This window comes from Corylus avellana, chromosome ca8, assembly GCF_901000735.1.
Source record: "Corylus avellana chromosome ca8, CavTom2PMs-1.0".
Classification (NCBI taxonomy): Eukaryota; Viridiplantae; Streptophyta; class Magnoliopsida; order Fagales; family Betulaceae; genus Corylus; species Corylus avellana.
The window spans coordinates 23715258-23831208 of record NC_081548.1 but is presented as its reverse complement, the minus strand read 5'-3'; the positions used below and the strand labels follow the sequence as shown (position 1 = coordinate 23831208).

The 115951-nt window shown below is 36.9% G+C and overlaps 14 protein-coding genes across 20 annotated transcripts; 8 read left to right on the top strand and 6 right to left on the bottom strand.

The window, feature by feature from the left end:
• Positions 1 to 1474: 1474 nt before the first annotated feature.
• Positions 1475 to 2837, bottom strand: LOC132189730 (uncharacterized). The gene has a single exon (XM_059604508.1). The coding sequence runs from the start codon at positions 2468 to 2470 to the stop codon at positions 1766 to 1768; it is 705 nt and encodes a 234-aa protein (XP_059460491.1). The 5' UTR covers positions 2471 to 2837; the 3' UTR covers positions 1475 to 1765.
• Positions 2838 to 9857: 7020 nt separating this feature from the next.
• On the top strand, positions 9858 to 16649 carry LOC132189276 (synaptotagmin-2-like). The gene is made up of 12 exons (XM_059603939.1): positions 9858 to 10426; positions 11110 to 11208; positions 11316 to 11366; positions 11461 to 11584; positions 13859 to 13977; positions 14165 to 14266; positions 14406 to 14480; positions 14590 to 14666; positions 14746 to 14992; positions 15328 to 15678; positions 16021 to 16152; positions 16356 to 16649. The coding sequence occupies exons 1-12, from the start codon at positions 10316 to 10318 to the stop codon at positions 16485 to 16487; spliced, it is 1620 nt and encodes a 539-aa protein (XP_059459922.1). The 5' UTR covers positions 9858 to 10315; the 3' UTR covers positions 16488 to 16649.
• Positions 16650 to 24884: 8235 nt separating this feature from the next.
• On the top strand, positions 24885 to 28717 carry LOC132189585 (receptor protein kinase CLAVATA1-like). Its single transcript, XM_059604330.1, has 2 exons — positions 24885 to 27989; positions 28118 to 28717. Exons 1-2 carry the CDS (start codon positions 25394 to 25396, stop codon positions 28468 to 28470), a joined length of 2949 nt encoding a protein of 982 aa, XP_059460313.1. The 5' UTR covers positions 24885 to 25393; the 3' UTR covers positions 28471 to 28717.
• A 3916-nt stretch (positions 28718 to 32633) lies between these two features.
• On the top strand, positions 32634 to 34800 carry LOC132191057 (receptor protein kinase CLAVATA1-like). Its single transcript, XM_059606076.1, has one exon. The coding sequence runs from the start codon at positions 32634 to 32636 to the stop codon at positions 34617 to 34619; it is 1986 nt and encodes a 661-aa protein (XP_059462059.1). The 3' UTR covers positions 34620 to 34800.
• Positions 34801 to 37956: 3156 nt separating this feature from the next.
• LOC132190489 (receptor protein kinase CLAVATA1-like) lies at positions 37957 to 40032 on the top strand. Its single transcript, XM_059605496.1, has one exon. It carries the CDS (start codon positions 37957 to 37959, stop codon positions 40030 to 40032), a length of 2076 nt encoding a protein of 691 aa, XP_059461479.1.
• A 1278-nt stretch (positions 40033 to 41310) lies between these two features.
• Positions 41311 to 51239, top strand: LOC132189865 (kinesin-like protein KIN-6). 2 transcript variants are annotated; one of them, XM_059604683.1, is made up of 23 exons: positions 41311 to 41928; positions 42034 to 42230; positions 42471 to 42594; positions 42728 to 42822; positions 43149 to 43272; positions 43864 to 43929; positions 44153 to 44215; positions 44446 to 44496; positions 44631 to 44713; positions 44812 to 44926; positions 46030 to 46078; positions 46207 to 46361; positions 46520 to 46726; positions 46826 to 46930; positions 47258 to 47332; positions 47448 to 47541; positions 48127 to 48209; positions 48933 to 49066; positions 49213 to 49291; positions 49634 to 49758; positions 50541 to 50619; positions 50832 to 50960; positions 51094 to 51239. In XM_059604683.1, exons 1-22 carry the CDS (start codon positions 41374 to 41376, stop codon positions 50928 to 50930), a joined length of 2757 nt encoding a protein of 918 aa, XP_059460666.1. In that variant the 5' UTR covers positions 41311 to 41373; the 3' UTR covers positions 50931 to 50960; positions 51094 to 51239. The 2 variants fall into 2 exon arrangements, with proteins under 2 accessions (XP_059460666.1, XP_059460665.1); XM_059604682.1 differs by having other exon boundaries at positions 50832 to 51239.
• A 4605-nt stretch (positions 51240 to 55844) lies between these two features.
• LOC132189387 (uncharacterized) lies at positions 55845 to 63017 on the top strand. The gene is made up of 2 exons (XM_059604119.1): positions 55845 to 56092; positions 59490 to 63017. The coding sequence occupies exon 2, from the start codon at positions 59587 to 59589 to the stop codon at positions 62617 to 62619; it is 3033 nt and encodes a 1010-aa protein (XP_059460102.1). The 5' UTR covers positions 55845 to 56092; positions 59490 to 59586; the 3' UTR covers positions 62620 to 63017.
• Positions 63018 to 64236: 1219 nt separating this feature from the next.
• Positions 64237 to 73093, bottom strand: LOC132189670 (DEAD-box ATP-dependent RNA helicase 28). The gene is made up of 19 exons (XM_059604432.1): positions 72731 to 73093; positions 72445 to 72624; positions 72280 to 72348; positions 71989 to 72095; positions 71381 to 71459; positions 70669 to 70842; positions 70406 to 70554; positions 70082 to 70177; positions 69396 to 69498; positions 68932 to 68994; positions 68550 to 68611; positions 68344 to 68440; positions 67116 to 67234; positions 66951 to 66993; positions 66591 to 66692; positions 65863 to 65961; positions 65662 to 65745; positions 64943 to 65217; positions 64237 to 64579 (listed from the first exon to the last, which is right to left on the bottom strand). The coding sequence occupies exons 1-19, from the start codon at positions 73043 to 73045 to the stop codon at positions 64564 to 64566; spliced, it is 2232 nt and encodes a 743-aa protein (XP_059460415.1). The 5' UTR covers positions 73046 to 73093; the 3' UTR covers positions 64237 to 64563.
• A 2173-nt stretch (positions 73094 to 75266) lies between these two features.
• On the bottom strand, positions 75267 to 79231 carry LOC132190208 (E3 ubiquitin-protein ligase CIP8-like). Of its 5 annotated transcripts, none has more exons than XM_059605121.1 (2): positions 78020 to 79231; positions 75267 to 75495 (listed from the first exon to the last, which is right to left on the bottom strand). In XM_059605121.1, the coding sequence occupies exon 1, from the start codon at positions 79091 to 79093 to the stop codon at positions 78029 to 78031; it is 1065 nt and encodes a 354-aa protein (XP_059461104.1). In that variant the 5' UTR covers positions 79094 to 79231; the 3' UTR covers positions 75267 to 75495; positions 78020 to 78028. The 5 variants fall into 5 exon arrangements, with proteins under 5 accessions (XP_059461104.1, XP_059461107.1, XP_059461108.1 ...); XM_059605124.1 differs by lacking the exon at positions 75267 to 75495 and adding an exon at positions 75534 to 75550; XM_059605125.1 differs by lacking the exon at positions 75267 to 75495 and adding an exon at positions 76575 to 76766.
• Positions 79232 to 87247: 8016 nt separating this feature from the next.
• Positions 87248 to 87951, bottom strand: LOC132189873 (uncharacterized). The gene has a single exon (XM_059604691.1). The coding sequence runs from the start codon at positions 87770 to 87772 to the stop codon at positions 87446 to 87448; it is 327 nt and encodes a 108-aa protein (XP_059460674.1). The 5' UTR covers positions 87773 to 87951; the 3' UTR covers positions 87248 to 87445.
• A 5457-nt stretch (positions 87952 to 93408) lies between these two features.
• Positions 93409 to 94429, bottom strand: LOC132190360 (uncharacterized). The gene has a single exon (XM_059605331.1). It carries the CDS (start codon positions 94214 to 94216, stop codon positions 93890 to 93892), a length of 327 nt encoding a protein of 108 aa, XP_059461314.1. The 5' UTR covers positions 94217 to 94429; the 3' UTR covers positions 93409 to 93889.
• Positions 94430 to 96056: 1627 nt separating this feature from the next.
• LOC132191056 (uncharacterized) lies at positions 96057 to 96536 on the top strand. The gene has a single exon (XM_059606075.1). The coding sequence runs from the start codon at positions 96057 to 96059 to the stop codon at positions 96534 to 96536; it is 480 nt and encodes a 159-aa protein (XP_059462058.1).
• Positions 96537 to 98580: 2044 nt separating this feature from the next.
• On the top strand, positions 98581 to 104552 carry LOC132189328 (endoplasmin homolog). The gene is made up of 15 exons (XM_059604021.1): positions 98581 to 98727; positions 98860 to 98977; positions 99092 to 99245; positions 99341 to 99421; positions 99737 to 99848; positions 99941 to 100067; positions 100164 to 100302; positions 101529 to 101646; positions 101803 to 101987; positions 102082 to 102297; positions 102419 to 102584; positions 102839 to 102983; positions 103102 to 103252; positions 103403 to 103807; positions 104091 to 104552. The coding sequence occupies exons 1-15, from the start codon at positions 98661 to 98663 to the stop codon at positions 104364 to 104366; spliced, it is 2460 nt and encodes an 819-aa protein (XP_059460004.1). The 5' UTR covers positions 98581 to 98660; the 3' UTR covers positions 104367 to 104552.
• An 816-nt stretch (positions 104553 to 105368) lies between these two features.
• Positions 105369 to 108140, bottom strand: LOC132189837 (thaumatin-like protein 1). 2 transcript variants are annotated; one of them, XM_059604645.1, is made up of 3 exons: positions 108057 to 108140; positions 106843 to 107518; positions 105369 to 105919 (listed from the first exon to the last, which is right to left on the bottom strand). In XM_059604645.1, exons 1-3 carry the CDS (start codon positions 108124 to 108126, stop codon positions 105712 to 105714), a joined length of 954 nt encoding a protein of 317 aa, XP_059460628.1. In that variant the 5' UTR covers positions 108127 to 108140; the 3' UTR covers positions 105369 to 105711. The 2 variants fall into 2 exon arrangements, with proteins under 2 accessions (XP_059460628.1, XP_059460627.1); XM_059604644.1 differs by lacking the exon at positions 108057 to 108140 and adding an exon at positions 107600 to 107931.
• Between the last annotated feature and the right edge of the window lie 7811 nt (positions 108141 to 115951).

The window sequence follows — 115951 nt, the reverse complement described above, 5'->3', positions numbered from 1 at the left end:
TTATTTCCCTATGTATCCTTGTTGTGTTGCAGGATATCAGAATGGAGCTGGGTATCTCGCTGATTCGTGACCAGGAAGTACAATTATCAAAGGTAACTACTTTATAGTTTTGATTTGCAGCCATGGTGTTTCCCCAGGAATCTGCTGCAACAATAATTTTGTCTTGACAGGTGAAAAAGAAGTGTGAAAAATGCTATAATGATGAGGCTGAGTTTTGGACTATGCAGGTATTCTACCATTCAATATTAGATACCTTTTTTTCTTTCTTTTTTCTGAGCACTCAATGCAAGGGGCCTTGTTCTTAAGAACTTGCACATTTTCTTATCTTTTTTGTCGCCATAGATGAGATCAGCAGATGAAGGGCAGACTACATTTTATCGCTGTACCAAATGCGGCCATAAGTATTCAGAGAATTAAGTTTGTACCAAATATGAGATTTCAGGACAGGCATGAATGTGGTTTACCTCTCCTCTGGCATCAATGAGAAATACCCTTCATTGAAGTGGCCTGCCCTTTCTCTCCCTGTCCTGTTTACTCTATGATCTGTTAACTGTTAGCTGTGTATGAAAATATGTTTATTGATCATTGTTCTTCCTATTCCGTTTGATTAGCTTGAATTAAACAGGTTTCACAATTAAAAAGGTAATAATATTTTGAGGAGAAAAAAGAGGGGTGAGGTTTAGCGATCAATTATTTTGTGAACTAGATATCAACTTTTTTATTTTTTGAATAGTTTGAGACAGTACAAGGATAAGAAGAGGAGAAACAAACCAATACAGGGAAACAACATAAAAATAAATAAATAAATAAAGGGAAATGAAAATACAACAGAGACCATAACCACAAGTAGTCACCAACTTTTCTACTGCCCAATCTAGAAGGGAAAACGTGCTGTCCAGAAGTTTCTGTGTCACCGGCCCGTAGTGTGTAGTCTTATGAGCGCCAATTTTGACACTCTTATCAAATCTTATCTTAAATTTATCAAAAAATAATGTTAACAAAAAAGTGATGTAACATGTTTAAAATCTTAAAAAATTTCAAACTAAAAAGCACGATCCAAATATATATATATATATATACCAATTACAATTATTTATCTTACAAAAAGATAAAATAGATTAGTCATATTATCATCTATTGAGAATAATATATTTACAAAAAACATGAACCTAAAAAATTTGATTAGTAATTTTACATCTCATAAAGCTAGAAGAACGATATTTACATTAATTTTTATATTAATAATTAAAATTAATATAACTTTTTGCCCTTAGGCCACCATTTTTATTGAGGTAGCAGCCACTACAGAAAATGAACCCCTTTAATGGCAGCAGTGGCTATGGTTTTGGAGAGATGAAGGGCATTTTAGGAACCAAGCTCAAATTTAAGGTCAACTGATCCTTTCTTTCGTATATGTTTTCTGTTCAGCCCGGCTGAAAACTCTAGAATGCCCATGCGTTTCAACAAACCACCATGATCAGAAAAATACTTATTTTATTTCATGCAAAAAGGAAAAGTACATAATATTATTCAACTAAAAAAACAAAAGAAAAACAAAATAGACCGTCAGGTGTTCTCCTAGTCCCAAGGACCCGATCGTCCTCGTATGTTTGTGTGCACCCCAATTCAAAAACACAGGTGGTGATCACAAATTCATCCAAAAAAAAGAAAAAGAAATATTACAGCACAATCAGCAAAAAAAACACCCAGGCTGATGCTTTTATTTACACATAAGACCAAACGACAAACCAAAATGGCAACAACTTCACCGGAGACGTAACATACGCCGGAGATTATCTGTCGCTCCGGCATCGATTCCGGCAGCCTCAGCGTTGCAACAAAGCTTTGGCCTCAGAGAAAACTTGGGCAGCGGCAAGCTACTCGGAGGCGGAGCCAGACTAAATACTGTACCCGAAAACATCTCCAACTCTTCTATGGCGAGGACCTTTCCGAAACTCTTATCCCCCGCCGCCGTTGACGAGAATACCCGAGAAACATCCTTGGGTAGATCATTCGGGTCGGGCCCTAACGGCTTAGTGGAAGCCACCATCAAACACTCGGAAACAGCTCGCCTAGTCGACGGCGCCAAGTCTTGCTTATTCGGATCCTCTCTCTTTGTGGGCTTTGATTTCTTTGGAGTCAGGGACTGCTCCCTGCGTTTGTTGTTCGGCTTTCGGGTTCGAGAAGGAAGAGAGTACTGGTGGGCTATGGGAGTTGGTAGAGGAAGAAGAGGTGGTTGTTGTTGTTGTTGTTGATGATGTGGTTGAAATGAGTGGCTGAAGAATATTGAGGCTGAGAGCGGAGGAGGAGGGTGGTGGTGCAGCAAGAGACCGCCATGGACGTTTGTCGGGGAGAGATTTTTAGAGGGCTTAGAAATGAAAGCGCGAGCGCTTTTCCTTGGGGTTTTGATTTGCTTGTAGGGAGAAACTGATTGGTCTAGTGACGAATATGGTACCAGAGCTGCATCCATAGTCAGATTGTTTAAATCTTCAACAAGAAAACAGAGGCGATGATCTATAATAACCCGATCAATAGCCTGAAACTTGTTAGAACAAACAACAAAAAATAACAGCTATATATACCAGATTAATTTACTTGAGAAAGTTGAAACATAAATCAACAAGTTAATTTGAAAGATCTCATACAATTACTCACAAAACAAGAAACTTATACAGATCTAACTATAAGAAATTAACAGAAGGAAAAATCAAAAATATGAAGTTGGGTATAAGTTATTTAACCCAGAAAAGGAACTTAGAGAGACCCTAGATGAGAGGGTTCAGATTTGCTTTCTATACGCTACTTTCATGGATCTTCGTGTCAACACAGACGCCCTTTTTATAGAAACAAAGCTCCAACGGCTACTTTATTATCATTACGACTTTTTCTTATTTCATTTTGGTATATATTAGATTTTTATGGAATTAAATAATTTAAATGTTACTGTTCCTCCTAATTTACCGACAACCGTTGCGGTCGGCTACCCTCTTAAGTCCAAGACCTGGGTTACTGTAGGGCGGCAACCGCCGAAGCGCTTTCGACCGTTGGATCGTGTTTTACGAAATTAGCCGTTGAGGGGACTGTGACCGTCGATCTTCTCCTCGGGTTCCTCGACTAGGTCTGTCAGTTCAGATGGTGACACGCGAGAAATCCTAGCCATTCACGTCATCTGGACGGTGGTCCCCAGTTCTCTCATGCATTGTTTTCCACTGTGACCTCACGTGCAAGGAATGTGGGAGCGCAACACAATAAACTAAGATATTTGTGGGAGAGCGAATTATATCCTTACACTTGGCGAAATTCTAGACATTTTCCTACGTAGGATGACTAGATTTTATAATGAATCATTGGTGGCCCCATTTGTGCCACGATGCAAGTGGTATGCATATATTTATGGATTTTGTTAGCATGCCACGGATGCATCCATATATAATATACATCTGCATCGCACTTGTGCCTGTATTTTTAAAATTTTTTCCATTGGTCCTCTCTCAACTCAATTTTTTTTTTTTTTTTAAATGCTATGTAATATATTAAATTGATGTGATAGTACTCATATGTTTAAAACTATTTAATTAAAATATTGATTAATTGAATAGATTAATCATTTTTTATTTACAAAATATTTTAGAAATCAACTCAAAGATCTTGAGTATAAATCCTGTTTTATAATTTACATTTTATTTCAATTAACTATTTTACGTGTTGAACCTCATTTATTAAGGATGAGTGTTAAAATATTAATAAGATGCTTAAATATTTAAGATAATAATGATTTGATAAACATTAAAAGACGGGATGCATTAGTTCAGGTTGAATTTGTGAGGGTATAAATGTAATTAATGGTGTATATATTGGTCTGGTGGCTGCAGCTTTGTGTACGATATTTGAGGACAAAATTGAAGACATTGTAACATCTTGGGGCCCCTGTTAATTATTTCGCACTTAAATACTAAAGGTGACTGATAATGCATGTTTGGTTTGTTGAGTCTAATCCATCATGTTTGGTTTGTTGCAAGAAATTGATCGATGACGTCTGGGGGATATTATTTATTTTTTGATTGGAGAGTGGAGACAGCGAGGTCTTAACCACCGAAAGCTTGTGGTTTGCTTCAACTTCAAGCCCATAACTTAAAACTCATGGAGCGTATGAGGTCTATAAAGTTAGGGAGGCTTCATCATATGTCACGATCCTAAGGAATTACGGTTTAATTAACCAAATCACTATTCAACGGCCTTAAGATTTTTTTAAAAAAAAAACTCAATTCTTGTTTTTAGATTGGTAGCAGAGAATGACATTGTGTCTCAACAAGCTCTCCTCCACGATGACACTCTTGCGACTCGATCCAATGACTTTTTGACTTTGATACTATTTGTCTAACAGTGAGTTGTCATTCCACGTAAAATCAATTGGTGTTAAGGAAAACAAACTAAAGTTTTTTATGGACCTCGATATCGCGTCCCACAAATCTATTTTTAAAGCGGTCGCATGGGGTGGCATTGTGTCTTAACAAGCTCCTTAAGAATTGATATTTGAGCAAACACCATACCACGGAAGGAGAAAATTTATAAAGTAAATTAAAATGCTTTGGTATTATGTTATGCTCATGCATAATACCAAAATATTTTATGTAAGTAGATTATAAGGGATAAGAAAAATGGTCTCTATTCCTCACACGGGTTAGTGCCAATAAAGTTGGCTGCCGTAAACATTGAATTCACGATCGTAAAGATTAATGGTTTAACCATCAACCAAAACTTTAGCCGTAAACTAGTTTTAGAATGAAATATTGCTGATTGCAATTGGATTTCTTTTCCCCCTTGGCCATCGTATGTTGTCGCACATGGTATAAAAAAGTTAGAAAAGAAAGAAAGAAAAAGGTCCAATGTTATAAAGCTTCTTTTGCAACCTTCCCTAACCAAAGGCATTGATAGCTTTTGGGAAAGAAAGATAGAATCACGCTTATAATGGCAATCCCCACACGTCGTTCTTCATATACGTGGAATATTCAACGGAAAATGAGGATAGACGTCATAATAATTTAACAAGGCCGACCATTTGATAAAAGCTCTCATTGTTAGAGTCTTTTTGGTCACGACCCTATAATTTTGTAGACTAAAAATGTATTTTTAAATAAAATCTTGAAAAATATTTAATTTGGGAGTATGTGTAAAAAAATTTATCTTCTCAAATCATAGACAATGAAGTACACAGTTTTAAAGATCAAACCATAATTTTACTAAACGTTTAAAATTACGAACTCAAAATTACCCTTAATATATTGTAATTCAATTTGTTATGATCACACATTAACTAATATATATAGTAATGGGTTTTTATAATCTGAAAATGTTATTGTAGTTAGTTTTAAATGTGTAGGCGGCCTTGTATAATTGGGGGGTGTCTTTAGCTGATGGTATCCTCGTCGACAGCTGACATTAGTAGGAAGCAGCATGGTCACATGTCTTAATTTATAGATTTTGGTTGGATATCATCATTGAAGCAAAGAAAAATAAAGGAGGGGGAGTAAAATATTTGTTGCTGGTGCATGAGATAAAGGGTCATTGCATAAATAAAGGAAAGGTCGGTGTCTTGAAAGAATGGTCAAATGATGAAAAAGGTCTAAAATCTCCCAATATCCTTTTCAGATCAGATCCAAATCTCCAACCAACCATGCCATTCCTTCCAATTTGCTATTTACAATTACGTGCATGTAACCTATTTTTCTTGTTTTTGATTAATTGTACTCTCTCTTGGCCTTCTTTTACGACCTACTGAGCTTTTTTTTTTTTTTTTCTCTCTTCTTTTTTTCTTTCCCGAACTCTTTTATGGCGGTCAAAGAGAATGATTTAATCTAAGATAAAACTAGGTTGAAGGCTTAATTTATTAAATTAACATGTATTTCTAAATATATGTGAGAATTACATACTCTAAATACATTTAATATATTAAATTGACAATGTCTTCTTTAAACTATAAAAAAATTGATAATGCTTCCCCCTAAGGCTTGCAAAAAGAGAGACATTATTAATTTTTTGGTAGTTTAAGAGAGACATTGTGATAATTAAAAGTTTGAAAATGACATTATTAATTAAATAATAATTTAAAGAAAATATGTAAACTTTCTTAATTAAAAAAAAAAAAAAAAAAAAAAAAACCATTTGTGTGTCGTAGACCTTCTTAAAGTCCACACAAATAAGTTGGGCCACAAAATAAGAATAAAAAAGGCAAACAAATTATGCTTGCTTTCATATAGGTCGCCTGCAACCACAAGCTAGGGCTTAACATGGCTCAGATTGCTTGGGCCTACATCTTTCCTGATAAGCCCAAAATCGCATACTATATGCTAGATTGACAGGCCTGATCTATGTTACGATTGCCAACCAGCATGTTGCTTTTGATAATGTGTAAGAGAGTAGCTGTTATGTGGTTGTGGCACAAAAGTCATGCCAAAAGTCAACTTTTGTGTAAACTACTTAGCATCAATTTCAGAAAATTGAAAAAAAATTACATGTTTGCAAAGTATAGGATTAACTTCCCACACAGCCATTTAGCCACCATCAGCCTTCACCAACCACCGCCAGCCTCTATTGATCAGATCGAACTACCGCCCACGCCCAGACTCCTTCACCCACCGCCCAATCGAATCTCTCTCCCTCCACCCCGCAGCCACCCTGGCCAACGAATGTGGCGGCGAACCGCCACCCACCTCCCTTTGCCACCCTTCTATATTTATTTTTTTTTAATTTTTTTAAATTAATAAAACCTGATATAATCAAGTGTGAGTGTTTAATTTTTCTTAGAGTATTATAACTGATGTGGCAACCAATGGATAATTTACACAAAACCCTTATTTTATGCACAAACCACATAGAAGTTATTCTCTAATGTATAATTCTACATGCACTCGTAATAATATATGGTTAGGATTGCAATATATTTCCAAAAATTCAAAAAATTCAGAAAAAAAAAACAATAATAAAAACCCATGTACACGCCGTGGGTTATATATATTAATTTTAAGGGTATTTTTTTTTTTACCTTTTTGAGGAAAACAATTAGGACGTTGTAATAGATCGATAAGGTACATTAACCAAATTAAAATATTGAGAGAAACATAACAAATTGAGTTGTAAAATGCAAGAAATACGTGAAATTGCATACAATGATTGGTGATAGCAGCAATTCAAAGGAAAGGAAATTGTAGGCAATATTCTATTCTTAAATTTTGTTGTCATCTCCCTTCTATTATTAGGGGGATTATATTTAAATTATAAACATAACTTTTTTTATTTGCTTTTGTTTCCATCAATGGAGGGACCCCCTTTTGTCTCTCAAAATGCTGCCAAATCTTCTTGTAATCCTACTTTCACCACAAGATTCATATCCCCTACCCCTGCTAGTGCTAATATCACCACCAGGAATTAAAGATCATATAATTATTTATTTTCATGTGAGGGAGAACCAAATAAACACAAGATTCCAAAATATATAGAAATTATATATTGGAAAGTTATTCATGGTGGGCTTCAATAGAAATTGATGGCTAGTACAGGATAGGGCCTAGACAGATCATTTCCGTGTTGCTCCCGTGGCCCAGTGCCGCGTCTACTACGCCGTAGTCACTAGTCATGTCGCCATATTGGAAGCTGGCGTTTTTATTTTTTTTAATTTAAGTGCTTGAAATTTCAGCTATGATAGTTGGAACACATGACCAGAAAATGACCTATTGAACCCTATAATCTTTTGCCTAGATTGCAGGAGTGAGTGGTCTAGTTATTTGAGCAGGTGTTCGGATACGTGTACTCTTTGTTTGAACAAATGAGTATTATCGAGAATTTTTCAGAAGATTTAAGATGGGCCACTTTTGCTTTATGACACAGCAATTGAGACCACAAGTGAAATTAATCTCTAGATATTTCATATGAACAGTGAGACTTATAGATGTGCCCTATTAATCGTGACCACTGGTTCAAATTTTGTAGATACAGCTCAGAAAAAGGAAAAAACGAGGATAGTGTAGATTGAAAGTTAAGGATATGTCATATTCAAGTGTTTTTTTCTCGAGTCACTATTCATGTGGTCACAAATTTTTTTTTTCTTTCTCAAAATAACAACAGAATCTCCGGCCCCATAAACTACCAATAATTATTCATGTCGGCTTGAAACATCTACCTTTGAGAAAGAGAGGAAGCATCACTGAAATATCAAAGCTGCCGTGTTTCCAATACTTCAATAGAAATTTCTTGGTCCAATCACGAGTACAAACTTGGGTATTAAGATCTTATTCAACGGTGGACTGTAATTGTTTGTTTGAATTGTGGTTTGTTTGAGTCTTACGTGAAAGAGAGTTTTTTTTTTTTTTTTTTTTTTTAATATAAAATTGACATGTTCAAACTGTTAATGAATGATTCGACATTACCTATGGACAAGATCTTGAGCATGTTTATAAGGAATTGACAGCCCTCTCTTATTGAACCGGTTTTATGAGTTGAGTTAAGCCAATGAATTTCTTCATGGTATTATAGCTTACCACAGAACGAATGTAGTTATACTACTTACTCCCTGACAATGACCAAGGAAAATACTGGCCTGCATGAAGAGGTGTTGATGAATGATCTCACATTGCATGTGAACAAGATCTTTGGTATGTCTATAAGAAATGGACAACAATCTCTTATTGAACCAATTTTATGAGATGGATTAGGCTCACGAATTTATTCACAAAAAGGTGTTCAGACAACCCAAAACCTATTTGATTCACGTCAGTACCATTAAAACCCTATTAACATCAATATTTTTTCTATTTTTTCCTCTTCTTATTCCATTTAAATTTGTGGATTCATATAAATCTCATACAAACTCAATGAATTTATCTAACCACTATGAAAATGGTTAAAAGATAATTGAGAGATGAGAATAAATTATTTAATTTCTCCAGTCAATCTTAATTCCGGCACAAATGTTTAGTCTAGGATAGAGGGCATATGAATGGGCAAAATAATCAATTAATGTATTTTATGAAAAGGGTAAACAAAAGTTTCTTACTCATACCTAAATTCTTGGGATAAACGTATTCATTTAGATCAATCATTTAAAGCTTGTCTTCTTTCCATTGCAACGGTTTCTCCAAAGAGATGATCCTACAAAACCGAAGGAAACAAATTATTGCACAATGAAAAGAGTTAAAGAGTAACGTGTGAGTTGCATCACAACATCTCTAATTAATTAATCTCTCATAAGCCATAAAATAAAAATTTATTAGCATCTGCTAAATATTAACCCTTACGTGTAATTAAAGGAAGCAAATCGGGACAGGCTTTTAGCCTTTTACTTTACTGAAGAAATGGGTATGGGATGGAGTGTCATTCAATAGCGATGATGCAACCGGTTATAATGAACAACTTTTTTGTTTTATCCGTCTTCGATTCCAGGGGGGAAATTATACCCTGCAATCAATGCGTCGGTAGACTCGGTGCTGCCATTTCTAATCTTATCCTAATGCCAGTAACAAGACAAAAGCAGGAAAGCAAGAGAGATAGACAAGGAACCCATCATAGAGGGCACGATCATAACAAACAGCACCAAAACTAATCAAAAAGCTGTAAAGCCCCCATAAAGCTAAGCAGTGATTTGAAAACAATTTATATATATATATATATATGTTCAAAAAAAAAAATTATATATATGTAGAAAATATATATATATATATAAAAGTATTAGTTTATCTTTTCTTTCCAAATATGTATTTCGTACATGATCGTTTGCTTGACTTATTAACGGCTCCACGCTGGAGCCGGAGTGGCAACAGTAACCGGTCCCTCTCCCACTGTTGAAACGAAAAAATTAATATTTCAAAAACTTTGACGAGTCACCGGGGGAGCCATTGAAACGTTGCCGACACCACCCAAATATCACGTTCCCGAAGATTTCCTTTTCAAGCCGTTGCGTGGATCAAGTGGTCGTTGAACGTCAAAAAGATTGTCCACAAGAATAAATGCGCCTTTACTACACTTTCTGATAAGAATTAGATACATATCTTGTCTGGCAACCAAAACTGAGTAATTTTTTTTTTTTTTCTTTCCATTTTCTTTTAACCTCCAAGACAATGTGATTTCACAAATTCTCAAGAAAGGGTATAAATGATAAGAGATATTTTGGTGATTATACATTTGTTTTCCTTCTGGGTTTTGTTTGTAGTGTTGTACGACAGACTTAGCAAGTGAACAAAGGAGGGTCTTTTGCTTCGTTCTTGTTTGTTGTTCTGTTTTTGGGGACAGAGGTGATTTGGGGTGGAGTGAGAGTGGACTGGAGATGGGGTTTGTGAGTACTATACTGGGTCTTTGGGGTTTTGGAGTGGGAATTTCACTTGGGCTTGTGATTGGATACTACATGTTCATCTACTTCCAGCCAACTGATGTCAAGGTAAGTGTCTCTCTCCCTTTCTTTCTCTTTATTTTACATTGTAATTTGATTTTGAGTTCAATTTTGGATTTCCATAGGTTACTCTTGGTTCCGTTTGGCTGAACTGTCATCTTTGTATATCTTTCATGCTTGTACTACAATGAATGCTTGCTTATTTTGTGGAAAAAAAAGAAAGGTTTTACATTTTTTGTTCATGATAGTGTCATCTGAAATGAGATTAAATAAGTCATAACAACAAGAATATGCCGTGGCTATTTCTTAGCTCCTCTGAGTTACTGCTGTGCCTGTGCTTGCATTACAAATTGGCATCTATGGTCTCTATTCAGGAATTGAAGTACTTTGTATTATGATCTTAATCTGGTTGGACAGACTGTGCAGTGTATGCAAATTAATATTATATTTCAACGAGTTGTATTCTATTATAGTTTGGAGTATTGCATATGTTAAATTAAAGATCCTTAGATTCTCCCACAATATCTAATGCACCAAATTCAGCTGATCTTAGTTAGGACCTTGCTTTCTAATCTTTCAACTGCTATAACAAATTTGTTGTAAAATGAATTCTATATTAATACACTCTTAATGTTTCTCACTAAGCGCAAGAGTTAGAAAGAAACAAAAGGAATGTTATATGTATAGCATTTAAAACCTACTTGTAAGTAGATTGCATTTTTCATGTGCAGCATCCCGTAATTCGTCCTTTGGTGGAGCAAGATTCAAAAACTTTACAACGTTTGCTTCCGGAGATACCCCCGTGGGTTAAAAATCCAGATTATGATCGTGTATGTTATTCTTTAGAACTCTTTTTTCATCCAGTTGTGTATTTTGGTTGCCAAAATGCAATGTGCTGCTTAAATAACAAACTTCTTTTACTTTTGTTTTTGTGTAGCTTGACTGGCTTAACAAATTTATTGAAAGTATGTGGCCTTATCTGGACAAGGTATGCATCCTCTAATGATGTTTTTTTCTTATCTAATGGACAATACTCTTTTGCATGATTTTTATATTGAGTATTTGTGGTTCAAAATTTCTAGGCAATTTGCAAGACTGTAAGAACTATAGCAAAGCCTATTATTGCTGAGCAAATTCCAAAATACAAAATAGATTCTGTTGAATTTGAAGTACTGAGCTTGGGCACCCTGCCACCAACTTTTCCAGGTTGAATTGATCTCTCTCTCTCTCTCACACACACAGATGCATCTGATAAAAAATAGCATATGTAATTTTGTTCTGAGGAGTTCTTTAGTTTCAGTATGTTTTCAGATATTTGCTTACAAATTACGTTTGTCCTAGTGAACTAACAAGTATTTTTCAAGTTATGTGAGAAATAAAAATAAAAATTGTACTCTGCCAACATGGGGAGGGAGGGAGGGAAGATTTAAGGTTTTTTTTTGGGGGGGGGGGGGATAAGATTACAGTAACTAAAGCGACAGAAGAACAAGAAAAACAAGAGAAAAACACAAAATAAAAGAAAGGAAAATCCCAACAATAGCACAAATCTCAGCTGAAACAATACATTTGGAAATAGGTCAAAGGCTTGGTCCAATGAAAATCTTGGCCAAAAGATCAAGACAGAAGGTTGTGACTAAAACTGACGGTTGAAGCAATAGCCTATTGGGGTGCTCAGAAGGAACCTTAGCTAGAATGATTGAGTAAGAAAAGTCCCATATGGGAGCAAGCAAGGTTGCGACTAAAACTGATGGTTGAAAGTGGTTGGGATACTCAGAAGGGAAACTCAACTAGAATGCTCAATAAGAAAAGTCCCATACAAGAGCAAGCAAGGTAGACTTGGGCTCCACATTGGAACAAGCCACTCTAAAGCTAGCTGGACTTACGTCATGGGAGGAGAAATCCATAATGATGCCCCAGAAGAAAGGTGTCTGACAACAAGTATGAGGGGGGATACAGGCAAAGAGAGCCTTTGGAGTCAAAAAGGGGGTACATACAAAAGGAAGGCAGTAGAAAAAAGAGAGAGAAAAAAAAAAAAGGGAAATGGAATTTACAAGCCTTTGAGAGTCAAGGCTCACGAAATGCCTTGACCTGCCCATATGGTGGTGGTCATGGCTCCAGGGGGGGCTTGATGAGGTCTGTCTCCTCAGCCAAAATACAAGTAGTAGGGGAGGATATAGCAAGGACTGGATAGGGAGGATGGGAAAGAGGGACAGGTGCGAAGGGTATAGAGGTATTGGAGTGTGTGAGAGGGGCAGAAGGGAAAAAAGGGAAAGGTGTTGGATAGAGTGGATATGGAGGAAGAAAGAAGCCGGAGAGGGCTCATCAAAGGAGGATTGGGAAGGCACTACGGAGAGTGATAGTGGCACTGCATGTAGAGTGTGGTAAATTAAGGTTGCAAGTATTAGAGTATTGTATAATAGGTTCTCCTATAAACTATACAGTTCCATTTATTTGCACTGGTAGAGGACCTCATTCAAGAAATGTTTTTGATCCACTTTGCAGTAATCAATAGAAAAGGTAAATCCCAATATGCCAGATTCGGCTTGGTTATTGATAGAGTGAATATATCCACCATTTCTTGAAATCTCTCTTTTGATTCAAAATTGTGGTTTAACATGTATTCCCCCCTGTTTTGGTCATGAAATAAATAAAAAAAATGGATTTCTGTTCAAGAATGAAATCTTATTGGAACTGTCAAGATCTAGTTCATCCTTCAGAACCATGTCACACCACGGATCTAATAAAATAGGATGAATTGAGACGATATTTTGTAAATAATTCCAAAGAAATAAACCAAGAGAAAATATGTATTGTTATAGGATTAAACGAAGGGAGAAGGCTACAACTACTCCATAAATTGTTAAAGCTCCCATAAAAGCCATGCTAAGCATAAAGTACCTTGCATTTTTCCCTCAGCCTCGGGCTGTCTCACGATTTCTTGTACAGCCTGGCCCACAGTACTGTGATCAACCCCAGGTCAATAGCAAGACTGATGGCCAACTCAGCAACAATAACGGAAGCAGCAGAAATCAGTGGCTTCGTGATAAGTTTCTCACACCAAAATAAGTAAATATTTAATGATACAATAAACCAACAAACTATGACTTAATTATTCCATCACTAAGATCTATATAGTTGAAGGAATTAAGAACTCTAAATTGAAGCAATAATATTATTGAATCATCTAAACTACTTCCTTTCCTTTGCCTGACCGCCATTGTTGTTTCTATAGGTCTGATATTTAAAAGAGGCATATGTTTGGGCTGTACCATATGCGGTATTATTACAATAAGGCTTGTTATCGCCCTTCTTAGTAGAGTTGCAAGGCTGTCTCGAGTCATATATGGAGTGTCAACAATGACTATGCTAACTTCATTCATCTTGTGTCTTCCCTACCCTATGTGCACATGTTTATCTTTGTTTCCCATGTTAAGCGTGCTCGCAGATAGAATGCTCATTCTTGGTCTTGTTCTATGCCAGGAATGAAGGTTTATGTCACTGATGAGAAGGAGTTGATAATGGAACCCTCAGTGAAGTGGGCGGGAAATCCTAACATCACTATTGCAGTTAAGGCATTTGGGTTGAGAGCCACAGTTCAGGTATTTTCTTGAACAACTTTTGGTGAAGAGAAAGAAACTATTATTTGTAAAAGCTGGTTTCATGATTAAAAGGTCACACGTGGTGTGTAGACACATCTCTCCCCACACACACACATATGTAATAAGAAAGAATTATTACTGGCTTCAAGTTTCCTAAAAGAGTTGAGATTTCACGAGAATCTTTCAGGTTGTTGATCTGCAAGTGTTTGCTTCTCCACGTATCACCCTGAAGCCTTTGGTTCCAACCTTTCCTTGTTTTGCAAAAATGTGTGTGTCTCTTATGGAGAAGGTGTGTGATAATGGTTAAATTCTCCAATGATTAATTTCTTAATGATAGTTTTGCAGAAAGTTATCTTCATTGCTTTATATCCCGGGGGTTGGCCCTTTTGCCTTTTCCCCTTTTAGTGATTTTATTCTGAATTTTGCAGCCACATGTTGACTTTGGACTGAAACTGCTCGGAGCAGATGCTATGTCCATTCCTGGCCTTTATAGGTTTGTCCAGGTAAGAAATGGCTGCATATACTTGATTGGTAAAATCACTGATTTTATTTGCTGCACAAAGTTGTATTTGATAAATCCCATTTCGTTCCTGAATATACCCTTTTCCCTAGGAGCTTATTAAAGATCAAGTTGCAAATATGTATCTATGGCCCAAAGCTCTAGAAGTACAAATAATGGATCCACAAAAGTAAGTCCATCGCTCTACCTTTAAGTTATAATGGCAAGCCTTTTGTTAAGATGTGCTAACATTACTTAATTTTTGGCAGCGCCATGAAAAAACCTGTGGGGATTCTCAATGTGAAGGTTCTGAGGGCAATGAAGCTTAAAAAGAAAGATCTACTGGGGGCATCAGACCCTTACGTGAAAGTAAAGCTCACTGAGGACAAGCTTCCTTCGAAGAAAACAATTGTCAAACACAGTAACTTGAACCCTGAATGGAATGAGGAATTTCATATGGTTGTTAAGGACCCACAATCTCAAGCCCTAGAGCTAAGTGTTTATGATTGGGATCAGGTGTGTTTCTTAAGGTTTGTTTATTGTTTATGATTGGGAACATGTGTGTTTCTTAAGGTTTGTTTTTGGTTAAATTCTTGAGTTTGAGGTCACCCTTACATTTTGAAACTCTCTGCTCGACATGTGGCAACTCATTACCCTCTAACCCCTTCTTTGTTTAGTAGAACTTTTGGATTTTACTTTCCACCGTCAGTTGAATTTCAGAGCCTCTCTCTAGTTTAAAACCAGCCGTTGATTGACCTTTACAGTTCTCATGTTACCCAATTCATGACTTTTTAAGTTGTATTTCCTTTCATTTTTCCACACTTCTTTGTTAAGCTGTTTCCTTTTCTTAGGTTGGCAAGCACGAGAAGATGGGTATGAATGTTATTCCATTGAAAGAGCTTGCACCTGATGAACCTAAAACAATGACTCTTAATCTACTAAAAAACATGGACCCAAATGATGTTCAAAATGAAAAGCCACGTGGGCAGCTTGTTGTGGAAGTGGTGTACAAACCTTTTACGGAAGAACAAGTACCTGATGATATTGAAGATCCAAATGAGGTACAAAAGGCTCCCGATGGAACACCTGCTGGTGGCGGTTTGCTTGTTATTATTATCCATGAAGCTGTAGATGTGGAAGGAAAGCACCACACAAATCCATATGCACGGTTACTTTTTAGAGGGGAGGAGCGAAAAACAAAGGTATATTGCTCTTTTATGTGTTCTCATTGTCATTTTTGGCTGTTAGATGTTATGTACAGTCTTCACTTAATAGTTCTATATAATGGAGTTCTACATTAGGTAACCTGAAACTGTTGTTAAGAGCTAACCTGTTCAAAGCAGCAAAGATATCTTCTCTTTGAAGATGTGGCATTTTGTTCATTTGCTACGGGGTTTCTCCAACCGATTTGTGTTTCTGAAAATGCCTTATTGCCCTTGCTTTTTGATTGAGCCCTTGTTAAAGAAGTTCAGCATGAGTGTAGTTTTTTTTTTTGGGGACCTTTTTCAATAGTGTAACTGATGATTACATGCCAATTAATACAGCATGTGAAGAAAAACAGAGATCCAAGATGGGAAGAGGAGTTTACGTTTACTCTGGAGGAACCGCCCACCAGTGATAGGATTTATGTTGAAGTAATTAGTGCCTCCTCAAGGATGGGCCTGCTGCATCCCAAGGTACACGTTGCATCCAGCTTAAAATCATCTTAGCACCAGTTTTAAAATTGTAACCCATTCAACTCATGGATGGAGAGTGGGTTTTTTTATATATATAAAAAATTAAAAACAAAATGATAATTGAAGCACAAGTTTACTCATAATTGCATATTCTTATATTTTAGGTTTTTATGTACTCTCTAATATTATACTCTTTACACCAGGAAACTCTGGGATACGTGAATATAAATCTCTCTGATGTTGTTAGCAACAAAAGAATCAATGAGAAGTACCATTTGATTGACTCGAAGAACGGACGGATTCAAATCGAGCTGCAATGGCGAACTTCATCTTGAGGTTTTGGGTGACCAGGGGTAGCCATTCAATGGGAACACGTCCGATTTTTCTTGCTTTCTTAGGCTAAAAGAAATGTCTGTTCTTTTATTCAGTTGGATTGATAGTATGCTGCTTTGAAAACTGACTTTCTTCTGTATATACACCGAAGAAGTTTGATTCAAGTTTGTTTCCACCTACTTTGTGTTAAAATGTTGGGTTAGAAGTCACAGGATGTCGGTTTTAGATCTCCTAGAATTCTGTCTAAAGAAGAGAAAGAGTAAGAAAAATTGTAGTGTGCTGCCTAATAACACAAGGCATGGATAATAATGGCTGTAATTACCAAAGTGCCATGGAGCAGCAACTTTTTCCGGATGGATTTCGGAAAAGTTGCTGCTCCGCAGCACTTCTCGATAACAAAGAAATCCCGGTCCTAGATGTCTCCCTCTGGCCCACATACGTGAAGGATTTGGGCTTCCAAATTGTAAATTGTTAAATTTAAAATCAGAGTGGCCCAAGTTTTGTTCCTTTACAATCGAGCCTGATAAACTGCCCAAACTTTCAAACAGGCCCAATTGCTATTAGCATGCCAAGACCCAAAACAAAAAAACGTAAATAAACCTTTTTTTTTATTATTAAATGATGAGAAAATTACTTCAATATAAATTTTTATGTTTTTTTTTTTTTTAACATATAAGAGGATAGAAAAATTTGAATTAATGATCTATACTTTATTAAGCATAATTTTAATCAATTAAACTATTTTTTAATGATTAAATTCGTAGGGTACAGAGTACGTAATTTTTAATGGGTGAATTAAAATGGAATGAAGTCATAAAAAGCTTTAAAAAAAAAAAGAGCAAGTGATAGACGTGACCTTTCGCAGGTGAGAATAAACCATCATGGTCATGCATGATGATGATGATGGCCAAGTGTGTGTATGAGTACGATTAGACATTGATGAAAAACGAAGTTGCAATGGTCAATCACCCCATCAATGGCACCCAATTCCCAAAACGATCAATTGGGCCATTGCCTCTTCGTCCTTACTAAATCTAGCAAACTAGACCATCATTACTCTTTCTACGTAGCTTTTTTGTGCCCTAGCCCTCTATTTGTTTGTTTCACATAGAAAGCCTTTTAACTTCTATTGTCGTTCATCTGGGCTTTTATTGTCGGCTCTTCTGTCTTCAGATGTCACTAGCGTTAGGCCTCATAAATGGTCTTATGACTTTGTAGAGAGCTACGTTTTTGCTGGATGAAATAAGATTTTTATCATTTCATTTGAAATAGATGGTATTTCGTTTGAGAATTATTAGGAAGTCAAATGAATAAATTTAAAAATATTTTAAATTAAAGTGATAAGAGTTTTTAAATTAAAAAATATATAATTTTTTTTTTCTTGTTTGTCACTCACAATTTCTCACATCAGTTTAAAATTTTTTTTGAGTTTATTTGTTTAGTTTCCTAACACTTCTCATTTCGTTGTGTTTGTTAGGAAGATAAAATTGTCATTTTAAATTTTTTGAACAATTCTATCTTTATAAAATACACTAATTGCATATTTTTCATCTCAAATGAAATGAAAACAATCTTTTCCCGTTCAAGTGCGTGAACTTATTTTCTAAGTAAATGTTATAATGGTTATATTCAAGTAGAATAGTTATTCTAATCGCGTTCTCGTGCTTTTTTTTTTCTTAAAAAAAAAATTAGTTCTCCCACGCATCATAAGGTCGGCATGGGGCTACGGATTTTTGAAATTTTTTGTACAAATTCTAGGAATTAGGGATAGGAAAAGAGAGAAGAAACCCTAGGCATTGACGTGCCTTCAAAAGGTTTCTAGACAATTCAGGTGCAGAGTCCCCTCTCTCATTTTTCTACCTAAAAAAATAAGGCAGAGTATTCGTGAAAATCCCAATATTGTACCATGAGTATACAGGAAGACATGCAGTTGACCTAATGCTTAGTGGACTTTGCTCCTTGCATTATTGTTTAAATATATGACCCATGTTGGACAATCCCCTATAATTTCCACTATTGTAATGGACAAGAACCAGAACATAACTTTCACTGAATCTAACTAATTATAATAATCTCTGTGCAAAAAGATAGTCTGACATAAAAGGACTTAATAATAGTATAGGGTTGCCCTTTTCTAACAATAGTTTTTTTTTTTTTTTTTTTTTTTTCAAACAACTCAAAACATAAAATACTCGCAAAATATTAAAAAAAATAAAGCTTTAATATTTATATCGTATCAGAACATTTTTTTTCAAATACAAAACACATGAAAACATGATACATCGGTTTGGAACCAAATTCTCTTAAAAGGCATTAACGAACGGAGTCATGCTTTTAGAAGACAATACACATTATTATGTTAGGACGGGTTTGTTAACAATATATCTTCTACCATCACTAGACTCCAACATCTACAAAGCCGATTAAGATACTTACCAGCTACTTGTATCGCGATTCCGATATAGTGCTTCATATGCAGAGAAGATAATTGTTCAAATATATAGTGCAGTTCCTGATATAGTGCAGAAGATAATTGTTCAAATATTATTGTTATAGTTTAAATTCAAATGTATACATAGCTAGATATTATTTGATTCACTGTACGTGTATAAATATACACATTTGATAGTAATACAATTCATTCAATCTCAAAAGCTTTCATGGTATCAGAGCTTCTAGCTCACGCAACTCAATAATTTTTTTTTTCCGCTCCTTTCTTATTTTTATCTCTATGGCTTCTGCATTTGTTCCTCCTAATCTTGGTCAGCTTGTTACTACCAAGTTGGATGGTCCCAACTACTTAGTGTGGCTGAATAAGTTTTCACCTATTTTGAAAACTAATGATTTGATGGGCTTCGTGGATGGTTCTGAGCCGTGCCCATCAAAGTTCCTTCTAGATGCTGAAGGAAAGGTCACTACTACTATCACTCCCGAGTTTCAGTTATGGACTAAGAAAGATCAGTTCGTATTGAGTTGGCTCACTGCCACTCTGTCCGACAAGGTCTTTCCCTCTGTTTTTGGTATCCATACTGCTCGTGAAGCCTGGTTGTCTCTCGCCAACCGTTTTGCTTCTAATTCGACATCTCGTATCCAGCATCTCCGCCGTCAACTTCAGAGTCTTCACCAAGGTTCTCAAAGTTGTACAGAATATGTTGAACATGCCAAGCATCTTGCTGCCGAACTTGCTGCGGTTGGTAAAGTCATTGACGATGATGACCTTATTGCATTTATGGTTAGTGGACTTACTCCAGTCTTCAACCCCTTTGTTACTTCCTTGTCTTTTGCAAGCCGCCATAAATCTTTATCCCTTGAAGATTTCCAAGCTGAGCTCTTATCCTATGAGCTGCTCATGGAAAACCAGAATCAGTCCCTCTCAGCTCATAGCAACCAATTTGCTATGTTTTCCTCTAAATCACATTCACGAAACTTCAATCGTAAACCAAAGTTCTCTGGAAAGTCCCAACCTCACTCCTACTCCTCACCACGTCCTGCTGTCCCTCACTCTCCACCAAAATCCACCTTAGCTCCACTTGTCTCCCATCCACCAAAGTCCCCTTGCCAAATTTGTGGTAAACTAAGCCACAAGGCCCTAGATTGCTTTCATCGCATGGATCATGCTTATCAAGGCCGTCATCCTCCTGCTCAATTAGCTGCCATGGTTGCCCAAACAAATCCCAATTCTGAAGCAGATCCTTGGTATGCTGATAGTGGTGCTAACCAACACATAACATCAAGTTTGGAAAATCTCTCATTGCAGCAGCCATATATGGGTACTGATAATGTTGCAGTGGGAAATGGCTCAGGTTTGGGGATTCAAAATACTGGTTCTCTTACTTTTCACACTCCACAATCTACTTTACACCTTTCTAAAGTATTACATTGTCCTCAAGCTCTTGTTAATCTGTTATCTATTAACAAGTTTTGTCGTGATAATGCCTGTTTTTTTATTCTCACGGATTCTCACTATTTTGTTAAGGATTCTCAAACGGGGATGACTCTCTTGGAAGGAAAAAGTGAAGGGGGTCTCTATCCTCTTCATCTCCGTTCTTTTTCAGCTAATAAACGGCATGCCTTGACTGCCCTCTTAGGTGTCAAAGCTTCTGCGGCTGTGTGGCATTCCCGATTGGGCCATGCCTCTTCTCCAGTTGTCTCACACCTCCTGCATCAATTTTCTCTTCCTGTCTGCGGTATGAAGCAACTGGAAGTGGTCTGTGAACCTTGTCAACTTGGCAAAAGCAAACAGCTCCCTTTCCAACCTTCTACCCGTGTTTCCTCTCATCCCTTGGAACTCATTCATTCCGATGTTTGGTCTTGTTCTACCAAGTCGGTGGGAGGGTGTTTATATTATGTTTTATTTGTTGATGACTTCTCCAGATTTACCTGGTTGTATCCCATCTTTAATAAATCAGATGTCTTTTCTGTTTTTGTGAAATTCAAGTCTCTTGTGGAAAACCAGTTTTCTTGTTTTATTAAGCAATTTCAATCTGATGGTGGTGGTGAGTTTGTTTCCAATGCTTTCAAACAATTTCTTGATACACATGGCATTCGTCATAGGATTTCCTGCCCTCATACGCCACAACAAAATGGCTTGGCTGAAAGAAAACATAGACACATCGTCGAGATGGGTCTATCTCTTCTTGCTCAATCCAACTTGGCTCCTCTGTTTTGGGTAGACGCATTTCTTACGTCGGTGTTCATTATAAATCGACTTCCCACCCGTGTTTTGGACAATGTTTCACCGTACTATAAATTGTTTAACAAAAATCCTGACTACACAACATTTCGGTCCTTTGGTTGTGCATGTTTCCCCCTTTTACGACCATATACAAGTCACAAGTTGATGTTTAGAAGTAAGCGTTGTATTTTTTTGGGGTATAGTTCAGCTCAGCAAGGGTACCGTTGTTTAGATCCTGTTTCTCGTCGTGTGTATATGTCTAGAAATGTAGTTTTCTCTGAAAATGTTTTCCCTGCTAAAGAAGGTGCTCTCATATCCTCTGTTCCATCTTCTACTGAATCATCTTTAAAATTTGTTATGCTTCAATCTCCAATCTTCTCCTCTTCTCCCATTGAGTCTACTCCACCCGTGCCTATTGCATCTCCTGTGCTTTCTTCTGATTCTCCTATGTCTACATCAGATTTTTCCTCTACTCAAATTCCTCACATGCCTCCAAATACGTCATCCATAGTCTCTTCCCCATCCTCTGCTTCCATTGCCCCTTCACATATCTTAATACCCGAAACAGCTCCTGTCATTCCAGCTTCTACCTCTATCAGTGATATTCCTCCTACACACTCTATGGTCACCCGTTCACGTACTGGTCATCTCAGACCACGATCTTACCCAGGCTTTCAATTGTTTTACTCTTCTCAACATCCTGTTCATGCCTTCACCAGTATTACGATTCCTCCTGAACCCACATGCTATTCTCAAGCTGCATTATCTCCTGATTGGCGTGCGGCAATGGGTGAGGAATTTGATGCACTTATTGCAAACGGTACATGGTCTCTCTGCTCTCCTCCTCCTAATCACAATATTATACGTAATAAGTGGGTGTACAAGGTAAAACAGAAGCAAGATGGTACTATTGATAGATTTAAAGCCCGGTTGGTGGCTAAGGGGTTTGATCAAGAGTCAGGTGTGGATTTTACTGATACGTTTAGCCCAGTTGTTAAATGTTCAACAATTCGGGTTCTTTTGGCCTTGGCAGTGCAGTTTGACTGGGGTATCCGTCAATTGGATGTATCCAATGCATTTCTTCATGGTAATTTATTGGAGGAAGTATATATGGAGCAACCTCGGGGATTTGTAGATTCTCACTTTCCCAACCACGTGTGCCGGTTACACAAGTCTTTGTATGGCCTCAAACAAGCACCCCGTGCTTGGTTCACACGATTATCTGAGGCTCTTACGGATATTGGGTTTGTCCAATCTTCAGTGGACTCATCCTTATTTATGTTCCATCAGAATGACATTCACATTTTTATCTTGATTTATGTTGATGATATACTTGTTACGGGTACTCATCCATCTCATATTTTTGGTGTTATTACTAAATTACAGCAAGTATTCAAGTTGAAGGATCTTGGCCCCTTGGGTTATTTTCTAGGTGTTCAGGCTCATCGCTCCTCTTCAGGATTGCATCTTCGCCAAGCTAAATACATCACCGATCTCTTGTCTAGGACAAAGATGTTGGGTGCCAAACCATACTCTTCCCCATGCCTTGCTGGTTCCAGATTGTCCAAAACTGCTGGTGACCCACTTTCTTCCACAGACATCACTGAATTCAGACGAACCGTGGGTGCCTTGCAATATTGTACAATGACAAGACCGGATATTGCATTTGCTGTTAATCAATTATGCCAACATATGCACAATCCCTCATCCCTTCATTGGACTGCTGCAAAACGTGTGCTTCGCTACCTTAAAGGGACTATTGATCACGGTTTATGGTATACAAAGGGTCATCTGTCTCTCCAAGCATTTTGTGACTCAGATTGGGCAGGGGATCCTGATGATCGACGATCGACTACAGGTATTGGTGTTTTCTTGGGCTCTTGTCTTGTTTCGTGGATGGCAAAGAAGCAACCTGTCGTTGCTAGATCGAGTACGGAAGCCGAATATCGTGCTATGTCGATTGCTACTGCTGACTTGTTTTGGTTACGCATGTTATTCAAAGAAATTTGCATTCCATTATTTTCTGCACCTATCCTATGGTGTGATAATATTGGTGCTCTTGCTTTGGCTTCTAATCCAGTGTATCATGCGAGAACAAAACATATCGAGATCGATTATCACTTCATTCGAGATAAGGTGATTAATCGTGATATTTCGATTAAATTTATTAGCACTCACGATCAAATTGCTGATATATTTACTAAGGGTCTTAGTTCTGTCCGCTTTGGCACTCTACGCGACAAGCTTATGGTATGCTCTGCCCCCATTGGCTTGCGGGGGGATGTTAACAATATATCTTCTACCACATCACTAGACTCCAACACTATCTCAACATCCAAGTCAAAGATCTGTTCTGCTACTTAATATACTGCGGTTGCTGATATAGTGCGATTCACGATATAGATGAGAAGATAATTGTTCAAATATATAGTGCGGTTCGATATAGTGCAGAAGATAATTGTTCAAATATTATTGTTTATAGTTTAAATTCAAATGTATACATAGCTAGATATTATTTGATTCACTGTACGTGTATAAATATACACATTTGATAGTAATACAATTTATTCAATCTCAAAAGCTTTCAAGGTTTAGGCATACAAGTAGCAAACTTCAGCCTCCAAGTACACCATAGGGCATGATGAAGGGATTCTCCTCCTTTCCCTGGATATGCAGAGGCTGAGAGCACCCATAGACTCAACCATCCAAATAGGATTTTGTTGCTGCAAAAGTAGCAATCTTTATTCTCCAAATCACTCACTGATAGATTCTCATAACTCTCAAATTTCCACTAATATACTTTCCCATGAGGAATATGAATTTGTTCTCCAAAACTAGTGGTCCCGACATCTAGAAGAACGAATAGATGCTCATGGTCTTTGTACCCAAACTTATGTGGCTCTCAAATTATCCCAACTAATCTACTTAGCCAAACTGTGGGATTTGCCCCCACATAAAACCCCTTTCTTCTCAAGCATAAAGAGCTCCACAAAAGCTCACTTTCTTATAAAAAAAGACCTAAAAGGAATTCTACTATTTAAAAAAGAGCAAAGTCCACGAGTAGACTCGTTGAGTCTTCAGTCTCAAGAGTTGCTCCTAAAGCATATATCAGGGTTTGGCTTCCTACCAATTTTAGTTATAATTAGACGATTGTGATTGCGACACATATCTCATATCAAGACATAAAAAAAATATGTTTCCCAATGTCAATATCAATACATATGTTGGGTTTTTACCGCATCTAAACCAAATTTATATATATATATATATATATATATATATAAAATTATTTATTTTTTTCTTTTAATCAATAAATGTGGGACTGTAAATAAATAGTGATGCATAGTATTATACCAGTCGTATGGCTGAGAATTGGATATAACATTGGATTTATCTTGGACCGTGCAGGCGGTGCAGCAGTGGATAATGAAATCTGGCGAGAAGGTAATCAGAATGGAAGGGCCGTATAGGGCGTTTGACTATGGTCCCACCACTGGACGAACTAGATTGGTGGTGAGACAGCGGGTGAGACAGCGGGAGAAAAGAACAAAAAGAGTAGACTTTTTGGTCACAGCCAAAGTAGAGTCAGAGCAGGGGGGAAGAAGGTGTCTGTTTGGGAAAAGACACAGACAGCCTTTGCACTGGGCCCAAAAAGCCCATTCAGTTTTCTCAGTTCTAAACAAAGAAAGGACAGCATCCACATTGATTTTGATAATCCACAAGCCTAAGAAAACGACACCGTTTTCCTGACACAGGCCGTGAGAAGAAACAAAAAAATAACAGGTGAAATTTGGAAGAGTTTATTTTTTACCGATTCACAACTGGCGGAACTGACCCGAGAGGCCAGCAACATTATCATGCCCTGTCATTCAAACCTGACAGGTCACGCCGTCGAAAACACACCATCAAGATGAGTACCATCAAAGCCAAACTCCGTCAAGATCAGCGTTCGCTATATGTTAACCTCCGTCAAATCCGTATCGTACTGTAGGACCCCTCATGCAACCTCTCTCTCTCTCTCTCTCTCTCTCTCGCAATCTTCAAATTGTTTATTCATTCCAAGTTTGATACGTAGGGAGAGTTCGATTCTCCTTTTACGAGGCATTCCAGAGCTTCAGTGCTACTTTTATAAAGCTCTCCACAGACCTTTTTGATTCAACACTCTCTGGAGAAGAAAGAACCCCGTGAGTGAAAAAAACACCGAGACAGAGAGAGAGAGAGAGAGGGAGAGAGATGAGGATCTCTTTCACGTGTTCTTTTCAGCTTGTTCACATTGCTTTGGTTTTCCTGCTTTTCTCAGCGTGCAAGACAAACGGTGGTGATCTTGAAGTGCTGCTGAAGCTCAAGTCGGCCATGACTGGGCCCAAAGGTTCGGGCCTGAAGGACTGGAACTCTTCGTCGCCAACAGCCCATTGCTTCTTCTCCGGAGTTTCGTGCGACAAGGACTCACGGGTTGTTTCTCTCAACGTGACTTCTAGTCCTCTCTACGGTTTTCTGCCGCCGGAGATTGGGTTACTGGACAGGCTGGTGAACCTAACGATCTCCGGCGACAATCTCACGGGGAGACTTCCGAAGGAGATAGAAAAGCTCACGTCGCTCAAGATACTCAACATCTCTAACAACATCTTCACCGGCAATTTTCCTGGAAAAATCATTGTTGGAATGACAGAGCTCGAGGTTCTCGACACGTACAACAATAACTTTTCTGGGCCTCTTCCGACTGAGCTGGTGAGCTTGAAAAACCTGAGACACCTTTGTCTCGGAGGGAACTACTTTTCGGGTCCAATTCCGGAGAGTTACTCGGAGATTCAGAGCCTCGAGTTCCTTGGCTTGAACGGAAACGCACTTATGGGCGAAGTTCCGGCTAGTTTAGCTCGGTTAAAGAATCTCAAACACATGTATTTAGGGTACTTCAACTTTTTCGAAGGGGGTATTCCGCCGGAGCTGGGATCGCTAAGCTCGCTTCAAATCCTCGACATGGCAAGCTGTAACCTCCACGGCGAGATTCCCGCTACACTCAGCCAGTTGAAGAACTTGAACACGCTGTTTTTACAAGTCAACCGCCTCACTGGTTATATTCCTCCGGAGCTTTCTGGTCTATACAACTTGAAATCATTAGATCTCTCAATCAACGAACTCACCGGAGTGATACCGGAGAGCTTCTCAGAGCTCAAGAACATCACGCTACTCCACTTGTTCAAGAACAAACTGTACGGTCCAGTCCCGGCCTTCATCGGCGACCTTCCGAATCTCGAAGTGCTTCAGCTATGGGAGAACAACTTCACGCTCCAACTCCCCGAAAACTTGGGTCGCAATGGAAAGCTCAAGGAACTCGACGTGGCGACCAATCATCTCACCGGGTTGATTCCTCGCGATTTGTGCAAAGGAGGGAAATTGTCGATGCTGATCTTGATGGAGAATTTCTTCTTCGGACCAATCCCTGAAGAGCTCGGCGAATGCAAGTCGCTTACGAAGATCCGAATCATGAAGAACCAGCTCAATGGGACGATTCCGGCGGGGATTTTCAACTTGCCTTTGGTGTCGCAGATCGAGGTCAACGAGAACCACTTCGCTGGTGAGCTTTCCTTCGAACTTTCTGCGAGCAAGCTCGGAATTCTTACGCTTTCCGGCAATCAAATCACCGGGAAAATTCCTCCGGGAATTCGAAATTTCAAAAATTTGCAGACTCTATCGCTGGAAATGAACAGTTTTACTGGTGAGATTCCGGAGGAAATCTTTCATCTACCCTTGCTCTCGAGGATCAACGTGAGCGCCAACAATCTCAGCGGCGAAATTCCGGCTTCAATTTCGAGCTGTACCTCTTTAACCTCCGCCGATTTCAGTCGAAACAACCTGTTTGGTGAAATTCCCAGAGGGATTTCCAAGCTGAACGATCTCAGCATTCTCAATTTCTCGAGAAACCAGCTCACAGGCGAAATCCCCAGCGAAATCAAATTCATGACGAGCCTCACAACGCTGGACCTCTCGGAAAACAATCTTCGGGGAACAATTCCCACCGTCGGGCAATTCTTGGTTTTCAATGACAGCTCATTCGCTGGGAACCCCAATCTCTGTCCGCCACATCCTGCCACTTGCCCGTCTTTTGTGGGCTCTCCGGGTCAGATTTCGGGTCGGAGCCGTAGCGATTCCGGGGCTTGGAAGGTCGTAATCGCCGCGATCGCTATCGTAACGGCTCTGTCCTTGGTCCTCGTTACGGTTTACTTGATGCGAAAAAAGAAGCTCCAGAAGTCTTGCGCGTGGAAGCTCACGGCGTTCCAACGGCTCGATTTCAAGGCCGAGCACGTGTTGAAGTGTCTGGAGGAAGAGAACATAATAGGCAAAGGGGGAGCCGGGATCGTCTACCGCGGGTCCATGCCAGACGGCGACGTGGCGATCAAACGGCTGGTGGGTCGCGGTTCCGGGCGGAACGACCACGGGTTCTCGGCGGAGATCAAAACCCTGGGGCAAATCAAACACCGAAACATCGTAAGGTTGTTGGGTTACGTGTCCAACAAGGACACAAATCTTTTGTTGTACGAGTACATGCCCAACGGGAGCCTGGGGGAGATGTTACATGGATCCAAGGGATCGCATTTGCAGTGGGAAATGAGGTACAGGATCGCTGTCGAGGCTGCCAAGGGGCTCTCCTATCTTCACCATGACTGTTCGCCGCTCATCATACACAGGGACGTCAAGTCCAACAACATATTGCTGGACTCCGATTTCGAGGCTCACGTTGCTGATTTTGGGCTCGCCAAGTTCTTGCAGGACGCCGGAGCCTCCGAGTGCATGTCCTCCATTGCCGGCTCCTACGGTTACATCGCCCCAGGTTCGTCGTCATTGTTAATTTGATTTTCGATTCCATTCATAATAATTCAACTTGAGTTTGCTTTTTGTCTCACTTTTATTAGTTTTGAATAATTGATTTGAAATTGGAGTGTTTTTGTCGTATAACAGAGTACGCTTACACGCTGAAGGTTGACGAGAAAAGCGACGTGTACAGCTTCGGAGTTGTGATGCTGGAGCTGATAGCAGGCAGGAGGCCAGTTGGGGAGTTCGGCGACGGTGTGGATATAGTGAGGTGGGTTAGGAAAACCACGTCGGAACTCTCTCAGCCGTCGGATGCAGCTTCAGTCCTGGCAGTGGTGGACCCCAGGCTCAGTGGTTACCCTCTGACTGGGGTAATACACCTGTTCAAGATAGCTATGATGTGTGTGGAGGATGAGAGCTCTGCCAGACCTACTATGAGGGAAGTTGTTCACATGCTCACGAATCTTCCTCAGTCTGGCCACAGTCTCATCAACCTCTAGAAAAAAAAAAATTAAAAAAAAAAAAAAAAAAAAAATTGCAATGGAGCTCAAGATGGATATTTTTGAGTAAAATAAGAGTGAACTGAAATTGTAATAATATTGTGACAGGAGGTGGTGGGGTTGCAAGAAAGTTAAACCTATTACCCTGCTTTCATGGTGGGTGAAGTTTGTCACTGTAAAACGCCGATTTTGAGTTGTTAACCGGTCTGTTTATGTAATATATGGTGTTGACCGCTGATTGTGACTATATGTATTTTACACGCTTCGTGCCTCTGCTTATTTTTTGTCCTAGATTGATGTATTTTCTTTCTTGAAATGCATGGCTGGCTCGAAGTAGGTATTAGAGCAATTTTTGCTACCGGCGTTAGGCTGCCGCAAAATGTTAAAAGCTTTAAAGGATTCACCCGTATGGAGACGAAAATTCTAATGTTTAAGTTAGCAGTTTTATTTAGACTAGGAATTTAATAATTAGCAAGTTTTTTTGAGAAGGGTTGATGTCCTTTTACCTTATGGCTTTTAGGTAATCATTTTCCATCGACTCGTTTCACTTTTATGTATATATATGGTGGTTGAGATTATAGATAATGGTCTTCTCGTATTCGCGAAATGGTTGACATGCTTATGTAGTAGTTGAGAGATGATCTCCAATTAAATATTTATTTGAATTAGATTGTTTGAGTGTGACCCATAAGGATTTTATCTCCAACAAGACACCAAAGATATCATGGAAGAATAATGCTATTTTGTTATTTATTTATATCTACCGACATAAAATTAATATGATAAGCAAATGTAGAAAATAACATATTACTCATCCCATAAATTTCTCTTTAGAAAGTTAAAGAACGTATAAACAAATTTATTGGGAAAAAAATGGCATTTCCTTCTTTTTTATTATTTCATTTAATTTTTTTTTTTAATTCTTTGTTCTTTCTTTATTAAGAGGATAAAGAATAATAAAGTTATTTATTTATTTATTTATTTTTAACATTTGGTGAATTCCTACAATACTCACCAAATTTTGTATAAAGTAGCTGAATATGGGTAACTTTTCACTCAAATTTACATTGTGGTTAGTCAAAATAACCTTTGGCTAGTCCAGCTCAGCAAATTTTCTCACCATTGTGCCACATAAAAAAAAAAAAAAAAAAAAAAGAAAAAAAAAGAGTGAAATCTTGCTCAAATGATAGAATACATGAGAGGAAGTTCATGGGTTGGATTGGTTGAAGGTTCTTTCTCATTGTGTGCAATGGAACGGAAAACAGCTTCATATATAAAGCCTGGCCCGGATTGAGTACCAATGGGCCCCTGCCTCCAGAGTCCATGTTATTTGAAACCTTAAAGCCCACTGAGCTTCAAGACGTATTATCGGACATATAAATAGGACCCGTGTGCAATTGACTATGTTAAAATAGAGTTTGGGTTGCCTTCAGTTCAGGTGAAAATATTTGTCCAACATTTTTTGTGCAAAAATTAGCGGTAAAGATTTCAAGATTGTAAGAAAATTTCAGTTATTTTTTTCATTTGAGGCAATTTTTACCATGGGAAAAATACCTTTTACCCTTCCCAAGTATCTATGGATTTGCAATTTTAACCTAAATGTTTAAAAAGTGATACTTCACCCCCTCAAAGTTTCTGACATTGACACTTAATCCCATGAAGTACACTTTATCCCTGAAATATTTTATGTTTACACATTACCCTCCCGAAATAACTAGGTTTTGAGGGCTTTAGTCAACTCGGGGGGTGAAGTGTAAACAAAAAATACTTTAGGGAGTAAAGTATACTTTATAAGAGTCAAATGTCATTGTCAAATATTTTAAAAGGTCTTATATTACTTTTTAAATATTGAGATTAAAATTACAAATCTATGGTAGAGGGTAAAAAGGTATTTTTCCCTTTTTACCATTAATTCAAGGTGTCCATAAAAAAAGACAAGATATTCTGGGATAAAATTCATGAGTACTACCAGTCGGCGGTCAACTGTCCAACTTGCCACCTAGTAGTTTTGTGATGCTAAGCTCAAATTGAATCAAGGTATTCCGACTTCCAAGTGGTGTTACGTACGGAGATAGAATAAAGGTCTAAAAGAATATTATATTTTAACATAGAGAAAACAAATAATGAGTGAAGATATAATTAGCTTCCACTTCAACCAGCGTCTTGGTCTTTTAAAGAGTGTGAAAAGTTTTTGGAGCAAAGTTGTGTTCCTTGGCTTGCAATTGATGCAAACTCTCGTAAACATGACACTCTTAGATTTGTAAAAATGATTTACTTGCGATTGAGAGTTTGATTAATGTGCAAGAATTCACAAAAGAGGGGGAAATTTATTGTGAATATTGTGTCTTACATTGAGACAAAAATAAAATAAAAAAGTAAGTAAGTAATTTATATATCTAAATTGACCCAATTATACATTAAGCTTAAGACAAGGACTGTGAGAGAAAGCAAAGATGAAATGTGTTAACAAGACAATCTAAAAATTAGTAAAATATGGAGACAAGCTAATAAAGAAAAGTAGACAAGGACTAGGAATTTGTACTCTGAACAAAGGCCCAACCAACTACGTTCGATGGACCGTGAGAATATGAATTTATTCGCACTTTGTGGATTCGCGGAGTGAAAAAGGGAATAGATGCTCTATATTTTGTTGCCAAACTTAAGCAGTTCGAGCCTTACTACTGCATTCACATAATTACCTTCTTATCTTGCATAAACAGGTCTCTAGACAATTTCTAACTGAAATGATTGCTTTTCTCATCTGCCCTCTCTCATCTTTTTTATTTTTAAAATTACTATTAGATCTATGGCCTATATATATATATATGAGATCCATCTAAGTTCTACAGATCTAATAGTAATTTTGAAAATTAAGAGAATGAGAGAAAAACGAAAAGAAAATGTATAGCATGTCTCAATTTTTAATGACATTAATTACTCGAAGAATAATGTTAGAAATCATACTTTTATTCTATCATTATTCTATTGTGTTGATATGGCGGTGCCAATTAATTTAAGGAGTTGGCTCAGGTGGTGAGAGCCTTAATCTTTGTTACATTTCTATCAAGTTTTAAGTTTGTGTCCTCTTAAGTACAAAACTTTGTTAGGACTAGCCCGTCAACAAAACCTGCCCGATTCATGCGGAGAAAATACTTTCCATGAGTTCGAATTAAAAAATTTAAGGGTTGACATAAGCAGATTAAAAATGTGATTTGTAACCTTTCTAGAAGATATTTTAAAGCAAATTCTGCAAGTGAACATGGTGAGTCCCCATAATTGGGAATAATTAGGAAAGCTACTTTCTATGCCTTCAATTTTGCTGAAGGCCACTCACTTTTGAGGAAATTTCAAAACACGGTCCACAAACAAGACGAATCGATTCCCACTTCCCAGCTGTTGAGAGTAACTCTTAAATTTTATTGAAAAAAGAAAAAAGCAAAAGCTCAAATTAATTACCACCACCCACAATAAAAACTGAAAATTTCACCCGTTAATTTCCACTCCCACACTTTTAGAATTACATATGCATTATAACGACGGATCTGATTTACATGTTATTTTAATAACAGTATGTATGTTATAATGTAAGCAACGGTCAAGATTGAATCTCAAAGTTGACTTACTTTGAAAAGCTTTTAATAGGAGATAAAAAATAATGAAAGATTTTGAAAGATTCAATCTTGACCATTGTTTAAACTACAACATACATGATGTTATTTTAATAACAGCATATAAGCCAGAACGGTTAAATATAACCCAAAAAAAATTATAATCATGAAAATAACTCCTTTAAATTAATTGAAACAATGACAATCATTTAAAACCACCTACTGCTAAATCAATAGGACCGAGCCTATATGCCAATTGACTATTCATTTTATTGACCACAAAATAGTTTGTTCTTCAAGCTTCAAAAAGAAAAAAAAATAGTTTGTTCCAAAAAAACCTTCAAGCTTAATCCTTTGTTCTTTGTTAAAGGTGCCTTTTTTGCTTTTCACTTTATCCTTTTTTACTATACTTTATCTTTTGCGAAAAAAAAAAAAAAAAAAGAAGGCTTTGACAATATTATTTTCCGTTCAACTCAGTTAGCCCGATTCCAGCAGGTCGAAACCAGTGTTCGCTGCATGTTCAGTCGTCCTAAGCAAGAAAAAGAAAGAAAAAACATGAGAAATTTTTGCATTTGTATCCTCCTCCAAGTCTATTTAATTTTCTTCATTTTTCCAGCTTGCTCTTCTGCGTACGGTAATGAGCTTGAAGTTCTGTTGAAGCTCAAGTCGGCCATGACTGGGCCCAAAGGCTCGGGCCTAGAGGATTGGAAGGACTCTTCGTCTCCAACGGCTCATTGCTCCTTCTCCGGAGTTTCATGTGACGACGACTCACGGGTTGTTTCTCTCAACGTGTCTTATACTCCTCTTTACGGTTTTCTGCCGCCGGATATTGGGTTACTGGACAGGCTGGTGAACCTAACGATCTCCGGCGACAATCTCACGGGGAGACTCCCGATGGAGATGGCAAACCTCACGTCGCTCAAGGTCTTCAACATCTCTAACAACCTCTTCAACGGCAAATTTCCCGGAGAAATCATTGTTGGAATGACAGAGCTCGAGGTTCTCGACACGTACAACAATAACTTTTCTGGGCCTCTTACGACTGAGCTGGTGAGCTTGAAAAACCTGAGACACCTTTGTCTCGGAGGGAACTACTTTTCGGGTCCAATTCCGGAGAGTTACTCGGAGATTCAGAGCCTCGAGTTCTTGGGTTTGAACGGAAACGCACTCACGGGCAAAGTTCCGGCTAGTTTAGCTCGGTTAAAGAATCTCAAAAAAATGTACTTGGGGTACTACAACTCTTTCGAAGGGGGTATTCCACCGGAGCTGGGATCGCTCAGCTCGCTTCAAATCCTCGACATGGCAAGTTGTAACCTCCACGGCGAGATTCCCACGAGCCTCGGCCTTTTGAAGAACTTGGACACGTTGTTTCTACAAGTCAACCGCCTCACAGGTCATATACCTCCTGAACTTTCTGGTTTGGTCAACTTGAGAGGGCTGGATCTTTCCATCAACGAACTCGTTGGAGAAATCCCAGAAAGTTTCTCAAGGCTAACAAATATTAGCCTAATTCATCTGTTTAAGAATAGCCTTCACGGTCCAATCCCTTCGTTTATCGGAGACCTTCCGAATCTTAAAGTGCTTCAGTTATGGGAGAACAACTTCACCTTTGAACTTCCGGTGAACCTAGGCCGGAATGGAAAACTCCGAGAACTTGACGTTGCTACGAACCAACTCACCGGCCCGATTCCTCGAGATTTATGTAAAGGAGGGAAGTTGTCTACGTTGATTTTGATGGAAAACTTGTTTACTGGCTCAATTCCTGAGCAGCTCGGTGACTGCAAGTCCTTAACGAAAATCCGAATCAGGAAGAACTTACTCAACGGGACGATCCCGGCTGGGATTCTTAACTTGCCTTTGGTTTACATGATCGAGGTCAACGACAACAACTTCTCCGGCGAGCTTCCATCCGAAATCTCAGCTGACGCACTTGAAATTCTCACGCTTTACAACAATAGCATCACCGGAAAAATCCCTCCGGCGCTTGGAAATCTCAAAAACCTACAAACTTTGTCCCTGGAAATGAATAGATTTTCGGGTGAGCTCCCTAGTGAAAGCTTCGATTTACCGAAGTTGTCAACCATTAACATCAGCGCCAACAACCTTAGCGGTGAGATCCCATCTTCGATAGCTCGCTGTACTTCTCTTTCCTCCATCGATTTCAGCCGAAACAATCTCTCCGGGGAAATCCCAAAAGAGATCGCTAAGTTGAGAATTCTCAGCACTCTTAATCTTTCTCATAACAGCCTCACTGACCATATACCATACGAAATGTGCGGGTTGACAAGCCTCTTTACCTTGGACCTGTCCTATAATAATTTAGCGGGAAAAGTTCCAAGTTGTGTACAGTTTCTCATTTTCCATGACAGTTCATTCGCTGGAAACCCAAATCTCTGTTCCCCAAGCCAGGTCTCTTGCCCACCTTTGCTCAGTCCGGTTCAAGAATCGGGTCAAGCCAGGGGGAAGTTTTTCTCTCCGGTGCTCATTGTGGCTATTGCACCGTTCGTCACTGCTCTATTACTGGTACCACCTCGATGCTAATTGCTAAAGACATGGGCGCGAATGCAAAAGCGGTGGAGCTGGGATCGTGTGTAGCGGGAAGACCACGTCATAACTCATTGATGACCGTTGTAGCCTCATTACTGGGTAAGAATTTCGTGACAATCGAATTGAGACAAATATGTTTTATTTTGTAATGTCATAATAAGATAGTAATGGATAATAATATAATGGAAAATGTTAGGTATTCTTTTAATATTCTTTTGGTGTCTTATTAACTGTGATGTGTCTTTTAAAATTATCAAATTTTAACGGTCACATCACAGTTAGGAGGATACCAAAAAAACACTAGAATAACACCTAACATTTTCTTAATATAATACTCAAATTAAATTATCCATATATATATATATATATATATGGATAATATATTTGTTACTCAATTTTGTTATTACTACCTAATATAAGACTTAACAATTAACACTTATGAATTGTACGTGTTAGCTAGAAGTAGAGCATATGGGTCAACCGTAGAGCATATGGTAATTTTTTTTTTTTTTTTTAAATGCCTCTTTAATTTTGGGATTCTCCCCGTCCTTAATTAGGCTTTAATGGAACATCCTAACGAGATAGTGACATTATAAATTTTTTTAACTTAAATACCTAAAAGTACAAATTTTTAAACTTTTGAGATGTAATTGCAAGAAAGCTGAAAATTATAATAAAAGTTGTATATACTATATACCGAGCAAATATTTTTCGTATTGTTTGCTTTTTCAAAAACATGCATATAATTATAGTCTTCTTCTTTGGAGGGCTTGAAGTACTACTGTATCCTCCACCTATAGCATAGTTTAATTATTTGCTCAAGGAGCTCACTTGGTTACGTCACACTTTTTTTCTTTCTAATATCCTTCAATTATATATTAACACGTGATAAAAAAAAATTGTAGAAGAGTTGTATATTGTTTAGCATTTTTCATCTTTATAATATATTCTGAGGATAAAAGACTGATTATAAATGAACCTATAAAGAACTAGAAGTGCATGTACGTGTACTTTTAGTTTGTGCACCCTTGTGAAAATGGACTCATGAGCAAATTAGAATGAATTGTTTGCGACCCTCTTATATAGAATTTTGGTGTTAATTATAATATCCCTAGATGACATTTTTTGATTATTCGGAGTTTTGGAGATATATATACTCCTAGATAGTATTTTGTGATTTTTTGGCCTCGTAATGGGCACATAGCTACATAATAACTGTCTGATAGTGGAAAATATACAAATTTTATGGTCGTTTAATTAAGTTGACCCTTGATCATTTATTTCCAAGTCAAACAATCTTTTTTTCTTTTTCTTTTTTTTTTTTTAAAAAAAAATCAATCTGATTTCATTAATAGTGGTTAGGAGCATAAAAGCTCTTACAATCATAGAACATATAGTTCTGCAAAATCATAGCCGAAGCTAAAAGATTACATGTCAAAAAATCAAAAATATAACAGATCTTACAATGAAAAATCAATCTATGACGTCAAGCATCCGTTATCTCAGCCCGAACTTCATATTATAGAACAGATCTACTAACGCAGACTCCTTCAGGGAGCACAAGAAGCCATTTTCCAGGTATGAGCAAAATACTCACACCCAAACCATTCCCCTCTTGACCCGAAAGCCATAAGCATTATTTACGTCCTCAGCCCAACGGCTAGGACCATAAAATAAAAACAACAACAACAACAACAAACAAACAACAATAACAAACAAACAAAAACCCCTACAAGCAGCAGTGGAGAAGCACGGCATCGTAAACATCCCTTCAGAAGACATGCCTTGGCTGAAGAAAACTATCAGATCTAAGTTTGAAAAGATTAGATCTGAATCTAGATCTAGATCTACAAACTAGATTTAAAGCAACCCGCAAAAAACGGAGACCGGTGGAACCTACAGAGAAGACGCCGAGTACTGCTACCGTGTAAGGGGAGGAGGGAATATCTAAATTTAGATATTCTCTCCTCTTGAAGTTCTTTTTAGTGTTGTTTAGATGAAAAGAGAGAGAGTGTGTATAACTAAACAATCTTAACTTTAGTGATTAGCATTACATTGTTGGATCTAAACCAATAAATCTAAATTTATGGATTAAGATAGTGTATATTTTAATCATGCTTCTCTTAAGGGAACCTCTTGTAATGGGTTATTAATTGGAGTTGCAATCTATAAATAGCATCTCAAGAAACCCTGGCTTTATTCTCAAATAATGTACGTGGGTTATATTCTGACCATTAATCCAGCCATCTGTTGAGAGGCTAAGGGGTGAAAGAAAATTAATTAAAGGAGAAAAAAAAAAGTAAAAAGAATAAGGAACATGAAATTTTACTCTAAACTAAGCCCCCACTAGGCACTAGCTAATTACTACTGCCGTGACTCGTGAGAATATGAATTTGTTCTCACGCACTAGATGCCCAATGCAAACTACTTAGGAACAATACTTTATATATGCTGTGTCCAATTAATCATCTTCTTACGTTTGTTATGTCATTGATTATTTAAAGAAAAAAACGTACGTTGTTGTAATAATGCAGAAGATAATATTTGAAAGCCAAGTCCAAAGTGAACTTCTTGAGAGTCCCCACGGTTGAGAATATATAATTGGGAAAGCAACTTTCTTTTCGTTTGATTCTATGATATATGCCTACAAAAGGGCAGGCATCTGTTATGATAATCTAGAAGAAATTTTAAAACAAGGCAATAATTGTGTCGATGTTAAAGAAGAAACGTATAGTAGGATTTTCCTTTTAAATTAATTTATATTTTTCTCATTTGCTCACATAATGTAATATAATTATATACAAATATTTTTGTGTTATCTTCTCTCTTTGATTATGTTATATTCTTCTAGGCTTTGATTTTAAACGGGATGGTGCCATATGTTAAATAAAAAAGAAGAAATTAAGGAGAATAAAGGGTGGTTATAAGTAAGCCACGTCACTAAACTTTTTTAAAAAATAATAATAAAAATTTATGATGTTATTGTTGAGTTATTTTTCAGTGGTTTTCCTGATGTCAAAAATCTGAGTAACTGATAAAAATATTATGAGATAATTGTAATATAAATATGTGGTTATTTATTTATTTCTTTTAAAGGTGCTTTGTTTTGTTTACCTAGCTTAGTGACGATGCCTTAATTTTCTTTTGGAAAAAATATGCTCTGTTTTTTCTTTTTATTTTTTAATCCATCACTAAGAAAAAGACAAAGAAATCACTTTGATCAGTTCAACACAGGGGACATTTAAATAGCGCCCGCGCGAATACCCTTTTGAATTGAGCTCCGGAGAGATAAACGGCGTTCAAAAGAAAAATGAGAACCCTTTTCATTTGTATGCTCCTCCATGTTGCTCTAGTTTTCTTCCTTTTCTCATCGCGCTCTTCTGCCGGCACTAGTGGTCTCGAAGTTCTGCTGAAGCTCAAGTCGGCCTTGACTGGGAACAAAGGCTCGGGCCTAGAGGATTGGAAGGACTCTTCGTCTCCAACGGCTCATTGCTCCTTCTCCGGAGTTTCATGTGACGACGACTCACGGGTTGTTTCTCTCAACGTGTCTTATACTCCTCTTTACGGTTTTCTGCCGCCGGAGATTGGGTTACTGGACAGGCTGGTGAACCTAACGATCTCCGGCGACAATCTCACGGGGAGACTTCCGAAGGAGATAGAAAAGCTCACCTCGCTCAAGATACTCAACATCTCTAACAACATCTTCACCGGCAATTTTCCTGGAAAAATCATTGTTGGAATGACACAGCTCGAGGTTCTCGACACGTACAACAATAACTTTTCTGGGCCTCTTCCGACTGAGCTGGTGAGCTTGAAAAACCTGAGACACCTTTGTCTCGGAGGGAACTACTTTTCGGGTCCAATTCCGGAGAGTTACTCGAAGATTCAGAGCCTCGAGTTCCTTGGCTTGAACGGAAACGCACTTATGGGCAAAGTTCCGGCTAGTTTAGCTCGGTTAAAGAATCTCAAACACATGTATTTAGGGTACTTCAACTCTTTCGAAGGGGGTATTCCGCCGGAGCTGGGATTGCTCAGCTCACTTCAAATCCTTGACATGGCGAGCTGTAACCTCCACGGCGAGATTCCCAAGAGCCTTGGCCTTTTGAAGAACTTGGACGCGTTGTTTCTACAAGTCAACCGCCTCACAGGTCATATACCTCCTCAACTTTATGGTTTGGTCCGCTTGAGACAGTTGGATCTTTCCATCAACGATCTCATTGGAGAAATCCCAGAAAGTTTCTCACTGCTAACAAATATTAGCCTACTTCATCTGTTTAAGAATAGCCTTTACGGTCCAATCCCTTCGTTTATCGGAGACCTTCCGAATCTTGAAGTGCTTCAGTTATGGGAGAACAACTTCACCTTTGAACTTCCGGTGAACCTGGGCCGGAATGGAAAACTCAAAGAACTTGACGTTGCTACGAACCATCTCACAGGCTCGATTCCTCGGGATTTATGCAAAGGAGGGAAGTTATATATGTTGATTTTGATGGAAAACTTCTTTACCGGACCAATTCCTGAGCAGCTCGCTGACTGCAAGTCGTTAACAAAAATCCGAATCAGCAAGAACTTACTCAACGGGACGATTCCGGAGAGGATTTTCAATTTGCCGTTGGTGGGACAGATCGAGGTCAACGACAACAACTTCTCTGGCGAGCTTCCCTCCAAAATCTCAGCAAACGTCCTCGGAATTCTCACGCTTTCCAACAATAGAATCACCGGAAAAATCCCTCCGGCCATCGGAAATCTCAAAAACCTGCAAACTTTGTCCCTGGAAATGAACAGTTTTACCGGTGAGATTCCGGAGGAAATCTTTCATCTCCACTTGCTCTCGAGGATCAACATCAGCGCCAACAACCTTAGCGGTGAGATCCCATCTTCGATAGCTCTCTGTACTTCTCTCACCTCCAGCGATTTCAGCCGAAACAATCTCTCCGGGGAAATCCCAAAAGAGATGGATAAGTTGAAAGATCTAAGCATTCTTAATCTCTCTCATAACAGCATCACCGGCCATATACCATACGAAATGTGCGAGTTGACAAGCCTCTTTACCTTGGACCTGTCCTACAATAATTTAGCGGGAAGAGTTCCTAATTGTGCACAGTTTGTCACCTTCAATTATGACAGTTCGTTAGCTGGAAACCCAAATCTCTGTTCCCCAAGCCAGGTCTCTTGCCCACTTTTGCCCAGCCAAGTTCAAGACTCGGGTCAAGCCCGCGGGAAGTTTTGCTCGCTGGTGCTCATTGTGTTTGCTGTAGCGTTCGTCACTATTCTGTTATTGATGCCACCTCGACAAAGATGCGAAAGCAAAGGCGGTGCTGGGATCGTCGAGTGCGGGAAGGCAATCCCCGAACTGAAAGAAGTCCGACGTAGCCTCATTCTTGGCACCGGTGGACCCCTTTCTTAGATTTCATATTCAGTTGTTTAGTATCAATCGCATATATCTCCCTGTAGATGTAGCGTGACAAGGCGAATATGTTTTGTTGTTTTGGTAATTTGGTGTACGTTAATAAAAAATAACAGTATGAACTGCTCCCAAACCGTTAGAGTTTATAATTTTTAACATCATTAAGGAATTTGATATCAAACTCAATACAAAATAGCTAGTTAAAGTTTATAAAATGAATCCATTTAATTATATAGGTAAAAGAAATTTTTTAATTCCAACAATTATGTTGTTTTTGTTTTGTTTTATTTTTTCTAATTTTAAATAGGTTAATTTTTTTTTTGGGGAACATTTTTAGCTTTATTCATCATCGAAAGATAATCTAGAGCACAAAGTTCTAAATAACAAGGATACATTGTTATGATATTACAACATCACGGATATTCTCTGGGATTTCTTCGATCTAAACCTTATTAATGATTTGTTTAACAGCTGCTTTGACGAGACCATGAGTCGCCCAATTTGATTATCTTCGAGCATGCCGAATCTGCTAGTGCCTTAACTTGTTGGGCACTACTTTAACATCTTCAACCACTTGACCATATTTGCTCCAATTTGGATCGTTTGCATTGAAGGCCTTAACAACCTGTAAGGAATCACCTTCCAAAATAATATATTGACACTCGAGATCTCGAATAAATTATGCAACACTCAAAGTCGGTAATACTTCTATTACCATTGGGTCTTGCATTATACAAACTGTTTGCCCCCTTGCGATTGCTGTACTCCCTCAAAGCCCCTCGCGATGATGCCAATCCCCATACAAGAAGACTACGTCACATTAGACCAATTAATAAATATAAATATAATGTGATTATTATTCGATATGTCATGTAACAAGTGTCAAATATTATTCGATTATTATTCGATATTACATGATATGTCAAATAGGATCCGAATAAGAGTTCCTTGATATTAATTAATTGATTGGTTTGACATTTATTAATTAAATGGTACGTGATGAATGTACTTATTTAAAATTAGAAGTCCCCAAATGGGTAATTCAATCGGCTGTGGACTATGCTGAATGAAGCGGAGATCACTAGTTCAAATCTCCCACCCCCTTTCCTTGTGTGGACATCTAAAAAAAAAAAATTAGAGAAAAACTTTAGATTCAGTTGTTAATATTAGAAATTGGAGGATTAAATTGAAATGACACGAAAATTTGGGGACTAAATTTGAAAGAAAGTGGGCGGGGATTCCACCAAGTAAAATTATTTGGTTTATTCGTCATCCAATTCAAACTTCGTGTTTTTCCGCCATTTGAGACAGCGCCGAAAGGGAGACGCACAGTGAGACTAGATGGAGATGACAAGCCCTCCGACATGTCCGGGCACGGTGACTGTTCGGAGAAACCCTCCCCGGAAGGCGAGGGCTACCCCTTCCACAAACGCTCCCCAAATGCCATTAGTCCCTTCGTCTTCCTCAGCAACCACGCGAGCTATTCCATCATTTCCGATTCAGGACATTCTTTCAATGGAAATCCCCGAAAAGCCCCGAAATCCGCCTCAACCAGAGCCCTCATCCTCGTCCCCCAAAGGCCCAATCTCCGATACCCTCAAAGTCTACCTCAGAATTCGGCCCCTTTTGCCGCCCAAGCCTTCGGGCCGAAACGGCAGCGTTAGGGACCCGATCCCTAGGTCGAGAGCCAAGAACGCGTGGCCCCAGAACCCGGCGAAGAAGACCGAGTCGAGGGACAAGAACGCGAAGAAGAAGAACAGCGGTGAAGCTTGTGTGACCGTCAGTGATTCTCACTCTGTGACACTATCGCCGCCCATAGCCCTACAAGAATCGAAGCGGATCAAGTCTGAGGTTTACGATGGGTTCTCCCATGTGTTCCCGCCCGAATCGTCTCAGGTTTCTTGCCTTTTATCTTTTCTCTGATCTGTTTGGTTACCGAGTAAATACACGAAAAATGAAAAGAATCTGATAAAACTAACCGTGTCGAAATTGACAACACAGGGTGAAGTCTACGAGAGAATGGTGAGGCCTCTGGTGGAGGATTTTCTGAAGGGTAAAAGTGGAATGCTTGCCGCATTGGGTCCTAGTGGCTCTGGCAAGACTCACACCGTCTTTGGGAGTACCAGGGAACCTGGTATGGTACCGCTTGCGCTTCAACAGATCTTCAATCAGTCTGAGGGAAGTTCCAAGTCGTCGAGGTAACCAGTGATAATGTAATTGCATGCGCTTAAAGCATTTTATAGATATCTGGATTGTTTTTGAGAATTCAGTGAATTTGTTAGGGTCCATTGCCTTGTGAATGTGGGATTTTTGTGCTAATTTTGCCAGATATAGTAGCATTATCAGTATATCCCAAGTTCAATTATTCTCACTTTTAATACGTGTGGAGGAACTGAAGGTTGTAAAGAAAGAAGAAATCTGATAAAACATATTTTCAGGTCATTTTCTATATCTATTTTTGAAATATATTCTGAGCGAGGGAAAGGAGAGAAGGTATGCGATTTGTCACTGGAGGGAACCGAATTGAGCATGCAGCAATCAACTATAAGAGGCATTCAAGAGGTTCATAGCTGTTTCTGTTGTATGTTGTCAAGTTTTTTTTTTTTTTTGACGTACAGTATATCTAAAGTGCATTTTGATTATGGGTGTAAGACTATAAAAATGACTTGTCTGTTTATTCGATTATTGTACACAGGTTGTTGTTTCTGACGCTGGACAGGCAGAATCTTTAATAGCTTGTGCTATGTCAAAACGTGCCACAGGAATGACGAATGCAAACATCCAGTCAAGGTGCATGGCAACTAAACCATGTTATTTTTTTTCCTCTTCCCTGCTATTGTTATTGAATTTTATAGATGAAATAGATATGAAATATGGAACAGTTTCTGCAAGTGCAATCGATTGTTTTTGGGTGGGAGTCAAGAGCTAGCTGGATGTGATCTAGTTCTTCCTGTTGAAAAGTTTCTATCTAATTTTCTGAAAGAAACTCAATTTAATTATTAAATGATTTATTGTAGAGTTATTGAATCAGTTCACTCTTTCTAGAATTATTGTTTGAGGAGTCATGGCAAAAGGAAAATGACTTTATTTTATTTTACTCTTTTACTTGCTTGTAGCCGGTCGCAGTGCATCATTAACATTAGCAGTGTTGCTTACAAGGTTGGTGAAGTTGATAACAATGCTGTCTTAACTATTGTTGACCTTGCTGGAGCTGAAAGAGAAAAAAGGACTGGAAATCAGGTACTTTTCCTTTAAAATAAGCTGATATATCCTTATGAAACTAGCAATTGGTAATAGTTGAAAATTGTGGGGGTTTTGATTGATGCACCCCAGGGGATGGTGATAATTGGCTATACGATTGCGTACAGGACTGCTCTCGTAGAATTCTGGTAGCTTGTGGTTTTCAAAATAATACTGGATAATATTTAAGGGTTAGAGCTTAGAAGGGGCTTTGAACTTCTAATATTAAAGAACTGTTTTTTGGAGCGGGGCTAATTAAAGTTTTAATTTGGGATTCAGGTCTAAATTTCTGTCCTGTTGGATGTGGATTGTTCTAGGGATGTTCTCAACATAGCAAAATATTGAAGCATTGGAACTTTAGGTAATTATTGGAATGACATTCTCCGTTATGTTTTTTGAATTCCAGTACAATAATAGAACTAACGGAAGTCCAACATAACATTGGAGAGAACACATTTAGAATATGACCTTAGGAATTCATAATGAGGTCAGATGAGTTTGTCTTAAGCAGTGAAAGGTAAATGTCACATGTATGATGTTGCAATCTTGGTCACGCATATATTGATTTTAACTTTAGTCTATCAATTTCAGGGGGCAAGATTGCTTGAAAGTAATTTTATCAACAATACATCAATGGTTTTTGGCCTATGCCTACGAGTATGTATCCTTAATTTAGTTCATGGATCTCCTTGTCGTCCATATTTTGGTCTTGATAATTATCTTTTGTTGGTATATTTGCTTCACATTTTTTTGTTAGTTATTTTATTTTATCAATTCAATATGTTTTAGTCCGTCTATACTATGTCTGTCTGTCTGTCTGTCCGTTTCTCTCTCTCCTCTTCCCTGTGCATGTAATATAGTTGTTTTTCTTTGTTTTCAGTCATTGTTGGAGCACCAAAAGAACCCCAAGAAGCCATTGCAGAAGCACTTCCAGAACTCATTGGTGATGCTTTTTAGAATGATTTCATATGTTACTGTTCTTTATAGCTTTTAGTTTACAATTTTTTTCCTCCAGTGCATCTTCTTTTCAAGGGGTGACACCCTTTGGTTTCTTACTGGCAAGGAATTAATGTTACATATTGTCTTCTGGTCCTGGTCTTTTCACTCTTGATACTTTAACACAATTCCTCTGAATCAAACATAAGCTATAATTGTGACCTTTCCTCTAAACAGTTAACCAAATATCTACGAGATTATTTGGAAGGCAAGAAGCGGATGGCATTGGTATGTAAATTTTGATTCCCGTTTGATGAGATCTTATGTTGCCAAGTTGATAATCTTAAATAAGCTTGCACTCCAATTTATCTCTATGGACTTTTGAAAAAAAAATCTCATGCATTCTTTTGTTGTGTTTGCAGATTTTAACAATTAGAGCAGGAACAGAAGACTATCTCGATACATCCTACCTGCTAAAACAAGCTTCACCATACATGAAAATCAAGTAAAATAAATACACTGACACATATATATTTTCCATCAATCTGATTAAACTTTCAATTTTCTTAATTTTTTATTTGTTTTTGATGTTCATAATATTAGATTTAATAATAATGCGGAGTCTTCCATCATGCATTGTAACAAGAGGCATTTCCAAGCATTGTCTACAGTTGAACAGCCGAAAAGAATGAAAGTTGGTGGCCTTGAAGCTTGTGTGGTATTTTATTCATCCTTTTTGGAGTGCTAAATGTTTCCCTTTTAGGTTCTAATTCTTTGCATACTACTTACACAAGTTAATTTTTTCCCTCCCTTACTTTTTGGTGGCCTTAGTGTAATTTGTCAAGTTTGTTTCTTTGCATGAGGCTGTTAAAATCTAATTTAAGTCCCAGGGGATTTGATGAAATTTGGCTTCCAAGTTTCACATGTATGGTTTTTAAGTTTCTCTTTTGACGTCTATCATATCATATGACCTGGAATAGCATGGAATGTAGTGATCTATTTTCTTAAATGGACATATGTTATAATGAGTTCAGAAGGTAATCCTGGTTTGTTGTCGAAACTAATTCCGTTACATTGTAAAATTTATGGTCAAGTGGTATTTTTATCTTTTTGTTACTTTTGTACATTCCAATTTTCTGTCTTACAATGCTGAGCTGCGACCATTATTGCCAAGCTGAAACATATATCCCTCACACCATGTGTTCTCGCAATTTAGATGCAGTTTTTCTCTGAACTTAGAATATAAAAATTTACAATAGATTTCCTTGTCATTTAAATCTGTTGGATTATGTTAGAAAGCAACATACAGCTAGTTGTTCAATGTTGGTACTAAAAAGTATGGTATGTAATACTCTTTCCCAACTGGAAGTTGGTGCAAACACTAAGGACACTACGCTTGTTGTCTACCCATGTCTGACACTAACAAAAGACTCGCCCGACCTTTAACATGTGCGCAATGAAAAGGAGTTATATGTTCTTCAAGTAGTTATTAGTTTTATGATTTTTTTTCCTTAATATCTACAGTCGTGTATGCAGATAAACATTCAAATATACGTATTTATGTCTAATATTAACAAAGACATGCAGCCTCTAAATAGTAATATTGGCAAACGCCCATTTCCCTGTTGAAACTTGAAACTCTTGTTCTGGCCCACATCATGGTTGAAAATGGATTTCCTTAGTCATCATGTGTGCTATTGGATATGGTTCCTGAGAAGCATTATTTGATCAAGTTGGTGATAATTCTTTTCAAATTGTTATTATGAATATGTCTTTGATTTAGGCTTACTCATAATAAGTTGTACGTTGGTTTGATTTCAGTTTGAAGAAGGAAAGAGCATTGGAGATGAACGCAAGCTTTCTAAGGAAGGTTGTATAAAATGCATTACTTTATTATTTAAAATTTGTCTGTCTATCATTCACATTGTTCTAGTCCCTTGACCCGTTTCGTGTGGTTTAACTTTAGAACATCCAACATGTTTGGTTATATCTTTTCAGAAGCCTCAAGAATTTGCAGATTGGATGTTAGTGAAACTGCAACCAAAAAGTCAGACTTTGTTGACTTGGCAGAGAAAGAGAGAAACCATCAGATAATGCAGAATTTTTCTAAAGCTATATGGAATGTCTTGAAGCAATATAAACAAAAACTCAAGGTATTAATTTATTGATAGCAAGTTATGCTTAAAACTTCGCAATTAGTATTTTCATGTTAAGTTTATTTTTTGGTTATACTGCTTTGCTATCTCTATCGATGCAATTTCAGTAATAAACTGACTAGCATAATCTGTTCACAATTTCTGGTTCTAATCAGGTGGCAGAGAGTGAAATCCAGAGTCTCAAAGAAAACCTCAGCAATGAAAAGACTAGATCTCTTGAGCTAGGAAAAGAGCTGGAGGATTTGAAGTCCTGCTGTACTTGTTCCGAGGGACTTCGTAAGGATGCCTCCTTAGTTAAAGTATACACTAGTTCTGAATCCAAAGTAGACTTAAAGGGATGTGGATCTAGTAATATTGATGAGGTTCGCCAATGGATTTTCTCTCTCTCTCCCCTCTTCGTTATCCACGCATTTATGCTGTGAAAAAATAATTAATATTCAAAGATTTTGTTAAATGTTCAGAAAGATGTGGATCTTCATTCTTCCGACCTCAAGGCATCTTACTGCAGTAGCACTCTGGAAAAGTGTGACTCCTCGCCAAGAGAGGATAAAGATATGCTCTCTCAGGTACAAATATCTTTGCACTTTTTTTTTTTAATAAGTTCCAACCTTGCTCTTTTATGATCTCAATTATCTCATGGGGATCAAGGAGTTATAATTATGGCTACTTTTTTGGGGTGCTTTATTCAATATAATAGTATTTGAATTGTATTTCAAGGGAAAAAGGTGGGGGGTTTTTTTTTTTTAAAAAAAAAAAATTATGTAAATTGGAATGTTTTGACAATGAGCTAGAATTTGATGCCACTGTGAGGAAGTTTCAGTGCATATTTTTTAGTAGTGTCTCCTTTTAAGAAATCTATTTGATATAATGAAATGTTCTTCCCAAACTTTTAGGTGAGTACCTCTGATGTTGATGCGGTCAATCCTTCATGCTTTTGTGTTGAAAACTCCGACCAGCAAAATTTTCAGGTATGAGTGCTGGACTTGGGCACATCTTACATCAGGATATAAAGAATATGATATTTATTCTTATGTATGTCTGGAATAGCTGAGAATATAACTAGTTTTGATATTGCGTAATCAGATAGGTGATATCTATCTTGGGAATGGACACAACACAGAGGGTTTAAATGAATATTCGGGAATCGAGGATAATTATTCAAATGCTGAAGTAACAGGTTTGATTCATAAAGTTTGCTTTTGTTTGCATATTATACTATAATGACTGCTTATTCTACAATATGTAAACATTTAGAATCTAAGCAGTTGAATGCTCACATTCTTTTGAAATATGGTTAGTTTATAGAATCTTGATACCAAACGTGTCTCGTCCATAATGTATTGGCTTGAAATGATGTGATTGGATGAAACCATGTTACTATGGCATATAGTATCATGGAGTAGATAAGGACATGCCCTCAATTTAGGTTTTTATTTTTTTTGTTGTAAGTCAATCATTTTGCTTCAAGATCTGTTTAAAGTGCTTTACAAGTTAAAATCAATTAGTTATCAAATGCTAATCGTCAATTTTAGTTTTATTTGCCTTAGAACTGTCAGCAATTAATTATTGGATGTTTAGTGATTTTTGGCATGTGACATAGTATGATGGGCTTTGTTTACTAGGTAGCCTAGTTGCCCTGAAAGGGACTTGGATCCCAATATTGTGGTTGGGACCGATGTATGCTTCCTCACCTACTAGTATATTTTTCAGCACGGTTTCTATCTGCAACTAACAAATTCATGGCTTTTGGATTTTGCTATAGGCTATTCGCAGTCACATGGCATGGTTAGAAATGACAGCTGCTCATCAGTGGAGCTGGACCAGCTGCTTACCGAGGAGGATGAGGTTAAATTCTCTTTCATGTCCTATGCTTTGAATTATAATGATGCCTTTTTTTTCAGGTTTCTTTTTGGAATGTCTGTTTTCTCGTTTTGCTTTGATGCTTAGTTTGTAATGTTTCTTAAAGTACGCTATCCAGCTAAACAGATGAAATAAATATTACGCTGTCACATATATATCTGCTACATATCAACCATTTTCTTCATGTGTTACCTGTATTCAAATGTCCGTAGTGCTTCTCATTAGCCTTTTTATCCAAATAACAGCATGTATTGCAACTTGAGGGACCCGGTGCATGCTCTAAAAAGGAAAAGCGCAAGGCTACCAAGCTGGTGCCTTCATTGGCCTTGCTACTAGCTTTTCCCTAACGTAGAGAGCTTTGAGCTTGTAGAAACACACATGCACCCTCCAATTATGTTGGTCATTGTCTGCTCATTTCAAAAGTAACCCACCGGTGAACAAATGAGTAATTTAAAAGTTTATCTATAGTTAATTTTGTGGTTACAATAAAATAAACTGAAGTATAGATTGACGAAGATAATTCAACACATTCAGAAAAGAAATTTTTTGATCTGTTAAAGAAAACTTTACCTAATCGGGGAGTTTTTTTTTTTTTTTTTTAAATGAAAAAAATAAAAAAAGAATCACTACTGTTAATTGTGGTTGCATGTCTCTAATGTAGAAATTGGTTTCATGGTTCTTTCTTCTTTTCTTTTTGATCTTTCTTAGAAATCTTTGCAACTGCCACCATCTCCTAAGGACGATGTCGCACTTACCCAAGGATGCAGCATTGTTGATGTGCCAGAGAGTCAACCAATATTTGATGCTTCCTGTAAAGATTTGAATTTTGAGAAATTACGTAGGTCAGTGGGGGTGTTGCATTTTTTAAACTTTTTTAGCTGCATAGTTCGCTGTCCTTGATCCTCAATGCTGATGACAGAGTTTCTCATGATGCATTTGTATCATTTCTTTTTTGGTGAGTTCATGTCTAAGATGTTATAGTAATCAGGAAACTGTTGCCTGTCTCATCCACATTACCAAGGGATTGCAGCACATTGGACGTTGAGGATGGGATAACAGAGCCAACGGTAAGCTGTTTATGTTTTCTCTGTTTTTTTGCTGTTTCTTGCAGATACATTATATTTTTAAGAGGATCTAAGGTCACTTGAATTTGAAAAGGGTATGAGATCTCCCCATGTGATTATCCTGGGTAACGCTATAATCTTTTTGTTTAATTACATTTTGGGGTTTAGATTGATGAGAGATAACTTTTATAGAATCGAAAGAGATGATGGTTTATCACAGAAAAATTGAGCTCTAAATTTCTTATTTTTTTAATAGAAGATAATTTTTTTATGAATTATATGATGCAAGGCTTTACCGTAAAAATTGCTTCTGCTTTATTTTCTTTCTTTTTCTGTCATTTATAGGAATTGTTGGATCCACCTCAATCACAAGAGGAAGATGTTACGTTTACCAAAGTATCCGAAGTTGTTGATGTGCCAGATATTGAACCAAGAGTTGATCTTTCCTGCAAAGCAGGGAAACCAAAAAGGTCAGTGGGGTTGCGTTCCATGTTAACCATGTCGCTGTGTGGTCCTAAGCAAAACAATAACTCTGGTTTGTTGCTTGTTATTGCTTTTGCCTTGGATCTCAATACTGAGGGGAAAATATATTCTAGTTCCTTGAAGTATTACCACATTTTTTTATTTGTCTTCAAATTTTAAAAAGTGACATTGGAGCCTGTAATCATTTTGTGTTTTTCTTTCCAAAATATCCTTAAAATTATCAAATAAAAAAATAAAAATAAGACCATTTTTTTTAAAAAAAAAATGAAGGGGTCACCCCTTTTTGGTATTTTTAAATTTTCACATTTTTTGTTTAATTTTTTAATAAATTTAATTTTTTCAAATGGTTATTTCCTAACAATTTTAAGGGTATTTTGAGTTTTTTTTTTTTTTTTTTTTTCTTTTCAAAGTGTTCAATTTGACACGCAGCGGTAATATGGAGGGTCCAAGTCACTTTTCAAAATTTGATTGCGTAAATAAAAAGAGAAATACTATAAATATCAAATCTTTTACTAAGCGATGCTTACCAAACTGATGTGTAACTCATTCATTGAAGAATAACAAGACTATTAATTAAGAAAAATGTATAGAATACCAATGAATGAGTTACACGTAAGTTTGGTAACCTTTTTTTTTTATGATAAAATACTTAATACCCTTAGCATTTCATAGTATATTTTTTCATAATACTTATTTTAGTTTTTAATTTTTTAAGATGGATCTCTATCTTTTGTTCCTAAATCTATATGTATTTCACTGTCAAAATTAGGAGACTCGCGCCTGCCTCATCCATATTGCTCAGGGATTTCAGTGCTTTGGACGTCGAAGACGATGCTGAGAAACCAAAGGTAAATTTTATATTTCCTCTATTTTCTTGTTTGTTTGCAGTTCTTGCCTGACTGAAAGGAGGTGACAAGTCAAGTTTGTACCATTATTCAATGCGTTGGAATTTGGAACAGAAGCAATGTTATAACTTATAACACCAAAATCTTCGCCCTGTAGAAATAGTGTCGTGTTTTCCTCCCAATGTTATTAGATTTTCTATCATATCATTTTGCAGGGAAATCGAGGTGGAAGGAAATTGGCTGCAGATGATAGAAAAACAACTCAGGGCAGAATCGCTCTCCTGCGTTTACTTAAGAGAGATCTTCACATCTAATATAGCAACCCTTTTACCCAAGCTGAAAAGGTAAAATTTTTTCTTTCAGCTAGGATTGTACAGACTTTTTGTATAGGCGGGTGCTTTCACTTTTTTGGGCACCTATATCTCTAAATTAAGAAACGGGTATATGCAACTCGTGTTGACGTGCCATTTCAAACAGCGAGAGCGGCAATGGGTTACTCGAAGCTCCGACTATAATTACCGAATGCTTGTCATTGTGACGGGCTCAAATTGCTTATGGAATGTGCATCTTTAGTGGGTTTTCGGTAATTTACATCCACAACAGTTACCATTATTGTTCCAAGTAGAAAGTTGTTACATAATATTATAATAATTATTAATACGTTTGTTGTATTATTCTGACCTGCCTTGTATGCTTTTCTACCTAAAATGCATGTGATTCCAAGCTATAGGTCTATTACTTGGAAGATACCTTTATCCCTATCCATCCCTTATAATACAGGGATCCGGATCCTTGGAATTCTTAAAGGAATTTTAGATTTAGACCATTCATTTTTATTCAAGAGTCATTATCATGTTACGTGTCTTACTACTAATAAAATAATAAAAAATTTGTCACGTGTCCCACTACTAATAAAATAATGATGATTTTTTATTATTTTATTAGTAGTGAGACACGTGACAGGATAATGACTCTTAGATAAAAATGGATGGCTTAAATTTAAAATTTTAGAAACTAGAATTCTTTTAAGAATTTCAAGGGATTCGAATCCGATTGACATTGTCTTCTAGACTTGTATTCCCTGTGGGCTTTGATGTAGGCTGTTATTCTCTGCATATGGGTTCTTTTTTGTTCGGTATAATCTATAGAGCTTAAGAAGTTGTAGGCTTTGCATGTAAATTAGGCCTTCACGCTGCACTTTAGGCTTTTGCTGGTAGTTGCTTTTTTTTTTGTAAGTTTGGGGGTGATGCAAGAAGATGCCTCACCCTGCAGTTGGGCTGGAGGTTATCATAGGCTTTCAATAAGTTGCTCAAGTAGGAAAAACTCCTATTGGACATATAGGAGCCCATCAAGGGCCTCTTACATTCCCCTACAATCCCTTGCATTTTTGGCAGGAATGGTAAGAGATCCCAATTGTTATGACAGATAACGATGAGTTTACTACTTTTGACTTACTGTGGCCATCTTTGTAGCCCCCCTAACCCCTTGAAAAAAATGGCAAAAGAAAAAAGATAAGACATGGTTTTAGTGAAAGTTGAACAAGTTATTATTTGACAATGAGAAAATGGAGAGGCTGGGAAATTTTCAACCCAGTTGATTCAATGCATGTGAAATTTATGCCACGTGTGCTGGTCCTATGGGGGGACCCTGTGGTCCCTGGGCAACCTCAAAAATTGAGTGAGGTCGCCATCCAAATGCTTTATATAAAACATTACATTATATTCTAAGCCCACCGGGATGGTTAAGACTTGGGACTAATGAAAGGGATTATGACTGCTTTCAACGTCTCAATCCCAACCGATTAGTTCAAACCTTTTGTTCTTATCTCTTTTTCTCACCCTCTTATGATTTAACTTTCTGAGGGTCTTTTCAGAACATTGGGAGCTCATTTTCCTAATCATTTCAAATAATGTTTTGGAAACCTTTAAAGCCCAGCCCAGCCCACCCCACCCCATCACATCTTGGGCGTCGCTCAACGCATTTCTCCTAAAATAACCAATGATATTTTAATCTAACAAAAATGCACACATATTACAGGCTGTACACATTGTGTGCTATTTATACACGTTCGTGACGTTCTTAACACTACTATTATAGGCCTCTTCTTAATTCCCATTAAGAAGACATCTATTTTATTTTATGAAGAAAAAAAAAAACAAAATTTCCTCACAAAATGACTATTTTGCCCTTTTATTAATTTGCTGACCCAGTTGGTTTGGTAAGGAATAAAGCTTTTCTCACATGTGTTTTCGTCTTTTCGCAAGCGTTCCCACACGGTATTTTCTTTAGCACCCGAAAATGACAATTTTTTTTCCCTTGCCTAATTACCCATCTAGTCGGTCTGGTGAGTAGTTTTTGCGTCTTGTCTTAAAATTTTGCAATTCCAGTGGACACATCTATCTTGCACGACAGAGCAGATAGTTTTTTTTTTTTTTTTTTTTGAGTTACAAAGGAGACATACTACCTGCTATTGTTAGAGATATATATGCCTTATTGGAGACAAAAACACATAATTGTGTATGTAAAAGAGTAACTTTATTTAATGGAAAAACTCATATATATGTATATATATTGACACATAACTTTATTTAATGGAAAAACTCATAACGAGAGTTATCTCTATTATTATCATACACTGGAAATCAGGCATGTCTTGCACGTGCCTCCCCTGCTTACTATATCAATGAACCTTACAGGCTTGCAGGATTTGTGGGGTATAAAGTTTTTATTTTATTTTATTGTCTTGGATAAACAAAAGAAATGGACCAAACAGTGGGGTGCCCGCCTGTCTTCTGTTGTCATTTGTTTCTGTTGTCATTTGTTGCAATTCATCCACTTGATTATTTTAGTCCAAGGTATATTAAAATCATGAGGCTTCTACAGTCCCTAATCATGGCATATTATCTCCCAATACTGTTTTTCAACTTAAATGGCACATCAAATACACTTTATTTTTGTTTCTTATCGAGTTTACATTGTTGTTATTGTTATTTTAAGGTTTATTTGAGATTGCGTTTGATGAGCTTAAAAATGCTTTTAAATGTAAAAAAAAACCTAAAAATTGTCAAAACGTACTTTTGGCAAAAGCTTAAAAATGAAGCTTTTGCCCAAAAGCTCTTTTTGACTTAAAAGCTCTATTTCTCAAACGCAATCACAAACAGGCTCTTAGTAATGCTTGCCAAAAATCTTTAAATCGTTGAGAAAATGATCTTAAAAATCTTTGGATATTTTGTTGGCAAATGAAAGAAGATGTCTTATGGAATCAAGTCCACAATGGATAATTTGTGTCTACAAATAATCATGGTGATTTCATGATTTGGGTCGCCCCACGCGCGCACTCATAATGTGATACATGCAAGAGGGCAATGAGATTTGGGTACCAGTCAGTGAAAACTAATCACGGTTGACAAAAAATTTGAGCTCACTCGACCAAGCTAATGCATCACGGTCCCCATACAAAAACCTTTGGTAGAAGGCTCGGGAGCTTCTCAATCGATTAAGCTTAGCTGTTTAAGGTGCAATAATAAAGAAAATCTAAACGTTTTCTAGGTGTTGGAAGAGTTTAATATGGGATTTATAGTGTGTATTAAAGTGAATTTGGTTGTTACAATTCAAGATGCACAATCTCGTAATTTCTTATTTAACAAACTCTCTTTTGTGCTATTCTATCCGTAAGGTGTTTCTTGTTATCCACAATCTCACAATAATTCAATTCATCTAACCCTTCCCACATAAATATCGATTATACAAATTTATAGGCCATATATAAATAACATGACCTAACTAAGGTCATGTTAAGGCCTTAAGGTCATACTTTGTTAGTAAACGCTCCACATGAGAAGAGGGGATACAATCATCAACATACCATTTTCTTTTGTTAACTTAAGCATCATAAAGCTTTTCCTGCCAATAATTTCGTTGAATTTTTAATTGTGGCTATTTGTTTTTGGCAGAAGTTGCTAGTTGAAAGTGACCATGCAAAATAGAATAAAATTAACAAAAAAAAAAATTCATTAATTATCCTCAAAGCAAAAGAGTAATCAATAATTCCATCTCTCTCTCTATATATATCTATATATATGTGGTCCAACATTGAAAGAAAGAAAGTCAAGTTAGGTGCATTTGTAAGCTCAGATTCATGTAGGAACTACATCTTTTTACTGTTTAATAAAATTAACAAAAAAAAATCATTAATTATCCTCAAAGGAAAAGAGTAATCAATAATTCCATCTCTCTCTCTCTCTCTATCTATCTATATATATATGGTCCAACATTGAAAGGAAGAAAGTCAAGTTAGGTGCATTTGTAAGCTCAGATTCATGTAGGAACTACATCTTTTTACTGTTTTAGCATATGAGTCTAGCAATAGATTGAAATAATCGAAGATAATAAAGGTGAGATATGCTATTTTTCCCTTTTCTCATCGAATATATGCTACCTTATGATAATGTGTAAAATCTTCATGCAGATAAACTTCATTGACCTATGATACCAAAAAATAAAAATAAATCTTCACAAAATTTATTTTTTTAATTGGATAAGGAAAGGGTTGTAGAGAAAGATCTTTACCACTCCTAATTCGAAAGGAAGAAGAAGTGGGAGATTAGAAAAATGAAAATGGGGTGGGTTCCTCAACGATAAACTCAAAACAAATGTTTTTTATTCTATATATTTGTTAAACACGTTTATGAACTTGAAACAAATGTTGAAGAACATCGACTATGTTTGTTAACAAAGATGTATTTTTTTTTTTTTTTTTGGAAAAGTATTATGGTGTAACATAAATGTGAGAACAATTTTAAGTGTTTTGTAAAGATTTTTGTTTTATCAATAAAAAAATGAAGCGTTGTTTTTTTAATTTTTAATTTTAAATAAGAGAGCCTCCAGTTTTTTAAGAATACGCACGTGTGACCGCACGTGACTGACATGGGCACAAGTGACAGGGACAACGATAAGCCCCTTTCCTTTTCTCCGAAAACCTGATTACAAAAAGCCCCACAAAAAGGAAGTACCGGAATTGACAGTTTCTGTAACCCCTTTGGGCACACCCTCTGTGACCCTCATGTCCCTTCTTTACATTCCGTAGAAACCGACGCTATCGGTTCACCGGTCAAGCCGGCCCCCCGAGCCACGGCTCGAGCGCACGCTTCTCACGTGTAGCTCACCAATAGCGAACTAAAACCGACTCAAAAAATTAAACAGAATAAAAACTAATTGAAAACAAAAAAACAAAAAAAATTCGAGGAAGAAGGTTAGAAACGTTTTGCTCTCTTCCTCTGGTTCGGAAAAAATAGCTTCACAGAGAACAGCGAGGGTTTTGTGGGGAGAGAGAGAGAGAGAGAGAGAGAGAGAGAGAGAGAAAGCACCGTAAGAGAGAGAAAGTCCGCGAGAGAGAGAGAGAGAGAGATAGGGAATTGAGGTTGCTTCTCCGTGTCAAGACTGAGTCGGAGCTAGGGTTTTGAATTCACTGACGAAGGTAAGGAGTTTTACCTGCCATGATTGTAATTAATTGCTGTTTTGCATTCTAATTTTATGTTATTTATTAATTTCCAATTATTAGCGTCATTAATCACCTGTTTCAGAGCATTAATTAAAATAATTTTTATATGTGCTCGAATTTATATACGCGCACACCACTACTTAGCCGGAAAGGCATAATCCAGGGTTTCATCGTGCTCGTTTTTCTTCTATTTTTGAATTCTAGGGTTTGATACCCTATGCTAATGGTATTTTTTTTTTTTTTTTTGCCTTATCTTGGTTCTATCTATTACGGTAGAGAAGGTGAAACTTTTTTTGGGTATGGTTTCGAGCTGTTTGGTATAGAATTATGGTTTTGTTTTAGTAAGACTTAAGTTTTATTAATCGTTCTGTTCAAATATGGTTTGCTTTAGGGATTTTGATTTCGTGCCGCTGTGGCCCTTCAGGATTGAATTACTGTTTAGTTTGCAGTTGAGGTTCGATTTTGTTGACATTGTAAATCCACAACAGGCATTGAATTATATGATTATTAGAATTCTGTTAAAAGATATGGCCTTTTCTTTTTCTACTTCGTTTTTTGGTTTCCCTAACTAACAATGTGATGAACTTTGACCAATATTATTTGGAACAGTGAAAAACTGTGTGTAAATGATAGGTCTGCATGAGCCTTGATTCTTTTTTTTTCTTTTCGGGATCATAAGTAGTTAATTTGACAAGTATTATTACAACCGGTATTGTTTTATTTTTCTAAAAGGGAAATGTGTATCCATTGTTCAGGTTATTACCTAACGAGGGTACAAATACCTAGTGCTTCCATGTTAACATACTTCATAACTATTGACACACAACAAAGGATTGTTGTCTTCACCAATCACTGACAGATGAAAGTGAGAAAAAAAATTGTCACGTTATGTTCATCACAGTTATTTTCATTGAAATATCATATTTTGTTTCACATATATGCTCTTCCACTTTCTGTTGATGTTATGACCACAAGTTCTTTATTACTATAGATAGTTTTGGTTTTACTTGTCAGTGTGATTTTCTTGGTTTGTCTTTTTGACTTAAAAAATGTAGTTGGAAAAAGTCCATAACAATTTTTTTTTCTTCATTTATATAATTACTTCATAGGCCTGTAAATCATTTTCATTTGAAAATTCCTTTTATTTTTCTTCATTCGGGTTATAATTTCTTGTTTCTAATTAAAGAAGGAAGATAAGATGTAAGCTAAGTACAGGGAAAGATCCAATTAACTAATCCTACAAAAGCCTGAAAAGATAGCTAAGGATAAGCATTTTCAATCCCTTGTATTTCACTTCTTCCAAGACCTCCCAGAAAGACAATGGACAACTGATCTTCATATAATATTATATTTTACATTGACGGCTCTTATTTATTGCTCATGACATTAGCCCAACCACAATTTTTTTGTAATTTGACAATGTCCAAAGGTAGCAATGCTTCAAGTGAGAGGACAGTTTTATTATGTTTGGGGGAAGAGAGTGGTGGTTATAGAGAATAAAAGCCGTTTTGTAGTTAAATGTGGAATTCAACTAGTGCTGACAACCACAAGTTCTCATATATACTGCAAGTGCTTTTAGGAGGATCATTGCGATTGATATATGTTTTAGTGGTCATGTTCTTGTTATAAAATATAAGAAATTTGTTTTATTGTCTTTTTCCCCCCTTTTGTTTTCAACCATTTTATGATGTTCTTCCGAAGGTTGTTAATTTGTCAAGTTTGGGATTGTCCGTCTTGTGTAGAATTTTCTTTTGTTAGTTTATTTTTCTCCCATATATAGCATGTAGTCTTCTTATGTATTATTCGCCAGTTGGGTTCTGGTAGCTATTATGTTCAACGTTCTACTTACTGATTTGGCAAATTAATTATGCCACAATGGTTCTTCTTGTCCTGTAAACATTTGTCCCAGATGATGTAGTCCTTTAGCTGGAGAAAACTAGCTTTGTCTTGGCTTAACTAATTAACATATCATTAGTGTTTATTTGTGTTTTTGCTTCATTACTCTCTACACTTTTTTGTAAATGTTTTAATTAATTTTTTTAAAGGAATTTAGTAGGTGAATGTCCTTGTATGTTTATTGGTGTTAAGCTTTTTCACATCGTCGTTTGTCCAGTTATGACTGAAAATTCACATTCAGAAAGGACTTCATTCCAATGCTAAAACTATCTTGCCTTTGTGCCCTGTAGCTAATTTATGATTGTGACTAGATTTACAAATTTAGTTGTCTTGGTTTGATATTTTAAAACCCTGTGTGTTGCTTTTGTTAATAAGAACTTGACCTTATCTTTGGTTTATGCACTTTTGAACTGTGTGGACAAAGATAACCCAGTTCTTGTCATCCGTTATTTTGTACTTTACTATATTTAGTACTATCTTTGTATATGTTGCATCATGTAGTTTTTATTCTGTTGCCGAAATGTGTTCTGTATTTTATATTGTGTCTGGTACATGCCTGTAATACTTCATCTTGATTCCTGGTTTAATTAAGTTGAGGATGAGAGTTTACCTGGTTGTGATTTCTAAGTTGCTTTCCATATAAGCGTTCTGATTTTTTATGTGTGACCTTACTTCTTGTGAACTCGGGCTGCACCCCCCCTTCAATGAGATTGAATTTCTTATCAATTTTTTTTTTTGTGACCTTGATTGCTTTTACCAAGTTTTTTTTAATTAAATATTGATTTGGAATAATGTATTGATTTTGAACTTTTCTAAACTTACATAATACTGTGGAAAACAGATTTTTTTTGAACTTACACTAGGAATTATTTTCTTATGTTCCTTCAAAATTCTCTTGCTCTATCCATCTGGAGGGAATTTAGGTTGATTTTTCCACTTCTCGGCATGACGAAATGAATCAATCTTTTCATATCTGGAAATCATTTTTGGGCCAGTTGCCAAGTTAAACTCCATTGTGAGGATAATAATCTATTGAGAAATCAATTTTGTCAAATTTTGTTGGTTCTGGTTGGTTGTTTCTTTTTCTTTTTAGATAGACTTGGTGCTCCATAATTTACTGATCATAGCCAAGGCTTTATATGTAGCTGTTTACGTTTTACTATACTATTTGTGCATTCTATTATTGGTTTCTGATTAATTCCACAAATGCTTATCATGCAAGTTGGACCATGTGGTGATTTGCAATTTGTGAGAAGACGTGAAATTGTGAACATAATAGTATACTACCAGAACTTGCTTGGTCCAACTTCTTGTTCAAAGTCCAGTTTAGGTTTCTTGTTCCACCCCCTGGGTGATCCATATTAAAAGTTTTTGGATGACTTATCATTGTAGTTGGAAGGGTTATGCTTATATGGCAATTGTGCTTACAGTACAAGAACTGTATGTTTACCCCTTTTGTAATTTTTTTGATCTGCAGGTCATTCTGTGGACATTGTTCTGACCCAATGGGAGAAAAAGCATCAGGATGTCACAAGGATTTCTTTGATGATTGGAAACTTGGTATTTGAAGCAGTATGACGCTCGAGGATTTCTTTACGTTGACCGAGATGAAAGATGGGCTTACAGTCCCATCTCGAGTTGAGGAGCTGCTCAATGTAATGCAGAAGGAGAAAGATTGTGTGGTGAAGAATGTTGGCGATGCAACCAGGCAGTGGGCTGCTGTTGCAAGCACCATTGCTGCCACAGAGAATAAAGATTGTCTTGATCTTTTTATTCAGTTAGATGGACTTTGGTTTATTGATAGATGGTTGAAGGATGCTCAAAAATTTGGTAAGGACACAAGTGACAGTTGTGTAGAAGAATCAATCACCGCACTGCTACGAGCACTTGAAAAGTTGCATATAGACAATGAGAGGTCAATATCTTCGGGGATTTTGATTACTGTCAAGAATCTTCTCGGCCACAATAGCTCTAAGGTTCAGGACAGAGCAAGAATGTTGTTTGATAGCTGGCAGCACGGTAAGGATTGTGATTCAATTCACCAGGATGTTGATGATGTGAATAGAAGGCTTGCTGAAGAGGATTGTGGGCAATCTGCTTTAGATAATCCTATTTCCAGAGGTAGTGCTAATGAAGAGAATCATGTGTTAGAACATGCCAGAGATGAAGTGTCACCTACGAGTAGATCAGATGATCTTCAGCCAGAAAAGATTGAAGATGTACAGATTCCAAATCATCATGATCAGGCTGGCTCTCACACAGTATCAGGCCCTGAGGACACCAAAGATGGACCTCCGGACCCTTTGGCCTCCTCTCTTTTGTCAAACCCTTTGCAAGAAAATCCTTCTACAAAAGAAGAATCCCCCGTACATGCTGCAGAAGGAACCACTTCTACTGGGACTTGTAGTGTTACAGTTACAAAGCAAGACAGTGATGAAGTACTTTCAGATGTTGTCAGGTTGAATGAGTCATCTAAAAGTGAAAAGCAGGTACATGAAGCCGGCACTTCCTCAGACAAGTTGGGTATGACAGAGATCTCTTCTGCCTCGGGTGCATTGGAATCTGGAGCTGCTTGTACTGGTGATGAAGCTGGAAGTGAGAAGAAGATTGTGAGGGAACCTGCTTTGCAGAATAGTGTTGATGCCAATGAGAAGCCTGCATCCGATTTTAAGAGCAGGTTAGATGATATGAGAGTAATAAATCGTTGCAGTGCAAATGCACTCATGACTACTGGTCAAGATGATGAATGTTGTTCTAATGCTTTGTTGTCTGCCAATGGGATATCGGGAAAACCAGAGGATTTAGACACTACTTTTTCCACGATGGAAGACATTGGAGAAGCTGACGAAGATACGGAGCATACAAGTGATGAAGGTGATGATTTTATGAAAGCTTCTGATTTTCCTAAATCAGCAATGCATACCAAAAATCCTGATGCAATTGACAAAAGAAGGTCCGATATTGAAAACGAGTATGGCATGGTTGATGCACTAGAAGTTGCTCGGCAAGTTGCTCAAGAAGTAGAGAGAGAAATGGTGGATTGTAGAGAACCATTTTGCAGTTCATCTTCAGAGAAAATCTTGGAGGGTGGAATCGGGCAGCCAGGTAGCCCAGACTCTATAAATGGAAAGCAGGACCAACCTACGGATGTACCACAGGAGGAGGTGCCAACTGGACAAAGTCATTCTGCTGAGACAAATCCCGAGGGGGAGGGAGGCTCAATTAATTCCGATAATCTGGACAATGAACCAGAAAATAGCACACATGATATGGAGTCCTCTCAGGTGACTGAAGCGGCTCAAGAACCAGAGGTTAACATAGAGAAAGGCCCTTGTGATTTTGATCTAAATCAAGAAGTCTGCTCTGACGAAATGGATTGTCCAATCAACCTCTTAACTCCCATCTCATTTGTTTCTGCTTCAAGGCCAGCAGCAGCTCCTGGATTGCCTGTAGCCCCTTTGCAGTTTGAGGGGAGTCTTGGATGGAAAGGATGTGCTGCTACTAGTGCCTTCCGCCCTGCATCTCCTCGTAGAATTCCTGATGGTGATAAGACTCTTTCCATTGGGGGAACCCGTGATAGTTCAAAGCAGAGGCACCATTACCTTGACATTGATTTGAATGTCGCTGAGGGTGGAGATGAGTTGGGAAAACAAATTCCTGTGTCATCTGGCCTTCCTTCCGGTGAATCTTCAGTTGAAGTGAGCCCTATGAGATCAGGGAGGTTGAAGTTGGATTTGAACTGTATCGGTGATGATGGTGATCCACCAACATTGGATTCGAGGATGGGAGAACAACTCTTTCACAACAGGAATAGCCATCGCAGCCCATCTCCTGCCTCGTCATCATCATCGATGCAGCCTTCTTTAAGGAACATTGATTTGAATGACAGACCATATATTCAGAATGATGCGTTGGATCACGGGCCTATTAGGCCTTCCCAATTTGCAAATGCATATGGAGGACGGAAACCAGATGCTCCTGTTATTTCTATCATGGGCACCAGAGTGGAAGTCAATAGAAAAGATTTTCTTTCTCAAACTCCATCCTTGCCAAATGGCAAGTCTGTGGAGCCTGCAATGGATGCTAGCATGACAAGAACCGGGGGTGTTTTGGGGATGGGTCCCACAATGCCTTATGCTCGTTCTCCTGTTTTTGGGTACAATGGACTGACAACAGGGCCCACCATGTCTTTCTCCTCGTCCATGTATGGACCTGCTGGCTCAATCCCTTATATGGTGGATTCTCGAGGAGCCAACGTTGTGCCTCAGATTGTGGCTTCTGCACCAGCTGTTCCGCCTTCCTATCCACAGTCACCTTTCATCATGAGCATTGGTAGTGTACAGCAAGGTCTAAATAGCGTCGGCCCGTCTCGCCCAAATTTTGATCTGAACTCCGGGTTCATGGAGGGAGGGAATAGAGACTTGGGGAGTTTGAGACAGCTTGTCATTCCTGGTCAAGGTAGGTCTATGGAGGAGCATTTGTGGACCAACTTACAACCCTCTTCAAGCTCGGGGATTGGTGGGAAAAGGAAGGAACCAGATAGTGGATGGGAACCCTATCCGTTTAACTACAAACACCAGCAGCAGCAGCAGCCACCGTGGAAATAGAAGCGTTTTATTTTATCTAAGCTCCTTCCTTTTCTTTGGATCAGTTCCAAGCAAATTGATGCTTCCGATGATGCCTAAAATGAATCAGAATTGTTGGTGAGCCATTGGCCTTTAGTGGGGAGGGGAATTAGAACTGAATAAGGCTGGGGAGTTTTGAATGTAATATGATTCTTGCAATTAATTGCTGAAGGGAAAAATTAGGTTTATTATTTAACTTTGATTTAGTTTCTTATTGCCCTTTTCTGTGTTTCATAATAGCATGGCCATTGCAATCATAGAAGGCTTGGTCCATTTAGCTGTAATTTCTCTTATATCACAGAAATTTATAGGAACTGGCCTCTTTTTTACATAGTTTTTATGGTGCTTATATTAAAAGGTCACAGAAACAGATTAGTTTATGTGTTGTGGTTTTCCTTGATAAATTAATTCCTCTGTCAATGAACCCGATGCCCAGTTTGGTAATTTGAACTGTGGGCTGAAAGATTTCACGTTCAATTCCCGCTCCTAACAGCGGGGAACTTGTATGGACCTCCTCCAACTCATACCAATGGGAATGTCTTTCTATTATTATTCCTTCCCCCCTGATTTGGGCTGTAAGACAAGGCCTTTTGTCGGAGGAGGCCCACCCTACCCGAACTAGTAGTAGTTGCTTGGGCAAGGGTCTTCTAATAATTCCAAAAAAAATTCTTGTCTCCTCTTTGGTTGAAGGGTATTGTGTTGCTACGCTTCTATTTAATCGTGTTCCAAATCGCGTGAGGTTGGGGTGGCAGGCTGGCAGCCTTTCGTTGCTGCACTTCTATTTACTTGATTTAATTCACGTTCTTTTTTTAAAAAATAAAAATAAAAATTTTTAAAATTTTATTTTTATAAGTTAGAAACAACAAATTACAAGCTAAGGGCTGGGCAACCCAAACAAAAAGTTCCGAAACCACTTAAATAGAACAAGTAAATAGAAAATAAAAGAAGCAATGCATCAAATGAATGACATGGACCTATGCTTTCTTGGTGCAAGGACCAAAAAAATTGGCCGCCAATGAAGGCGGTAAGACTTGATGTGTCAAAAATGGTACAACCAAATGATCTAAGGAGAATAATAGAACCGAAAAGGTTCCATAATCCTCCCCAAACCACAAAGATCATATAATTACAAATAGCGGAAGGAATATGTTTTTTGGGATCCTAGATTAAATGAATATGTTTTAGGCGTACAACCTACCGGGGGTGTGGCAGGGCATAGAACAATGAATATTTCTTTTGTCAACCACAAGGACTTTTCATGTGTTTCAATTGTGCTCTCATTTAGCTAATCCTGAACACATTGAAACGTAAATTAAGATGTAAGGCTTTTTATTTTTCATAATTTATGTGCGTTTTGGGAAGTTCCAATTTAGAAAAGGCTTTGTTTAAGTTTTCTCCAATTTCGGAAAGTTTCAATTTAGAAAATTCTGTCACTTTTTTAGCGATAAATCTACCAATTTTTTTCTTATCCCAAATAGTGCTTACTCACTTTTCACCCCAAATGCCTATTTGTCAAAACCCCAAACAACAAAGACCAATTTAGCATTCTTCCCGATGCAGTAGATTTTGTAATGAACACTTATCCAGATGAGATGTAGAGGACATAAAACTTTTGTTTCATAAATTTTTGGGAACCCAACCTTTTTTCCCTTTACTGCTCAACATTAAATTTCGGAAAGAACAATAATACATCACAATAATTGATCAAAAACGATGGGAGTTGGTTGCTACGGTAAAACATGTTCTCCTAAAGCAGTAACACCCCTTCCTCCCATCCCATGCCTTCAAGTGTGCAAATGGTATTGGATACCAATTTACCTCTTCCTCTAAAAGTATCATTGTTGACCGAACGAACAACTCCATAGACCGCCCATCCTCTCGCATTAAGACATGTTATGGGTAATCTTAGCCACCAACTTGAAATTGTTACTTGCGCTTGTACCTGAAGAAAGCAATTGATTAAAAGCGAGTAAATTTTCCTTGAGCATTGTAGCATGAATGATCAATGAGTGTTATCAATGCAAAGTCAAAACTATGAGAAATAATCTACTCTTTTTATTTCATGTGAGTTCATATAAAATTTAATTATGGCCCAGAAATGAAAGATTAAATATAACATAAGATCCCAATCAAAGGGCAGAGGATATCTTGCAATCACTTGACCACAATAAACTCAATTCTCAATATCAGTCTTAATTTCAGCTTAAACCAAAGTCGCCACGTAACAGATTCGAACAGCAAAAAGAATGCCTTGGAACACACATCAGATCTGAAAAGGTGAAAAGGATTGGAAGTTAATTCATACCTTGACTTGCTCTTAAAGGATTTCTTGGACTTTTTCTTTCCTGCAGCATCGTTTCTTTTCTGCTTTCTCTCACTCATATCACTCTGGAATAGCTCCTGCATCTCTTCTGTCCTTGATTGAGGTTTTTGGGTAGGACGTTTAGAATTACTGCTGGTCTTCTTTACAATCTTGCCAGCATCCAGCGCCCTCTTTCCAGCCTTTACTGCTTTGGCCCGTCGGTAACCCACGTCAACAAGTGATATTCCAGCTTTTTCTTTCTTGTTTTTCCCGTTACCCTGCAGTTCTTACATATTAAACAGTGTGTGTGCCATTATGAAAAAAAAAAAACCCACAACTAAAAAATGAAATAACAAAAGAAAAAAGTTGTAGTTGACAATTATATCACTCGAAGGGGAAGGCAGACAATTTTGTGCACATATAATAGTGGCAGTCCCCTTAGACCATCATAAGCTCAGATGTTGTCATGTTGACTTATGAAGGTCAACAAGCAGAAGATATTGGCAGACTTTGACAATTGCCTCGATGAAGGCACATTCTTCATATTAAGATTCCAAATAGGTTGGATCATCCAATTGTCCCGCAAAGCTGCTGTTTTTTTTTTTTAGTTAATCCAGATAACTTTTTTTTTCTTTCCTACATGTCACTAAAGGCTGCTTTTTAATAAGCTAAGAGTATGATACAGATGGACATTAACACAACAAAGTAGAGGAGAAACATACTTCTTGTTTGTTAACTTGGTTTTCATCCTCCAACATTTCTCTAGCTGCTTCCAATTTTCGACGCTTCTTCCGCGGCATATTTTTCTACTCAGCATATACCAGCCAATAACATGTCATGTTGTATATCAACCAGAAATTTCCATTCAATAACTATCAAATAAACAAATAAACAAATAAACACAGATTCAAGATAATAAGCACCTCACGCTCCCGCTTCCTTTTTTCCTTCATTTTGAGGTCTTCGGCTTGTTGGGCACTGATTACCTCTTTTCCAGAATTTTTTTCTTTTCCCATAGATGCCTGCCAATAAGTTAGCAGAGGTCACATTTTAATTGGTTAAACTCCAATCCAAAGAGGGAATGTTTGGATTAAGAAAATGACAAAATCGTGTAGAATAGATGACTCCACTGGAGATAAGGTATGATGGGAAAGAAAAAGATGAATAAGTAGAGAAGAAAGGAGGGGGGTAGGGGGACAGAGAGAGAGAGAGGGAAAGGGCATAGCCCCTGTACAAGGGATATAAACAATAGATAAAGATAAAAGGTATAACTCTGTCTAGCCAACAAGAGCTGCATGGCAATATGAATATCCAGCAGGGTAGTACAGAATTTAGAGTTATATAAGGTATAACTCTTATATAAGCACCATTTGGAAAAGACGTCACTGTGTTGTGAAAAGTTTTTCTGGGGTCACAAAATTCTAGTTAATCATATAGCAACAACCCAATCATGTTGAAACTGAAGAACCTTATCATGCAGATACATTAGACGCAATTGAGAATGACTTACACGGTTCCAATTGGCCATGTCAACAAATTAAAAAAGGATGGCCTGATCATTTATGCACCAACTAATGAATAGGTAAAGATGCACAAATTGATTTTGAGAAAAAATTATAGACCTCAGAAAAAAGATACAATTAGAAATAACCTTTGCTTCCTTCGCAACAAGCTTTTTCTCCTTTTCTTTCAGAAACCAGGTTTTTTTGGGCCGCGAATAAATTTCATCCCTATGTTCAATCATATTTTCTGCCTGCTCACATCATAGAAGTGCACGAATTTATGATAAGCTTAAGCATAAGATCATCCCAGCAATCAACTAATAAGTAATAACAATCGCTCAGAGACAAATAGATATATGATGGCAGCTTTGGATATGATAATACAGACTTTCAAAAGACTTGGTCAAAACAATAGAAAAAATGACACTATAAATCAGGCTCATCTAAAGAGCAACTGTACCCTCGTGATGTCATATAAAAAAAGAAAGCACGTATGTAAAATTACATACCTTTGTTGCTTCCATTTCAGCTTTTCTTAGGGCTCTCTCTTCCCTGAATATAAGCAAAAATCTATTATTGCAATGCAATGAGCAATAAGATAAAAAAATTTTACAATGAACCTTTTTTTGTAATGAAAATATTTGAGTCAAAGGCATTTGCCAAGAAGTAAATACATTTCTTCTTGAAGAATCACAGCCACTTGATCTTCCATTTGCTCAATTATCTCAGACCACTTAGTTATTGATTGTTCTGCAACAATTCGACTCTTCAGCTTTGAACCAGCTCTCTTCGCCTATCAAATCAGAAACATAACTCGGGTAAATCTTATCGTGGTTTCTACTCACGAGAAGATTCTCATTATTATTTTTGAATGTGGAGAACATTCTGTTGATACTAGAACCTAAGTATAATAGTTAAGAACTTAAGATTCCCATTACATGAACTTCAATGCAAATTAAGTACTAAAAGAGATGGGGTTGTAAGTAGTAAACAATGCTATTAACTCAACTATTGATGAATGCCAAAATTAATTTGTTGGAAGCATCAAATTCTTATCGCCTTCTTTTTTTTTTCTCCCTTTTCTTAGATGAGAGAAAGCATCAACAAATTCTAAAAAAGGAACATTTATTTTGGAATTATTCTGTAATTAATATAAAAGAAACTATAAAACACAAAACTTCTGCTATGTTTTTTGTTGGAGTTTCATTTATGAAGTTTGCAGATCTTCAGGTAGTTGAGCACAAATACGATTAAAGGTGAAAACCAGTTGTAAAATAGAGAAGAGTAAGTCCACATACCCTCCTCAAATTACTACCCAATTGACAATATCCCCCTAAACTTTCAATTGTGACGTCTCCCCCAAACTACCAAAAATTGACAATTCCCCCCCTCCCCCCTCCCAAATGATGAAAATACCCTTAATAAAATAAAACAATTTTTAAAAAATAAATAAACAAAAACTCAGGGTGTGAAAATTTTAAAAATAAAAAAATAAAAAAAGTTTTGTTTTTTTATTTTTGAATTTATTGGAGTATTTTTGTCTTATTGAAAAAAAAAAAATTATGGTCATTTTTGTCTTTTTGCTGGCCTTGGGAGGTATTGTCAATTGTTTGGTAGTTTAGCGGGAAGATTATCGCAATTGAAAGTTTGAGGGCAATATTATCAATTGGGTGTTAGTTTGAGGGAAGTATATGAATTTTTCCCAATAGAGAAATATGGAGCTAAAGTATTTACTAAGGTACAGCGTGTTAAAATGAAAAAGAAGATATGGTTGTGGGTTTTTAGATTTTTTATGAAGTAGAATTAGAGGTTATTATGAATTGATAGCAAAATCAAAAGAATGGTGACATACACACACACATGACATATATATATATATATGAGGAAGAAAATGATGCTCACAATGTCTTTCAAAAGAGATCGGTCATTATCTGAAACAAATGTAACAGCGTATCCTTCCCGACCAGCTCTTGCTGTACGACCAACACGATGAACATAGCTGCATAAAGGAACAAAATAATAAAATGGCTTCTACCAGGACGCAGAAAGTGAGCTCAAATGTGTATATCACCACATGGCAACAATGAGAAAGGGTCTAGTATATATACCTTGTAACATCCCGAGGACATGCATAATTTATCACCGTTTGAACACCAATGATATCAAGTCCCTATAAAAGATGACCAAACTATAGAGTCACAAAAGAATACAGTTTATTGTTATCCAACTTCATAACACTAGAATCTTTAATTTATGGCTAAAAAAAAAGAAAGGAAGGAGAAAAAAGGCAAAGGACTAATAAATTCATCCATGAACAAACCAACTATCTTCCCGCCCCGGCCGCCCAACCAAAGTGGGGTGTGCCAGGAAAGTGGCTGAGGGGGGCAGAGGGATAGGTTACAATAATTGTAGATTCAGGATTATGTAACGACAAAAGTGCATGAGAGCACTTTTCAAAGAAGATAAGTAAGTTTGAGAATTTGTTCTCACACGAGCAGCCACGTCAGTTGCAATCAAAAACTCGACTTGTTGCTTTCTGAAAAGTTCCAAAGCCTACACAAACAACCATAAGATTCATAAAATCAAAACGATCACAAGATCAAAAGACAAGGAAAAGCATTCTCCAACAGGCTTCAAGATTTTAGCGCCATAAAGAAAATAGCATGATTTTCTCCACTAAGGAGCAACATTTCTTTGATGACGAAGAACCCCTCTAAGGAAGGGCCACTTCGTGTGCCCACCCTTGTTAGGTAAACCTCGAACCCATGTAAAGTGCCCCCTCCACACGAATCAGGTAATACTCTGATTTCGCTGATAGGCTAGCTCCAAAGAATCGTTTGCACACAAGGGGATTCGAACCTTAGGCCTCATGGACTACCACAAAGACCAAGGCACTTACCACTTGAGATGAATACAAAAAAGCAAAATGTACTTTAGAGTAGTAAGATTCTCACATCAAGGCGCTGGACTTGGGTAAGATTTCCATGAAGCTCAGCTGCTTTAAAGCCAGCTAATCCAAATAGAATCTTCAATCTATGTGCAGCCTGTTTTGTTCCACTGCCAAAAGAAATGAAAAATCATTCAAGTCCTGAAAAAATTATCTGTAGGAAAAGCGTGCATAAACTTCAAGACAGTTTGAAACACACAAAAGTAACATGAATTGACCCAAAACACTCAATATTTCACTTCATAATGATTTATAAGCCTCGACTAAACATTTTCTTTTCTGCAGGCTTAGGAGCACAGGTAAGATAGACTGTGAATACTAAGACAAGACATTTGACAGACCGTAATCAGAAATTAGATTCAAGTAGACAACTCATCTCAAACCCAGCACTAGGAAAAAGGCTTTACTAGCAATGTGAAACCCTTAGAAATGACATTTACCTTTTGGTTGACCATAACTTTAAAACAGGAATCTTTTTTTTTTTTTTCCTTTCTTTTTTCATCCTCCTTTTCTGGGCATTTTAAAAGAGAAACATATTGCTGCGTAATATCATCATCTCCCCCACAGTACAAATATTTTCATATTTATCCGAACATCAAGATTGCCCAGTTAGATATATTATAGGCAACAACCTAAAGTCACCATTCATACGTGAAGACAATAATTCTAACTGCAAGTAGCAGTAGTTAGAACCTGAAAATGATCACTTTGGAAGTAAAAGTCTTTGAGCACAATGCAAGAAGAACTGCTTCCTGATTTACTTCGCGCATCCGGCGTATCCTAACCACCCTACACAACGGAAGCCATAGTCCTTGATAAGTAATAGTCCTTTATGAGTTAGATGGAAATGTAATAGGAGGCTACTATAGAGGATGATTCATATAATAGCTTCTGTTCAATATAAGCCTCTGCTTGAGATCAATCTTTAACTAAAAAAGTATTACATAACTTTGTAAGCATAAATGGAACATAAAATTAGCTAAGCTAAGTAGAATGAACATTTAATTAAGGATTTACTCCTCAGTCAATGTTGCCGGCCGTTTTGTGGATGGATCAGCTGAAAGGCGCAAGGGTTTGGTCAGGGAAAGTTTGATAAGCTCATCAACTTCTTCAGTCATTGTAGCCGAAAATAGCATGGTCTGTCTTCTTACAGGGCATAGACGGACCTGTTAATAGACCATCAATGAGTAGAACTCAAGTTGAAGAAATCAGAACACAGAAAAAATAAAACAACATATTCTATATTCCAACTTTTTGCGTTAAAAAGGACAGAAAGATACCAGCTCACGAATTTCAGCACTAAATCCAAGCTCTAAAAGGCGATCGGCCTCATCAAGGATTAGAACCGCAAGATCATCCAAATCCACAGACATAGAATTGCGTAAATGGTCAATCATGCGACCTGGTGTGGCCACAACAATATCTGGCATTGATCTCAAGGCTACCTCTTGCACCTAATATAGAAATGATATCACTGCAATGTCCCTAACGGAAACAGATAAAGCTAAAAAGTAAAAGATAAATCCACCTTTTTCTTTACTATCAGTTAATAAGTACTTTTAAGCGGTGACACACATTGGCATTTTAACCATGTTCTCGTATTTGTATTTAAAATGCTTAAATTTGCTTTTTGGGTGAATAGCCAAACTAGTTAATTTGATTTATTGAGTTATAACAGAAGGGTGAACAAAGGTACTATTTTTTGCGCTTAAAGTTACTTATTGCATATGATTGTAGCAAAAGTCCAGAAACAAAATATTGACCTTAATGTCCAGGATTCTCTCTTTTTTTTTTTTGGACTTCAAAAAAGTCCGAATTACAATTTAATGTAAATCTACATATAAATACACCTGAACTTTGATTTGTGATTTGTCAAATAGATCTGATTTCATATGAGTTAAACAAAATACTAACAACAAGCAGAAGGTGGGTGTAATCACACCTCATACCAGGTGTTTGAAATTAATCCATTAAAGAAATCAATGACCAAACCTTTGTCGAAAGCCCACCAACAACCAGGCAACATCTGATGTCGGTAAATTGAGCAAGTTTCTCTATCATACTGAGAACCCTGCACAACAAATTTGACATTTGATTAATCATTAATTTAAGACTAGGACCAAACCAGGTGAGCAAAAAGAACCGTTTTCTTCCTTTTCTCTGACAAGTCATGTAAGCCAAAGAACAAATTCCCTTACGAAATATCACATATTGCAGAGAAATGTTTTTTTTCACAGGAGGTATTTAACACTCGTATAAGACCAAGTCATGGGCCTTCTGGGGAAAATGGTGTCTGGCTTGGACTTGAGATGCCAAGTGGTGTATCAGAATTCATAATCAAATGTTTCTTCATAATCGTCAGTACAATTTGAAGCAGAAATGTGAACCATAAACATTCAACAATGTTTCCCAAACAAGAAATGAACTGGAGTAATCTAATATACTGCACGACTAATTACATCTCTTCACAAACGCTTAAGCACAAGTGGGTTTTTCAAACTTCAAAACATTACCCTAACGAAAGCAACCAAATTTTTTTCTCATAAAAAAGCATGCTATACGCATATGAAAAATAACAAGTAGGGGAAAATAACACATACTGAATCGCCAACTCACGAGTAGGAGTAAGAATAAGAACCCTAATTGCCGGCACACGTTTCGGACGGAATAGCAACCTCTCCAAAGTAGGCAGTGCAAATGCGGCTGTCTGTGTAATGGAAACAATTGCAAAAGCCATCACCTCAACTAAATTGTCACAAATCAAAAACTTAAAAACTATGGGCCTCCCAGTTCCAGTCAATGATTTTGCATAAGATTCGTAACACAACAGCCACTAATCGTAGAAATAATTTATTCATCAAAAAAGTTCCATAGAGTTTCAAACAATTCACCTTTCCGGAACCAGTAACAGCACTCCCGCATATATCTCTCCCGCTCAATGCTAATGGTATGACCGCCGCCTACAATCAAAACCCTAAAACTCAGCAAAAACCAATATGGCATATGTAAAGCACATACAAACCACAAGACCTAAACAAAAAAATAAATAAATAAACCTGAATTGGCGTGGGCTTAGTGTACCCCAAGGCCTCACAAGCCCGAAGCAAAGGACGCGACAAATTGAGCTCCATGAATGAATTGGCATGGAACGAAGCTCCATCGGACGGTGCAAAGAAAGACTTACTGTCACCGGCATTACTGGTCGTATCATCATCATCTTCGGGCCTATAATCTTCCTATAATAAGTCAACCAAAAATTAAACTTAAGAATTTTGAATTGATGGATTAAAGAAGAGAGAGAGAGAGAGAGAGAGAGAGAGAGAGAGAGAGGGGCTTAGTTACTTGTTTATCGAGTTCGGACTCGGCGCTATCGGACTCGTCATTGGAGATTGGGACGGACCGGTTTTGGAGGGCTTTGGATATTTTGAAGTCGATGGAGGTTGTGCTGCGGCGGGCATGCTCTTCGGCGACGGACTCCGAGTAGGATCCGAAGTCCCATGGAGATTGAGATTTGTGCTTCGATGGTCGTTCCTCTTCTTCTTCGTCTTCTATTTCATGTGCTTCTTCTTGTTCGTCGTCGTCTTCGTCGCCTTTCGCAGGGAAGTGGAGGTCGAGTTCTTCGTCGCTTGGGGCTTCGAAAACGAAGGTCGGAGCCATGGGAAGGAAGGCCGCGTTTGATTGAGCAGCGTGAGGGTTTAGACTTTAGAGCGGGGGGTTTAAAGGGTTTAATTAGTTGGGCCTCAGTCTTTATATCCTACCCGTTAACCCGCCCGAAAATAATGGGTTGGTGTTTGGGCAATTAGTTTAGTGGGCACTACATAGTTCGACTTTCAACCCGATGCCTATGCCAAGGAAGCTCAAACGCAGTTGGTAAAATTCGGTGATATATGTGGTGGTTTCTTGAGTTCATGTCAACCATGAGCATTGAGTTCTATGCTCATGAGGAGGGGAACATGTAATAAACAAGAAAGAATCCTTTAAATTAGTACTCTAAAAAACAATATTTTTTCTACTAAATTGATTTCTATGTAATTCTTGCATGCCTTTATAGCACGTAATCCTCACATATAATTTTAGAACAACCAATTTAAAAAATAAACTTTTGTTCTACGTTTTTTGCTCAAACTTTTTGCTTTTTACAAAATAAAAATATTAATAAATAACTCAAAACTATTTTAATATTTATATCAAATTAAAACACTTTTTTCGAACAAAAAACATCTAAAAAGTTTTGAGAAACAAACCCATTTATTATGCTTGTAAAGTGTTTAGTTGTTTGTTAATGAAAGTTACTCATTCATTAAATAAAAACCTCTAATATCCATAAAATGCGGAAGTGGATCCTCTCCAGTTAGTAGTCAGGATCTCTATGGGGTTATAAATGGGGCATTTGTCTCATTAATATAAATAACAATAAAATATTATTGGTATTTTTAAAATAATTAAAAAAAAAAATAAAAAATTAAGAGGTAGCTGGCCATCCCATTTTTGTCATAGGATGTGGCCGGCCACCTCAATTGGGCCTGGGGGTGGCCAACGGCCAAATAAAAAAAAAAAAAAAAAAAATTTGGCCTTTTAGAGGTGTAATCCCATGGCCTTTCAGCCCAGGGTGTTGGCTAGATAATACAAAAAATAGGTGTAGAGTAGCCATTTAATTTTTTATTTTTATTATTTTTAAAATATAAATAATATTTTATTATTATTTATATTAATGAGACAAATGTCTCATTTATGACCACAAGATCTCTCTAGAGAGATATTCGCCATTAACTGTATATTCTTCGGTCCATAGTTTCGTAAAATCATCTTTAAAAAGACAAAATTGATGTGAGGCCATGTATAGTAAGTGATGCAAGTTTTTCTCGGGCCTAGAATGTTTTTTTTTTAATTTTTTTTAGAAAGAATATTCCTACAATTGTTTAAGAAGAAAATAGTGAGAACGAGAACTCTACTAAATTTATCTTGGCCTTGAATAGAGCAACTTAATATATATATATATATATTTCATGAAAATAAGAGCTCTCAGTTCCGTACATCCCACTCCAACTAGACTTAGAGTCTGTTTTGAATTGCGTTTGAGAAATATAATTTTTAAGTTAAAAAAAACTTTTGAACAAAAACTTCATTTTTAAGTTTTTGAAAAAAAATGCTTTTAATTTTTTTACCAAATGAGTATTTTTTTTTTTTTTAAAAAAAAAAAAAGGTTTTTTTTAGTGTTAAAAATAATTTTAGGTCTCTCAAATGCAATCTCAAACATGCTCTCACACGATGTTCATGGCGTTCAGAAGATTGAATCTGATGATACGACATTAGTGGAAGATTATTAAGTAAAAACTCTACACCTTTCAGTCCCGCTCAAAAAATATAGCTAAAAGTAATGTTCTAATCAACGGAAGATTATTAGGGAAATTTTTTTAATTAGTCCTTTAAAGTTTAAACGCATTTGTCTACTTTAACGATGTCAACAGAAACAACTTCTTCTTCGTAAATGTTTGTCAACTTTCAGCCCTTTTAGCTGTCCAATGAGGCTCAGGCTGCAAGATTGACAGCTAAAAGGGCAGCCTGAGCCTCGCCGTGCCAGTCCAAAATCCAGGTTGAAAATAGTATTAAAGTTGAACAACTAGTCAAGATGTGTCACACTGGCTCGATAAAAACAGCCACACAGATATCAATTCATAATTATTATTATTATTATATATTCCTAATAAAGTTGGTTGGTTGGTAAACGCGTGCTTACAAATATTCATAGGTATATCCCTTAAATTTATCCAAATACGCATTTAGATGGACAAAAGTCAAAACATATTAGCATTCATTATAGTTTTTTTTTTTTTTAACAAAAAAAAAATCACAGGAAAATCCACGCTCGAGCTGCCAAAGTGATCAGCTCGCCAACATTCAATAGGATAACAAAGCTTGGCACCGACACCTGATGGCCAACTCGTTGGATTAAGACCATCCAGAAATGATCAGCAAAGAATATGAAATCTAAGACGATTTGTACTCGATGAACACCACCAATATAGCATCCAAACGTGGAGGCGGAGAAGGAAATGAAATGAAATGAATAGCATCCTATTCCTCCCAAGGTATCCAAGTCTATTGGCCTAATTCAAAATAACGAGCTCCAATTACTCAACAGGAATAACATTGTTCCAAGAACTGCAGAAAAGTCTTTATAAGCACAGGGTGCATAATTTATTAGCTACAAAACCCGTACTTATACTATTTTTCTTACTTAACTTGTAATAGATAGAAAAAACATTAGTCACATTTGCACTATCACTCTAAAAAAACTAGTCAAAATGCAACTATTGTAAAATCACTTATAAAACCTTAGTTTCACCTAATAAAAAAAACAATGTGAAGCTTAAAAGGATATGAACTCCTTTATAATTCACCAACTTAATGTGAACCATCTATCTTACTAATGGAACTTTCGAGGGTGTCACATAACACCCCAAAAAGCCACAATAACTCCAAACCCCAATTTCCAATACATTTAAATAAATCCACAACAGAGGTTGAGATAACTGGTAAGTGGTTCCAAAAAGAAAATTTGCTGGCACTTCGAACATGAAATATGTTCATATGTGAAAGGGGATGAAAGCATCTTCCTCAAAAAAATGGAGTTCAGAAAAATCAAACACCACATGCAACCAAATGATTGAGTTTTTCACTTTTTTTCCACCATTTTAACACATTAGCAGTATATTGTGATTCTTGTGTTTCCAAGCAAATGAATTTCTCTAGGTTAAAAAGCTTTAATAGAACTCCCACCTTCATAAATCATACAAAAATTATTTTTCTAGATAAATTAAATATACAACAGTTGTACCATCATCACATGTTTTATTGTAGTTTTTCATCGAATTCAAACTTGTCTTACTTTAGTTACCAATGAATTCCATATATAGAGACAGGTATAGCATAAGATTCTGACAAATAAATAAAAATTCATATGAAAAACCGCCTTATAAAGAAATGAGAAAGATGAGAGATCTGTTGGGATTGACAAATAATGTAAACACACTAATAACAAAAGCCTGGTTGAAAAAAAAAAAAAAAATCGTTATTTTACTTTGTATAGAACTTTTGAGGAAGTTTTCTCTTCACTGTTTCATAGAGATGGGAGCTATAGATCACTATCTACCCGTATACACATAGTCAAGCCACACAAAAGAAGTAAACATAATAACATTGTACAATCGCAAGGTTAAGATGCTTGCTACTACCTCACTCTTCTTTTGTATACATATATTTCAAATACATGTTCTACTATCTAACCTTGAATACTTTCAAATTCTATAAAAACATCACTAAACAGACCACATCTTAGGAAGCTAGGGCCATGCCATGTTACAAATGCATCCACCTGCTTACAATAAAACGGGTAAGACATGTTCACAGAGGACTATGACAACAAAAGGTTCCTGCAATCCCTAATTTCCAGCTATTGAACACAGCATAGATGCAAAATAATGGATGACAATGGAATCGCCAGTATGATCAAACATGGCCTAGTACTTTCATCTACTTCATACTGCTTTGTGTTTGTTGGGTTTTGCCCAAGAGCATGCATACACATGTAAAAAATAAATGCATATATTGCTTTCTCATTTCAAATTGAAAAATGATACCTACAACTCTTTCATAACTTGCTGACCCGTATCAGGGTGTTAAATTTTTTTTAGTTTGTGACTTGGCTCCAATCATATGCCAACATGTGTCAACAAGCTGTAAAAGAGTTGTACGTTTAGCATTACTAGTTTAGATTTGTTACCCAGGCACGCATTCAAACACACAATAAAGTTTATTTTCTGCAGGTAATAGGTTGGTTCCAGACACTTTCATCAATGCTGGAAAGAGAAGGAAAAAAAGAAAAAGAAAACACGTTACAAAATATAAATGATAACTGTCTACCCGAGAGCCAAAACCATGAGAGCAGAAATTAAACGAGCACTTTCATCTATAGGTTGATAGAGGCATATGGCTCGGTGGTTTTGGGGTCCCAAAAATTAAATTATCCAAGGCTTGGAGCCTATTCTCTTTCTAAAGGAGACCAAGAGATAATTCAGCTTGGGAAACAGCTCCAGGCTCAAATAGACAAAAGCTAGGAAACCAGCCAAAACGACATCATACAATAAACAAGAAAGGAAGTTGGGGTACGCATAAAAGCTCATGGCATTGCTATATTCCACAACTACAGGTCCACGAAACCGCGCTAAAAGACAACAATTTTAGTAATTGTTTAAACGTCTCTCTCCACTCAACCCCATCTCTTTTCCCCTAAGACACAAAGAAAGCATGCATGAATGAAAACAAAAACGGTAGAAAAATCATCGTGTTTACATTCAGACAACCATGCGATTGCAAAAGTTGAGCCGCAGAGGTAGAAGTTTTGAATTTAAAGCCCACCCGTATTAATCTAAACTCGAGCGTAGCTTAGTTTATTTATAAAGGTATGAGACTGAACATAAGCAACGCCACATTGAGTTAAATATTATTTACATTCAGATGAAAATGGAAATATATCTCAAATCTAATACACTAATAAGCAAACAACCAAAAGTTTCATCAACAACTTAAAACGACCAAAAAAACGAAAAATAAAAATTACAGTAAGCTTACCGATTCGAATCAGCTCGAACCGGAACCCGAAGCTCCGCCAGCACTCGCCGAAACTCTCTTCCTCTCCTTCTCGTAATCGGGATCGTCGGTCGGCAGCTCAAACCGGCAAACTGGGCAAGTATTTCGGGACCCCAGCCAGGGCACAATGCAATCGCCGTGGTACTCGTGCCCACAGGGCAATTTCGTGGCCATCTCGCCGACACCGACCATGTCCTTGCATATGGCGCAGACCAAAGCTTGGTCCTCCGACGCAATCTGCACCTTCGGTAACACCGACACGGCCGATTTGGCCGCCGGTGGGGCCCCTCTCCTTGCGGCTATGTCGTTCTCGGCCAGGGCCTGCAGCAACGCCTCGTAGCCCTCTTGGTCCACGTAGTCCTCGGGATTGCCGACGTATCGGTCCGATTCGGGCACTTCGAGGCGAAACTCGATAGAGCTCTCCTCCAGGCCCATCAGGATCTCAGCCCAGTCCAAGATCCGGTTCCGCCCGCTCCTTGCGCGGGGCACAAAGTCCCGGATCCGAAGCCGCAGCCGATCCCGCCGCCTCCGCTGTAGATCTTCTTCATCTTCGTCTTCATCTCTCTCTCGCTGATCCTGACTCTCCTGTTCTTCGTTCTCATATCGATTGCCTTCCTCATCCTGTTCATTTCCTTCCTCTTCCCCTTGATTATGAAGCTCCGTATTGTTCGGATCATCGTCCTCTTCGTCATCGTTGTCCCATCCATCGATCTCGATCCTCAGAAAATCCTCGCCTGGGGAGTGGTCACGGGGCAGAGGGGGAGGCGCGTCGCTTTCACGCGTGACCTGCGTCATCAGGCGGAGGAGCTCAAAGAACTGTGCGCCGTGAGACGGATCGTCGACCTGATCTGAGGATCCGGAGGGTGGAGCCGACGAAGGGCGTGACGTGGCAGCTATGGATTCGACGAAGCCGTTCTTGCAATCGTAGCAGATGACGTCCGGGAGGTTGGCTAGGGTTTCGACGGCGACGCGTTTCTCGCACTGGTAGCACCAGTACTGTGGGGCGTCACTGTCGGGCACGCGCTCCGTCGGTGTCTGAGACGGGGTTTCGGCCATGAAATTTCGGGTTAGGAACGGGCCGAAACGACCGTGTTACAGCCGGTATGATTTGAGGAGGTGAAGAACGAAGGATCGAGGAAAGCAGGAGAGATTAGATTTTTGAGGACCGGTACGCTGTGGCCTGAGTGTGTCAATTATGTGAGAGGAAGGTGTCGATGTAGTTAAGGCGGTTGTTTGCCTTGGAGGTCGAGCCGTCTGATGGGAATTCAAAAGGATGATGTGGATATGAAAGATAATCAAACGATGTTAATTTAAGCTTATCGTGGTAGCTGTAGGTCCGCTAGTACTGACCTATGGTTTAACCGCACCTATGTCATCTAATTATAGAATTAACCATTACTAATAAAAATATAAGAGCAATTTTTTTTTTTTTCTATTAAAAAATATAAGACCAATTGAGAATAAAAAATTTTGCCATTTATCTTTTGTATCTTTATTTCATTTTTTTTTTTTTAAGCAATATTAAATACGCTTCCCCGCCGAAATAGAAATATAGTGCTTGAAATTAAGACAAACAAGAACTATAAAATGGGCCAAAAAAATTGTTTGCTTGGGCCAAATGGCAACAAATGGGCCGCTTGATGGAGGATGAGCACTTCCTCGATGGGAAGAAACAAACTTTGTAGAAAAAGTCTTCACTGCAAAAACGATGCACGCAAATGCAAAAAGCCACAAAACAACTAAACCAATGGATGACACGTGACATGGGACCTTACTATAGGACTTATATGAACCACAATTGACCCTTATGTGTTTAGATAACTCTTAATAAAAATCACATATTAATTACAAATATAATTTTTCTATTATTAAAAACAAAAACTATTTAACTTATGGTCTATCTTACTATATCAAAAGTTTCCATTCTTAAGCAGCTAGCTCCCAATTTAAATAACAAATTCTTTAACCAATAGAAAATATTTATTTTTTTAATTAAGAAAAAGCCAATCAATCAATAGTTACTGTTTTTTTTATAACAACCCTCCATTAAATAAAACTTTATTTAAGGCAATGTTGCGCAAGATAACATTTTGTGTTGTATAAGCATAGAATCAATACATTTTTTCCTTCAATCTATAATTCTATTTGCTTCATGTCTTTTCGTTGTTTGAAAAACTCCAATGTCATAAAAAAAAATTATTTTCTATATATATATATATAGGCTTTTGAGTAGTATCGTTAATATAAAATGCATATCTAGACAATGCAAACTCATCTACTCTTATATGACGTATTTATTGTTAAAATATTAATTAAATTAACTATTTTCTACTAATTGAATATCGTTAATATAAAATGCATATCTAGATAATGCAAACTCATCTACTCTTATATGACGTGTTTACTGTTAAAATATTAATTAAATTAACCATTTTTTACTAATTGAATATTTTAGGATAACTAGTAATTTAACATGATATTAGAGTAAAAGTTGTGAGTTTGAACATTGTCCATATCATTCACCTCACATGTCAATTAAATAATAAACGTGTTGGATCTCCCTTGTTATTTGAAAGTTTGAGCACACATGCAAGGGGAAATATAAAAAATATTAATTAAATGATTAATCAACAATTTTATATTATCTTAAACTTTTTGGATAACTGTTGATTAACATTAACCATGCTTTTAGAGCTAACATTTCAAAACTTTTTAAATTGGTACATTGATATAATATATCATAATTACCTAACCATCCATCTTCACTTGTTTATTAAAAATATTTGCATTCTTATGAGTATGTTTTGGTTTTGCTAAGAGTCCCGTGTTAATATAAATATTTTATTGAAAACTTTTGCTATAACCATAAGTCGCTTTAGTGTATAAAGGTCATACATCTAAAAATTATTATTATTTTTTTTTTGGGGGGGGAATAAAATTACTTTAAAAATAAATATATTTAGAACCGTTAACCATTTTACTCTAACCAAAAGTTACGCCACTTGCATATAAATTTAAGTGTACAAGCCTTAATTATCATTTTGAATTAAACTTTAAAACAATAAGTTTTCTAAAGTGTGAAAAAAATGATGGTTACGAAACTTACATTGGTGATGATGGAATTGCTCATCCTTATTCTCTACGATGTGCAAGCTAGCGACCTTGCTCCTACCTCATTTTATCCGTCTTCACCTCCCATCCTGCTTCCTTATTTCTCTGAAGTTGATGAAGTTCTAGGACCAATGCATATTTGTCTTACGACTAAAGTTAAAGGTTGTAAAAGCATTAAAACAACATTTCCATTTCTTGACTACAAATATAACACTTGTATTATTGAAGGGTTTACTCACTGCATTATTCATGTCAACATTGCTGAAGACCCAATTATGGTTCCTATCATCAAAAAAATGCATCACAATTAATTGCCTACCAAGTTTGCATATCAATCCCATTCATCGTAAATCAACCAGGATTGTGCATTGTTTACTGGATTGTTATGAAGAGCATATTACAAAGTATTCTCCTACACAGAGACCTTAAGTTTCAACTTTTTTTTTTTTTTTGTTTCTTTTCTTTCCTCTCCGCCTCTTCCCCCTCCTTTGGAACCTAGTTGTTTTTGTTTCTTTCTATATTTGCTTTTGTTTGTTTTTTTTCTGCTTATTTAGGTACACTTTGTGTGTGATGCTCTTGGGATTTCACTCAAACTTCCTCCTCCATTTGAGTGCGCTGCCGATCTCCTCCGTGTGCTCCGCCACCCACAGTCCTCTGTTGGGCCTTTTCTCGCGCCCCCACCGCGATGAGCTTCCAACGCTTTCTGTTTTCGGTTTCCGGGTAGCACGCGATCGGCTCTTCTTTTTGGCTACTGTCATCCTCTTAGTGTACTTTTTATGTTGTTTATTTCCCTGTAATTTTGTCTAACTTTCCTTTTTTTGTTATTTCTGTCTTATTTTGTTTCCCTGTAATCGTTTTTATTTTTGCTTGTAATAACGCTCGGTCTTCTCGCTCGATCTGCCTGCCTGATGCCCTTCGGGTTTGTTGCTTTGGCCCAGACCTTTGAGTTGTGGATGTGAACATTATCCTGACTTTCGGGTTGAGGAAGATGAGCTTTGGTTTAAGGTTCTCTGCCCTCAATGCCGAGAAATAAGAGCTACATATTCATTGGTTTAAGTCTGTATGGCGCATATCTGCTATTTAATTTGAAAATTAGTCATAGGTTAGTGGATTTTGTTTGAGTCTGGAATGTAATACGTCATATTTGACGCTTGTAACCTCGTAGTTTCGACTATAATTGATTCAGAGCTATTACTTTGTGTTATTTGAGCTTTATACTCGTTTGTCAATGAATGAGACTGAACTGATTCCTAAAAAAAAAAAAAAAAAAAATTGAAACTTGAGGTCTCTGTGTAGGAGCATACTTTGTAATATGCTCTTTATAACAGTCCAGTAAACAATGCACAATCCTAGTTGATTTACGATGAATGGGATTGATATGCAAACTTGGTGGGCACTTAATTGTGATGCATTTTTTGATGATAGGAACCATAATTGGCTCTTCAGCAATGTTGACATGAATAATGCGATGAGTAAACCCTTCAACAATACAAGTGTTATATTTGTAGTCAAGAAATGGAAATGTTGTTTTAATGCTTTTACAACCTTTCAACTTTTGATAAGGTAAGAAGTTCCTAACTATTATCTTTCTCTTAATTGATGCAATGCATACCAACATCATTTATAATTCTTAGGTTATTCCATCATGTGAATTTCCTCAAATTCTCAACCATTATTTTCAATTAAATTGTTGAAATTTTATAATATTGGTATTTGTTTATTTTTAAATATAATAGATACTCATATTATAAAATGATGAGTTAGTAGAGGTAATATACGACAAATTTCAAACCATTTAATTTGAAAATGATTGTTGAAATTCCTTTAAATAAAGTTGGGAAAAGTCTACGTACCCTTCTCAAACTACTACTAAATTCACAATGTCTCCCCCCTCCCTCCCAAAAAACTTTAAATTATGACAATGTTTCCTCACAAACTACAAAAAATTGTCAATGTTCCCTCAATGACGAAATTATCCTTAGTAAAATAAATAAATAAATAAATAACTAAAATTTATAGAAAAAAACCTAAAAAAAAAAAAAAAGTCCAAGCGGTGGCCAATTTTAAAAATAACAAAAAAAAAAAAATCATTTTTATAAGAAAAATTTTTTAAAAATTTCGATTTTTTTTGTTTTTTTTTTTAAAAAAATTGAAAATTGTTGTTTTTAATTTTTTTTTAAATGAAAATTTACGTTTAGAAAAAATCGTTTTTTAAAACAAAATTTAAAAAAAAAATCCGTTTTAAAAAAAATTAAAAAAATTCGTTTTTTAAAAAATATTAAAAAATATATTTTTTAATTACAATTTTTTGTTTTTAAAAAAAATCTTTTTTTTTTGGGTTAATTTATAGAGGTATTTTTGTCTTATTACTAGTATTGGGGGACATTGACAATATTTTGATAATTTGAGAGGATATTGTCACAATTAAAAATTTAGAAAAATATTATCAATTAAGTGGTAGTTGGAAGGGAGTATATTGACTTTACTCAAAAAATTTATACGATCTTAGCACTGTAGCTGTAGGAGTTACATAATAGTAATAGAAAGTTTATTATTAATTATATAATTTAATTCACACAAAACATTAAATATTGATTGCTCTTACATGTGTGACAAGTGACAACCCCTATTCTAGGCTAGGTTAATTATTAGGCAAAGCTCCAATAGGTTAATTATTAGAATGTATGGGCCCATATTACTTTTTTTTTTTATTATTATTATTTTATTATTTTTTATTTTTATATGTCCGCACAAGAGGAGGAAGATGATTCGAACTAGTGACTTCCGCTTCATTAGGCGTGATCCCGGCCGATTGATCTACCTCTTGAGAACTTATGGGCCCATATTACCTGAATAATATGAATGGTAGAAAATCATAGCCATTGATTTTTGCCACCTAAGTGTTATTAGAATTGCATGAAATCATATCGTCTCTTCAACAAAACATAAACACGCATGTCTAAGCAAGTTTATAAATCATGATTTGCAAGCAGATAGAATGATATCATATTTATTATACATCAACTACATATGTCTAAATTTTTGTTTCTTAGTTAACAACAATAATATAATATTGTTGTAGGAGACTCTGTAGCTGAATTGTCATATACCGAATTAATGGGACTGAAATATCTTGACAAACGAGAGTGACAAAAATCAGACATGAAATTTGAATATTAATTTAGAATAAGATCAGCACAAGAATGAAAATAACCAAACATAAGAGTGGCCACGTCAACTTTGACAGACGCTGAGATGACTCTAGACTGCCGAAAATCTCTACTCAGCATAAGAGCTTTGTGTCTCATGGCTTGTAGTAGTGGTCGTGGCAAGGTGTGGATAGGTTCTAAAAAAACTTCTTTAGGCTCTTTCTACAAACAATAGCTTAATTCAATATGCAATCTCCAACACTAGATAGTTTTATCAGGCTTTCCAAAACAACTTTCCCGAAATTGAGGAGCAGTAGGTGGCGCGTTATCTAAGTGGTTTGCATCAAGTAGCACATGTGATATTTTTTTGAAACCGAAGCAGCCATTATTGGATAATGGGCCTTAGCACATGTACTAATTTAACCTTTTATATTTTTCAAAGCTTAGAGCATTTTCAATGGAAGAGCCAAATGTTATTTTTATTTAAAATAGCTCTTCAAATGTTTAAAAAAACCCTACATTAGATTAGCTAAAAAAGAAGAAGAAGTAAAATAGATAATTGATTGAAAGAGCTAAAAAAAAAAGCTAAATGTAGCAGCACTTTTTAAGGAAGCTATTTTATTTTTCATTATTTTTCTCAACTATTTTCTCTTTTTCCCAAATCTTTTCCTATTTTTTCTCTTCATGTTCTCTTTTTCCCAACTTTTTTTTTATCCATTTTTCCTCTCACATGTTCTATTTTTCTCAAAACTTTTATTACTTTTAATAATATTTTAATAGAATAGATAGAAATATAACTAATCGGATGTAAAGACATTTAAAAATGGCTTAACTAAACTAGATAAAAATGAGTTTTGAGAAGCCATTTTATATAAAAATATGACTCCTCCATTAGGAATGCTTTATTGAATTTTGTTGTTAATATGTTTTGGAGGTTTTTTTTTGTTTGACAAAATGTTATGATGTGACATATACCATATATATTTTTTTTGAATAATGTTATATACCATATTTTTATCATATAACTATTTTACAATGTTGTCATGACAATCTAAACCACCCCTACTAGAAAAAAAAAAAAAAAAAAAAAAAAAAAAAAAAAAAAGAAAAGAAAAGAAAGAAAAGACAATAACAACGATAAAAAAATGACATAAATGTATCAAATAATTCTACATTTTACACTCATTTATCACATCGACTAATATGACATGTTTTAAATAACTTTTGTTGTCTATAATTTCTTATTAAAAAAAAAAATCACTTAAAATAGGTCATGGTATCGGTCTTGTGTGAAAAGTTTGTGATAAATGGGTGCAATACTCAAAAATGTAAAAACAATTTTTATGTTTTCAAAACGGTTTTGTTTTGTATTTTGAATTCTTTGTCACTATTTTTATTTTAAAAAACAAATTTAAGATTTTAGGTTTTTTGTTTTTTGTTTTTTTTGGGTAGAGTCAAAAACGGGTTGTATTAGTTGGAAGGCAACCGTTGGATTACAAAGTACGAAGAACTATTCAAGTCTTGGTCGTAACAAAGACCGTTTACTTTGCCGAGCGTAACAAGTTAAAATTCAATTGAGATATTTTTGTCATCTCCGTGCTCATGGGGCACCCAATTTGTCTGGCAATTGTTAATAAATTGTTGGCCACTCATTTTGAAAGTCTACGTTGGTCGATTCACAGCCTCAATTGCCTTTACGAGACCTTATTCATCTTGACCTTCTTGCATGCTTCATGGTAATTCGTCCTATGCCCCGGCCCGTACCCGTACCCATACCAATTGAATCCACAGAAACACATTAAAAAAAAAACAAAAACAAAAACTAGCTACTTCTAGAACGGGGCAATCCAATTGCACAGAATTCTTATATCCCCTCTCTTTCTCTCTCTCTCTAGTGATATATATATTTTTTTTGCACAGAATTCTTATATCCCCTCTCTTTCTCTCTGTCTCTAGTGATATTGAAACAACTTAAACATGCTCTCCCCCAAAAAATTATTCAGTTTCATGTCCTGCCAAAGAAAGCCAATTGGCCTCTTTCTTCTGTCAGCTGATGTGATTAAATTAAAGGGTGGAATAGTTGGATATATATTTCAAACATTACAGAATCAAGAGAGTTTCTATTCTCCACCAAGCAATTTGAAAAGTATGATAACCTTATCTTTTATGTTTTCATTAGAAGAAGATCATTCGCAGGTAAATAACACAAAGTTATCAAACTGTGTGGGCAAGAAAATATAATTTTAACAAAACAAAAATTAATAGGTCATTGTCCCATTGATATAAGATTAATGTTATTTAGTAAACTGTCATATAATTAAAATCACATGAAAGTAAAAATCAGCCTGTAAATAAATTTCAGCTTGAGCTGACTTGTACTGCCACGTAATCCCAATCCCAATTGTTTGCTGATTGTGTAGCAGTCCGGTATGTAACATTTCTCTTTATCCAGTGATTTGGTATAAGCATAAAAGTCCCCTATAGCATTCAATTACATCCCTTAAGGTGATCTTTCGAATAGAAAAGCATCAAGTTCCTTCTACCCAGACTTGCATTAACGAGAAGAAAGAAACAAGGAAAACAAACAAATCTACCCATGAAGCATGTTTCAAGCGTAAACAAGTGGGTTGTGTTGGGTTATCTTGATGCCGATCGATATACCTACTGAAAACTCAATCAAATCCACCCCCAATTGAGGGCTGTCCCATTTCATATTTTGATGGCATGGCCCCAATTGTAAATGGCATAAAGGACTGTTTCCAAAGAGGTCGGGGCCCAAATATCTTATTCAAGACACAACGACAGCACCATTTTCATGCCATTTCCGCTCCCCTGTTGTGTTGTTCTCAGCCTCGAACACAGTGAAGATAAGTCGCGTGTCCCAGATCACTCATCCTTTATGAAAACATTGACGTACGTCTGTTAAACAGAACAACAATGGAGCCTATATTTCATGTACAAACGTGATTTCATTTCAACATTACTTATTACATGTACAGTATCTCTCTCAATCAAAAAAGCAAACACCTCGTGCCTAACCTACAAACACCACCAACCAAAAAAAAAACAAGAAACAAGAAGATTTGTGTATCTTACAGTGTTACAAAACCTTTACTTTTATTCCCTTTTCCCTTCTATGCTCTTCTTTTTACAAAGGGCCGTTTGGGGTTTGCTGTGGGAGCTTAAACCGGACCTGCGACGCCGGGGACTTCACCGCCACCCCGTGCCAGCAAATACCCCCCTTGCACATCTCGTGGCTGTGGACGTGCTCGCGCGAGACCGCGTACGTGGCCTTGCGCGACACGTCCCACGTCAGTGTCCCAATCAAGATGAGGCCCACCACGGCGGTGGACACGATCAGCACAAACCCAGCACCGAAGCTCCGCCCAAAGACCAATCCGTAGGCCTTGATCCCCGCTATCACCGCCACGTAGATCGTCGTCAAGTTCCCCACCACCGCGTCAGATAACGCCATCCGGTGCGTACAAGAATGGGGGAAGTTTGTGAAGAAGAAAAATTGGGAGACTTTGGTTGTTGGGTGTGAAAGCAGAGGGAAGCAGCGGATAATGAATCGTCTTGAGAATGTTTTGGGTATTAATTACGGAGTTGAAATTACGAAAATAGGATTGACTGAATGCTTTGGTGTAATGGCATATCGAGCTTCATCTTCATTCTTTTCTTTCTTAAAAGGGGAAAGTAGAGGGAATCTTTTGTTTTCGTACACTCGCCGATTTTGCAATACCCAACGACATACCGCCACGTGCCCGTACTTATTCGGAGATACATGGCAGTACTGTAATCCCCTTATTTTTTTTTGGCTTTTTAAAGTAACGGTGTCGTTTCCATGATGCTTGTGATTGGTGGTCCCAGGTAAGACCACCTTAATCATTGCTCCATAGTGAACGGTGGCGATTGAGGATGACCCTGTAAACGAGCTGATCTGAGCCACGTTTACATTTTAGTATATTCCTTGGTGGGCCACGAGCTGATGATAGGTGTTCGTAAGTCTAGGACTTGCTGTTGCTTCAAGCTCCTTCTTCCGAACTTAATTATGGAGTATGGAGTTGGGTTAAGGATAATGAAATTCAAGGGGAACCAATAACAATAACGAAAGGCGGCTGTGGGTAGGAAGGCGGAACAGCTGGTGCAGAACCCATAATCTGAGGCACAACGAGAATCCACCATATACGGGATTGAGCCAGCAGGTCCATACATGGCCGAGGAGAAAGATATGGTGGTCCACCATATCTGCTTTGAACTATCACGGGCTCCCCCAGTGGAAAGATATGCTGGTCGGAAGGCGCTAGTAGCAGCACATCCTTTCCATCCAAGACTCCCCTCAAACTGCAAAGGGGCTACAGGCAATCCAGGAGCTGCTGCTGGCTTTGAAGCAGAAACAAAAGAGATAGGCGTCAAGAGGTTGATTAGACAATCCATTTCGTCAGAGTAGACTTCTTGATTTAGATCAAAATCACAAGGGCCTTTCTCTATGTTACCCTCTGGTTCTTGAGCCACTTCAGTCACCCGAGAGGACTCCATATCATGTGTGCTATTTTCTGGTTCATTGTCCAGATTATCTGAATTAATTGAGCCTCCCTCTCCCTCAGGATTTGTCTCAGCAGAATGACTTTGTCCAGTTGGCACCTCCTCCTGTGGGACATCCGTAGGTCGGTCCTGCATTCCATTTATAGAGTCTGGGCCACCTGGCTCCCTGATTCCACCCTCCGAGATTTTCTCTGAAGATGAACTGCAGAATGGTTCTCTACAATCCACGATTTGTCTCCCTACTTCTTGAGCAACTTGCCGAGCAACTTCTAGAGCATCAACCATGCCATACTCGTTTTCAATATCGGACCTTCTTTTGTCAATTGCATCAGGATTTTTGGTATGCGTTGCTGATTTAGGAAAATCAGAAGCTTTCATAAAATCATCACCTTCATCACTTGTATGCTCCTTATCTTCGTCACCTTCTCCAATGTCTTCCATCGTGGAAAAAGTAGTGTCTAAATCCTCTGGTTTTCCCGATATCCCATTGGCGGACAACAAAGCATTAGAACAACATTCATCATCTTGACCAGTAGTCTTGAGTGCATTTGCACTGCAACGATTTATTACTCTCATATCAGCTAACCTGCTCTTAAAATCGGATGCAGGCTTCTCATTGGCATCAACACTATTCTGCAAAGCAGGTTCCCTCACAATCTTCTTCTCGCTTCCAGCTTCATCACCAGTACAAGCAGCTCCAGATTCCAATGCACCTGAGGCAGAAGAGATCTCTAAAGCACCTAAAGCAGATTGCCCACAATCCTCTTCAGCAAGCCTTCTATTCACATCATCAACATCCTGGGGAATTGAATCACAATCCTTACCGTGCTGCCAGCTATCAAACAACATTCTTGCTCTGTCCTGAACCTTAGAGCTATCGTGGCCGAGAAGATTCATGACAGTGATCAAAATCCCCGAAGATATTGACCTCTCATTGTCTATATGCAACTTTTCAAGTGCTCGTAGCAGTGCGGTGATTGATTCTTCTACGCAACTGTCACTTGTGTCCTTACCAAATTTTTGAGCATCCTTCAACCATCTATCAATAAACCAAAGTCCATCTAACTGAATAAAAAGATCAAGACAATCTTTATTCTCCGTGGAAGCAATGGTGCTTGCAACAGCAGCCCACTGCCTGGTTGCATCGCCAACATTCTTCACCACACAATCTTTCTCCTTCTGCATTACATTGAGCAGCTCCTCAACTCGAGATGGGACTGTAAGCCCATCTTTCATCTCAGTCAACGTAAAGAAATCCTCGAGCGTCATACTGCTTCAAATACCAAGTTTCCAATCATCAAAGAAATCCTTGTGACATCCTGATGCTTTTTCTCCCATTGGATCAGAACAATGTCCACAGAATGACCTGCAGAGCAAAAAATTACAAAAGGGGAAGACATACACTTCTTGTACTGTAAGCACAATTGCCATATAAGCATAACCCTTCCAACTACAATGATAAGTCATCCAAAAACTTTTAATATGGATCACCCAGGGGGTGGAACAAGAAACCTAAACTGGACTTTGAACAAGAAGTTGGACCAAGCAAGTTCTGGCAGTACACTATTATGTTCACAATTTCACGTCTTCTATAAACTGGTCATCACAAATTGCAAATCACCACATGGTCCAACTTGCATGATAAGCATTTGTAGAATTAATCAGAAACCAAGAATAGAATGCGCAAATAGTATAGTAAAACATGAACAGCTACATTTAAAGCCTTGGCTATGATCAGTAAATTATGAGCACCAAGTCTATCTAAAAAGGAAAAGAAACAACCAACCAGAACCAACAAAATTTGACAAAATTGATTTCTCAATAGATTATTATCCTCGCAATGATGGAGTTTAACTTGGCAACTGGCCCAAAAATGATTTGCAGATATGAAAAGATTGATTCATTTCGTCATGCCGAGAAGTGGAAAAATCAACCTAAATTCCCTCTAGATGGATAGAGCAAGAGAATTTTGAAGGAACATAAGCAAATAATTCCTAGTGTAAGTTCAAAAAAAGATCTGTTTTCCACAATATTATGTAAGTTTAGAAAAGATGAAAACCAATACATTATTCAAAATCAATATTTAATTAAAAAAACTTGGTAAAAGCAATCAAGGTCACACAAAAAAATTTTTTGATCAAAAATTCAATCTCATTGAAGGGTGGTGGAGCCAGAGTTCACAAGAAGTAAGGTCGCACATAAAAAATCAGAACACTTATATGGAAAGCAACTTAGAAATCACAACCAGGTAAACTCTCATCCTGAATTGAATTAAACCAGGAATCAAGATGAAGTATTACAGGCATGTACCAGACACAATATAAAGTACGGAACACATTTCGGCAACAGAATAAAAACTACATGAAGCAACATTTACAAAGATACTACTAAATATAGTAAAGTACAAAATAACTGATAACAAGAACTGGGTTATCTTTGTCCACACAGTTCAAAAGTGCATGAACCAAAGATAAGGTCAAGTTCTTATCAACAAAAGCAACACACAGGGTTTTAAAATATCAAACCAAGACAACTAAATTTGTAAATCCAGTCACAATCATAAACTATGAGCATACACTTCCAAATAGCTACGGGGCACAAAGGCAAGACAGTTTTAGCATTGGAATGAAGTCCTTTCTCAATGTGAATTTTCAGTCATAACTAGACAAAAGATGACGTAAAAAAGCTTATCACCAATAAACATACAAGGACATTCACCTACTACACGCCTTTAAAAAAATTAATTAAAACATTTACAAAAAAGTGTAGAGAGTAATAAAGCATAAACACAAATAAACACTAATGATATGTTAATTAGTTAAGCCAAGACAAAGCTAGTTTTCTCCAGCTAAAGGACCACATCATCTGGGACAAATGTTTACAGGACAAAAAGAACCATTGTGGCACAATTAATTTTCCAAATCAATAAGTACAACGTTGAACATAATAGCTACCAGAACCCAACCGGCGAATAATACATAAGAAGACTACATGCTATATATGGGAGAAAAACAAACTAACAAAAGAAAATTCTACACAAGATAGACAATCCCAAACTTGACAAATTAACAACCTTCGGAAGAACATCATAAAATGGTTGAAAATAAAAGGGGGAAAAAAAAGACAATAAACCAAATTTCTTATATTTTATAACAAGAACATGACCACTAAAACATATATCAATCATAATGATCCTCCTAAAAGCACTCGCAGTATATATGAGAACTTGTGGTTGTCAGCACTAGTTGAATTCCACATATTTAACTACAAAACGGCTTTTATTCTCTATAACCACCACTCTCTTCCCCCAAACATAATAAAACTGTCCTCTCACTTGAAGCATTGCTACCTTTGGACATTGTTCAATTACAAACAAAATTGTGGTTGGGCTAATGTCATGAGCAATAAATAAGAGCCATCAATGTAAAATATAATATTATATGAAGATCAGTTTTCCATTGTCTTTCTGGGAGGTCTTGCAAGAAGTGAAATACAAGGGATTGAAAATGCTTATCCTTAGCTATCTTTTCGGGCTTTTGTAGGCTTAGTTAATTGGATCTTTCCCTGTACTTAGCTTACGTCTTCTCTTCCTTCTTTAATTAGAAACAAGAAATTATAACCCAAAGGAAAAAAAATAAAAGGAGTTTTCAAATGAAAATGATTTACAGGCCCATGAAGTAATTATATAAATGAAGAAAATAAATGTTCTAGACTTTTTCCAACTACATTTTTTAGTCAAAAAGACAAACCAAGAAAATCACATTGACAAGTAAAACCAAAACTATCTATGGTAATAAAGAGCTTGTGGTCATCACATCAACAGAAAGTGGAAGAGCATATATGTGAAACAAAATATGATATTTCAATGAAAATAACTGTGTGCTGCACATAGCAAGACAATTTTTTTTCTCACTTTCATCTGTCAATGATTGGCGAAGACAACAATCCTTTGTTGTGTGTCAATAGTTATGAAGTATGTTAACATGGAAGCACTAGGTATTTGTACCCTCATTAGGTAATAACCCGAACAATGGATGCACGTTTTCCTTTTAGAAACATAAAACAATACCGGTTGTAATAATACTTGTCAAATTAACTACTTATGATCCCAATAATCTCGAGCAATTTGGATTGAGTGTATTACAATCCAATTGCTAATGTAACAGATGTTCTGTGCTTTTGGATGAAAAGATTAACAATAATATGAACAAAAAATTACTAAATCAAGGCTCACACACACACACACAGCCATGCTCATTAACCCCAACCCCAAAAAGAATCAAGGCTCATGCAGACCTATCATTTACAAATAGTTTTTCACTGTTCCAAATAATATTGGTCAAAGTTCTTCACATTGTTGGTTAGGGAATACAAACAACGAAGTAGAAAAAGAAAAGGCCATATCTTTTAACAGAATTCTAATAATCAGATAATTCAATGCCTGTTGTAGATTTACAATGTCAATAAAATCGAACCTCAACTGCAAACTAAACAGTAATTCAATCATGAAGGGCCACAGCGGCAACAAAACAAAATCCCTAAAGCAAACATATTTGAACAGAACGATTAATAAAACTTAGTCTTAATAAAACAAAACCATAATTGTATACCAAACAGCTCGAAACCATACCCAAAAAAACTTTCACCTTCTCCACCGTAATAGATAGAACCAAGAAAGGCAAAAACAAAACTTCTTTTTATGCCATCTCCGCTCCCCTGTTGTGTTGTTCTCAGCGTCGAACACAGTGAAGATAAGTCGCGTGTCCCAGATCACTCATCCTTTATGAAAACAATGAAAACATTGACGTACGTCTGTTAAACAGAACAACAATGGAGCCTATATTTCATGTACAAACGTGATTTCATTTCAACATTACTTATTACATGTACAGTATCTCCCTCTCAATCAAAAAAGCAAACACCTCGTGCCTAACCTACAAACACCACCAAAAAAAAAAAAAAAACAAAAGAAACAAGAAGATTTGTGTATCATACAGTGTGACAAAACCTTTACTTTTATTCCCTTTCCCCTTCTATGCACTTCTTTTTACAAAGGGCCGTTTGGGGTTTGCTGTGGGAGCCTAAACCGGACCTGCGACGCCGGGGACTTCACCGCCAACCCGTGCCAGCAAATACCCCCCTTGCACATCTCGTGGCTGTGGACGTGCTCGCGCGAGACCGCGTACGTGGCCTTGCGTGACACGTCCCACGTCAGTGTCCCAATCAAGATGAGGCCCACCACGGCGGTGGACACGATCAGCACAAACCCAGCACCGAAGCTCCGCCCACAGACCAATCCGTAGGCCTTGATCCCCGCTATCACCGCCACGTAGATCGTCGTCAAGTTCCCCACCACCGCGTCAGATAACGCCATCCGGTGCGTACAAGCTTGGGGGTAGTTTGGGAAGAGGAAAAATTGGGAAACTGTGGTTGTTGGGTGTGAAAGCAGAGGGAAGCAGCGGATCTGGAGGGGCTTGGAAGAGATTTAATGAGTCGTCTAGAGAATGTTTTGGGTATTAATTACGGAGTTGAAATTACGAAAGTAGGATTGACTGAATGCTTTGATGTAGTGGCATATCGAGCTTCATCTTCGTTCTTTTCTTTCTTAAAAGAGCAAAGTAAAGGTATCTTTTGTTTTCGTACACTCGCCGATTTTTCAATACCCAACGACATACCGCCACGTGCCCGTACTTATTCGGAGATATAGTAATCCTGAATACGTGGCAGTACTGTAATCAGATTTTTTTTTTTTTTGCTTTGTAAAGTAACGATGTCGTTTTTATGATGCTTGTGATTGGTGGTACTAGGAAAGGCCACCTTAATCATTACTCCATAGTGAACGGTGGCAATTGAGGATGACCCTGTAAACGAGCTGATCTGAGCCACGTTTACATTTTTGTATATTACTTGGTGGGCCACGAGCTGATGATGGGTGTTCGTAAGTCTAGAACTTGCTGTTGCTTAAAGCTACTTCTTCCGAACTTAATTATGGAGTTGGGTTAAGGATAATGAAATTCAAGGGGGAACCAATAACAATAACGGGCATCTTACTAAAAATTGAGCTCCGGGATAAAGGGTATTATTCTTGAAGGGCAAAAAAGGCAACCAAGATTTGAGAGCTATAAATTGGGCATGATGATGCATGGTATCTGATCCAAACCCAAATAATATGCAAAAGCTCATGGGAGTGCGTGGCTTATCATATGCATGAATTAGCTGGTTCATGCCAACAGCGCCACGCATCATAATAACCGAGGTTGGTAGGTCACAGGGACCATTCTCGTGAATACTAAGGATGTATCGCATGCTTCTAGACATACAATTTTTTAATCTTTGTGGGTTGTGGCTAATGGGCGGTTTGCTAAGCCCAGAAAGGCTCAGGCCCACATATTGATTCTTTGTTCTTTGTGTTGCCCTAAAGCGTATCCATTAAAGGCGACAAGAACAAACGAAAAACAAGGGTTGGGGCTCACAAAAACCCAGTCTAGCCAATATAGATTCTTGGCCCATAGGCCGAGAAAGATCGATAGTTTTGGAGTACAAACCGAGAAGACAAGGTTTTCGGTTGGCTGCTCGAGGAAGAGCCAATGTCAGCAAACAAGGTGTCTTACAGACTTGTGCCATTGAGGGAGAATGCCATGCAGATATACTATTATTTTGTGACAAAGTCGCTCTGATCCGATTTATAAATATACGATGAGGATGATAAAAGAAACAAAATAATAAAAGGGATAAGAGAGAGGAAGTGGAAAGACGCGTGTTATATCTTATATATTGAATTATATTGTGAAGTAATACACAAATTTTTATTTATAGGTAGGATACGAGTGGTAAACAAGTAAGCCTAGTCGATGACTCCCTCTGCGAGCGATTTGTTGTCTCCAAACAGAAACAATAAGACATGCTCTTTGGAGCTGTTCAACTGCCAGTGACGTTGCTGGGGAATGGCAGGAAAGTCCATAATTTTTAATAGCAATGACGCAGGGTTTACACGCATTCTTGAATAGTTGTTGGATAAGTTAGATGTTGAAGAAATCCAACACGTAGTGGTTGTCGCCAGGCAGATTTGGTTTCGACGGAACAACTTGGTCTTTCGAGGAGAATTATCTTCACTGACACAAGTAAACCAAATGGCAGCAGATCAAATCGCAGAATTCCTTAAAGCGGAATAGGAAAAAAACAGAGTTTCCTCAAAATCACGTGGATAGGCATAAATGAAAGTGAAGTGGAAACCTCCCCCGCAAGGCATTATTAAGCTGAATTGGGATGCAACAGTTGCAATAAAGGAAAGGAAGATGGGGGTGGAGGTCATTGCTCGAGATTACACGGGGAAGGTCCTCGCCACTCTGTCTGCACCTAGACCAATTGTCTCTGATCCAACTGTTGCGGAAACAATAGGGGCGTGGATGTCAGTGGATTTGACTAGCCATTTGGGGTTTACAAGGATTTATCTAGAAGGTGATGCGCTAGAGATTGTTCAAGCCCTAAGGATGGAAGGGAGTTGTTGGAGTCGCTATGAACACCTGATCAATGATGCGAAAATTCTGATCCAAAAGTTCCAATTTTGGGAGGTAGATCACGTCAAACGAGAAGCTAATGAAGTTGCCCACATACTAGCCAAGAAGGCGTTAGCTTGCGGAACTACACAATTTTGTGAAGAGCATATTCTCGACTGTATCAGTCATATTGTATGAGCTGAACATGTTTTTTGAGAAATGAAAATAGGGAATACCAATTCACAAAAAAACAAGTAAACCTAGTAGAGGTAAAGGTGATAAACCTTATAATGAAAATGAAATATAATAATCTTAATAAGGAATAAATAAACTATAAAATAATATCAAATATTCTTAACATAGAGTACAAAAGATTAAGAAGTAAATGATGATAATTAATGTAGAATTTATGAAAAATGACTTTTTAGTCCCTCAGGTTGTAAGTTAACCAAATTGACCTCTAAGTATCAAAAGTATATTTTCTTATAATTAACTATTAGATTTGTAGACTTATGTGGATCCCACACAAGTCAATGGTGAACTCCACAATATAATAGTTGATCTATTAAATTTATAGGAGAATATGAGCAAAATATGAAAAATTTATTGACCTATAACATTTATATTTTTTATTTTACTCCTCACCAAGTCGCCTCTCTTTTTTGTTTTTATTTTTTAATTTAGAGATAATATTATAATTTTACACCAAATTAAGTCATTAATAATGCGACATATAAATTAATCATTGGTTATAACATAAATTCACATGTGCATTGAATGACTTTCGACATTGGGTGACAGCTTATCCCAAAGATATTTAAGCTAAAGAAATAGTTTGGTATAACTGCAAAACCACAACGCTTAAATAAGTAATTTGTTAGATCCTAAGGAATAGCTCAATTAACATGGATAACAGATTTTATGAAGTGAAAGTTACTAGTTAAAATTCCTTTATCCTTTCTCCATAAGTTTTATATACAAAAGGCATTATTATTATAATTCAAGTGCTTCTTAATTTATAGAAAGCAAGTCTTGAATTTTTAAATGATTTATGATGATATTTAAGGACTAAGGAATATCTTAGGATAGATTTTGCTGTAAATGTACAAGACAATAATGCATATGCATCATGATCATGTAAAATTTAATATAATTAATTTTAGATCCGTACAAAAAAGTGAAACGGATCGATTACGGATGTGAATGGTAACAATTCTAAATGAAAAATGCTCACTTTCAACTTTCAATGAGTTATTTTTTAATATGGTACTGAAAATTACTTTTAATTTAAAATATATATTTACTTAAAATCAATATGGTACTGAAAATTACTTTTAATTTAAAATATATATTTACTTAAAATCACATATGGCATTTTTCAATTGTAAATGGGCAGTACGGTGTATTTAAAAAGAAATGCTAAGAGACAATAAGTTTTATATATATAAGTCAATGGTAAACCCTATAAATTTAATAATTAATTGTAAGAGAACATAACCTAATATAAAAAGCTTATTAATTCCTAGTATTTCTCGTACTTAAAACCTAAAAATAAAGAGGAGTTGGTCGAGAAACGGACCAATAAATATAAAAAAAGAAAAATTGTGTAAAAAATTGAAAATTCTCGTAAAGAAAACCAAATAGCATGTCTTCGGTTTCCAATGGATAGTTTAATCGGTTAGAGACCACGCCTTATGAAGCGAAGGTCACTAGTTCGAATCCCCCCTCCCTCCTCTTATGTGGACATATTAAAAAAAACAAAAGAAAAAAATAGCATGTCTTCTTAAAAACAAAATTGAAGGCAGCCAAACAAACCTGTAGAGTTATCAAAGAACGCATATTTATCCACGTCAAGCTGAGAACAAACGCCAATAAAACCCTGCCACGTTTCCACCAACAAAGAAGGAAACCCCTGCCAGGCTGCCACGTCCCACGAACAAAACGCAATCGTTCGATCATCCACATTAGCAATCTAGTCGGTCAAGTGGACTTACTTTATAAGTCCTCGCGTGGGGCCGTCCTCCGCACTTGATTTCTCCACGTCAAGAAAACAAACGGAACCCAATAATATCGCGCCACGTTTCAATTAACAAATCCTCAGCCGCTGGATCATCCACGCTGCCAAAATAGACCCAATCCAACGCACCTTACCCCTCAGAAACTCGTAATTCGTTAAGAGAGTCAAGCTCCCGTGAAAATCACGGTCTACGCCTCACTAACGGAGCTATATATATCCACAGCAAATGAAGTTCCCAAAAGCCGTGGCTAATCTGAGCGATTTAGCATTTCTCTAAGCGAAGCTACTGAAAGTTCTTGAGTACGATGAGGAAGTGGACGATCCCTTCCGCTCTGCTCCTACTCTGCCTCCTCTTCGTCCTCCCGGATCAAGGTACGCTTGGGAAAATCTCACTCTTTTTCAGCCATTAAAGATCAATAACTTACATTTTCCTTGGATCTTGAATAGTTACTCTTATTGCGCTGCTAAACTACGCCGTTTTATTGATCGGATTTGGTTGTGTAGGTCGGAGGTTGCAAGCCAATGCAGAAGCGTCGGATGAGGTTGTAGATCCGCCGAAGGTGGAAGATAAGTTGGGTGCGGTACCAAATGGCCTATCGACGGACTCTGATGTCGCTAAGAGGTTTGTGAATTTGTTATTGATGAACCCCTCACTTCCACAGCCTGCATAGACATACACGCACGCGCACACTGTGTGTCTCTCAGCATAAATTTTAACTATGATTGATTGTTATAGGGAGGCGGAGTCGATCTCCAATAGATCGCTGCGCAACAGCGCGGAGAAGTTTCAATTCCAGGCTGAGGTGTCTCGGCTCATGGATATTATCATCAACTCCCTCTATAGTAACAAGGACATTTTCCTCAGGGAGCTGATCTCCAACGCCTCTGACGTAAGATTGTGTTTTGTGAACCACATTATCTCTGATAATTATTCATACGATTTAATGTTAATTATGCAAAAACCGTTTTACTTTGTTAATTTCAGGCATTGGACAAGATTAGGTTCCTTTCTCTCACGGATAAAGAGATTTTGGGCGAAGGAGATAACTCCAAGCTTGACATCCAGGTCAGGAATTTGTCCCCATATTAAATTACCAAGATAATGATACATTGAATTATAGTCCGTTTGGTTCAGCAGTTTCAAAATGTGCAGATTTTGGTAAAAAATTGTGGTTCAGTATGTAAATTGCAGTTCGGCCTTTCAAATCGTTGCTCTTTTTTTTCAAATTTCTGCGATTTTGTTTAAAAAAGAACTTTTAACCTGTTCTTGCGCTAAAGACAGAGAAGAGAAAGTCTAAATAATTTGATGAAAGTCGTTACATGTATTGCTGAATATGGAAAGCCTTTTTTTGTCTGAAATATGTGAAATGATATAATGCAGATTAAATTAGACAAAGAGAAGAAAATCCTTTCAATTCGTGACAGAGGTATTGGTATGACAAAGGAGGATTTAATCAAGAACTTGGGTACCATAGCAAAGTCTGGAACTTCAGGTATCTATGTCATGCTAAGTCCTGTAAAGTTTTGTTTTTTATTAGAGTTGGTTGTTAACTATGTGGATTTGGGTTGTTCTTTTTTCTTTCAGCGTTCGTGGAGAAAATGCAGACAAGTGGAGATCTCAATCTCATTGGGCAGTTTGGAGTTGGTTTCTACTCTGTATATCTTGTTGCTGACTACGTTGAAGTCATTAGCAAACACAACGATGACAAACAGTAAGCCTTTTGAATCAATGTGGCATTTAATTGATTTGTTTTCTCCAGCTCTTGAATGAATGTAACTGTTAATGGAATTGTTTGTATGGTGTTCAGGTACGTGTGGGAATCAAAGGCTGATGGGGCGTTTGCCATATCCGAGGATACATGGAATGAACCACTAGGACGTGGAACCGAGATTAAATTGCACCTCAGAGAAGAAGCTGGGGAGTACTTGGAGGAGAGCAAACTGAAAGTGCGTATGTTGGAAATATTTGATCATAAACTATTTAGGTGCCTTTTCTGTTGTTGCTTGTGGTGCTTGATAATTGTGTTACTTGTATTAATGATGATCCCTTCTTTCTTTCTACCTATTATATGAACATACGTGGAGTTAGAAAAGAAAATAGCCATGCATTAGTGCATTCATGGCTAGAGGCTAAGCACTTTGTTTTCTAATATCTGTGCTTCACCGCTTCTCATGTAGTTGGATATTCATTTTTGACTCTGTTGTGTATGATGGGTATGATCTTCCATGTACCTGTAAACTTTCTGATATGTTTCTAATTAATGATATAAGACATTGTTATGTTGCTCGTGTACTTGATACTCTTTTTTTCATTTCCTTTTTATCTGTTTTGCCTCTAAAGAAAGTAGTGGTCAGTTTGTCCTTCCTTTTGTTGCAGTCATTACCAATGTTATTTTACTTCACTGATGTCCTGTAATAAATTCTTCGTAGACACTGCTTTTAATGCCTCTGCCATATTAATTGCTGCCAATTCCTTTTTAGTCAGAACCTGTTAATATTTGCAAAACCATCAGAGAATTTGAACCCAAAAGGAGTATCAGCTGAAACATTCACATTGATTCTCTAATTGTTCTGTAGTGAAGATCTAGAATTAGACGCCCCATGAACAAATCAAACATGTTAGTGTACTGTGTTGTTTAAAATGGACTACAATAATTCAGTGCTTTGTGTAGCACGTGGCATTTTCACTATGCATTTTGTTGCTTGAAAATTCTCGAATTATATCATTCTTAAGGTAGCCAGTTTTACTAGAGTAATTCTAGAAGTCCATTTTGTGTTACTCGTGTCCCTCCAATTATGATGTGGTTCTTAAAATTACCATTTGATCAAAATTCAATAATAATTAATCACAAGCTCAATGGTAATTTTAAGTGCCACATCATTCTTGGAGGGACAAAAGAGTGACACAAGAGGAACTTGTAATATTACTCAGTTTCACTGTGTTCTGCTTAACACTTTTTATTTGTCTTCACTTGAATTATGAAGACATTTTTATTTATGCTTTTGGTTGCTTTATAAAGTTTGGATACTTGTTTTCTTGAATTATGTTAATTTCATTTTATCTTCTTGTTATATTATTATGAGGGATCCTTTTATGTTTTCTTAGGTGGTCAGTTATGGTTTAATATTTGGTTGACGTTAAAGTAATATGTCATGGTTGTTCTTTTTCACAGGATTTGGTGAAGAAATATTCTGAATTTATCAACTTCCCCATCTATATCTGGTCCACCAAAGAAGTTGATGTGGAGGTTCCAGCTGATGAAGACGAATCCAGCGATGAAGATGAACAGCGTATGCATTACTCAAATGCCCAAAATGTTAATATTCTTTATATATATATATATTTTAAGACCTTAATGCCGGTAGCCAAAATTTATTTTATGCACTATTGTTCCATCTTTTCTTGTTACACTGATTCCCTTCTCTTCACTCCACTGCTATGAGCAGCCGAAAGCCCTTCTTCTGAGGAAGAAGGGGAAGACGAGGATGCTGAGAAAAAACCAAAGACAAAGACGGTTAAGGAAACATCTTCTGAGTGGGAGCTTCTGAACGATGTTAAAGCTATATGGCTGCGGAATCCAAAGGAGGTGACAGAGGAAGAGTACAGCAAATTCTACCATTCTCTTGCAAAGGTAATTTTCCATGTTTGGGAATTGTAGGACACTTTAGTAACTTCTCAATGTTTTAGTTTTCTTTATTAGTTGTACCTTTGGTGTTGTTCAACAGGATTTCAGCGAGGATAAACCTTTATCTTGGAGTCACTTTACAGCGGAAGGTGATGTTGAGTTCAAGGCAGTTTTGTTTGTGCCTCCTAAGGCTCCTCAGGATCTATACGAGAGTTACTATAACACAAAAAAATCCAACTTGAAGTTGTATGTTAGACGGGTTTTCATCTCAGAAGAATTTGATGAGCTCTTGCCGAAGTATCTAAACTTTTTAATGGTAATCGAGGGAATTATTGATTCTTATTGATTCTTGCAAGTAGCCTAGTAGGTTCATTTTAATGTAACTGAAGAAATGTGGCTCTAGTGATGGTTCTCAAATAGGTTAATATTTTGAGCAGGGTCTTGTTGATTCCGACACTTTACCACTCAATGTGTCTCGAGAAATGCTTCAACAACACAGCAGTTTGAAAACAATCAAGAAGAAACTCATCCGGAAGGCCCTTGATATGATCCGTAGAATTGCTGAAGAGGATCCAGATGAATCCAATGACAAAGACAAAAAGGGTATTACGAGTAACTTCTTCTAAGTTTCTGAAAACAGTTTCTTTTCTGATAATCAACTTAAAGCTTTATGTCATGCTATTCCACTGGATCAGCCACCATTCCATTCATGTTTTATTCCCTGCAATCCCGGCAAACTGGCTAATTTCTGTCCCTCAATTCACATTTATTGGTTTATTATTTGCTTATTTTGAAATGATTTATGGAAGTTTAGCTGATTTTCATTTGCTTGGCTGTTGTGGTTGATGGAGAAGCAGAGGTTGAAAAATCCGGTGATGAGGATGATGAGAAGAAAGGTCAATACACCAAATTCTGGAATGAGTTTGGCAAGTCCATTAAACTTGGTATTATTGAGGATGCAACTAACAGGAACAGATTGGCAAAACTTCTCAGATTTGAGAGGTATCTTCTTTGTTTTTCTGTATACTCATTCTAGTTTTCCGGCTGCCCTTTCTTTGAATGTCATTGTCTTCTTTCTGGGGATCCGGGGGACTTATTTGGTCTTTGAACTCTCTTACAGCACCAAGTCAGATGGTAAATTGACTTCGCTGGACCAGTACATCTCAAGAATGAAATCGGGGCAAAAGGATATCTTCTACATAACAGGAACCAACAAGGAGCAATTGGAAAAGTCTCCATTCCTTGAGCGGCTTAAGAAGAAAAATTATGAGGTACAATTGTGAAAAGATTTGGCCTTTTTCTATAGATCCTCATTATATATATGGAAGTTCTTCCCCCCTATTATCTGCACTTATTATTTTGTGTTTCACTCCGCTGATCTTAATGTGGGAAAAAATGTTGTTTTGTTTATATTGTTGCAGGTTATTTTCTTCACTGATCCTGTTGATGAATACCTCATGCAATACCTTATGGATTATGAAGACAAAAAGTTCCAGAATGTATCTAAGGAGGGTCTGAAACTTGGGAAAGACTCTAAAGACAAGGAACTCAAGGAGTCGTTCAAGGAGCTCACAAAATGGTGGAAGGGTGCTCTTTCAGCCGAGAATGTTGATGATGTGAAGATATCCAACCGGTTGGCTGACACACCTTGTGTGGTTGTGACATCCAAGTATGGATGGAGTGCAAACATGGAGAGGATCATGCAGTCTCAGACTTTATCCGATTCTGCTAAGCAGGCATATATGCGTGGAAAGAGGGTGCTCGAGATCAACCCGAGGCACCCAATTATTAAGGGACTCCAGGAGAGGGTGGTGGAGAACCCTGAGGTACAGTTTAAAATTTCGCCCCCTCCCCTTCCCCACCATTTCTTGTATATTTCTTGCCCGCCTGATTTTCATCAATCCTGTGTAAAACTCCCTACCTTTTCTTCCAAAAGGGTCACCAACCTTTTTACAGAAAAATACTTCCTACTTGGTCCGAACATATAAGGATTCTTGACCTTGAACCTTACTACTTGCCTTGATCTAGAGCAGTTGTTTAATATGTTTAATCAGGCATGCAATTTTCTTGCTAGTTTCTGTAAATTAACACAATTGGGTTGCTTTTCAGGATGAGAATATAAAGCAAACAGCACAGCTTATGTACCAAACCGCACTCATGGAGAGTGGCTTCGCGCCTACTGACCCTAGTGATTTTGCATCTCGTATCTACAACTCTGTGAAGTCTAGCCTAAAAATCAATCCTGATGCAGTCGTCGAGGAGGAAGATGAAGAAGTTGAGACCGAAACCGACACAAAAGAAGATGCAGCTACTCCCAAGGCTGAAGATGATGCTTCTAAGGATGATGCAGATACAGAGCCTTCTGTCGTCAAGGATGAGTTGTAGATTGCCTCTGAAGGATGGGGCTCACTTCTTCTTCCTCTACTTTTTTTTTTTCCCTGTGGTTCAGGATGTCTCAAGAGGACTGAAACATAAAAGACACTGCGTTAGATCATAGATGTACTGTAATCATATAACCCAGAATTTTGCCCCTACCACCTAGTTAATGAATTTTAAGGATTATGATGCTCATCTTTCTGCGAAATTGACTGTGATCTTGGATTTCTTTGGCAACGATTTGCTGAGGTAAAACTTTTACGCAATATGAAGGCATCTGCTATTGGCAAAAACGATGCTCAATTATTTCTTCGTGATGTTTCTGGCCGAGGACATCATCTGTCCTTGGCCAGTAATTTCACCACTTACATGAGTTTCCATGCTAACCAGTGGTATTAGAGTTGCATTTTCATTGGCTTTTGCAGCATCCAAGAGTGAATGAGCTCCACATTAGTTTGATATCCATTTCTTAATATAATATTGGATATATATAGCAGTCCTCTTCTCACTAACAAGTTACAACCCTCACTAAACTTAGAACAGTAGTAGGCCTTCAGCTTCCTTATGGATTTCCTTTGCACCTTACTTTTTTTGGACTCTTTGAGAATGTCATTTTTAGATCTAGGATTATTTTAAAAAACCTCATGATCTTGAGAAGAAGAAACAGAGCAAACGTGGATAGGACTTAATGAAAAGAAATAACCGTTGATTCGGCTTGTCTATAGTGGAAAAAACTCACTGAAAACCTCTTATGAAAAAATAAATGGTTGAGATGGGATTTATTATTGGACAATAAATTTTACCATTTATTTTTTCGCAGAAATATCTCCATTAATCTTTTCACTGAAAACCAGCCAAACTCATTAGTAAGCTTGCAAGTTCGAGCAAAGGTGGCCTACTTTAGAAGTTGCCTGGCCACCAATCAATAGACAGGGATTTAAAGTCAAGCAAACAATTTTTTGCTAGCACATGTGAGTCGGTTGGAAGAATGGAATTTTATTCTAAGCCTTTTCTTTCTAACTTGTCGTATAAACTACAAATCCTTCACAAAGTATGAGGGAAACAATTAAGCTATATATATATGTTCAAGCTCCAAATATCTATACATGTTGCCTCGAAAATTGGGCTTTTCAACACCCACCCCAGGTCGCCGAAGAGAGAATTAAAGCCTCTTTAGAAGAAATGGAGAACTTTTGATTAAAAAAAAAAAAAAAAAAACATAATTTTAAAGCTTCTTTTTTTTCAAAAGTATTTTTTTTTGACATTTTTTACCAAACGAGCTCATTTTTGTTTTGTACAACTTTTTATATACTAAAAATATTTTTTAAGCTCGTTAACACAGTCCCAACAAGCCCTAAATCAAGAAAAGGCTGAGAATCGAAGCCACAGAAGCAATGATCCAAGTGAAAGAAGAAAGGGTCTTTGATGAGTCTCCCGTGAAAAAGTTTTGTACCCAAGGACCGTTGACCTCATTTGGAATTGGCACCTGTTGTGGTTGTGACTCTGTTCCGGAGCTGTTTGTTGTGTTTGTTGTTGGAGATGCATCTCTTGCAGATTTTTGGCTATAAGAAAGAAAATCGAAAATGTTACACAGACTTCATTGAAGATGCCATAGCAAGAAAATATTGTCTAAATTTATTTAGAAGTGATAACTCAATTATATAAGTCAATCAAAATTGATTATTTATATAAGCATTGATTAGATGTAGGGCAAATTCATCTCCAATAAAAGATGACGACAAGGACCAGTGCAATGCGCTACTGTGATTGTATGTAATATAGACAACTTATGTGAGAGAACAAGTTAACCCCTCACCTGCTCGAGCACATGTTTAATTACCCAAATAGAGGGTTACCCACCTTCTCACATGGGCTGCTTGTATTGCATGTAATACAGACACTAAATATAAACATCAAATTCCACCATAAAAGAATTGAATTGTACAGTAGACATTATATGATTTAGATAATCAATATTTTGTTGTTTGAATTTCTAGTAGTTTAGGTAGTAAATGTGAAAACTTCTATAGGCATTCAATAGATCTCGAATAGTCCGTTCACTAGTTGAGGTAGATAATTCTTATAAAAACTCTTACATTTACTGTTCAAATTATTAATAATTTGAACAATAAATTACTAAAGATCAAAATCTGACTCTATATTACACTAGAATAGATTGAATGCGCCAGTTGTTTTTACAAGTAACCTAGCAATCACCTTTATCTATCTCACAAGTTAACACCAATCATTGTTAGCTTGTGGCACACAAAAGCAAGGAAAAAGTAGTATGATCTAAACAGAATAATCGTAAAAAGAAGACAACACTTAATAAATAGATTCATCCCAGAATTCTTCCTCATCAGCTTCATATATAATAATCATATAATAATAGAAGAATAAAAGTGAAATTTCAAAATTAAAAATAAAAAAAGAAAAGGAAAAAAGAAAAAGAAAAAGACGTATTAATGGGATAACATATCCTTACCTTGCCGATGAAGGGCAGAATGTAATGGTATAATCTGCTCCTGTACACGTAAACGTACTCGTGGCATCATCGTACGCATAGCTATACGATCTCGGACACGCTGCTTTGAACATCTCCGAGTAAATTGACGGCTTACAAGTGTCCGGTGTACCGTAAGCCCCATTGCAGCAGTACTCGGGGCTCCCAAAGGCCTCACACGCGCTCTTGCACGCCGCACCGTCCCCGACCCGTAACTCATTCGGGCACTGCCGGTTCAAGTCGGTCGCGCACCCGGTTGACATGCATGCACCCGACCCGCCACTCGTGTCCACAACCATGGGTAAATTGTACCCATCGACAAGGCTCACATCGTAGAAATCCTGGGCACTACCCGGCGCGATTGTGAACTCCGCGAGAGTCGCTGGCGGGTTCGCTCCGTTACCGTTGCACTCGACCTGGTTAGACCCACAGTCTCCGGTGACGCAACTTCCTTGGTCGGTGTTCTGGTCGAATATACAACCGGAGCGACCCCAGAATCTCCCGGACCAGTTGGGTGGGGCCTGAAACGACCGAGACCCGCCCGGCGCGAGCTCGAACCCGGTACTGTCCAATCTGGCACTACCGGCATTGGCAAGAATTCCAGGCCATATTGTATAGTCACACCTATTTATTATCGTAAATGTAGCCCCTGATAAACCTGCAACAACAAAAGCCCATTATAAGGTTTATTTAATCACCGTCAAGAATGCAAAATCTGAAGCGTTTAAAAATTGCTCACCTCTACAAAACGAGATCAAAACTATGAGGCAGATGTACACACAACGATTGCATGACAAAATGAGATCCATTTGGAAAGAATATGGGGTTGTCAGTTATGGGTGGTGTTTAGATCTTTCTCTAATGAAATAAAAGCTGCATTGGTTGCCAACAGGACGAAGACGATGATGGGTAATGTGGGGTTATGCTATATGATTGAAAGATGGGAGTGGGAGAAGATTTATGAAGATAGAGGTGGGATTTTTCACCCATACAATTGAGGGAATGCTTTTTCTTGTTTGTATGAGGGGATCAGTGGAAATGGCAGGAGAGAGATTCTGATGGGAATTAGAGATTGGCGTACTCAATATATATATATATATAAAATACATGGAGGCTGGAATAAACTCCACCGTTTTATAAAGACAAAAGGAAAGCCTTCGGCCAAAGTAATCTAAGTAAGATAGTCAAACACTCACGTAGGGAAGGGAGAGGAAATTTCTTGTACTGCTTCTTCGGGATTCGCTTTGTATACCAGGAAACCACCATTAAACTTGTGGGTCCTGCTTGGCTGCTTGGGACTCACTAGCTAGATAGTGAAAATGAACACCTATATATAAAGCTGATTTTGTTGTTAATTAGAATTGTTATTAATTTGAGGGAAAAAAAAAAAAAGCCTCCTATGAAGCTTATTTTGTGCGGCTCGAACAAGTAGTCTTGTAGCGGCAGAGATTCTTTTATAATTATTGTTTAAATTGTTAACTATTTAAATAGTAATTTACTGAAAATTCTAATCCAACTAAAAACCCAAGAACAAGAGTGATAAATTGGATAATTAACACGAGGTTTCATGTCAAAACTGTAATTTACTTGATCCTTTTTTCTTTTTTTTTGGGTCTAGTTTTCAATTTTCATTGATTTAAACAACACCACTATCTATGTTCCTAAAGTTTATGGCAAATGAACCCAACCCCAAAAAAGTTCAATGAATTTGAGTCCTTACCATCATTACTATTTTCCTTTTCTTTAAATTAATTAGGTGGAAAGTAATATTTTTGCACCCGCCACTTTTTAATTATTTGAGCATGCACCGATTGGGAGACAGGACACATTTTCGTGCCTTGAGGCATTATTACCGATAATTTGAAAGTCTGCACAACAGGACGAGCTAGGCAGTATGAAAGAAAAGAAAAGAGAACTTAAGATAATAAAGGAAAAATATATATAGTGAATGGCAGATCGATGAATGTCGGTTGGAATTATGTTAGATAAATTGAGATGATCGATCATCAGAGAAATTAGACAGAAATAATAAAAAAATAAGGATAATGTGCATTTAGTGGGGTTTTAAGATTCAGTACGATATAAAATGGATTTGGTACAGAGAAACCAGTCCTGATTAGGCTTATCAATCGAAGCTCTTTTAATCAGCTTTGCCAGAGCATCTTTTGAATTGGTGTGATTCAATATATTCCACCAAACAAAGTGTTGGCCCTGGGAGCATTAATGTGTTTAAGAATCTTGGCTTTCGGCCCTTATATTCAATGATTGAACGTGGCAAATCTTGCTAAATTTTCATGGGCTGGACATCTTTTCTAATTTGGAATTGGATTCGCTTCTTTGATTATTAGAATCTCGAAATTTAGTTTATTGTTTCACACCTTCATTGTCACTGAAAGTTCACTAACAATAGCTAGCACAGATTCCACCACATCTGTTTGCTAATGGCCCCTTCCAGGCTTCCACGTATCTCTTTAACAAAATAATAACAACAAAAAAACTCCGTTAATTATGACTTATGAGGTATTGGTTTTTTATTTTTTTCCATTGGATAAAGTTTTCGCTAACAATTTGATAGAAGAAAATGCATGTATTTTTAGAAAAAAAAATTATTCTATTTATTAAAAAATAGTAAATATTTTGAGGCTTGGGTGGCTGACTAGTGATGTCCTACATGTGATATACAAGGAGATATGTCATGTGATTTTAATAACAAGTTGATCAGAGACTTCTTTTCAATTTTGTATTTAAGAAGAAATAAAAGATTGCTGATATGAATTTGTGAGTGAGTTTTGTCACTCGATTCATAAACGTATTAGAAATGAGTATTGAGCCTATCTAGAGCTAGTTTTTTGGTTGAATTAGGCCCAAAACCTATTTCTAATAAAACGGTCGACTACATACCGAAACTTTTGTGGTAAGAGAACAAATTAATCAAAAAATGGAAAAAGGACGATTGCAAAGTTGTCGTTTTGAAGGTGGATGGTATCAATGATCAATCTATGGTTGGTCGGTTTTTAGAATCTTCTATGTATGTGAGCCCTGCAGGCTGCATGGATATGGGGAAGGTACGTAGTAGCTCGTTGGAGTTTGGGATTGGGTCGGTGGTCGGTGGGGGGTGCATGGCACTGTTGGGTCTACTTCCAGCTAGCGTGTCAATTCAGTAGAGGCCGTTCTATTTATTTATTTATTTTTAATTCCAACCGACCGTGACTCACCGCTTCCTTCGCCATCGAAACTTTAACAGCTTAGGCCTTGAGATTTGCGAAATAACCAGTTTCGAGTTTTTTGTCTGGAAATGCTGTGTTTCACCTTCCTCCTACTCTCGTCTACAAGGACTGTCACATTAATTTTTATATTTCTTATTAATTATGATCTTATCTTTTACCTCATAAAATTAGCTATCATAAATTAAATGGAGAACATTCATTTAGTGTAAAATAAAAAGTAATGTTGTAAATATGATTTTTCAATTTTAACATTAATATAATAAATGGATACTCTCAATTTCAAATGAAATTGAGAGGATCCTATTCCGTTGTGATAGTGGGTAAACATGTTTAGATTTTTTTTAAAAAACTCAATAATAATAATAATAGCAATTAAACACAAGGCAACCGCCATTGTCGCAATTTTTATTTTGTGTAAGTGTGAGAGTACTTATGAATATTGGGACTTTGAATTTTGAGTAATTTTCTTTAATTTTTACTATTTTTATTTTTTATTTTTTTATACTTCATATTTTAATAGTGAAATTTCCTCTAGGTGGTCTTCGGACTCTTTCCCGATTAATGTATTATGTAGACTTGTTAAGTTTTTGGCTTTTCCATGATCCAACAAATTAATTTGTCACAAACAAATTTAACCCAAAAGATAACATCTTAATTCGGAGACATTGCTATATATGATTTTTTTTAATTTATCGCTAAACAATACTTTACAAATACGATAAACAATGGCAATACACATCAGCTTAACAATCATACAAAGTAAAAAAGCAATGCATGTATCCTTTATTTTGGGGAGGAAAAGGGAGAAGTATCTTTTGGAAATTTTTATTTTTTAAAAATTATATATATATGCGATAAACCCTTCAAAATTAATAAACCCTTAAAATTTCTTATTTAATAAACAAACGATGACGCTCTAACCGAAAAAATGAAAAAATGAACAAAGAGGATCATTTTTAAATAATGTAACAAATGTATAAATCTGAATGTAAAATAAATTCTCTCAATTTTATTTAAAAAGAAAAAAGAAAAGAATAATTCAAAATGTTGGAGTTTCTGATAGTTCATATTGGGGCCCAATTGTGGAACTCTCTTTGAGTCTTTTGGGTACGTACGTAGGTCCCTAAGGTGGAAACTTTAAAAGGAAAAGATGGGAAACTGGGTTTGCTTTAAGAATTAGCAAAAGAGATGCTGATCTTGCTCCATGTCACACTGTTGATCGATGGTGCCGTGGAACGCACTTGATCGTGTTACCCTATTCATCTCTTGGCTTTCAATCCTTTGATCGCTTTCAGAATCTCACAAGGACACCATTTGGGTATAGACTTTGATATACTGAGTACAGAATTAATTAAAGAAAATTGGTATAGGTAAGGCCACCTAAGAAAGTAACTCGATTTCGGCTAAAATATATATGTGTCCAACCGTTGGACTAGCTATGTCCCCCAAAAGAAAAAAGGTTTATGTAAAGAAGTAAAAGATGTCGGCTTAATTGTTATTGCTTTACAAATTAAAAGATACAATATCATATATATATATATATATATATATATATATATATATAAAAGTTGGAAACCACACTTTTATTTCACAATTATCCTATAATGTTGTCCCATTAAACTCTCATATTAATTTAATTATGTTAAAAAACTATTCCCAAAACTTAATTGAAGCTGCAATATTAACATTGTGAGATAAAAATGTTACTATATTTAGCAATGCCCTGGTGAAATGATCAACATTCTTAATATATAAGGCCATTACTTAAGAACATGTTTGGACTTGCATTGAAAAGTATAATTTTTAAAGCCAAACATGCAAGCTTTTTGTTTGGCATATATAACTTTCTAAGTGCTAAAGTGTTTAGACAAATGCAATATACTTTCCTTAATGTGACACGAAAAATCATTATTAGATTTTAATTGAATGGTAATTATTAGATTTTGAATTTAATAGTAATTTTTAGTGTCACATTATTTAATAATTTAATAATGTATTATACATTTGAGAGTGAGATTGAAAATATATGTAATATTTCTCAAATTTTGATGGCTAGGAAAATGGGTATGTCCAAGGAGAGAATATTCACAAAGCACTTGTGATGTGGTGCAAAAGCCAAATGCCTACAGCCTACGTTTCATGCATAAAGTTTACGGCTTTTCATGCGATGGCTTACGTGCATGGTTCAGAAGTTCAACGTGGTTGTCTACCCATATATTATATATATATATATAATTTCTGTGGTCTTTAACACATGCCTAAAAATTGACTTGAATAGCCACCAACTCTAGACAAAATATTAAATTCATCTATTTTAATTTATTTAAACTTTTAAAATAAATAGTAACTTTTTTAAAGGAAAAAAAAATGGTAATTAACTTAATATAGTGTTAGAGTTGAGGCTCATAATTCCAATAATATTTTTATGGTTTATCTTTCAATTCAGTAAAAGTATTTTACTTATTGTCTATTACTCTTTAAAGAAAAGTTTAAGGCTAGGAACTGTTAAAATATTAAATAAAATAATTAAATTCGCCGCCCAAATATGATGGCAACTTTGCTCACAGTCAGTCTCTTCAAGTATATCTAACCATAGAGAAAAAAATATTTATATTTGTGGGCGCGATGACACACAGAAGTGGGATGCCGACGCTGCATGCTCAAAAGTAATGAGACCCGGTGACGTGCCCATATCTTTTACATGTGCAAAACCGCAGAAGAATTTCTGGTTGAACTTGAAGGGCTGTGCCTTTTGAACCATATTAATATATTATTTATATTAATCTATGTAGACAATTTTTTTTTTTTTTTTTTTTAAAAAAAAACTCCAATAGTCTCGGAAACCGTACGTGTATGCATGTGTTTGAAACTAGTCTATGCTGAGAAATCCCTGCCACATAAATTGTACTTGGGTTTAATTTTTTGATGCTTCCATCATCAATACATACATTAATTTTAGTATTGCATGGTTCAACATGCATGCCCATTATTCATATGGATGCATGGTTCGGCCCAGGATAATGTTGGTGACCAATGTCGTGCTGAAATTCATGAAATAAGGAAGAAGTCAACATATCAAAAAGGTTATATTCAACAATCTTTACCGCTCAGTAATGACGATCATGATATCCTTTCAACATCCAAGAATGCAAATTGACATGTTATCCGTCGTGTAAAGGAGCATTTGGATAATTTTCTTTTTTTTGCACGTAGGCAAATTTTCTTTCTTTGATCTGCTTTCTCTTTATTGAAATCTACGTACGATATGTCGCATAACAGCAGCAGACTTTTCCTTTGGAAGCCTCTAAAGAAGGATTAATTTTGCCTCTCTCTTTTTCCCTTTTATTTTAGCAAATTTAATTTGCTCACTTTTGTTCCTAGTCAATGTCTAAACTACATATACGTACATATAAGAAGAGACTCTGGCGACTGGCAAGTTGATCGATCATCTTGAGGGTGTCTACCAATAACCATATACTTTCGAGGATAACATGCTAATTAGCTAACCTTGATTATGACGGCTAGAGGTGAAATTAACATGTGGGTAATTGTCTTCAAAGAGGACGAGTTATGATCGGTCTCTTCACACTCATTTATCACATTCATCAACACATGTTTTAAATGTCTTCTTGTGTTGCCACTTAAAATAAAATAAAAAGAAAACCATGCATTTAAATCACGCTACGTTAGAGCGATAAACACATCTAGGCTATCATCCTAAAAGAACTGATCAATCTAAAGATTCTATATAATTAATTGTAAAGCTCAGTACTAAGTAAGCAATATAAGACTTAACATCCATAAGTATTTTCTATAAACTAAACACTTTAGGTGGGCAATTCCTCTTCTCAACAATATAGGATTGAAGTGTTACAATTTAACATGTGATATTGAAGTCCATTTTACAAATTACTTATCGCTAAAGCAAGAAGTGTATCTTCTTGGCCAAGTTATCTACTTGTCTTTTTGATGTCTTTAAAGTTTAAACTACGGAAAAAGCTAATTAGAGAAAACATTTGGACCGCGTAAAGAAGTTTTTTCAACAATGAGGGAGGCTATCTACGTGGATATGTTAATGAAATGTTTTGACAGAAAGCTCAAGTGTGGGTCAGATGCAACTATGGCTGTAAATCCACACTAGCTTGGACCCATCCAAGATCTTAACGGGATCATGTTGGATTCTATTAAAGGGGTCTTTGTTACACACCATGTGCACCCTATCTCTTCGTCTACTTGACTCTTATCTTCCTGACACGTGTTTAAAATGTATATAATTTTTAAATGTAATTTTAATAGAACATGTAATTAATTCTTACATGCTTTTCAAACACATGTCGTGATAAATTGAAAGGAATTTCTCCAAATGAAAAAAAAAAAAAAAAAAAAATGTCCTTTGGAGAAAACTTTTTTTTTTTTTTCCTGTAACATGGAGAAAACTTTCTTGAGTGCCAGTATTAATGTTGGAGAATCTCGAAATGCAAAACGTATCGACTCTATATATGAGTTGAACGAGAGCCATAGACCAGGCCCCAGACAACAATAGAGCCACCTCTTTTTGAGTTTCGTTAGGATTTTTCTACTGTCCGTATGGCGTACGATTCATTATTAATAAAGGGTGCAAACTTAACCCCAGCCCAACTAGCCCATTTAGTTAGGGCATTCACACCCGGTTAATAAAGGTAGCCATAGTGTTGGATGGTTTTGGTCTTATCTCAACCTTTCAAAAACTAGCTCAAGAGGTGAAGTTTTTCCTCACACTTACAAAGTAACCATCACCCTTTTCCACAATCGATGTGGGATATCTCAAACAATTTCCTCTTCACACATCCGGTCCTGGGTCAGAACAGCAACAACCTATTTCTACCGTGGACTGTTGGGCTGAGACTTGTTGGTAAACCTGGGCTCTGATACCAGTGTTAGATGGTCTTGGGTCTATCTCAACCTCAAAAGCTAGTTCAAGAGGTGAGGCTTTTCCTCACATTTATAAACTAACCACCACTCCTCTTTCACAACTAATATATATGGGAAAACCCCAACCCATAGCGCTTGCGATTTTTACCGTCTAGATTCCTCCTGCGCGGTTCTTAGCGGATAGATGCTACTATAGTTACGCCCAGGTATAATAGCCACAATTAGTCTACTTGATCGCTTAAAAAAAAAAACAAAAAAAAGGGAGGAGGCAGCCATAACCAAAATTTAGGTATAAAGAATCACTCACATCTAGCTAGCTACGTACACTAACAAAAATTGGGTGAACTGTTACATTGGTATGTACGGTAAACTTACCAAATGTTAAAAACAAAAAAAAAGTTATTTTTATTTATTTTTATCATTATCTCTCTTCTAAATAAATAAAATATATTGAAAAATAATAGTAAAATTAAATAGTAAAAGTTAATAACTAAAATAGATAATGTAACGTACGTGTATGTCGAATTGAGAGGAAATTTCCTGATTGCAATTACAAGTCTGAGGTGGAAATTTTTTTTTTTTTGAAACATATCATACTCATTCATTGATAAAAGTTGCGAGCCTAAAACTCTTACAAACAGAGCAAAAAGCTCTGAAGTAAATCATAGCCAAAACTAAAGATACAGTCATTAATAACAGACCAAATCAACCAAAACACAGCATCCACTAACCTATGACTAAATATCAGGTTGAAAATTCAGATCTGCATCAAACAGACACTATCTAATGCATAGGTAGCGCTTATTCCTCGGCCTTGAGAGCAAAACCCCCAAGCCGATACTTATTCCTCGGCCTTGAGAGCAAAACCCACAAGCCGATACTCATCCTCCTCGACTCGAAAGCCAGGATAAATTTCACATCCACAACCCGAAGGTTTGAACCAGTAATATCGG

Coding starts and splice junctions, on each gene's coding strand:
- LOC132189730 (XM_059604508.1), bottom strand. CDS start 2,470: ATGGATGCAGCTCTGGTACCATATTCGTCACTAGACCAATCAGTTTCT.
- LOC132189276 (XM_059603939.1), top strand. CDS start 10,316: ATGGGGTTTGTGAGTACTATACTGGGTCTTTGGGGTTTTGGAGTGGGA. Junction 11,209..11,315: donor AAAATCCAGATTATGATCGT/GTATGTTATTCT, acceptor GTTTTTGTGTAG/CTTGACTGGCTTAACAAATT. Junction 11,367..11,460: donor TGTGGCCTTATCTGGACAAG/GTATGCATCCTC, acceptor CAAAATTTCTAG/GCAATTTGCAAGACTGTAAG.
- LOC132189585 (XM_059604330.1), top strand. CDS start 25,394: ATGAGGATCTCTTTCACGTGTTCTTTTCAGCTTGTTCACATTGCTTTG. Junction 27,990..28,117: donor CTACGGTTACATCGCCCCAG/GTTCGTCGTCAT, acceptor GTCGTATAACAG/AGTACGCTTACACGCTGAAG.
- LOC132191057 (XM_059606076.1), top strand. CDS start 32,634: ATGAGAAATTTTTGCATTTGTATCCTCCTCCAAGTCTATTTAATTTTC.
- LOC132190489 (XM_059605496.1), top strand. CDS start 37,957: ATGCTCCTCCATGTTGCTCTAGTTTTCTTCCTTTTCTCATCGCGCTCT.
- LOC132189865 (XM_059604683.1), top strand. CDS start 41,374: ATGGAGATGACAAGCCCTCCGACATGTCCGGGCACGGTGACTGTTCGG. Junction 44,497..44,630: donor GCAAGAAGCGGATGGCATTG/GTATGTAAATTT, acceptor TTGTGTTTGCAG/ATTTTAACAATTAGAGCAGG. Junction 46,079..46,206: donor ACGCAAGCTTTCTAAGGAAG/GTTGTATAAAAT, acceptor ATATCTTTTCAG/AAGCCTCAAGAATTTGCAGA.
- LOC132189387 (XM_059604119.1), top strand. CDS start 59,587: ATGACGCTCGAGGATTTCTTTACGTTGACCGAGATGAAAGATGGGCTT.
- LOC132189670 (XM_059604432.1), bottom strand. CDS start 73,045: ATGGCTCCGACCTTCGTTTTCGAAGCCCCAAGCGACGAAGAACTCGAC. Junction 70,843..71,380: donor TTGGTGGGCTTTCGACAAAG/GTTTGGTCATTG, acceptor TTTCTATATTAG/GTGCAAGAGGTAGCCTTGAG. Junction 65,746..65,862: donor AAAGGAAGCGGGAGCGTGAG/GTGCTTATTATC, acceptor TATGCTGAGTAG/AAAAATATGCCGCGGAAGAA.
- LOC132190208 (XM_059605121.1), bottom strand. CDS start 79,093: ATGGCCGAAACCCCGTCTCAGACACCGACGGAGCGCGTGCCCGACAGT.
- LOC132189873 (XM_059604691.1), bottom strand. CDS start 87,772: ATGGCGTTATCTGACGCGGTGGTGGGGAACTTGACGACGATCTACGTG.
- LOC132190360 (XM_059605331.1), bottom strand. CDS start 94,216: ATGGCGTTATCTGACGCGGTGGTGGGGAACTTGACGACGATCTACGTG.
- LOC132191056 (XM_059606075.1), top strand. CDS start 96,057: ATGAAAGTGAAGTGGAAACCTCCCCCGCAAGGCATTATTAAGCTGAAT.
- LOC132189328 (XM_059604021.1), top strand. CDS start 98,661: ATGAGGAAGTGGACGATCCCTTCCGCTCTGCTCCTACTCTGCCTCCTC. Junction 100,068..100,163: donor AAACACAACGATGACAAACA/GTAAGCCTTTTG, acceptor TATGGTGTTCAG/GTACGTGTGGGAATCAAAGG. Junction 102,585..102,838: donor CAATGACAAAGACAAAAAGG/GTATTACGAGTA, acceptor ATGGAGAAGCAG/AGGTTGAAAAATCCGGTGAT.
- LOC132189837 (XM_059604645.1), bottom strand. CDS start 108,126: ATGGTGGTTTCCTGGTATACAAAGCGAATCCCGAAGAAGCAGTACAAG. Junction 107,519..108,056: donor ATTTCCTCTCCCTTCCCTAC/GTGAGTGTTTGA, acceptor TTGTTGTTGCAG/GTTTATCAGGGGCTACATTT. Junction 105,920..106,842: donor TTCTGCCCTTCATCGGCAAG/GTAAGGATATGT, acceptor TCTTTCTTATAG/CCAAAAATCTGCAAGAGATG.